The sequence below is a fragment of the Venturia canescens genome, chromosome 7 (genome assembly GCF_019457755.1).
Source record: "Venturia canescens isolate UGA chromosome 7, ASM1945775v1, whole genome shotgun sequence".
In the NCBI taxonomy this organism is placed as follows: domain Eukaryota; kingdom Metazoa; phylum Arthropoda; class Insecta; order Hymenoptera; family Ichneumonidae; genus Venturia; species Venturia canescens.
In genome coordinates this window covers 13,522,487-13,666,665 of record NC_057427.1, presented here as the reverse complement: position 1 = coordinate 13,666,665, position 144,179 = coordinate 13,522,487, and the positions used below count along the sequence as shown (strand labels likewise).

The 144,179-nt window shown below is 40.1% G+C and overlaps 5 protein-coding genes and 1 long non-coding RNA gene across 8 annotated transcripts; 3 read left to right on the top strand and 3 right to left on the bottom strand.

Annotated features, from left to right (window-relative positions):
- Positions 1-90,801: 90,801 nt before the first annotated feature.
- Positions 90,802-91,472, bottom strand: LOC122413191 (probable salivary secreted peptide). The gene has a single exon (XM_043423362.1). It carries the CDS (start codon positions 91,399-91,401, stop codon positions 90,997-90,999), a length of 405 nt encoding a protein of 134 aa, XP_043279297.1. The 5' UTR covers positions 91,402-91,472; the 3' UTR covers positions 90,802-90,996.
- A 7,924-nt stretch (positions 91,473-99,396) lies between these two features.
- On the top strand, positions 99,397-100,064 carry LOC122413535 (uncharacterized). Its single transcript, XR_006261569.1, has 3 exons — positions 99,397-99,593; positions 99,712-99,837; positions 99,933-100,064. It is a non-coding gene; the product is annotated as an uncharacterized lncRNA (long non-coding RNA).
- A 49-nt stretch (positions 100,065-100,113) lies between these two features.
- LOC122413534 (protein phosphatase 1H) lies at positions 100,114-104,695 on the bottom strand. The gene is made up of 6 exons (XM_043423953.1): positions 103,961-104,695; positions 103,262-103,519; positions 102,433-102,650; positions 102,041-102,311; positions 101,617-101,876; positions 100,114-101,487 (listed from the first exon to the last, which is right to left on the bottom strand). Exons 1-6 carry the CDS (start codon positions 104,138-104,140, stop codon positions 101,223-101,225), a joined length of 1,452 nt encoding a protein of 483 aa, XP_043279888.1. The 5' UTR covers positions 104,141-104,695; the 3' UTR covers positions 100,114-101,222.
- A 497-nt stretch (positions 104,696-105,192) lies between these two features.
- On the top strand, positions 105,193-111,601 carry Grip163 (gamma-tubulin complex component 6). The gene is made up of 5 exons (XM_043423139.1): positions 105,193-105,547; positions 106,071-106,279; positions 106,557-106,795; positions 106,894-107,476; positions 107,573-111,601. Exons 1-5 carry the CDS (start codon positions 105,349-105,351, stop codon positions 111,128-111,130), a joined length of 4,788 nt encoding a protein of 1,595 aa, XP_043279074.1. The 5' UTR covers positions 105,193-105,348; the 3' UTR covers positions 111,131-111,601.
- On the bottom strand, positions 111,338-121,227 carry obe (obelus). 3 transcript variants are annotated; one of them, XM_043423137.1, is made up of 17 exons: positions 121,092-121,227; positions 120,613-120,769; positions 120,444-120,535; positions 119,719-119,867; positions 119,335-119,586; positions 118,864-119,104; positions 118,333-118,784; positions 116,871-117,950; positions 116,170-116,629; positions 115,740-116,053; positions 115,407-115,632; positions 115,067-115,320; positions 113,754-114,944; positions 113,129-113,620; positions 112,362-112,979; positions 111,658-112,006; positions 111,338-111,557 (listed from the first exon to the last, which is right to left on the bottom strand). In XM_043423137.1, the coding sequence occupies exons 2-17, from the start codon at positions 120,738-120,740 to the stop codon at positions 111,469-111,471; spliced, it is 6,387 nt and encodes a 2,128-aa protein (XP_043279072.1). In that variant the 5' UTR covers positions 120,741-120,769; positions 121,092-121,227; the 3' UTR covers positions 111,338-111,468. The 3 variants fall into 3 exon arrangements, with proteins under 3 accessions (XP_043279072.1, XP_043279073.1, XP_043279071.1); XM_043423138.1 differs by having other exon boundaries at positions 120,613-120,750; positions 121,092-121,211; XM_043423136.1 differs by lacking the exon at positions 121,092-121,227 and adding an exon at positions 120,856-121,040.
- A 1,576-nt stretch (positions 121,228-122,803) lies between these two features.
- Positions 122,804-128,785, top strand: Ktl (BTB/POZ domain-containing protein Ktl). The gene is made up of 2 exons (XM_043423929.1): positions 122,804-123,000; positions 123,073-128,785. Exon 2 carries the CDS (start codon positions 123,273-123,275, stop codon positions 124,023-124,025), a length of 753 nt encoding a protein of 250 aa, XP_043279864.1. The 5' UTR covers positions 122,804-123,000; positions 123,073-123,272; the 3' UTR covers positions 124,026-128,785.
- Positions 128,786-144,179: the final 15,394 nt, after the last annotated feature.

Sequence of the window (144,179 nt, the reverse complement as noted above, 5' to 3'; positions counted from 1 at the left end):
TGGCGCATTAACCAGCCACAGAGTTCACATAAACTCAACCGTTGAATACGAAATACGGAACGAAGCAGAGAGGGATAGAAAGAGAGAGAGAGAGAGAGAGAGAGAGAGAGAGAGAGCTCGTAAAACGCCTATGTAAAGGATTCCGCGGCATTCGCGACGCCTCGTTCTACTAGCGATACCCAACTCGCCCTGAACTATCGCTCTCGCTCTCAATGGCATTCTTTATTCCACCACAACGCGTGGTAGAATCTCTCTTTATATATCCCTGGAAAAGTAAACATACGTGCCGCAATCATTCTTATTTGAAGCAATAAAAACCTAAATACTTTTCATTTCATCAAACCGCCAGCAATAATGGCGAGCCAAACGACCAATGGTGCTGATCTATCCACAGGCATTATTTCTGTCATTATTAGAAATGAAGTTATTAGGAGGTGGACCCAGGACGCTGATAATATTACGGACGATCGCGACAAGAGATCATAAACAACTGCACGTTGTGGAGAAGCTCAGCAACGGAGATGCAAACACGAGATGAGACAGGAACAACATCGTATGGGGGAGGGAATAACAACATAAACAGACTGGAGGCAGTAAAATACCGTACGCTAAGGGGATACGGCGGGTTCTGGTTCAAGCAAGAACGGTTTGTAGGGATATAGGATTGTGTGTTCCGCACGCGTTGCCGTGTGCGATTATGTTGTAGTTCGCACTGCAGGTTTTTCGAGGTTGCGAGTTTCGTACGATTATCAAAAACTTCTGGAGTCATTTCGAGGGACCACATATGAGGCATAATAATACAAGTCGAGTTTCTCCGATGCAGAAAAGTCAAATAATTTCCATTCCGTCGTAGCGAACCAGACATCAACGAGTTTTACGCCTGTGTGTCCATTGTAAATGCCGCTACCTGCACGCTTAAAGTACAAGTGAAAAGGAAAGAAAAGGAAGCTAAACTCGTGTGTTTCCTGAGTCGTAATATTATACACATTTTCCTAGCTCTTCCACCGAGAGGCTGAGAGCTCACTTTAATATGTACGTGTGTGTAGCAGACTTCTGCCTCTACTCTCCCGTAGTTTCGCATAAAATCACGACAGAGCTTCGATTAGGTAGAACCAGGTAAACATAACTATTTCATTTTCTCACGCAACATCACTCTAATCTTTTAGCAAATGAGAAATCGTGTGGAAAAATATATTCACCATGGCGAGATTTCTCACGTTCTTTCCGTGTTATTTTTCTGTTTATTTTTTCCTAAGATTTCTATATGAAAACGATTCCTCGGATGATTCGAATAATTTTATGGTTTCTCATCACTCAAATCATCCCCCACCATTTTGCACATTTCTTTTCGTCAAGTCCAAGAAATATTTATACGCCTATTGTTTACAGAAATATTAGGGCAGAAATGGCAAGTACTTGAATTTATCGAATTAGCAATGTGCTGGGAATAGAATTGAAAATACGCATCTTTCCCTTGCAATTAAAATCCCGGCCTCTTCAATATTTATTCCAGGATGATTCATCGAAATGGGGAAGAAACCATGAAAATCGTGAAAAAATAGCGAGTGGAAGTGGAGTCTGGCACATTCAGCATTAAATATTCTATAATTTAATAACACTCATGTGGTGGAGGGATGTACGAATTCGCTCGTTAGTGATAATTTCTTGAAAGAGCTCGACTCTATGCTCAACTCTTGTTGTCTACCACGTAGACTCCATATTTATGGCGACAGCATCACGTCGACGTTAGTTTAAAATTACTTAAATGGACAAGCTGTACATTTATTTACGCAGAAATGTGTGTATAGGAGCTAAAGCTGCTACAGTCTTACATTATATATTTGCATACAAGTTTCCACGAGGGTGCAAATGCGCCAAACCCGTTCGTAGAACATTCGGAAAAGCTGTGGAGGCAGGCAACGAAAGGTGAAATCATTTTCGCTGAAGTAAAACGGCGGCGGGGAACGATGTACTTTTTCCATCCACGTCGCACAAGCGTAAAGAGAGAACATTTTGCCGCAATTATGTCATGACTTATAATGATGACGTTCGGTCTGGACTCGAGGTACGTTCCAGAAAAACGCTTGAAATGCCTGAACCTTGTCCAAGATATAATCATATCATAGAGCATGTGTAGCATACACGAAATTACACGAGTGCGAGAATTGGGAAGAGAAGTTTAACGCCTTAATCTCCGTTTCACTCCTTATTACCAGCAATTACTCCCTTTTCTCATAAACAAAAAATCTAACGACCTATCCATCGAATACGAATAACTTTTTCTTAATACCTGAGTCGAAAATTCGTATTTCCGGCATAAATATTAAAGCTCAAAGTCTAAGATTTGTGCACTGTCAGAACTGCCATCGCGTCATTTGTTACTGCGGGAACAAAAATTTTATTTTGTACTCCGCTACGTTTGACACAACTGCCACCAACCTAAAACCTGATCAGAGAAAATGATGAACAAAATTCAATATCTCAGAAAATATTGCGATGTGCCAAAATTTCTTTCACAGGGTCTCTTGTATCTTCGAAAAGAAGATCCGCGCAAAATTTGGAGGAAATCGGCGGTAACATCTGTTCAAAAGTACCGCCGAAAATTTAGTTTCAAAAATTAGTATTCACATTGACATTTATCAATTTTTCAATTAATTTATATCTTCATTCTTTTCGTCGTCGAAATTTTGAAAAATCTTGTTTCTATCAATGGCAGAAAAAATTATATTCCTCGCCATTTTATAATTGGTAAACTTTTTCACGCAAAAAGTCAAGCAATACACACTTCGATGAGACGCAAAATATAAGTTACAAGTCATCGGCAAAAATGAATTGGAGCAACAGCACGATAGATTCCTATTTAGAATTATATCTAACTCAAAATTACATAGCATTGTTTCCGGAGAAAACTTTGTTTCGATGCAAAAGCATCGATTGGAAATCAGACAGCAAATTTATCTTCTGAACGGAAAGCCCATATCTGCCAGCAATTTTCTCAATCTACGAGGTTTGAATTGCGGGCCAAGGAAACGAATTTGATTCGATCCTGTTATTTTCACGCACATTACAGAAAGAAAAAGATTATAACTGTCTTTGAACACAAGTATGATAGAAATTAAAATAGAAAGAGGAAAGAGAAAATGGAGAAAATTCTTTTTCATAAAAAAATGGGATTTATACAATTAATATCCTGGCCTTGTAGATGAGCCCACTTTAACGAACTCAAACTCGTACTTGCTCTTGGTTTCCTTCCATTAACGTGAGCTTTTGTTTTACTTGCGCTAAAAGAAGGAGATATTCCTGCGAAGAGTGATCGCAGAAATTTTTCATACCGGTCGACGATTTAATGGAAATATTTTACTGCTAGAATGACTGCGATAGCGTTGGAAAAAAAGTAAAGCAAAAAATCGCGGGCACCGCGCTTGAAAAAAAAAAACGAAAACGAGTAAAAATTAAATTCCTCCGGATGTACTTGATTGTTCCGGCGCTGGTATGAAATTCTCTCTCCCCTCTCCTTCCTCCCTTTCTCTTTCTCACACATACGCACACATTCACTTTTTCAGTTTGCCTCAGGGCGTGTTGGACCTGCTGCCACGTGCGAGCGAGATATTTTTTAATTGAATAAAACAACGCTATGTCAATGTACACCCGGGCAGCATATACAATAGCTGACAAAGAGGAATAGCGGTCGAGAGGGGAAGGGATGGAAAAAATTCTTTCATAAAATAATATACCGTCGCGGTATGCATGTTTTGAATTTAAAAAATAAAACAAAACAACAACCTCGCTGTTCTGCCATGAAAACGTCTTCAATTTTAGTAAAAACATGAAAATTGACGTTACAACCGAACAAAATGCGGATGAAAATACGAATATCAGATTTTAAAAAAAGTAGAAAAAAAAAAAAACATTACCGACCAAATAACATAGGCAGAGACGCTGCAACGTCTCAATGCCGAGAATCGAAAAGGTTGACGAAACGAGAAAAGTTTAAAGGAATCTTACGCGGACGGAAAGACATGAATTTATGGGTAACCCAAATGATGGCGATCATGCTGATAGCGATCATAACGAAAATATTCTGCGACACCTCACACTCTACCGAGTCTCTTGATAGTTATGGAATACAAAGAGATATTCAAAATCTCCGGCATCCCGTCGGTTTGTGGAGCGACCCTTGAGACGATCGCAATAATACGTGGCATAAAATGTTTCTCCGCGCACGTATTCACGCAGGTTGAAACAAAGAGTTCTCTCTCATGGTATGGGAGCATACATCTTCATTTTGTAATTTGCCATACGGCATAACAAAGAGAAGTAAAAAAAGGGCGATCGATCCGAGTAGGAACGGAGTCTGAATCATTGGACGTTGAGGAAAGCTCATTCCGCCAGATGATAAGCCACTTCGGAATCCGAAACGAGGCCATTTTCTACCCCTTGGAAGGAACACCCTCGTTGCGTCTCCGAACATAAAAAGCATCGGGCTTCGAAAGGGAAATATAATGGTTTTTATTTCCATTGGTTTTGGACCGCCCGGAAGTTTTCGTATTTACTGCTCTCTTTATTGCTTCATCAGAGATTTTTGACAACTCGATATATACGGAAAGAAAAACAGATAGAGCTGGCCGGAAATGATTTTTGGAAAAACATTTTTTTTTTCCATTCGTCATAAATGGAAGTGAAATTGCGAACCAAGTATTTTTAGGTAAGAAATCTCGCGATATAATTTCCCGACGTCGAAGAGAAGCATGAGAAATAGTGTCTGCTTGGTCGAGTGAGATTCCATAACTCGAAGCTTTCCGTGGTAAAAGTATAAGGACGAAAATGAGATACAGTCGAAGAAGGCGAAAAGAAAGGGGGTGGGAAGGGGCGAGGACCGAATAAGGAAGGATGGGAGAAGTGATACGGCAGTAATACGAGAGAAGATAGTTGGACACATTGTGCGAAGGCGCGAACCGGAGCACGGAAAATGGAAAGGGGTGGCTGTGGATGTGTGCGGAACGAACAAGAGGCATAAAGGAACGATTCGGAAGCAATTCTGTGAGTACCGGCTCGATTTATATCTGTGAATCGAACAGATATTTTGAGAGCGTCGGCTACGGCGAGTAGAAAGAACAAAATCTTCGGTACACGAGAGAATTCGTAAAAATAAAACATCCTTTCGATGCTTTTTGGTGCCATTCCGCCATGAAATTCTTTATATTGTTTCTTGCTTTCCATGATTCGAAGTGTGCCTTCAAAAAATTATTACCATCACCGCAATCTCATTGAATATCACGACTATTATTCGTCTCGGGATTTGTTACATGAATAAACGAAACATTCAATCGTTCGGAGATTACTCGTCCCTGAAACCGCTATCAAACCCGTCCCGGTGTATTAAATTAGGCACCGATAATCGAATTACCCACTCTTCAGACTCTGCGATTGTGAAAAAGTCGTATGACGTTAACCCTTGTTCTCATTAGTGCACCGGGGCCCATCGGGCTGTCGTGTTTGACGAACTCGACAAAAGCAAGAGACTGGCAAGCTTGAGGCCCGGATGTTGGGTGATTTGACAATGAGTTCGGCTCGTAATATTATGAACAGCAGGTATTATCGATTCTCTACTGAAGTGATCATCAATTTTCAGGCCCTGTATGACGGTAGCGCCAAACCCTTTTGCCGGTCACTCTTCCTCTCCCGCCTTCTCCGCCCTTTTTCTCGCATTTTATGCTTTGACACCTCTTTTTTTTCTTTCTTTCCACTTCTCCTCAGAGCTCGCATTGATGGGTGACGACTCGTGAGACTTTTGCTCCTGAGGCTCGAATGCACGAGCACGCACTGACACACATGACACGCGCACACGCCCATACACCGACACGGGTTCATATATAGGATTGAAAGCGCCAGCTACTGTCGGATGTTAAACCGTTTCTGTGGAGCCATCTCGTCTCCCACCTAGCTCCTCGAGCCTATCCCTCATTTGGCTTATCTCTGATTCTGACTAAGACTAATGCGAGCGATTCCCTCGATCGTTTGTAACCCCCGCCTTTCCAGGCCATTTTTTCCTCAGCTACCCAGGAAGCTCTCCGTTGGGCAAAACGATGAGCAAAACCGATAAGAAATTCGTGGGCGGTGTTTCCTTTTTTTTTCTTCTTTTTTTCGATACTTCCGCTCAATACTAGTCCATGTAATTTTTGTGCTACATCGTCTTGGGCCAGGGCATGAAATCGGCAATGAGAAGAAAATCGATGGGATCGGAGAACTGCGCAGATTGCACGGTTCAGTGGAAAATTCATTGATCAAAATGAAATTCGATACCGACGAAGCGTTGAACTTGCATCACCTTTAATAAAAAGGGCTTTGCACTCGCCATCGCTTTCTCTATATCTTGTGCTATTCCGTTTCCTACGTCTCATCAACCTTTTCTCCTTCTCATTCTTTCCCTTATAAGCCACCAGCAGCGACCAAGGCGGTAGAAAAATAATTAAAAATAGTCCATTGTTCCACCATGTCGCGTGTTCCTGCCCGCATTATCGCTTCACTTGGGTCACTGCTTTTTTTCTTTCTTCTCCTATCCCTCCTCTCTACACTTTCCAAAACCAATAGTGCTAGATGATATTGCGCGTGCCATAAAAACAGACCCTGCAAGAAAAACGTGTAAACAACACTCGGAGGGAACAGAAACTAAATGGTAATAAATTGAAAAAACAAATGTGAGGCTCTCTCACTCTAAATTCTATTGCTTTTACTTCGTCATCGTATAAACATATCGAAATGACGAGGCTGAATTTGCAACGTTGGAGTCCAACAAAATGAAGGAAAAAATATATTTAACTCGTCATTTCTTTATTTAACGAATCATTGATGTGGGTTGGAACATAACGAATTGCACATTCGGCAGGGAACAAAATTAGAAATTTACTGGAATTATTCGAGAGTTTTTCTAGATCATTTCGTTGGACTCCAACGTTGCAAACTTCAGGGTCACTTAATAATGACGCTGAAGTTTCCAACGTTGGAGTCCAACGAAATGATCGAAAAAAACTCTCCAATAATTCCAGTAATTCTTCTATTTTGTTCCCTGCCAAATTTGCGATTCGTAGTTTTTCAAGCTGCACCAACGATTCGTGAAATAAATAATTGGTGAATTAAAAACGTTTTTTTCGTTCATTTCGTTGGACTCCAACGTTGGAAACTTCAGCGTCGTAGTTATACAGCTTTCAGCTAGAGGATGTTTACACGCTTGAGATACGTGATGTATTCACACCTCGAATCCGTGTAACAGTATCACCCACCGCCTACGCGTTCGCTGGTCCTCCGGATGAAAAGAATGCCTCATTTTGAAGTACCCACAGTACGGTTGTGGAAATAGACGCTCATTCCAAGTTGCTCGTGATGAAAGAAGTAAATTCTGTTGAAACGCGAATGATACTGAACTTTGATGAATATCTCGATTTCATGGGATTCAATTTAGGAGTTCGTAAACGATGCGAATCTGTTCGGTTTTTCCTATCTACGACAATGTGCGTAATTGCAATACGATCGAACACGTTGTATGAAACGAAGTCCATAAAATAATTCGACGCGACGACGGATCGAGTTAAACAATGAAGTGACGAAACGCAATTTTTGTTCTCAAGATTTCTTGCAAAAATGACATCATTCCTTTATTCCTCGATAGAGAACGAATTGAATATAGAGAGTGAGAAAGAAGTAGTAAGGGGCAGGGAGGGGGGAATAGGTAAAGCAAAATGAAAGAAGAGAGAGTGAAGCCGGTCAATTAATTACTCTTCCTTGTACTTTAGTCTCTGGGGATTGCACCGTCTCTCATTCTCTTCCTCTGTCTCTTTGTCTGTCTGCCTTGCTTCGTATCCTTCGTCCGCGCTCGTTTCACAAGATTATTATACGACGTCGTCGTCTTCGAAGGCGTGCCAGAATTCTCGACCTCGCTTGGAATCGTCTGCCGGTGCTATACTCACAAAACTATTCGCCACCTTGTTCCGCAAAAACTTTGCCAGTCAGCCAACACAGCCGGCGAGAAGCGTGAGATTATCAGAATAATTCAATTTCAATTTTGTATGAAAAATGTCCAACAACTTTTTATGAGATATCAAAGGAAGAAAGAGGAAAAATGGAAAACAATAATTGCGATATAAAGATCGCTAGTGACTAAAGCTGGCACTTCAGCGCCCACATGAATTTGGTGAAACGAAAGGGAAAAGCTTGGCGGTTTTCGGTATTGTATTCTGTGCAACGAAGTGAATCCATGCGCCTATGCGAAAATCAAACGCATGAGTTCCGATGTATGCGTGTATAATGTATAAGCACGAGCACTCGCCGAGAGATTTTCGAGGGGTTAGAACGAGCTATGGGATCACGTTTGCGTCAGGAGTCAAGGGTTCGAACCCGCAGAGTAAGGTCGACGTGGACACGTATGGGGTTGCTTCGTGAACCACAGAGTTAGAGCACGCTGGAGAGTGAGCGAATGAAAGAGAAAGAGAGAGAGAGAGGAGAGCAAAAGTGGGAAGCGCGAGAGTCCCTGAATCTTTGATGGACGAGGTCGGGTCCATCTGCCCCGGCCTTCATCCTCAACCTCGTTCTCTGATGGTGGTGAACCAGAAGCGATGTTAGGGTGGCAGAGACCGTGAGAAAGAGAGATCGAGTGAAAGAGAAGGAAAGTGAGAGTAAGAGAAATCCCGAGAGAGGGCTAAACACAGTAACGACCAACCGATAACACAGAGAGGGACGCGACAAGCAAGAGCAGCAAGAGCAGCGGTTGTCGACCGACCGCACAATCTAACGCGGTTGAACGCAGTTTCACGCGACGCACCCCCGGCTTGCAATGCATGCATCCACCCACGACATATACTAATAGGATATAGTATGCTCATAGTTGGGTATGCAGTTTGGTACACCAAGAGCGGAACATTATACCGAGAGTTAGACAACAGCGCTGGTATTAGACCGGACGATGAGTGACCGTGCGGTCTTCACTGCCGAAAGTGCAAGTGTGCTGTATCATACATTGTTAATGATTGTTCACCCATGAACCGTAAAAGCGTTTGTTGCGCTGAGCCCAATTCGCGATGCAGAGCTTGCGGCAGCCGGACTGATATATTTTATCTATTGGAAAAATTCTATTGAATAAATATCAGAAATTGGTAATAGATTATTCAACAGTCGTTAATTTCAGAGTGAACTAATGTTTTTTTTCTAAATCAAAGCCGAAAGCTGTCGCGCAGAACGAACTTACGATATTGCTACCATTTTGCAATGGCAAGTTCCATAAGGACGACGATGGCACGGAGCGCAATGGGCACATGAACGACCATCCGCCATATCCAATCTCGCAAATATTGTATCGTCGCAAATATTTGCCAACCGGTCACCTTGGGACAGACGATAACTAAACGTAAATGCAGATTGCGAGGGCGAATGCGCAATCAGTCAAAAAGGTTTGCACCCGGATATAGAGGGAAGGAAGCTGATTTGGAATACAAATTAACGAGCATAATGCGATCTTGAATTAGCTGCACTTACTCCACGTATTACTCATATCAAAGAGAAAAGCATTAAAATTTGTTGAAATAATGAGAGACCCTCCGACGAAGATGTCCCACAAAACTCGGAAAAATACTGTGAATGATCGAGGGTTGATTAACCCTCGATCAGTGAGTGATTTCTGACTCAATGCCCGAGCTGTTTCGATTCGCCCTACTGCTGATAAACTAACGCAGAGTGTGCGGTACACTTCTAATTAGAACACACAGAAGCCGGGCCTTAACGAGCGTCGAGTTCGATGTTACACATCGAGTTATATCTGGCAAGAATGAAGAAGCATTATCCCTGTCAATTTTCCTCTAAACGATTCAACCGCTCGTTCAAGAACGCGAAAAAAAGAGGAGGATAAAAATGTCCGAAGAATTGAGGTAGCTCTTGATCGTATTTTTCCCCTCTCGGTTGGACCATTCAACGGAAAGAGTAACGAGACCTCCCCAAAGCAGTATACCGTACAAAATAAGTATAGCACCGAATCGATATTATTCCGTCTCACTTTTCGAGCTTCCCTACGGTACTTTTGGAGCGCCAGACTCCCGTAACGAGCCTCCCATTAGACGGACGTTAAAGAATCGGTTTAATTAAGCCCCCTTCTCTCCAGTCTCATACTGCTCCTCTCGGGTACAAACGCTAGCTCCTGCGGGGTCGAGTAGTTCGCCGACTTTGTTCTTCGCACGGCTGCTGCTTGATGCAACGCTCGCAGGCTATGTGCAACTCTTTTCTTGTCCGGCGTGTGGGTAGTTTAGATTGGGCAAGCGTATATGTTGGCACACATGGAACACAACTGGGACCGGAGCTGTATAACGAGATCATTTCGCCTCGGGCAATAGCCACTGCCACGACTATCTTTCACATGTGTGTGAGTATATATATATATATATATATTTAAATATATATGAACTCGGTATACTGCCAATTCGCGATATTCTAGAACGGTGTCGCACCAGCTCTTGGAGGATCTTTCAAGCTGTATTTGCTGTATGATATAAAATTTTCTTTTTAATATACTTGGCGTCAAGACGCTGCCGCGTCTCTAGATCGAGAAGCGCATGAATGACGAATAGATTGCGCAGAAAGTACATGAAAATGAAAACTCAGTGGAAAATGAAACACTTGGTGGATTTGGAGCGGATAGCGGGGTAGAACAACATTGATTGAGAGAGACTCGATCCAGAGGAAACGCGAGCCGATGTCTAGGTGTGGTTAGGTTCGCTCTTGCTGTGGCTTTTCAGAAACGCTTAAGCGAGGATAAGTCGAAGAGTCGAAGGATGTGCCGGATCCTACAATTGAATGAAGAGGACAGTACCAACCGCTAGCGGGCCGGATAAGTTCCTTTAGCGAGTGATTAAATTTTAATTCACTTCTAATTACATTTCGTTTCGTTTCGTTTATCCTTTCTCTCGTTTTTTTTCGCTTACGGCTCCTAAAGAAGCTGGGATGACAGTAGCTTCTGGTCTGTCGCGGGTAGACTAGAGGGGCTAAAGGGTCGCCGTCGGAAGCCGAGATAGAAAGAATGAGGCAAGCCCGAGCGAAGAGAGACATTCAAGATCTTCCCTTCTTCACGTATATCTATTGTCATGTAACTGCGAACCAACCCCCGAGCATCTTTACGGAGTCCTCCCCCTGACCCTTTCTCGCAGACCCAAGGCTCCTTCTTAAAAGGATTTATTTTAATCGTAACTTTTCTAACGAGGATCGGTTGTAGAATATTTTAATGTCATTACTGAGCATCAACGAAGGTAGAGCGAAACCAAGGGAAGAGTCACAATTCCTTCTCTTACGTTTTACTCAGCATCCTCTGGCTCCGAGATGCGCTATCGGATAGAATTATTTTTAATCCGCTGTCCGCTCCCAATATTGCCGGGTTAAGAATTTTATTTCACCTTCGTTGGTGGTATACTTAAGCAGGCTCCAACGCCAATCCCCTTGACGTTAAGTCAATAATAATAGATTTTCACTTTCTTGAAAATATAGAGTGAGACAGGTATCACAAGTTATGAGGACGCAGACGCAGTCATCCACCCGTTATGTCGATAATACCTTAATGCATTTTATCCGAGTATACAAACTTCTCAATTACGAATGTCCTATATATGAAACGTTATCGGGGAATAAAGAATCGCATAATCAAAGCAGCACTATGAGTAGGACTCTCATAGAAAATCCGATGATTCGGAGTAGTACAATCCAACCAAGCGAATGAGCAGGAGGATGGCTACCTCGGCATATCCCCGGTCAGCACTTACCGCAAAGTCAGTTTCTACAGCCGCTCTATGTAGAGAATGTTGCGGCACACGGACACCACTGGCATAGCGCCCGTGTAGCATGCAGCACTTATAACCTGAATATATCTATATGCGAATATAGTACGATTAAACGGGCCACCAGAACTAGCTGCATCACGAAGGAACCTTCTAATATCTCAGCGGCGCTTCCCCCGACGTATACTATAGCGCTCCTTTTACCTCCACCTTCTCGCGTTTCCGCTCTTCCAGCTTTGCATATACGTGTATGTGTGGATGAGGATGATGCTTCTGGCTATTCCTGCTAACGTCAGTATATACATACTCGCAGGAACTCTGCCATACTGGCAAACCGTCGTTCCGGTGAGCGCCCGAGCGTTCTCTTAATTGAATTAGCCATCCGGAATTAGCAATTTCAGATTGGCCCTATGGATCACCTTTTCAAGAGGTAAAGTGTGCATACGGTGTATGCATGGTGTGAACGGCACGAAGAGAAGGAATCTCGCGTTACCTGCAAAGAGCCTATCGGACCTATGCTGGACCGGATTACCAGCACACGTTATCGAACCGCTATTGGCTGCCAACGTATTTCCTACGTATAGCCTTTATCAAATCTCACTTTTGCCTCGTGTGAATTTGAACGGACAGGAATCGCAAGATTTCGGTCCGTTCGAGCACTCTGCCTTCTAACGAGATTAAAGACATTAAGGTATTGAGTTCGACTTGAGAACGGTTGCTCTTTTCAAGAGAGAAAGAGAGTGATTCACCGACGAAAAGCCTCCGGTGATCAATCTTTTTAGTTGATCAAGCCGACTCGACGTCGCCTATGTGCCGAAGCCGGTCATTTGTATCGGTATAAACATCGTTTATACCGATACAATATTTTCCCGGATCACCAAAAACTCTGATAACGCATTATTCAACAGGCCTTAGCGGTTGACCGGGTCATCAAGAATCTCGGTCAAACTACTCTCCAACGTCCAAACTCCTCTCTGAGATCTATTGAATATAAGTATAGCCAATTCTGGGCATCACAGTTCACTTCATCTTCATACAAAAGACCGCTTGGCTAACCAATCTTCTTTTTTGTGGTCAATGATTCTACTTTGTTCGACGATCGATGTTGAACGGCAGCTCTATGGTCTACAGTTCTATAGGGCTCTCATTATATTTCCCCTCTAAGATCTAACGTTGCTCTCGTCTGTTTTTGCCCGAGCAACTACCGTAGGAAAACTCGAAGTAGCCGCTGCCTTAACTGGTGCAAGAGAAGCCAGAGAACTCGGTTCCTCCCTCGCGCGAAAGGGCGAGCTCGATCAATCTCTGCGCGTTCTGGAGCCCGTCCAGGTCATTAGCACCTTATCGGAATCTCAGCCTTTTTCTTGTTGTGCGCTACTACGACCACCAGCCACCACTTCCCAACACTCCCCCGCAAATGTGATACCCAAATACTTTTCTCCTTTCTCACTGCCGATACGAATCTGTACTGTAGCAGCGAACGACCGTTCGTGAAGCAAGAAGAAAAATTCCGCAACCGGCATTCGTTCCTACTTGGATGAATGCGGAGGCTTAACGATTATGTTGCGAATACAAGCCCGAGATTGTTCGGACTAATGCAACAACTGTGTATCGCCCAAATCCTGAATAAACCTGCCCTTCCCACGAAATAAACTAAGCTTCCCTCCAGAAAAGGACAGATGAATTTTCAAAATTGCAAGTTGGAATAATTTCATTCTCAGGGCAAAACCTTCACGGATGGATCATCACCGACTCAACGCGACTGACCAACATCAGAGTATCTTTCATCCGTCCATGAGGGCGCGTAACACGAGGAAAAAAACATGGTAACCCTAAGCCTTCGAAGAACGTAATCCAAGACACGTTTCCCCATACGTATACACATGTGTATATATGAACACAAACTACTGGAGATTGCTAGCCGCTACTGGTGCAACTTATCGCACGCGTACATATGCATCAGTGGAAAGGTGAATATATACACATGGATTGGATGTTGCTGTGTGCATACCCGCTACTGTGTAGACATACACCTCGTTACCCGATATTATTAGCTGCTAATACGAGAGCATCGTCGCTCCACTGCACCTTCCTTCGGCTACTTCGTCCTCCTACCCCTCTTTCATTCACCCTGTCCTCGCTCCCTTGTTGGCTATTTAGTAACAGTAGATGCCACGGGTATCCTGACCCTTAAGGTCCCCGCATTACCATGGCATTTCGGTCTTACATCGAACTCATTTTCTACCATCGTGAGTGTAAATAACTATATGAAAGCAGTTAAATCTTGACGAATCCTCTCCCCACCCCCCTCTCCGTATAGTGGAATATTTGTGAGTTGTTCATAGCCCTACATTCATTTTTTCATCTCCTTATCAATTCCCCCTTTTGAAAGCCAGACAACTTTCTCATCCTTAGAACATTTGTTGCAAGAGTACACTTCGATTCTTCAATATAAATCTCATGTAAATCATGATGTGCATCATGAGCTCTCATACAACTGAGAATGAAACACGCTCTAAGTTATGGGAAATTTTTTTCCCTACTGTTTGTTCAATAACGAGTGTAATATAAAACAGAAGCGCGCACTAAACCCACCAACGAAATAGATTATGGAGGTTTGTTACGACGTCAAAAGTTACAAATCGTCGTGGATACAAGAACTGGTGCTCGTTACATTTTCTTCTTCGTATCATTTTTATTTATCGCTCGACGTTTGATGCACACGCTGAAATATTTTATTTCGCCTACGATAAAGAGCGGACGAGGAAATGGTGTTGCGATATAGAAATAAACCAACCATAAAATGTTGCTCTACCTATATACTATTAAGCATTTGTGCACACATATACATGAGCGCTGATATAATGCACAATGATACCAGAAAACGACGTGGCACCAGACGGCTCGAAATGTTTGAACCCGCACGGAAATGCATCATTTTCTCGATATGATTTCACAATAACAATATTTCTTTTTATTTTGCACTGGCATTGAAGATATGGGACCACTATGAGACCACTTATTGATTGTAAAAGCGTATGAAAGCGTTCGTCACATTCCGTTATTAATGTTGAGTAGCTGAAAAAACATGAAACAAAAAAAAGTTCAGTTTAAAAAACATCATTTGAAGATGACAAAGAATATATTTTTTTGTAAAAACGCTATTACCGTCAGCTCGATCGACCTTTTGTGGTTGTGAGATACTCTTATACGCCAATATTCCTAACGTTCGAGAGTTCGAACCGATAAAACGGAACTTCGTATGGTTTACACCCTCGCCCCTTGGTCTCTCTCTCTCTCTCTCTCTCTCTCTCTCTCTCTCTCTCTCTCTCCCTCGCGTTATCTCAGCTTTGTATACACTCTCAATGAGAGGATTTTTCGGAAGAATTACCAGGGAGGATGCAGGCAGCAACGCTGCCTTACCTCTTTTCGCGTTACAAGCTTCCTCTATACGTAACTATACATCTAGAGGTATAGGTATATAAAGTAACACACCCACATGCGCGGGATTTTAGCAGTCAGCGTTTATCGCCTACGGAGCTCCAAACGAATCCCTCGACTTTTCTCTTCCCGTTTATTTTTTCCATTGACTTTTTTTTCTCTCGGTTTATTCTCCCTGATACTGGCTGCAATGCGGCGCGAGGAGAGCCAACTTTTTTCTCCAATTTTATTTAATTTCATCCATTTTTCTCGCTTCGTCTCTCTCTCTCTCTCTCTCAACGTGCCATTTTTTCAACCGCCATATATATCATATCTCTTTCAACCGTCGATTACTTAGCTATTATCACGCTCTTTCCGTAACCAAACGAATTGAAATTTTTGTGAATGAATTTGAATACAAAAACGAGTAGAATAACAAAGCGTTATTGTTTTTGTTTTTGTTTTTTTGTTTTGTTTTTTTTTTTTTAGTCCAAAAGAAAACCGGATAGCCTGCAATTGGAGATATGAAAGCCGAGTACAGCGCAATCCCGAAGCTCGCGAGCATCACGCGTTTGTATACGGATCAATTATCACGTCCGTTCACGGTTAATCGCGATATTTCTTTTCCGCTTATGAGAGTCTATCATTAAATGAACAATATTTCTCTTGGAGTTGTTGATCACTCGATTAATTACTCGAAGGAACACAGGGAAAAGGAGAACGGCGGAAGAGGGGGAAAGAGAGAAAGAGTGCTCAATGAGCCGGTTGATTAACGATATCCGCGACAAGTGCGATTCATGTTCTCTCTTAGAAAGAATTGCAGCTCCTTACATCCTCAACTCGCTCTTATTAAAACCGCGTCCTGCTATGCGTACTTGAAAGAATTCTCCGCGACTTAACAATCTTTTAATTACCCTCCTTCGCAATTAGTTCGAAACAAAACAATCGTACTGGAAATTGATCACAAAGCTAAACACCAAAGTCATAAAATTGCATTCAAATAATCAGAACAAAATCGTGTGCCGAGGAGAAATTTCATCTCGACAAACTGATATAATTAGCGTTGAAATATTGGCTGAAAACATAGCGTGCGATATCGCAAATAAAACATCATCGTTATAATCACAATGATAAAAAGCGGAGCAATTTTATGGGGTCATTCAAATTTTTGCCACCCCCCTATGAGCATCTCGAACACGTTGTACTAGCCACTGAAAAACATTCCGGATACATTCTCAAACTCGCGAAAGCAAGATGTCTCAACGCATGTTAGGGGCGAAGGGAGATGTGGAAAAAGGTTCACAGAGATATAAGGTTCATGTGCGCGTGCGTATGTGTGTGCGTGTGTGAAGCAGGCACGAAAAAAGCCTAAAAGTATAGATCGCGCCTAGCTACAGGAGCAGGAGACGCAGAGTATGATAATGCACGAGTACGTTGTTGCATTATTTTATCGTAGTACACACGAGGAAACATACAATCCGGAAACTGAAATATACGCCTCTATGTGTCTACGGGAGCATCCCACCCATACTTTGATACTCCTATAGATATAAAAATCCGTGGGTTCATCGGCATCGTTTCTAATTGTATAACGACCCCGCCGTATCCTTTCGTTCTTTCCTTTTCCCCCTCCAACTAACCCACCCGCGTCACGAATCGCTAATTAATTTTATACCCCCGTAAAATGGTGTGAGAGCGCGGGTCGCTGTAGGGGAAAAAGAGAAAAAATTGAGGACGATAATGTGCCTGCGGGGCTCTGGGAGCCTTGGACCAGTCGGGAGTTATGTTCCGGACTGCCCCTCGGTCTTTCTCTCTCCTTATACGTTACTCTTCTCCCTACAAAGCCACTTCGGTCCTACCATTTCGTATGGTCAAATGTGTATACGGGACGTTTACTCGCTCAAGAGACTTCGCGAGGCCCGAATAATGTGCAATGTCCTCAACAAGAAAATCTATCAGGATCCTTCGAAGTACAGGCCGTATTTATTTATTTATTTATTTATTTATTTATCAAGGTGGTGTGTGCACGTGCATGATTGTATCGAAATCCAAAGGTCTGGATTTGGGTTCGAGAATCTTCGTTCCAATCCGACGCCGTTCACAAGACGAAAAGAGCCAAGTGTGCACACGAAAAAGAACTTTGGATGCACATACATATACGTGCGAATGAACGAATAGGAGAAAAGAGAGCGAGTGATAAATGGACGGGATTCAATTTGAGGCTAATCAACATTCTCGTCTCTCCCGATCTCTGGGCTCCTTCTTCACTCGCTTGTCCGAGTCATCTACTGTCTGTTAAGAGCGCGGGAAGAGGTGTAGGTTCCTTAAATGTTGCTTCTCTATGTTCTTTCACCTTGGAGCTCGTCGCGGTGTTTTCGCGGCGCGCGTTTATAGAGACACATATATACGAGCCCCTGTCGGTCCACTGGGTCCCTTCGTCCTTCGAGTTTTTCTCCGTATTGGAGTCTCTCTTTGTCGAAGGCAAGATTCTGATGCGCTCTCAAACGTGTTTTATACGAAAGAGATCTGGAGCCGACATCTCCGAGATGCTCCAACATTTCACGTATTTCGTTATCTCACATATTTTATGCAGGGGTTTTTAGATCGAAGGGAAAAAAAGAGGACGCGAGTATGTATGCGCGTATAAATAATTTGCAATGTGAAACATATTGAAGATGATGGCTTCTTAGAGGGCGTTGTTATGTACTCCGAGTATTAGCAAGCAAGGATAGCGCTTTGGGGGTGCCCCTTTGAGACCACAGCTCCGATTGCATGAACCACGAACAATATGAGGTGCCCTCCTTATAGAGGGAATTGCTCTCGGAGAGCCATCTCTTTCTCTCTTATCCCTCTACCTTTTGCTCTCTTACACTCACTCGTTCTTGGAGAGTGTAATCAACTTAGTCAGGTAAGAAGAGAAGGCTGAACGAGCTCTAGGAAGCTTGAATATAGATCGTATATACTACTGTCGGGTATGTAGTTTATAAACGAGAGTTGCTACCGTAGATATTCTTGGGTAACTCGAACCTCTTTCTCTCTCTCTCTCTCTCTCTCTCTCTCTCTCTCTCTCTCTCTCTCTTTCTCTTTCGCGCTCGTTTACTCCTTTCATTTTACAAGTTCATCGATGAAAATTTCAATCTTCTCTCTGAGCCGAACGCGATAGCTCTAGTCGTAGCCAACATATCAAACGAGTCGATACCGTAATACACAGCTGCTCGTACCTGCCGCTACTGCTGGATTAGCTCCTCCTTGGCGATGAACGAGGATGAAAGCGAGCGAGGCAAAATGAGAGGGACACACTGGGAGCGAGGGGAAAAGGAGAGCTCCTTGGAAACTTCCAACGCATTATAATTTGCCTGTCGGAAAGTCAATACAACATCAACATCAACGTTGGATGCTTCATAGACGCGGAGCGATCCTCGTACAGGATTCCTTTTTACGATATTATACGAAAAACGAGACGCTTTTCTATTTTCATAACTCAACTTCCTCTATAAAATCATTTTCGATGCATTATTCGGAAATGATCATGGGGCTCTTGATTATTTCGCGTTACCGATATAATGTGCTGAAAAGACGTTGATGAAACTGATTGATCGAAGCTGAATAAGAAATTCATGAGCATTGAAATATTCCACGGGTCCATTTATTCCATTTATTGAAATTTTTTTTCAAAAGTGAATGAATAAATAATCATTTTTTTGTCTCTCGCTTTGATTACATTGCGACATTTGATAAATCTCAATTTCCGGTATGAAATGAGACTAGTTATAGGGAGAAGGGACGCGAAAATTCATGCCTGTTCACCGACTGGCAGCAGCGTCACGGTTTATACGCCGCGGGAACTCAGGAAAATGTATGCAAATTCAACGCTTTTATTAGTATTCATATCCACAACGAGCCCCGGGATGAAGAATCCTCGTTGTTTATACGAGTAATTTTATTCCCCATGCATTCTCGTTCGTGACTATCTCTTGCCTGTCTTCACACATGACACTTATAGGAACGTACCGCAAAAGTTGTTGATTTCAGTTTTTTATTGTTGTTTTTCTCAGCGGAAAGTATACAATTATTGAAATCAATCATCACGACGGAATTCAATTCAGGCGTCTCGTATCGCAGTTTCCGTTGGAAAAATACCATCACTAGGCTCTGAGCACTAAAACGAAATATATTGGAATGAAACTGAAGTCAGAACTGTTAGCTCGATTATCGAATTATCAAAAATATCGCATCGGTGATGATGCAATATCTTCATGGATCAATAAATCTAAATTTTTCTTCTTTCTAGATTTTTTTTTTGAGACTACCGTTTCGAAGACATCATCCTCATCACGACAACGAACACATTATTTCACAAATAAAATTTGTTGTTCGTATCTAAAAATTGATTTATAAAGTTTCTTGATCAGTTGCATCAAAAATAAATGCAGTAGTTGATGCTCGGTATTAAATTTTTGAGTAATCATATTAACATAGCTGAGAAAAATGATGAAAATCCCTTAATATTTCTGACTGAGTTCAACTGGATCTTCAATCAGCTGGTGAGAAACAATTTTTCTAAAAAAATATGTAAATAGGATCTCATTTTCGTCCCTTTTCATTCACATTTTGTAACAAGTTTTCTCGAAATACTGAAAACCATGAGAGCGTTGTTGAAAATGAATAAGATGACTAGTAAAAGCGAATTGAATAAATAGTCAAAGAATGAAAGTAGACAAGAGACTTAAGGCGGAGAGAATAACGGATCAGCACGTACAAATGCTGAATAAAACGATTTACAATTTGCTGTGATGGGAGTGAGAATCCGATGAGGCTATGGCAAACGACAGAAAGTTAGATTAAGTTTGCTTTATCGTCATATATATTCGAAAAGAAATTGAATTTCTGCTCTCAGTCCTGAATTGTTTAATCATAAATGATCAATTTTTATCTATTGGCACTGAGGACTCGGGGGAGTTTTTGTTTTGAGACTTTTGAACACAAGCGACCGTGTTTTAATCGAGGCCTTCGATCGTTCACCCTTAACCCATTTCACGGTTATCGATAATTCTCAATCATTTTGGCGTCATGTGTATATTCGATCCATCATTTCAGTCTGGCTTGTTTGCAGCTTCTATCGGCGAAAAACACTGTTTCATTGTGAATTTCAAGGGAAAGTGAGTGGCTGGAAAATTCAACTATTCACGATTTTTATTATTTATTCTCGCCAAAAACTGTGTTTGCTTACGACAAAAATGAGAAAACTTTCAAGCAGAGAATGAATCGGTTCCAAGTATATCAAACTTCATTCTCATGGTGAATTTCCGTTTAAAAATACCGTAGAAGTAAGATGCCAAATCAGATGATTCTCGTGCCATTCATATTTTTAATCAAAACAGCTGAGAAAATTACTGAAACTCAGATGATAACAGAAACGGTTAAACGCTGGGGGGAATCGAGTACGACAAACATTCACTTGTCCAATCGGAAAAAATATTCTATTTTTAATATCTATTTAGGAGAAACCGGGAAAAAACGAAGATTTAAGGAAATATTCTGCTTTTTAGGAGTTTGAAAATTTTCATATATTGCGCTTACTCTCAAACACCAGGAAAGGTACTGCAATTTTTTGCAATTTTCGAAAAAAAAAATGTTTTCTTGGTGCACAATGAGGTATTCTTCGAAAATTGGTGAAATTTTTTTCTACTGAAACTCCAATGCAATTGGAGTGCTTCTTCTAAAAGGAGGTCGCAAAAAAAAAAATTAGAATTCCCTCAAAATTTCTCGCTTTTTCCAATGTTCATTTTTTCGAAAAATTGCTTTCTTTCTTCCTTTTTCAATGTTTTTTTCTGTTTTTCAATTTCGAAAGTATTCTAAAAAAATAATACCAAATTGCACAATCATAAAAATAAAAAAGAATAATTTCCGCAATTTTTGAAGCACCCCGTTCCGCTCCGGTCCCCCTCGTATTGTATTGTTGCTTGGACGAGTCAGGCTGGATTGTGTCTCATCTCGACTAGCTCGTAACTCTGTTAATGAAATTCTTGGCGTTATTAAATATCACCATTCGGTCGGAAGAACGGTATATTTCCCGGGTATAGAAACATAAGGATGAAAGGAAGGAGTGGAGAGAATAAAGCGCGGGATGGAATCTCATCGAAGTGTGAGAAAACCACGTGATTTAATGCTCGAACAAATTCGTGGTCCAACGTGTCTCCGTTTGCCTTGGAGCCCTGTACGAGTGTACGATCAATTATGATCTCGTAAAGCAACTCGGTTCATACGGTAAAAGTAATAACAGCTGACTAATCATTGTTCTCTTATATCGATCAAGCAACTTTCCCGCGATAGCAAGAAATTTAATAGCAACCAATATAAAGTTAACAAGCGACTAGGCAAATTGTGCTCGGGCGAGAATAATTCGCGTTTGATCAATCATGTAATTATCCAGTTTACCGATCTTCTTTGTCGATCAATCTACAGAACTTCAATAGAGCCCAATATACGTTGCGAGAGTTAAGAGAGCCTCGACACGGTATCTCATGGAAAATTTAGAATTGATGCACGACGGTGACGCAATGAATTGAAAATATGCCTAAATTAAGCTCGAGAAAAGCGCGGACGACTCTGGCAGTATAAGCAGAGCATGTAAATGTTCGGTAGAGTGTGTTGCAGCCGAAAAGAAAAAGTACGGAAAGTTTACGAGCGTATGAAAGATGGGAACGCCCGCGCGAAAATTGAGAAGCATTTTTAAGGTATTACGAGAGGTAAAGAGAGAAAGACAAAGCGATGGGAGCGAGAGCGGAGAAAAGGACGTTTGTGGGTTGCACGAGGGCCTCGGCCCTTGAGAGGATATATCGGGAGTACTGGTGGCCCGCGGAGGGTCGTACCGTGTCGTCGTATATTTCTCCGTTCGAGAGTAATTGGTCCAGCAATTACTTGGCAGAGTGCAGAGCAATATACGTACACACACACGTACCGACGTGGACGTTATGCACATGTATATGAAATGCGTGTATATAAAGAAGAAAGCAACAACAAAAATCTCGAGTGCGCTTCTACTGGATTTTCAGGCCCTTCGTGTGCGTTTGTATAATCGCGTGAGAACCTTCTCGTTTCCTGCTGACGAGTCTCCGCGAGACCCATTCGACCTACCACTTCGTATCCACCATTTTTTCTTCTGGCATGCCCCTCAGGAGCAACGTGAGGCTAAAAAATTCGATTTACTCATGGGGACTCAACTATTTTACTATCGCGGAGTCGATTGAATTATAGGGACTCGTTGAATTTTTCAATATAACCAAGAAGTCGAGCGAAGATAAGGTAGAAAAACAGAGAGTCGAGACGAACTGCGAGGCTTTTGAGTACTCAATTACGGGATGACAAATATGAGAAAAAGATGGCGCAAAAAGAGCACCAGAGAGGAAGAGAGTGAAGAGGGCACCGAGGGAGATGAAACTTTGATGAATTTGTGTTTACTCGTTCCGAAAACGGCAGAGCACGCGACCCGAAGGCGCACGAGATCGATCAAGTTCGAAGGGAGCATAAAAACGATGAAAAAAAGTAGGGCTTACTGATTGTCAATGGAAGATGTAGTGAGTGCACGCTGGAGCCCACTTGCCTTATTCCAGCCAACAAAGTCAAGTAAGAAACCAACATATACTCGTCTCGATTTTCGTCGTCCGCGCAACTTCGTTACTTGCGACGCGAGATCTCTGCTTGTGTAGTTTTTAAATATTGAATAATGGAATACGCTTTAATGTAGCATCTTTTTTATCGGCTTCCCCCGCCTCTCGAGTACTATTCGCAAGAAAAATCACGAGAGATTCCTCACTCGCGTTTGTATCCCAACGAGCCTCCTCACCCACCGCCTCCCCTCCTGGTCCCCGAGCAGTAATAAAAATGACATTGGTTCCCGGTATTTGGCAGACCGTGACAAGAACAGAAACAGGCCCAGAGCAAGAAGACGGAGACCAGGCTCGTCATAAATTATACACGAGCCGCTGCTGAAGGGATCCGCGAACCAAACAAGTGTTTTTCACTAGCATTAAAACGTTTTAAAGTTTACATATAGAAAATACTCCGAGATAAGAGAGTAAATTGTACGAGATTTCATGGCTCCGGGAAGTAATTTAATTTTCCAAGGATTATTTTTAAAAACGTCTCATTATGGACACCAGTAAGATACGCGCCATATTGATAAATTTTGAAAGTTGAAAATAAACTTCAATGATTCTGATCCTTGGTAGTTAAATAAAATTGTTATCGAGTATTCGGTAAAGCGCGAAAAGACGCGTATTTTCTGTTTCCAAAGAATAAATAATGGAACAAAGCCTCATTGCAATGGTCGTTGTTATACGAGGGAAGAAATGTGTATGAAGGGATGTTGCGGGGCGCGTGCGTAAACACTTTAATTCGCGGCGGCAGGCAAACGTTATTACGGCGAGGAGAGTCCGCCATTAATCATCGGAGAGGCATCGTTGCCCAGCATTAATTATCCCGGCCATTTTCTAGCGTGTGCCACAACAGCAGTGGTGCACGAATAGCCCGAGAATCTATATGTATAAATATACGTACATGTATATTAACTTCGAACTAAACATATACATAGTTTCCTGGGCTTTTGCGTCGATCCTCGATTCACCTTCCCCTCTGTATCTGTATATATACGCGTATATGCGTGTGCGGTGGCAATCGAGCGACCTCCCACAACGAGATTTCGAGAGAGAGAGAGAGAGAGAGAGAGAGCCCGGCTGTTCGGATGAAATTGATACGTCCTCTCGGGCCCTTCTTCCCTCAAACTTGTCCCGACAGCCCTGTGCGTTCGGATCTCTGTCATGGATGAAACGAGTCCTTTGGAAAGACGTAGGCAAATGAATCTCGGAGTCGTGGCTCCGATGTTTATACGCAAATGAAAATTGCGACGAAAAACTATACAGGTTGGTTGAATTTTGTTGGAGTGACTCGAACTAAAAGAACCCTCCATTTAATTTGTTTGATATATTCGAGACACGTTTTACAAGAGACAAGGAAATATCGAAGGTGGAAGCTTTTTATGAAGAAATTTCGGTTGGACTGGACTGTATAACGGATTTCAAGTGGAGTAAGCACGTTCCGCTCGTTTCATACAATAAAAGCACGTAGGAGAAACATTCACACACTTTCTTTCTCTATTTTCAAACGGTCATTTTTTTCTCTCTCTCTCTCTCTCTCTCTTTTTCGTTGGGTTAAACATAGAAAAGCGAATCCCGATGCTCTACCGTGATAGGAACCTCGAGCAGTGAAGGGCTTCATTTTAGTGTTTTTTTCCTCCAACCTCCATTCAATAGCACGCGGTTGAAGCAAAGAAATAATCCGTGGTCCGTTCCTTTTCATTCTGAGCGACAAAGTCGACACTGCGTTGGTCCACTCGGCAAAAGCCAGGAATTGGTCTAAGAGAAGAAGAAGGGGAAAGGAGGCAAGAGAGACAGACGAAGGGGGAATAAAACGTTGAGTTCTATTCGGCACTTTTCCCTTTCGCACTGGCATCACTCGTCGCATTGTTGGCAAGAAACGTGAGAGCGAAAACTGTCGGTTGAGAGGACGAGAGGACCGGAAAATCCGCTGAGAATGCGCTCAAAAAGCTTTAAAAAAGTTTCGAGAGAATCGGCAAAAGAGAGTACACACCTTCGTGGTCATTGCAGGAAAAACATACACTCTCTCTCTCTCTCTCTCTCTCTCTCTCCCTTTCTCATTGTTTGCCAAAGTCCCCCCATCAGACTTTTGACGAGAAAAACAAACGCTTAACCGTTTGTTTGCTCGTTTTGATATTTGCCGCGATGATGGCGGTCTCTTCGAAGAAGGAAGTAGAACAACGAAAATTCATAAAAATGTAAGGAAAAAAACGATCAAGCGAGAAGCACGAAGGAACCCGGATTGTTCCGCAAGTTTAACCAAAAGTTTCCAATCGACCGTCAATTTTCTTTCAAATTTTTATCCTCGCAAACTTCCTCTTCGAGTCGCCACTTGTTTTTTAGCTATTTTCAATCCACATGTTTGCTGAGTCCTGGCAAATTAAGAAACACCATTTCCAGTTTTTTAATATTAAGGGAGAGTGGGGTAATTCCGGACGCAGAGTAAATACGGACACCGCAATGTTGTTATGTTTCGAAACCTCCACTTTCAAAAGCACCTGAACTCATGAGATAGCCCTGTCGATGTTTAGTGTATTCACATTGTTCGAGACGTGAAACGATTTATTTCCTTCGAGGTAAGATGACGCTGAAGTTTCCAACGTTGGAGTCCAACGAAATGATCGGAAAAAACTCTCCAATAATTCCAGTAATTCTCCTATTTTGTTTCCTGCCAAATTTGCGATTCGTTGTTTTTCAAGCTGCACCCAACGATTCGTGAAATAAAAAATTGGTTAATTTCAAACGTTTTTTTCGTTCATTTCGTTGGACTCCAACGTTGGAAACTTCAGCTTCGTCGAGGTAAGACCGATCATAAAATTTCGTATATTTTGATCTAATTTTTGCTTATACATTAAATTGATGAAACTACAGGGTAAACGGTTTCAATGTTTATTGAACAAATGAATTTAATATCCTTATTCCATATGAGAATCATTAAGGCGGTTCAAACAGGGGCTTACCCTACTGTTTTTAAAATTATTAATTAATTTGTGAAATTTCGCAGTTTGGGGTAATTTCGAACGGTTTGTTTGGGGGAATTCTGGACGTTCTGCGTGCTTATCCCATATCGATTGGTTTTTTTCGAATTTCAGTACCGTCGTAATAATATACATGTGAAAGAAAACACTAACGTATGATATTGCGTGCATAAATGTAGCGGTGAACGATGTGAAAACAAAAAAGTTATTTTTGTTTTGAAAAATATGAAAATTCACCATCCGAAGACTGGATTATGTGAATCGAGTGTAAAATGTGAGCTAATAAAGTTGTACAAGCGGAAGACAAGTCAAAAATATGTTTGCAATAACGTCTAGCAATTTATAATCTATCTAGATTCTAGATTTTCAATCTAGATTCAGCCCAAGGGCCATCCGGAATTACCCAGGAGGTTCGGAGTAAATTCGATTTTCACGGAGTGTTGTTTTTTCCTAAAGATTTAGCAATTTTTAAGTCTATTTGTTAAAATTTACATTGAAAATCGTTAACAAGATATGAGGCAACAAAATAGATAGAAAATTTTATTTGTAATTTCATCATACGGTTGATTGTATTAAAATCAATTTCCCTTGGGCGAAAGTTTTTTTCGGAAAGTGCATTGATCCGAGATCGGGAGGGTGTGCAGCAAGGCAAACGTAACGGTTGAAACCAGAGTACCGGTTACCCCACGTCGAAAACTCCAGCCCCAATTGGTAGTTTCAACAAAAAAAGAAAATAGCATCGACCGTCCACGTAGCCTCTATCGATGCTGCGTCTCGCACCTTTTATCCTCCACCCTTCCTCTCTTTCCCTCCCTCTTTTTTCTGTCGTTCGCTTCCCACACCCTCGGTTATCTTTCACTCGTCCCGTTTCATATAAATAAATATTGTGCGCATATGATTGATCATCCTTCTGCCAAGTTGGGAGATTCGCCACCGGTAGCAGCGGAACGCTGCACAACCCCCTGGCCACTCATAGATACGTAAGCTATACACAGGCGTGTATAAAGTGGAGGAATATGTGTTGAGTATGCTGACACAGCGTCGTTGTCAGAGAGGCTGGTTCGAGGTTCACGGCAAGTCCATACCGTGTCGAGTTCTCCATCCACTCCCTTGTATGTACAGCCCCATATACGTAATATGTCTTCCACCTCTCCTCGCATCTCCGCTCCCGCATTTTTATTTCATACACATATATTTTTTTCTGAACTCGGGACGCCACGTAATTTGTCATCGTGGGACATACGCCCGGGTGAAAAAAAGGGAAAAAGAGTTTGAGGCGCAGAGGAATTGAGGGAAATTGAGACGAAGGGGTGTTGAAATAAATTACAAGTCCAGACGTTAATTCCATTTGGAAGGTGTACATGTTTTTGATTGTTTTAGAAAGAAGACTCTGGGAGAAGGATTACTCGGTCGTTCTGAGCGAATCGCGCGAGCGGCTATAACGGAGAAAAGTAAGTCGGTGGGAGTGTGTCAAATGTTCCGTGCAGCATGAAAATTGGAGGAACATGTTGAAAGAAAAGATCTGGAATGCGTTTTGAGAAACTTTTGTAAGAAGAGACGAAAAAAAGTCATCGATAAAAAGAAAAATACGATTGTCGAGGTTGAAAATGTGCACGGGGATCGAGTGCGAATAGTATGAAACTTCGGTGAATTTGATTCAATGTACGGTGGCAAATGTAAAGAAACTTTGAAAAGGGCAGATTAAGTTGAAGCAGCATAACACGTTACTTTATTATCGCGTTATATTATATATACGTAACAAAGTTTTGCGGTAGGAGGAGCGAACGGGTAAGCCGTATTATTTATTCTTGACACTTGTGAGGTAGAATATTCGCAGCATCTACGTAGGAGTAGAAATCTCTTCGTCTCATTCGGAATTTTTATATTCGAGTACTTTTACAAAGTCTCAGAAAATCTGATCACGAAAAAGTCGTTTCGATGTTGGCCTATTGTACTTTCGGCTCGTCTTACTTTCCTGCGACTCTGCTCCCGGTTCTCCATTTTTTTCTTCGTCTGGCTTATTTTTCAGGCTGCGCTTTCTCTTAGCTTCCTCTGGACTTTCGTTATGCAACGCATTGTGAATTCGCGTAAAGTCGCTGGGGCTTATGCTTCAAGAGAAAAAGTACACAGAAGAAATAAGGCAAGAGAGCGAGAGGGGAAGCAAGGGTGAGAGGAAAAACGAGGCAGTCTACGTCCACAAGACGTCTCGCCACCTCAGCTACGACGGGGGATGACTTTTCCCCTTTTCTTCGCGCCCCGTCCCTTTCCCTTCGTCCCTTTCTGCCCCGTACTTTGTCGCACGAGATGCGGGGTGTCGACGACTATACCGCAAGACAGTACGGAGCTGGAAGGGTTGAAACACGAGGGGATGGAATAGCGGGGGTGGTTAACAGTCGTCTTGGAAGAAACTTCTGGCCGTTTACGGCCTTAAAGTAACTCGTAAATCTTATTTTTCTGTCTCGCACGTTGTACAGGAGCGAAGGGCAACAACGCCGGGAAGAAAGAGACGGCGGGGGAGAAGGCGAGCGAGGGGTGAGAGCGCATCCCTTCCGGAAGAATCCCACAGCGCGTCCGCAGCTTCAATCCCACCCTGTTCTACCTTCCTCGGTACATCCTACCCGTCCTTTTCCGCGTCCTTCTCGTCTCGTTCTTTCCTCGCACTCGCAACTGGGCCAAACTTTTTTACGACGGCTTCTTAACGTAATGCATTTATTGTACAATAAAGAGGCTCTTGCATGCGGTTTGCGACGCGCAAGAACTCGCCGCGAGTCAGCCGAGAACAAAATTATCAAGTACCACGCCGCTCTTTGAATGATGGAGAAAAATTCGTGTCACTTTTACCTAAGTTTAAGCTCGTGCTAGGGTCTTTTATACGAAACAAAGTATGTGGATTCGCACTCAAGTTCGGCAGAATATACCCAATTTACAAAAATGCTCGAAAACTCGACAAGAAAAAACTAATTTATTTTTAATAACCAGATTACTGATCGATCATTATTGAGTTCGATGTTAATATGGATTTTGCGGCTACAGAAATAAAAAGAAAAATAAGGGATAATAACGAATTGAATTTAGTACGAGTAGAACGAAGTAGATACAGAAAGAGAGAAAATAGAAAGAATATTCGATTAATGAGTTACCGTTCTTGGAAGAATAATCCTCGAATGACTAATCGAACTCTATCGTACCGACGATATCCGTTAAACGAAATTAAACCGGTTCGATTTCCGCGTGACGACCTCAAGAACGAAGCAAGAGATGAAACGACATCGTCGTTCTGCTGTCCCTATCTCTCTCTCTCTCACTCTCCCTTCTCTCTCATCTTTCTCTTAGTTCCCTTTCACCGTAGATTCGCTTCTATTACTAAAAGTATTCGCTATAGCTATTAAAGAGTGAGAGTATACACAGAACGCGAACAGAAAGAGCTCGAACTCGTTTTCCCAATCGTCATAAACGGTTTTCCGCATTTACAATCTTTTCCCGCCTCAACGCTTTTTGTGTACTTGGCCGATTTCACATCAATTTACATAATGAAAATTTTAAGTATTCTGAGCAAAGTTAATAAATTGAACATCAACAAAATATCCAACAATCGTCGATCCAATGAAAAAAAAACAATACAATACAATACATTTCTCCCTCATCGCATTTCTGAAGGAATGAAAGTCATATAGTAATTTATTCGGCAACCTTCACAATACAAAATATTCGGCAGCAGTCTCACAAAAATTTTCACGTTGCAAAAATTCTGCACTACAAAATTCATCCGATTTTCGAAGTGACATTTGACTTAAGGAGGATCGATAGCGACGACACAATGTTGCCATGCTAAACCATGTTAAATACATAAAGAATTTCAAAATGATAAGAATTTAATCAAATTCGGTGAACATATTCTTTAGTGCCAAATTTGAAAATTCAAATTTTTTAACATTTTTCTTCTGTACAGTTATCGAGTAATTGATCACACTAAAGTTCACGTGTATATAAACATACATTCCGGCGTTAAGCAATCTGCTTTAAGAGGATGGATCAGTCGGTATATCGCAACGGTGAGTGCGAGAGAGATAGCTGCAAATTTCGAAATCAAAATTCTTTGACACAGTTTGACCGATTAAAAAAAGGCTCTGTCAGTCGATTTTTGCCATCGTTCTGCGTGGGCTGACAGAGCCTTTTTTTAATCGGTCAAACTGTGTCAAAGAATTTCGATTTCGAAAATTCCAAGTGGAGTTAGTCGACTGATCCCATACTCTTAACGAGTAATTACTCGATAACTAAGCAGAAGAAAATTTTGAAAAAAAATCGTGTCTTCGCACTTGATGTTGAAGAACATTATCACCAAATTTGATAAATTTCTTGTCACTTTGACGAATGTAGCCACCCTCCTTAAGCTTTCTAAACTCAGACTGTCTATATTTAGACTGAAGAATCCAAACAGCGACATTCTTTCGGGCACAGGCTGATGAGAAAAATATCATCTAGGGTCAGATTTTGTACCAAAAAATAGAACAAATCGATCTGACGAGGAAGAATGTAGGTGAGAAAATAATTCCAGTGGAATCACGGGTAACATAGTTGCGTGTTGGGCACTTCGGAAATGAAAGAGCATGCGTCACACATACGTGTCTATCCGTCCGTATACTCTCTGGCTAGAATGGGCAACAGGCAGTCGCGCAATCCAATTTCAATTTTGCCAAGTGGCCCTCACCCGTTCCGTTCATGTGTAACTATTTGGCTGAAAAAGTCGGAAAATCCAAAGTGCGAAAGAAAGTGATGTTACGGAAAGAATGAAATTAAAATACATTGAATTCCCATGTTAAACAACGCTTCGAACGCATCACAAATAACGATCGTTTATACGTTAATAATATTCAAACTAATTACAGTGAGTATTTCAATTATATGCATGAATTTCTCATTACCTCACCTGCGGTATGAGATAGAAGACTCGTAACGAATATTCCGAAGTACACCGAGCCCACAATGTTGTAATACGAATATTTCGATAAAACTTCAAGTTCCGGATAATCACGTTTTATTTCAAATTCAATAACTATTTGAACGGAAGTTTATTCGTGAGAAATCCCATTCATACGACGGAAGATTAAAAGGAGTATTCGATGAAAAATAAAACGAGATAAGAGAAAATGTTGTATCGTTGGTGGTAAAGCCATTGCAAAGTGGCATTATTGATTGTGCGACTGGTGCGGTCAATCACATAAAACTCTCTCTCTCTCTCTCAGCTTAAGCCGAAACGATACAGTCTGGGGGATGACCAAATGAAAGAAGCTTGCGGACCAGTAAATCCGAGCATTGAGAACTTTTACAGCTCTCTCGTTTTTGGAGAAGCCACACGTGCGGTTTGGTCTTGGATCTTCCTTTGCTACCGATATACAGGATCGCAGAATTCTCCCCGATTGCGTCAATCGTGTCGCCTCCTCTAACGTGAGAGGAAAAAACGTAAAACCGTTCGAATTATTTACTGCACCCCCAAGAAATGCATACGAACGATGCCACAAAGGTAAATCCAAAAAATCCATACCAGAATGGATTTTAACATAACATCGCGATGATAAAAACGCAAACGCCATTTTTGGAAGTGAAGCCAAGATCAACATGAAACCGTAAATATGTTTGAATGTATAATGAAATTAAAGAAACAACCTAACCAGTGATAAAGGTGCAATTCGTTTGCGTATTTCTACTTGTTCTACAACAAATCTCTGCACACGGTGGTGCACCGAGGGAGCTTAAAAAAAGAGATATATAAGGCTCGCGAGACTTTTTAAAGGCTTTCAAGCGTAAGAATGAGCGAGATTTGGCTATATATGAGAAAGAGAAGGGAAGAAAAAGAGAAATCTGCTAGTCTCAGGGGATGTAAAGGAAGAAGGATAGTTTCAAGAGGGGCCATGTTTAGTGGTGGTGGATCCACTATGTTGTTCAACCAATATTAACTCTTTTATCTTTTGTGGAAAGCGAAAGAGGGAGAGAGAGAGAGAGAGAGAGAGACCAAGATTAAGAGAGACAGTGGCATAATCCAGTAAATTCTTACCGCCCCAATAATTCATGGTCGCTTGAATCGAGTTCCATTCCTTCCCTCTCCTATACGAAGCGAGAGCTCACGTACGTAGATGTTTCAAATTCCTCTATTTTTCTCACTTTCTATAACCTGTGTGTGCTTTCGAGGATTCCGAAACTTGGGGCCGCAAGACAGCACAGGCGAAAGAAATTGGTGCAATTTTTTTTTTTTCAAACCCCGTCAATATGGACAAAAAAAATTTCGAGAGAAAGCCTCCAAACTTCGGGGCTCCGTTCGAAGATTTATTTCCATTCGAATCTGTGAATCCGATTTTTTTTCTCCTTTTTATCATATGAAAGCTCATAAGATGTACACCGACCAACAAATTTTGAAGAGAATCCCACAAGATGAAACATACCGAATATATTTAGAGCCAAACTCATCCACATTCGCGTATAAATTTTTGCCAAATGGGCACTTTCGAGTGTAAGTGAGGACGCGGATATTATAATAAAGAAAGAGGGAAGGAGCCAAACGGGCGTACATAGTCGAGCTCTTAATCAAGTTCTTGATACGAAAGGGGACGTGCGAAAGGACGCGGTGCTAAAGTAGCGTCTTGAGAGAGACTCGAGAGAAACCCCGTACAAAATTAAATTCACCTAGAAATTTACAATGGCTTTTCCTCGTTTGGACGTTCCAGCGAAACTATGTCCCGAGTTTTAAGTGCCCAGAACTATGTGTGCCAATAGTTTTTGAAGCGTTGCACGAAAAATAATTAAATCCCGGGTACTTTACGTACAGTAAACAATATTTATCAAAATTTCCTGTACCTGATTAAACATACCATTTTTCTTCGAGTAATCTGCCTATTTTTGACGAATCTAACACGCTGGCAATATGAACGATGCTGAAGTTTCCAACGTTGGAGAGCAACGAAATAATCTAAAAAACTGTCCAATAATTCCAGCAATTCTCCAATTTATTTCCAGTCGAATTTGTACTTTGTATTTTTTCAATCTACACAATTATGATTCGTGAAATAAAAAACTGATGGATAAATCATTTTATTTTCATTCATTTCGTTGGACTCCAGCGTTGGAAACTTCAGCGTCGTCAATATGAAATCATTAACCGAACGAGATGTCGTTGAATTTCGGCGAATGAATCAACTCAGCATACAAGTAGGGTATAAAAAATAATGCAAATTCTCAACGAACCCGTCATAAGAAAAAAATTGCGACATTTTTTAATCCCTATTTCTTGTTAGTTTATCAGCATTCTTTTAACGTCGTTGCACCACTCAGGTTTTAATCATTTTTTACCCTATTTCTTTCGTGCTCTATTAAAAGATGGCCGCCGTGCACTTCATTAAAACACAAAATAGATGAGAAAGAGAGTTATATAGAGCGGGTGAACTGTATAAAACGAGGTCAGGGGGTAAAATATATAGTAGTACGAAACGCCATGGTATAAACTTGGGTGTCTGCCTACTTCTTCCGCAGGGCTGCCTAGAGATCCTCTCTCTGGCGGAAATCCTCGGAGTTCTGTCATCAATGTTTGCATGAATTTATATTGGTCCATCAAGGGAATGTCGGTTCCGTGAAGCATTCGTTCCTCCGAAGTTTTTCCTTAAGCCCTTAGATGCTCAATATCCATGCGCAAAACACAAGTATTTAAAAAAAATAAGCCATCGAATGGGGGAAAAAAAATAATCTTTGAATGGGTGACCGCTTAGCCATCAATTACTGAGCAGTTATTCTGTGTTTCGGATAGTGCTGATGAATCGAAACTCATTTGAAAAGTAGCCGCCTATATCGATCCGGCTTCCGACAGTTTCCCTTGGCCCTGGCACCGATGCGTTACATTAGTGCATTGGGCAAGAGTGGCTGTAAACACTCCAGGGAGACCTAGCTGGGAATAGGAACAGGAAAAGGAACAGTGGAGTATGAGAGGGAAAATGAGGTTTAAGTGATGCGATGGAAAAAAATATAAATACTAAACAATGAAAAATTGATAAATACTAGGATTGGTCCTTAAGAAGGGCTGGATTTGGAGTTGAATAATTACCAGGCGTTTTAAATTAGCAGAGTACGATTGGATGATCAGTCGTAGGAAAACGGAGCGATATGTGTACATATTTTGTCAAGTGCACACTGCCTCGCGTGAATTCGAGCTTTTTATGAAAATAACGAGCGGGCATGCGACAGAAAAATGAGAATGCGGTGTTTTTGAATTTTGAAAATAACAAAAAATTTGTTATTCAATTGTGATTTTTCGTGTTTCTATAAACAAAAATGAAAGAAACTCCGGTTTAGGTCGCTTATTGTTTCATGGAATTTCCGCTTTTTCCAATATTTCGCATTTCAGTTATTCCGAAATGGCTTTTTAAATACAAAAATAACAAATTTTTCCTTTTAATTTTGACTCGATACAATTTTGTGTCAAATTTCGTTTCCTATAATAATTTCGCAATCACAAAAAATTATAATTTTTCTTTTCTGATCAGACTCGATAATTTACACGTTAGGTTGTTACAATTTTTTAATAAATTTCGTAATCGTTTTTGAAAAACAAGAAAAAAAAATAAATTTTCTACAACTTTTACAAGTGAGGCGTTTTCTTGTCGCGTCTCGAGAAAATAAAATAATCAATCATGAATTTAATATAAAAAATCTCTTTCCGAACTATACACAGACCCTCCTGGTATGAAAGAAAGGATTCTACCCAAGAATCTTGTGGCCGAACGAACCCGAACGGCCACGGCCCTCTTGGGTAGAGAAGGATAGGAAATTTGTTTTTGACTGTGAGTTTACTTCTGAGTGTTCTTTTTGCAAAAGCAAGTTATGAGTCAAACTTTTAAGACAAGACTGCCTCCTGGAGCTTCTGCGCTCGGCCTTTTATTCCCGACAAAGCAAAGAAATAATAATGATAATAATAATATAACTGAACTTTGATTCGCTTAGAAATTTAATCTAGCATCCTGGGTTACCCGTCTAAATTCTCTCATTGGTGCTTCGGTTTTACGGCTGATTCGTAATTGGTCGGATAAATCAGCATTCACGTGGCGCACGCGCGAGAGTTTTCTATTTCACAAAATGAACAGAATTTATTAAAAATTTGATGAAATAAATTTTCTATCAAATAGCTAAAAATAATTATGGCGTTTTAATTTCGTTTTGAATCTCATAAATTTCGATTTAATGAATAAAATAAAAGAATCGCGCAATGGGTAAATTTCACGCGCTTGTCAGCTGTTGACAGTTTTTAATATGGCCGCCGTTGTCAACAATCAAGCGTGCCATGTCGTTTAATAAAAAAAAAATCGCACGAAATAGAGTGTTTCGTCTCAATATGTATGAGGAGGTATAGGTGTGTGAATGAATCGCACTTGGTAGTCGTTTATCGACGATTCGATTGGAATTGCAGCCACGTGCTGGACGCGAGAGCAGCGGTGCATTATCGATTCTGTTTTCCGGGTCTTACTGAAAAATTAACGATCCGAAACGAAGTGGTGCGCCTCCGTAGAAAAGTCCTTTCGTTCCTTCGGCTCGTGGTATTTTTATTTCGCTTCCTTTCATCGCGCACGGAGTATTCCTTTATTTTTTCATGTACAGGGTGTCCGAAATTCATAATTCTTAGTGAACTACATTGATTTTATTACTGAATAGTAGACTCGATTGAAGATGAAGGTTGAAGCACTACAAAACATTCAAAGACGCGATACGAACCATCAAGAAGTTCTCATTTCATAGAATATCAGTCGCGATGAATATTATTCAATCAGCATTTGAAAAAAGAAGCTCATTCCAATAGGAAAAAGGTACAAAGTACATGGCGTTCGCCATAACTGGGAAACTAATAAGAAAATGGCACGTCAACGGTTTTTCCAGAAACACCATGTACGTGTATACACAAATGAAAAAATTCATTCGCTTAAATTTCTGAGTTCTCTCCTCCTCGGGGGTTAGAAAGAGAGAAAGCCGAGAAGCTCGAGTTACTCAGTTTACCTTCATCCTCGAGGTTATAGCTCCCTCAGCATCCCTGCTCCTCTCTCTCCTTCTAACTCTTTTGGTGTTTTTATCTTTATTGGGCAAGGGCAAGAGACGTTGGCGTCGCAGGCTACGAGTACACAGAAGAATACACGGGCGGAGAGCGAAAGGATCGCTCAGCATCCTTTCTTCCCTTTCATTTCCCGAGGTTCTTTCGTCTTCTCTGATATTCCATTTCTCTCCATTTGATTTTTTGTTGATTCTGCTCCTTTCTGCCTTCATTCATTTTTTTCCTTAACCAGTTTCACAGTCTCACATTTCTATCTACTGTGAAAGAACAGGGTATGGGTTTCTCATTCCGGGTGTATAAAGTGAAGCATGTGGGCGTTTTACGTCGTTATTCAAATTAGTCGGGGTATTACATCTCACTTAAATCGAAGTTGGCCGATAAGGGCTCCGCAGTCTCAGCGGCCTCTAATGGCAAGGAACTACCTAGTGACAAGACTTGATCGAGAATCAAGCGTCCCTTCCTTCGTTCTATATGTCTCTTTAAATTTCGCGGGAATGAGGAAAAGCTGGGAAGGAGTGAGGAGATGGGAGCGATAGAGCGAGAGAGAAAGAGAGAGCGAGATCTAATGCACACTGGGAGGGAGGCTTAAATGGATGGAACTCGGTCGGGCTTTCATTATATAACGAATTACCATAATTATGCCACGAGCCACGAGGCAGCACTTATTAGCATACTGTTTAGATTGACCCGTTTCTCCACAACATAAGCTCTCACCCCCTCCCTCGTCCGGCTCTTTCTCTTCGTAGATATGAAATTTCGCAGAAAAACATTGCGGTGGGTCGCTTCTCAGTTAGTCGAATGATCGACTTTGGTAAGTTCGGAAACTAAATTTCCGAAGAAACTTCAATGGGAGTCCGTTTATGATTGCGCGATTGTCAATAATTGGCTGTCACACTCTTCCGCTTTGTTGTTGGTACTCATAATCATATTTATGGACTATAATTTTACGCCGAACAAAAAATGATATTCAGGTTTTAGAAACATTCGATGAGTGCCGATCGGGCCAATAGATTGTGGCCCAATAGGGTATTTTGCGCCATGTAAAAAAATACATAAAAATGCATGATTATGATAGATTTCGTAAACGGTAAACGAGAAACGTCAATATTTATTCATAAAAATGCAAATGTAAATTTTATAATTCATTTTTAAAAATCGTCTTTTTTCATCTGTTTTTCAAATGTCTAAAACGCCATCCGTCATGTTGGATTCCAACGTGACGTCACTCCGATAGTAAACAATCTAGATTCTTATCGTGCGCTCCGTGTTATTTTGATATTTTACAAGTTATTATGCACGTTTGTGAACTTTTATCATTCATTTGATTAAAATCGCATTATGGAAAACGGTTTTGTAAAAGCAGAAAGTACAGATTTACCAATGATAAATACGTTCATGGTGGCGATGAATCCACAATTTTTGTAGCATTTTTACACTAACTTGTATTATTGCATTCAGGCACGAGACACCAATGATATTCCATTATAAATCATTATTTTCACAAATCTTGTTACTTGGTCTTTCACAACCGTATTATTTACTAACGGAGTGACGTCACAAACCGAAACAACATGGCGGCTAGCGTTCCCGCGCGAAAAAATAGTTTTTAAGACAGTTTTCGGTCTTATAAAATTGAAATAAAAATTTTAGTGGTTTATTACGATCTCAGGATTATTTTAAAACAGTTTTCAAAAAAAGGTGTAATATCCTATTATAGGTATCGATCAATGAAAATTTCGCCTACGAAAGGAGCGTCGTAATTTCAACTGGAACGGAAAAAAAAACTGTACATCTGCCAAATTTATTGTTAGGAAAAAAAGAGGAAAGAATGAAGAAAAGACAAAAGTTTCTGCGAAACCCGGCGATCTCCTGGAAGTTTGGAGGCTTAATTAAATTCGTAAGGAAAATCTTCTAGCGAAGAAAACCCTGGAAGGACACGGCCTAAGGACGATCGAAAATACTTAATTAAACGTATACTTATATATAAACATATCCGTATATATGTCGTTATCGAATGAAAGACCTAGAACAGCAAGCTGGATTTGAGGCTGCGAAGAAGGTAAAGATGGAAAACGAGGGACGATTAAAATAATTAATAAAGTTTAAATAAAACCTCAAAAGTGTAATTCGTTAAATATTCGTTATATTTGATACGATTTTTAATTGATAATTGACAACGTCACTGGTCGAAAAATCAAAATTTTGCAATCCTTTGTAACGATACACGTTACAGTCGTACACACTCAACAAATGTTCGATGTGCGTGACCCGGCGGACCACGATAGAATTTATGAGGCGACGACGACTCCGTGACCGGTCACCTATCATTTTATCCAAATCCTGATTCCAATCGAAATCTCCCTGCGTATCTCCCAGCATTGCGCTGGCTATTACGCTTTCCTAAAAACCCACAAGACGTGTGTCTCCTAGTATAGCGTCCGTCCAGCTATCACGTTTCCTTGGAAAAGCCCATTCGACCTTAAATATTTTAATATCACTTATTAAAAGAATCATCCTCTCGCGGCAAAGCCCGGGCCACTCTAGCGATAGGATTCTCGGTACAGACCATGCCATTTTAGATCAATAGAATCGGAGATAGTTGAAATTCCTCGGTACAGTCCATGCCACTTAATTAAAAGTCCAGAAGTCATTTCGTAAATCCTTTTCCCTTTAAATATTATAATCCAGTATTTCAAAAATAAAGATTCTTCGTCGAACCTATCTCGGCATTGCGCCCGACTATTATTCGACAAATAATCTTTCAAAACAATTCTTTCATTTACGTTATTGAGAATTGGATCATCGAGGCACGTAGATATTTTTAACGCAACAGAATTTTATTGGCATACGAGTTCACACATTTGTTCACGCACGCACGTCAGTTATTTCGAATAATATAAGTTTTTGTGAGTTTGCCATGGAATTGATTAGTGCACGATACAAAAATAAATGTTCCTTATCTGGTGATTTCGTGAGTACCCCACGTTGGCTCTTTCTTCTGCTCCGGGGCGACCTCACAGCTTTAGAATTTGACGGCAGATTCGGGTAGCCACACGTGTATATTGATGCGATGTAGCAACCTTGGAGGCGTGGAATCTGTGACAGCCCCGGAGCGAAAGAGAGCTTTTGGCGAAATTACCAGGATATCGACGTTTGGTCGATAAACATCGTACGCATGTCTATCGATCGTTGGGGGAGATGATCACGTGGCACGTGGGATTCTCGTGCCCATATGAAATTTCAAGAATTATACCCCCACGATCAACTCGTTACAAGCATTGCATCTATCACGAAATAAAAGAAATAGAAAAATAATCCTTAAAACTATATTTCGATCCCTCACTAACCGACGATGAAAGCAAAGTACTTCGCGCTCGAGACGAACACTCAAATTCACACATAGCTGTTCCGATCCTTAACCCGAAACACGGTTAGGCTGAGATGACATAAGAAATAACTTTAACCGAGAAACATATTTGGAATCTTCGACACTCGACTGAAGTCATTTTCTATAAAACAGGATACTGAATCAAAACAATAAACTAAAAGCCACACGAAATATCATCATTCAAACTTTGTCGAGGAATCGCTATAATGACGAATAATGCCACGTGATAAAAAAAAACGAGTTGATTAGAAATGTGAAATTGTGGCAGTAATTTTTATTATGGAAACGTGAGACTTTTTTCGATTATTCCTAACTTTTTGAGTCCTCCCACGCATCAACGAACCGAGTGAACACAAATCCTGTCGAACTTTTCCAATCAAGTTTTTGTATCCTTCAGACTGGTTTCTCTGAGAATTCGTTTCATCTCCATAATTCAGAGATATCGCGCAGAGGAATTTGTAATAAAAAGTGGCATTTTCGAAGACTTTGAATTCAAATAAAAATAACAAGAATTCTGAACCGGGAACTGCCCTTGAAAAACTTTCAAGAGACGTAAATCTAAGCACGACTTCAAAAAACCGATTCTGATAAAATCAGATCCAAATGAGAACCTCAAGACGAAAATTCAGGATTCAACATCAAAATGATCGTCGATATTTTTATCTCAACTATGCGAACCGTTATCCTCTACACACAGTGTGATAAGAGTCGTTGAAAAGTCAGAACGAAAAATGTCAGTCGAGCATTCTCCAATGACATCCAAATTCACTACCGAACGAGCGACTCGTTAAAATTTTTTTCTTTTTTTATATACCTTTATAAATATATATTTTTTTATAATTTTACATAATTCTTTTTATATGTCTAAAATAATAAATTTCTATTGTGTTTAAATTCGTGGATTTACACGCTTGTTTAGCTCGAGCGATATGCCTCTTGCGTTGACGCGAACGAGACAGATATCCTCCGAGGACATTTTCGATCGGATCTCGTCAAACATCATTACACAATATTCCATGGATGAAAAGAGCGGATCTACACATGTGAAGAGGGAGGAGGGGAGGAGACAGGGGCGAGCTAATGTAGCGTGGGAGATAGACGAAGTCGGGGGTTAATAGACCAAGGGATGTTTTAAACTCGTCACTTCGAGTGTCTAGTGATACATTTTCGTCGATAAGGAGAACAATACAGTTTAGGAATGAATATTGAGGCAATATTGAGGCGAACACTGAAAATTTAATGGTTTAAATAAAATTCGGTGGTTTCGATGACACATGAAAATGGCTCAAGTGTGCTTGACAAACGTGGAATGAATATAATGAATCGTAGATAGCGAACACTTTCTGCCTGGAATAAGAAATTTTCGACGACACAAACAACAGTTTGAGAAGTTAGTGAGCGTGAAAAAAAAACGTGTCGCGAATAAACGTAATACATCTTCGTGGGGATGGCAGAGGCGTAATATTGAATGAACGTAACGTTTCGAGGGATAAGCGAATTAACTTGTAAGAAGTAGACTGATAGAATTAGGAGGGAGCTTGCGAGGAGCTCCCGACAATTTGAGATTCAAAGCCAGTCACGTACCGATTGGCTTGATCTGCTTCAACTTAGTTTCACAAAGGGCCAAATAATTTCTCTCTCTCTCTCTCTCTCTCTCTCTCTCTCTCTTTCCTTCTCTGTCTCTTATTTCCTTCACGTTCCTTTAATTAACCTGCAACTTTGAATGAGTCTTATAGGCGGTCAACGGAGTTGCACGAATGTGAATGTGTGTTGTAGTGCTCGATAGAAAAAAATCATAAGAGTATGAATAAATCTGGAAAGGAATTTCTAAAAAAAAACGTGTCAAGAAATTCATAATTTTAGTACGAAAATGCATATTTTTATTGAGTCCTGCGAATGACGAGACGAGCACGACGCGAGTACACGAAAGCGTCGAAAGAAGCAGAACGGGAGGGAAGGCGAGAGAGACACATGCGGGAAGGTCCCCTCGTCCCTGGAAGCGAGAGGAGTCATTGTGGCGCCCCTACAGACGCCTGCTATTAAACTGTGCGAGTAGGACAGCCCGAATAGACCGGAGGGTAAAAAAAGGGTGGTTCCTTGCCACGCCATTTCGTAGTCAGACTTTGCGAGTGGGGTGCAGAGGATAGGAAAAAGAGCTTCAGGACAAAGGATTTGAGTCGGAGAGGGCATGATAAATTCAAACCCGAAGATCGATCAGCGATAAATAGTATCAACAAAACTTTTCGTCTATCGAAAACTTGTGGAAAAATGTTCCAGACGTATTTTAATTATACGTCGATTGCCTTGATTTTCCATTCTCGTTAACCCCGTTACTTTCACCACGCAGGAAAATGCCATTGGCTGACAACAAAGCCAAGGCAATGTTGTGTGGGGTGTTTGGAAGAGGGGAGTTTGCGTCAAGGGGTTTCCTCGGGTACTTTCGAGTTGCATATCCCTCCCGAGGGTGTCTATCCCTCTTCGTGGGGAGTGTTCTGTTTCCTCCGTGCGTCCTGTACTCGCGCCCTCGCAACGATGACGATGACGACGAGCTCGTATGCGCTTCTAAAAATGCACCGGTCTTCGTCACCGTGCATATCTGTATATAGAAAATTCACACGAAGGCTTTCGCCGAGACTGATTATTCGTGGCCATTTTTCACGCAGAAATGGCCGGACTGCCCGTCACTATTCCTGCATACTTTTTCTCCGGGGATCAAGGTGGATAAATACTTGTGGATCGGAAGAGAACAAATAACAAACATACATTCGACAAATTCAAGAAAATTCATGTAGAACGTGTACTTTGCAGTCATACTTTCGGTAGTGCAAAGCTTGTATACATTTTTCAATGAGAAAACATTTTCGCTAAAAGAAGAGAGAGAGAGAGAGAGACAGAGAGCGAGCATGAGAAAGACATAACTCTGATACATTACTTCGCAAACACGCGAAAGCACTACCGGAACAAGAGTCGAGAAATAAGTGTATATTCGCACGTATATATAGGTGTATAAAGGTGTACACATATCTATGAGAAAGTGCCTTTACCTCGTTCCTCGAGGCACAGTGAGAGAGCGGATGGAACAGAGAGGACAACGAGAGTGTAAACTCGTACGAGTTGTTTTTTACACCCGCAGCAACACCTTTTCAATTATCATAATTATATCGCAGCAAATTGCGCGAGAAATAAAAAAAAAAAAAAAAAGAAAAAAAAACGCAAACATATGTAATGTGAAGTAAGATAAGGAAAAGGGTGGGGGCGAAAAATGAAAAAGGCAAGGAAAAATATCGTTCAACATGTAAAGCACAAAAGCGTCGTATCCGTCGTAACATATTTCTGACGAGCTTTTAGGACGGTGTATTTTTCGTTTTGTTATTATTTTTCCCCCTTTTTTTATGATGCACCAGAGAACTTGAAGAAAAATATTTTTATTTCTCTCGATGGAGGAAAAACATTCCGAGGGGGAATTGGCGAGAAGAAAGCCTTATCTGCTTTTTCTTTGCGCTCGAATTTTCATTTTCTTTCTTATCCGTAACCTTCGAGTGGGGAGAAATACGTATCGGCGATAGTCCGGGCGTGTAAAAAAATGTATCGAGCAAACGTATTTCATTCGCGGTGGAATATCTGTACACGATCGAGGTCATATAAATTTATGGATAAAGCATACTGGCGAAGCTGCATGGTAGTTTGTTTAGTTTCTTCACGAAGCAAAGAAAACGATATGGATTGCTCGGAGCTACGGGAAAATTTATATTTATAGATGGCATTGAGGATTCTGGGCGGGCAACCTGGAAAAATTTCTTTCTTCTCCGTGTTCTTTTTTTTTCTTCTTTCTATTCATTTGCCCAAAGTTCCCACGTAAATAATGAAAACAAAAAAAAACATCTGGACACACGAGGCAGTAAGAAGAAGCCGCGTGCCATTTCGAAACGTATATATCTCATGTTTTTTGTAGACTTATAAGAGGAAAACTTATACACGTATCGTTTAATACATGAGAGGCGAAGATAAAGAGAGATAAAAAATCGAGGTGAACCGAGGGAAGAGGGAGGGCAGAGAGAGAGATGGAATAATAGAAATTGAGAGGGTGGAATGAGAAATTTCCGTCGGAACGAAGGAAGCCTCCGCGAAAATACTCGCTTCCGGTCGCCACGAATCGCTGCTCGTCTTCAAGTAAAACGAGAAAAAGAAAGTGGAGAGAGGGAGAGAGACAAATGTTATTCCGCGTCGTTACCACGAGGGAAATTCACCCAAGAGGCAAAAGAGGCCTTCTGCTTTTGCTGCTACTCTGACTCGGTGCTTTTATAGTTGCAAGCTTCTTTCTCTCTCTCTCTCTCTCTCTTTCTCGCTCGAGGATTCTTTGTCTCTTTCTCTGCTGGTGCTTACCCCATTTCCATCTACCGATATTCCAACGTATATACGTCAGAGTAAAAATTCTTTTCCCGGCGCCAAGCAACTTTCCTCATTTCCGGTTTGCCCCGCTCGACTTGCTGCCACGGGAGAGGAAAGGAGAGACAGAGCACCAGCAGGGAACAGCCGGTTGGTACTTGCTACTCTCGGTATCGGCAATCTGCATAGATATACTTTGTACATGTGTATTACATGCATAATATGTAGAATGTACGACTAAATTCGAGTCCTCGAAACATCGACCAAGGATACTTTCATCACGAAACCAAATTCTTCATAGTTTCTTCTCGAAAATGAACGATTTGATTGACCGGTAAGACATTCGATTGGGAAAAAATAATTTTCGAATGTGACAGACGGAAAAACGAGGCTTTCCTAAATGAAGGATGATCGTCGAATTTCGAGAGGGCTCGAAATTTCGAGCGGTATCCGTAAAGTTCGTCGAGTCAATCGGTAGCAGTGGAAAAAAGTTAGCGAAAAAAGTTCGAGGTCCGAGAGACACAAAAGGATTGAAGGTTCGCGCGCGATGCCCTAAGTGAATCACCGGCGGGCACAAGAAATAAGAAGCGGTTTTCAAAGTGGTCGAAAGGGTGAGTGGAATTGGAGCAGGACGAAGAAAAGACGATCGTCGTGAAACGTTACGGGAGGACGGTGAGGAGGCGGGGGTGGGAATGAAGGGGGTGTTCCATCATCGATTGAAATTTAATATCTGGTCGGCTCGCGCTCGCACGCGAGAGGATCCGTCTGGTAAATAGAGGGGAATCGTGTCTCGTCCCCTCGAGTCGATTCTTCGCCATTTTCGCTCCACCTCTCCCCCCACCCACGCTTCCGACCCTCTTCGAGAGTGTCCTATCGTCATTCGATCTTACTCTCTCTCTCTCTCTCTCTCCCTCTCCTATTCTCACGGTCTCTCTTTCCTTCATCAATTTGGTGGGTCCTATTGACGCTCCTGAAACTTTAACCTCCTAAGAAGTGTATGGACAAATAACAGATAAATCGAGTATCGACCATTTCACTCGGGATTCACCCATACGAATGTAATTCTTCTGCAGCGATCAGTGCAGCTGAGAAGACTCGATAAGATTTTTCTAGATCAGGGAGAGCCCATCACGTTTTTCACGAGAACAAAACACGAGAAACTGGACCATGCCCCAGGCTCCAATTTCCTTTTATACTTCATAAAATAAAACGAATAGCTCGGTACAGACTATACACATACATACGTAGTACACGTCAGCAGAGTAAATAAACGAACCTATTTATTTATCAATCGATGAGCGCCATTCGGTATAACCGATCGATTACAAAAACAACGAGATTCCATTGGAGCGGAAATCGCCCAATGAACGCAGACTTATAATCACAGCAGAGGGGAACATCACCGCAAATAGGTGCGTGTGTACCGGTAAAAAATAACCGCGTTCCTTCGAAAGTCGAATTTTCATTAGAAGATCGAGCAGGCAACAATTTTTAAAAATGAGTAACCATCCTGATTTAGAGACACGTACATATGAAAAGGTAGAGGTGAAAGATAAAGCTGGGGCGCGCGGGCGCGTTCCTCAGCCAGCTGGGTCTGGGCACGACCGCAGAGGTACTTGCCCCTCATTCCCTCTCGCTCTTTCTCTCACCGCGAATCTATTATATGGAACAGGCGAATCACGAATGGGCGTATCAAACGTTATATGGAGGTAAAGTCGCACGGAAGACTCGTGCCCTTTTGTTACGGAGGCGTCGATATGTGCCCTCGCGCCGCCAACTAACCCTCCTTTCGCCCAGACCCTCCGTAATAATACGGAGCGTCGCGCCACTGCGTACATATACACATTGAGTTCTGGACTGTACAGCAGTAGCAAAGCACTTTACGTCGTACATTACGCATTACATTACCCAGCACAGGGGCAGCAGCAGCCCGCCAGCCACGTTCCCGTTCGTCGGTTTCCACCGCCAAACCACCTTCCACTCCCCCCCACCCTCCCTTTTTCTCTCTTCAGCCCTGTCGCCCCCTTATCATCTCACGAATTCAACGTAACGCGAAATCGTTCGTTCACACCCAGCACCAGAGCGCCTCGTTCGACCTCTCGTAACGCATCGCCAAATCGACTTTCTTACGAGACCCTACAACAAGCTTGTAAAAATATACATGTGTGTGCTCACATTGATCCGCGAGTAGGACGCGCCAATACAATATTTATGGGTACAGGGGAGAGTGGGGCGGAGCGGATCACACCCCGCCGAAAAATGGAAATCTTTTTTTCTATGGAAACTTGTTAGATTTTTCGGGAATTCAACATTTTTTCGATATGAAAAATCGGCTCACGCGGTGGGAGACGAGCGTTAAGGGGGGTGGCTACATTCGCCAAAATGATAATAAATTGATCAAATTTGGTGATAATGTTCTTCAACGTCAAGTGCGGAGACACAATTTTTTTCAAAATTTTCTTCTGATTAGTTATCGAGTAACTTTAGTGATCACTTACTCGATAACCGTACAGAAGAAAAATCTTTAAAAATTTGTATTGTCAAATTTGGCACTAAAGAATATGTTCACCAAATTTTATTAAATTCTTATCATTTTGAAATTTTTGATGTATTCAGCATGGTTTAGCATGGCAACATTGTATCGTCGCTGGCCACCCTCCTTAAGGGACTGATATTTATTGTAATATCATTTACATGTCCAATGTACATTTCTAAGGGGAAAAATAAACTATGTTTGTGGTAAAATTGCTGAATCAGGCGCTCCTGTCCAAAATGGGGCTCCAAATTTATTTTTAGCGTCTCTTATCATTGAGGAATGATATATCATGTAATTTGAAGGTGCGGAAGAACTTCCAACGTTATAAATAACATAAAAACGAAATAAAAAACATAAAAAAGTGTGCAAAAATGCCCCAAAGACCTTTGTAACATTTTTTATCATCAAAAAATGATATCCCACGTAATATTGAGAAGGAGGAAGAATTCCAACGCCTTAAAAAACGTAAAAAATCGACGATAGAAAGTGATAAGTTATTGCAGCTATACAGGTGAAAGGTGCGGCTCTTCAACGCGTAGAAACGATTAAGCGAGTCCGGAACATCTTTGGATGTGTGTAGAATCAATTATTGGGACCGGAACATCTTTGAAATAAGTGTGCGAAATCTTTGAACATGCATGAAATAGTCGAGTGGGTCTGAAACATATGCGTAGATTTGCAGGCCTGCGTTGAGCATATCTCACAAGGAAAGGTTCTCTGCTGACGTCCTTCGATTTTGATGAAATTTAAATATGTTATTCTACATCAAAATCTAAAAGACAGGTATTTTTTTTTATCGGCGGAAAAACGTTTCTAGGAGTTGAAATCACCCTTTAAAGTTGAGACCTCCGAGGGGTACTTTTCAGGTTTCACCTATTTTCACCTGAGATAATAGAATGCACCCAAATGGATAATTATCTTAATGATAAACGATGAAAAATGCAACTGGTTTCATATCGGAGGGTTGCATAGGAAAAAAGTTATAGGGGTTGAAATTCACAAAATCGTTATAACAAAAAAAGTATTGCACCTATCTCGATGAACTTAATTGCATTTCGAAGAGAGCAAAAAAATAGTAGATACGTGTTTTTGCGTTTTTCTCGCAAATCAAGTTAAGGGGGTGAACTACCCCTATATATATATGTTTACATCAAATCTCAATAAAACGGCAGTAATTTTTTGTTTTCCTTATTTCTTCTGGTCGTGATACGTTTTTCCTTATTGATAATTCTGACTGATTTATATTTGGCAATGAGATAATAACATAGGCATACGATAAGCGCTTACACATATTTAAATTTCATCAAAATCGAAGAACGTCAGCAGAGAACCTTTCCTTGTCAGTTTTCGTACGCACATCCAATGATGTTCCGGATCCACCCAAAGATTCCGCACACACATCCAAAGATGTTCTGCGCTAAAATCATCAAAAACACACCCAGGAATTTGTAAAAAAAAAAGTTCTATCGTAGCAAATTCTAGATTCTTTGCCGTCCTCGGCGCTCAGCGCCGGCGAGACGGATTTATAGGTCATAACTCTAGGAGTAGGGATTTGCAGGTTTTGAATAGTATACGAGTGCAATTTTTATAAGAATATAATTTTATTGACGGCGGGAAGGGGGGGGGGGGGCGCCGCCATATTTCATCAGGATTTTGTTGAGTCCCTTCCTTCTCTTTATGGGGGTGGGGTCACTTTATGTACTTTTAACTTAGTTTTTCATATTTTTTATGACCCTGTAAGTCTTTCCTCTAATTAAAATTATATGTTACGCACTGTTGTGTAGTGATAACGGATGCTCAAAAAAAATTGGAGTTGATCGGAGCAAAAACTCTGATTCGGCAGTTTTGCCATATTTTTTTGTTGAAAAACTGAAAAATTTGACGACAAAGCGTTACCACATTTAACGATTAAAATTGCTATCGTTTTATCGAGTACACATTACAATAATTTTCATTGGTGTAATGAAAGAAAAGCAAAAGAGAATTGCGATTTTCGTCGGTTTCAGGTGTGCATCGACTCTAACAAAAGAAAACTATACCAAGTTTGTCTAAAAATCACTTTCTTGAATGAGATAACATTGTACAATTGTTACGTAGTATGTTTTTATTTTCAGTCAACTAAGACGGCAGTAATGACGAAAATAAAATCTTATTTAAAACAACGGTTTTTTTCGAATTAATATTAAGCAAAGATTGGAAATTTTTCGGGGGCTGTTCCGCTTTACCCAGCTGTTCCACCTTTTTTCCATACTCTACCCTACGTCAATCCTTATATATTTCTCGATTCGCTTTCGCCTTCCAAAGGGCCTCAAACTTTTTCAATCTGCAACGATTTGCTTCGAAACCGGAAGAAAAATATCAATAGCTCTTTCACCCTGTTCGAATGTATTTCTACGAAACATCGTTGTTAAAGATTAGAATTTCAACAACCGCGGTAGCATTTCATCAGTCCGAATAAACTTGAGTAATAAGAAGAAAATACCAGCGGAAACATCATTTGATGTTGCATCTTCGTCGAGGACGATGGCGACGAAAAACGACACAAGGGACTTGGTTTTTTCACAATCCAAAACGGTTTTATTGTGATCATCACTGATTCGAAACGAATTCACAGTTTCTCTGCAGTCCTATCTACATTAAGGAGGGTGGATCACGAAGTCAGAATAATCAGAATTTCATAAAATTTTGTGATAACATTCTTTGGCATCAAGTATACAAATATAAGTTTTTTCAAATTTTTTTACCACATGGTTATCAAATAATTGAGCGTTAAGTCGAAGTTCTTTGCACGAAATTTATAACTGTATATGTGTAAACTCTATGCTTATACACGTGAACTTTAGTGTTCAATTACTCGAGAGCTATGTTGTAGGAAAATCTAAAAAAAATGATATTGTCTTATATATTTTTAAAGAATAAATTTGCCAAATTTTATGAAATTCTTATCATTTCGAAATTCTTAATATTTTTAACACGGTTTAGCACGGCAACATTGTATCGTCGCGATCCACCCTCCTTAAAGTATCCAAAAGAAGAAGGAGCTGAAGGAATGAAAAAAGGGACCCTCCGGGGAAGAGAGAAGGTGAGAACTAATGGCGGCTTTTCGAAAACGGAAATGTAATTCAAGTGGAGATTGTGTTGTAACACGTTGATGGTAGGAATTTTATGTCCGTCACGATCTTGGCTATCCACCAATATATCTGGATTAAGGGATAAAACACTGGGAGAACCACTAACAGAGTTATTGCTGAGGACGAGAAGGAAAAAGAGGGAGGGATCGGTCGTTCGATGGGCCCCCGAGTATTTCTACGTTTCTCGTGGAGCTTTATTCTCTTCTTCTACTTTTTAGCTCCATTTTTACAGCGTATGTTCCTACTTGAAATCACTTATTTTCGAGGTTTTTCCAATTATTTTTATTCCCAATATCCAAGCTGCATATAGAATTACGTGTGCTGGGAATGCGTTAAATCAAAAGTAAAAGAAAAAAAGGGAGTACGAGAACGACAACGAGCACGACGACATCGGGGAAATCACAGCTAGCGAGCGCCATGGAGGAGGCCAAGAGAGTAACAGGAGCGACGACATAATTTCTGCGATCTCATCAAGGGCGTTATACCGAGCGCGGAGGCAGAATACACACCGATGCTCGCTCTCGCGGCTGGTTCGAGATAATCGCGAGAGGCCATCAAGGCGAGATAGAAACAGAGATGGGAGGCGAGACAAAAGGGGGATTCTGCTGGTTTGCCGCTCGCCTCCCTCGCTCTCCTTTTTTTACACTCTTGATGGCGCCTTACCGCTGCGGTGCTGTTAATTTCGTGTCAATTCGAGAGCTCATAATCATTTTAACCTCAAAGGAATAAACAATTTAAAAATAGGCCTGTGGATCGAAAATAACAAAACCGAATATTCGGTCGTTAGCGTTGGAATCCTTGTAATCGCTCTCTCAATTCCGAGAATCTCCTGCTCGATCGAATCGTCAGACGAAAATACTGTCATAATTCGGGAGTCGGCGCTCGTTTCGGGCAGGCATAAAATTTTTCTCAATTTTTCCCATAAATAGCTCCGACGAAATTACCCGAGCGAACGTCTTACCCGGGGCTTTCGGATTTCCTCTTTCAAAATTACATCCTCCGCACACACTCGCACACCAAGCAGGCACTTTGCGTTCCGCAGGTAAAGGTAAAAATATACATAGAGAGGTGCACGTAGGCGCGAATGCGGCGCCACGAATCAAGCTGATCTACACAGAGGCGGAGATTAATGTTGCAGATACAGCAGCAATCAGGAGAGGCATCATCAGCGTACAAACACGAAGCACACTTGCGCCTCGGCGCACGGACCCGAGGAGGACGCGAGGGCAAATACAATTGGTATTTTGGGTGGATGATATTGCAGTGCGGCGAATCTCAGGCTCTTTGTGGGTCACTATTACCACATCGGGAAGCGTAATATGTACGGGAATGTGGATCTTGTCTTGAAAGCCGAAGTCTCTCGACCTCAGCCGAGCAAATATAATGGGATAACATTTTGAATGATCAAATAGCGAGCAGAAGCGAGTTTCCACTATTTAACTCATAAGTTTTCGGGCGTGCGTAACGCAAAGGATGCGGAGTGAAAATTAATTGCCCAATTATTCTATCAGCCCTCGGACGAAATACAAAGGAGACTGATCAAAAGAGGCGATTTGCACATTCCCTCAAGACTTTTTGATGGACCTCGCGGAGTCTCGTTCCCAAATAAGTACTAGGGCGAGGGGGTTATCCTGATATAGGAGAGAAAAAGAGTACGATAAAAACGTCACTTCGCGCGGTTCTATTTCGAGAGAGTCTCCATTTTCCGTTAACCTCGTTCTCGTTACGTGATGCTGGTGGATAACGAGGGCTCGAGAGGAGGAGAACGAGAAGGAATAGGAGCAGCGCGGAGAAAAGTCTTTTCCACAAGGTGGCGGCGGGTCGGCGGCTCCTCGGCCCTCCGCTCTTCGATCGAGAGTGCACAGTACGTTTCTCAAAGTCACGATTCCGACTATTTCGAGATTCGCACGTGAACTCGCGACGCGATCGGGGACCAGTATTTTGCTGTGAACCGCAGAGAATGCTACGGAGGCGAAAGAGAAGAGAAAAATCTCTAATAACCAGTTAGAGTTAAACAGCCCGAGGGTTTTCGAGCCGGACCGAAAGGGCGCCTCGAATAAATCTATATATATGCATGTAAAGAGGCTGACGATGAGCAGAGCAAGGGCGAAAGTGAGATCGAAAGAAAGAGCGAGAGAATAAGCGTGAAAATGAGAAGGAAACAGTGAGCGCTGCGTGAATAGAACGCGAGAGTGAGAAACTATATAAGAGAGACAGATCTCGACCCCATCTCGCCTTTGCTTTCCCTTCCATCGTTGATCCTCCATCAGCAACCCTTTTCACCAATGATTGGCAGTGCTTTTTAGAATTGCGCATATAATGACGAAGCAAACTATACGCACCCCCTAAGCCACATTGTAATGACGTGAGTCCGGCAGCAAGGGGGTGAGAGAAGAGGGAAGGAAGGAGAAGATGAGTGGGAGAGAGGAGGGGGGGAAAGGTGGCGATGGAGAAGCGTAAAACACACGCGGAGCTTGCGCATGTTCCCTCACCTACGTATATCGCAACGATCTTTCAATCTGGCTAGCCGAAAACCATGATGGACGAGCTACGTTGATGGCTTGGACGAGAGCAGAGCGTCAGCCAGCCAATATTTCTCTCGCATAATGCCGCTAACAGCGTTCGCCCGTGCTGGCAGCGTCCTCCCTGACACCCCTTACGCCTCTCCGCCACCCAACCCCATTTAAAGCCCTTTGGCCCCCTTCGAGAGCCCCGTTCCCTTTGACCCCTGTCCTCTATTTAGGCAAAACTATTGCACAATGTACCCCGGTAGACCGATCTGGGCTTCCATCGAAACACCCTGCTGGACTCTTGAGTTCAGGGAGGCCCGGTTATCGATCGATCTACAAATATTAGACAACAATATAGGCAAACATCGGCCACGTAATTAAAGCGTTAACGATAGGAGGCCAGTACTCGCTCGGGCCGAGTTCGCCCATCAGTATTCCCGCTACCAGAAACCAGCATGGGCGTACCCTTCGACGGTGCACACGCGCATGTACGCCTATGTATTCATAACCGACCTACTTTGTTGTATACTCGTTGATATTGGCTCAAATTATCTTAATTTTTATTCCGAATTTTGAGATATGATCGAGTCAAAACTACGATTAAAGACGGAACGGAGAGTCTGCCGAACGCACAGGCTTTTTAAGGAGGGTGGATCGCGACGATACAATGTTGCCATGCTAAACCATGTTAAAAATATTAAGAATTTCAAAATTATAAGAATTTCATAAAATTTGGTAAATTTATTCTTTAAAAATATATATAAGACAATATACATTTTTTTAGATTTTTCTACCACATAACTCTCGAGTAATTGAACACTAAAGTTCACGTGTACAAGCATAGAGTTTACACATATACAGTTATACATCTCGTGCATAAGAACTTGGATTTAACGATGTATGGTACAAAAGTCTAAATATGTTATTAGAAATTGATTAAATTTGGTGATAATGTTCTTCAACATCAAGTGCGAAAACACAATTTATTTCAAAATTTTCTTCTGCTTAGTTATCGAGTAATTGCGCATTAAAGCAGATTTCTTATGCCCGGAATGTATGCCTATATATATGGAAACGCTATGCTCGTATACACGTGAAACTTTAGTACTCGATAACTGTGCAGAAGAAAAATCTTTAAAAATTTGTATTGTCAAATTTGGCAGCAAATTTTATAAAATTCTGATCATTTTGAAATTTTTCATGTTTTTAGCATGGTTTAGAATGACAACATTGTAAGCCTGTACCAAATATCCTAAATATCCGTATAATGCTCAATTATTCGACAACCATGTGGTAAAAAAATTTGAAAAAAATTGTATTTCTATACTTGATGCCAAAGAATGTTATGACCAAATTTTATAAAATTCTGATTATTTTGATTTCGTGATCCACCCTCCTTAACAAAATTCTTGTGCGCGTGCGACGGTTTAAAACCGAAAAAAGCGTGCTCCACATACGGAATACTTTTAGGAATTTTGACTCATGAGACGAGATTGAGTTTCTTTTTCAGAAAAAGTAAGAGAGCAGAGCGAGAGCGAGAGAGAGAATAACCGTGGAATGAAAAGATCCGTAGAGGGCGTAAAACGCATAAACACGTTGTGTGCGGCACAGGGCGATAAGAGGAGCGAGACGAGCGGGTGGTGCAAAGGTCCGCCGCGAGTAAGCTCGTTCGACTGAACGACCAAGTTGGCGCTACTGGCTCTATTTAGGCGGCAAAAAACCGGTCCCGGGGACACGGTGCCCCCGTCTCATTCTTTTTCTTCTCTCGATTTAAAAACTCTTGTTTTTTCTTTCATTTTAGTGTGTGTGTGTGTGTGCGTGCGTGCGTGCGTGCGTTTTTTTGCTTTCCTCTTTATTAAAACCATAAGCCCGAAATTCTTTCAACGCGGCTTAACGAGAGATTTCGTACCCTTCCACGCTTCGCCCCTCTCCTTTTCCCTCACTCCACGTGGACCAACAGGCCAGCTATACACACGAATATATATGAGAGTTCATCCGAAACGAGAATGCTCGTGAATATCACGCTCGAATAATCTCGCTTGCGCGGGCGCGTGAGTTACGCAGCTTCCGAAAAATGGCGGCATCATTTGAATATTACCGCGGCCACCGAGCACCGCTCGCAAGACACCTTTATTAGAAAAAAAAAACGTTATTTAAACGACATTTTTATTACTGAGCGCTGTTAATTAAGATCCCCGCTGGAGATAATCGATTTATCATTCATTGTTTTTTCAAGCCTGATAAACCGAATCAAAAGCATCCTCAGAAAAGTTTCCTACCGCCCAACAAGCGTGCCTCTTCATGCGCATGCGAAGAAAGAACAAATGTATCAGCTCAAGAGCGAATAAAAAAGAGTAGACGAGTGTCCGAATTGAATGAAATAAAACGCGAGTCGCTTTTCATCAGAGTCGTGCCAACTCGCGATTCCTATTTATTAATCACAAGATTTTTTCAGCCGCTTTGTGTTTTCACTCCTGCACTTAAATCCTTATAAACTGACTGACTTTTTATTTCGTTCGCCCTCCGGTCTCCGGGGACGGCGTTGATTCCCCGTGGGGAGGAAAGAGCTGGGACCAGGCTCACTTTTATCTCGTCGTGAATTCCACGAACTTTCACGCATACACAAGCGCATCGGGCCACACGTAGGCGCGTATAAACCAATGTACAATAAGCCATGGACGCACACGATCCACAAGAGAACCTCGACAGGAAGGCTCCGGAAGCGAGCGAGTTATTCGATACCAATGAATGAGGCTTGAACACACCGCATAGCGGGAGCAGCGTTTCTCCGGCAAGGCAACGCCAAACTCCGCCGAAGCTTGCTGTACGTGCACCAGACGTATACATGAAAATGTATGGATATACGCGCATTCGTACGAACGCGAACGGAACTTGGTATTTCACGTCACAGCCAATCAATCGAAATCCGAGAAGTGCCGAAAATTTCAACGGACTAAAACACAACCGTGAACCATTCCCCGCCTCATAATTGGATAATATAGTCAAAGTGTAAATTCACATTTAAAATTCTGAACGTTTGGGGACATTCAGTTATGTCTTTGAATTCGTATGATATTAACAAAAAAAACTTGACTCCTCATTACGATGAAATACCTACGTCTAGCTCCGGGTGTGGAGGGACCTTTGCAGATTCGAAATGAAGCATCTCCAGCGTCCTGGATTCATTCTCGTATCCGATATTGCATATGTAAAGTGGCACTGTGTATGTTAAGCCAAACGTGCAGATACACATGTCGGACCTCAGTTTTACTGTATAAAGCTCTCTCTCTCTCTCTCTCTCTCTCTCTCTGCAATTAGCTATTCTCTCGAGTAGGAAACGATAATTGGTATAATCGATGCACCAATTAGCCTCGAACGAGAGAGCGAGAGCGAGAGAGTTAACGAGATTCGGGCACGAATTCATACGTACATATATACTACCTTAATCATATGCCAGGTACTAATAGGACTCCGTGAATCCGGAAAAGAGGAAATACCACGAGAAAGAGAGCAAACGAAGAAGGAAGGAAGGAAGGAAGGGCGGAGGGGGAAGGGGGAAGGGGGAAGCTCGACCTCCTAGGGAGGAGGATTGCGACCGACAAGTTCTGCAAAAGTTTCTCCGATACGAATCGCCCGTAAACTTTCATGTATAAATATATACGGTGAAAAGGAGCTGCTGGGTTTATGTGGTAAGAAAAACGGTATCCGTATAGCGGAGACCTCGTACAATGTGATGACCAACCCGGCCACGAAAAATTCAAACTTCCATCCATTTAAAACTCCGGTTAACAGTACTGTTTTTCAAATTCCAACTCCATGATATTAGCCGAAATCGACTTGATCAATATTATTCCGAACGATTTGCGACATTCGAGCAAATAAAAACACGCAATATCCTTTCATTTTCAGTTCCATTGTTGCCGCACGTCGTTGAGAAGTAATTGTGACCAAAGCTTTTTGAGGTGCCTTGCTTGAAGTATACCCATATATCTATACCTCATATACGCAAGAGCGGAGGAAATATTCACATAAAATATATACGTACGACGTAGGAATATTTTTCATCCCCTTTCCGAAGTAAAAAAATATATATATATAAAAAAAGAAAAACGAAAAATGAATGAAGAAAAAAAAATAAAATGAGAACGTGCTACGGGTCTCTCTCGTCTTTTGTCCTTACGCGACAGAACCCACTACCATGGGCGTTCTCCTGGCGTCTCCCACCTGAGGCCGTGCGGAATATGAATTGGCGTTTCACGCTTATTGTCCAACGAGGCCGCTTCGTGTACGCCGAATTAATAGCCACTCTCAGAGGATCCTTATACACGTATAGAGAATGAGATAAAAAAAGAGAAAAATAGGCACGAAAAAAAAAGAGAGAAAGAGCGAGAGAGACGCAGAAAAAAAGGGACGCCATTGAGTACGACACACTTTCCGTGGCTGTTGGCGATGTCGGGTTCGTTCATTCTTATACTCGAACCCTTCATCCTCATCGCTTACCTCTTCCGTTTCTCACTCCACGTCTCAAAATGGAGGAGAATAAAAAATGAAGTGCGAAAAAGTAGAGGAACAAATAAAATACACGGGACATGAATCGTGCGACATATATTTTATAGCTGCGGAGCTGCTGTTATTTGCGTTATCGCATGCGCAGCTTCACGTTTTCATATCGATTCATCAAAAATAATATAGATCATTGTCGATCCTACAAAGCTCCAAAAATTTATCTGCGTTTGTTCTATATAACTCAAGAAAATTACGAACCTATCAAATATGCCTCCCTTTCAACTGGGTTTCTTTTTTGCTGCTCCATAAATTCGAAGATAGTAAAAACCTTCTCGAGAGCTCGATTTGTTCACGGCGCAATTTTGACGAAATAAGAGAGGATCTTTTGTTCGAAACATCATCAAATATATACGGTAAGCGTTTTATACACTTCCGCTTGAACGTTTGGGTTCACCTGTCGAAATTCTCGCCCATAGTAAAAGTTTGATAGCTAGTTAAAAGTCGACGTAATCGATTTTAATGAACGTCGTTTTGGCGTGGATAAATTGAGCTTCATTTTACCACCTCGGAATATTTTTTACCATTTTTTCTTTTCCATCGATTTTTTATGCCGATTTTTTCGAAACGGGTCAGATATTTATTTTATATTTTATAGCAATTCCCGTACACTATATTGTAACACAAAAATGAGTTCACTAACGCGCCATGGCATTCGCTCCATTGATTTAATTATTTGCACTTGATCCAAACTTGCTTCCGCATCCTCGAGCTTTTGCCAAAAAATTTAATAAACTATTTTCGTTAAAAAATATATAATGTCGGAGAATAACATAAATTCACAATAACAATCACCCGAAAATTTAAAAAATATTTTTGTCCATTGAAAATCTGCAAAATTTCATTATTCGGCTGAGAACATGCTTCAAAAACTCGAAATAAAAAAAAAAAAAAAAAAAAAAAAAAACATTTTCAATATGACAAATAATCATTTCCTCTTTTTCTTTCTTCATTTCTCTTTCTCATCCTTAATTTCATAGATTTTTTTGTCTCCTTGCAGGAGAGACGCGAATCTGCTTTGCAGCCTCGAAAAATACCTTCGATTACATCGTCCACCGCTTTTGATATTTTTTTTTCAAAAAATGGCTCGATTTTTCGTTTTTACATTAAAAAAAAAATAACGGAAATGCAAATTACAATCCCGAGGGATCTGTTTCCTTGCAGACGAAAAGAAATTTTCCATCTTCTGATCGGTTTTTTCACACGCCATTTTGATTGATATTTTATCTACCCGAAAAATTGGTAAACGTTGAAAAAAACCGTGCTTCGATGGTTTTTCGATTCAAGAAATCGAAGAAGCCCCTACAAAAAGTTACGAGGAGAAGGTGAAATGCGAATCACAACACCAAAATCTCTAAAGCGTGCTAAAAGAAGGCTTGGAAATTAACTCATTGTGTGAGAAATCTGTTGACGCTACCATTTTGGTTATTAACGCACACGAGGCAGTCGAACTAAGCGAAATCCCGAGCCCAACTATCGTTGCCACCCTCCATAGCTCTTTTTCCCTCTCTCCCTTTTCGTATTTCTAGATATACATATATATGAAGCACATATGTGAAGGCGAATGCGGGTTATACACATATATATATGAACCATTTACTCTGGTAACATCCGTGATCTGATTTTCCATGACATAGCTATAGAGCCTCGTGGATACATTCAGGGGTTCAAGTTGGAGAATGGAGCTCGAACCGGTCAACGGATGCCCTGGAATCGAAAATTTCGTGGCATTTTCCGCTCGTTCACAGCCCGAACGATTTCGACATTGGCCGTACACGAACGAATATAATACACTTGGGTCTTTTTATTTTCCATTTTCAACTCTCCTTTTCCACGTGCACGCCATCAGTTTTTTCAAGCCTGAATTGCGAGTGTCGCGATCCGGAATATCGCGATCGTGACAAAAACGAGTGCGTTTTTGTCACGATCCTCTCCGGCATTTTCCACGCACTCCGACACTGTTTTATGGTGCATTTTTGAAAATGAACGACAGCAGCCATTCGTTTATGGAGATAAAATTGCTGGGAGCCAGATTTTTTTATAAGTATTGCGTCATGTTGATGGACTCATTTTACAAAAAAATGTACGTCCACGCAACAAATTTTCAAGCCTTCCAATCAAACCTCGTTTCGATACTACGAAGCTTTCTGTGGTCCTCAAAATTTTGTTACTCGGACAAAAACAGCTCGCTGAATTCGTACAACGACAAAATGTTTTATCATCCCCTCAAAGTTGGTTTCCCGTAGAGCCAGCACTTGGGCACCACTGACAGAATGATCGGAAGGTTTTTCAAATTATTCTGCTCGATTCGCATGAATGACAGCGGGGAAAAAAGAATCAATTTTTTATTTTCAATTTTATTATCAAATATTATTTCGTGAATACGGTACGGTGAATCCTTTTGAGATTTCGTAATAATTGCACAATTGTGTTGAGAAAAAAGGCTCAAAACTTCAGAAAATTCAATAGGAAAACCTTAACCATAGCTATGGGCAATCATTAATAAAATCATTTCTGCGCAACACTAAATTTAAAATAACAATATATAAACAAAACAATCAAAAGAAAGAATTTTATATAGACATGACAATATGTAAAAACGAGTAAGAAATAAGGAATTAACAGGTGCGAATTCGACACGCGTTGGCCGGCGCTAATCCTTGGGCTGAGAGTCTTTCCGAACCCATTTGGCCCGGCATAAACTCTCAAGAATCTATCTTTGTCAAAATATTTGTCTAGTATATGTAGGGGAAAGTAAAACAAAGCGGAACACCCCCCCGAAAATTAAAAAAAAAAATTTCTCCATTGGAAATCTGCAAAATTTCGTTATTCGGCTGAGAACATGCTTCAAAAACTCAAAATAAAAAAAAAAACAAACATTTTGGATATGACAAATAATCGTTCCCTCTTTTTCTTTCTTTTTTCATTTCTCTAACCTCAATTTTATAGGTTTTTGTTGTCTCCTTGCAAGAGAGACGCGAATCTGCCTTTCAGCCTCGGAAAATACCTTCGATGACATCGTTCAGCACTTTTAATTTTTTTTTTTTTTTTTTTTTTTTTTTTTTTCAAAAAATGGCTCGATTTTTTGTTTTTACATTAAAAAATTAATAAAATTGTTCAAAAAGTTACCGTCAAAATAATGGAAATGCAAATTACAATCCCGAGAAATGCAAAGTGGAACAGGGGGGCACAGCGGAGAACGACCCCCCGAAAATTAAAAAAATTGAAAATCTGCAAATTCGTTATTCGGTTGAGAACATGCTTCAAAAACTCAAAATTAAAAAAAGGACATTTTTTCTAAAATTCGAATTTCCTTTTCAATCGATAAATTGGCCTATCAGCTCAAGATAAGCCATGAAATAATTATTATCATTGAAAGTATGGATACGTATAGCATATGTGATATTTATACAATTTCATTTCATCTTAACGATAACTTTTGTAAAACTTATCGCAATTAACTCTTTCGCTCCGGGATCGTTAGACCGTCAACACTGAAATTCGGGGTTCTTCTGATCAGAATCAGCATCATCGATATACGGGGATCGACTGAGCCTGGCCAGCGTCGATTAGAACCTCGTAAAATTATTTATCCCAGCACAAATTGCTCATAAGTCATCAAAATAGCTAGCTAAGCAGCTATTTCCCTAGCTAAGCATCAAAATAAAACGTAGAGACAGGATCACCGGAGCGAGAGAGGCGACGAGGGAAAAACCGACCGAGATGAGTAGATTTCTATCCCAAATCTTCTTTAAATTCAGAAATATTTTTTTGTACTTAATGAGAGCAAATTACTTGTAAGTGTGAGGATGAAAAGGAATGTGTGAGTATAAATAGAGAATGACGGCGAAAGTGAATGGTAAGCGCGAGTAATAACTGATGATTTTTGTAATATAAAGCGAATGACTCAATGTTCTTCTCACACATAACGGAATGAATGTTCTCCATGCAGATCCGTCAGACAACAGAAAATATAAATTAATCTCACAATTTCGCCAATCAGAAGGTGATTCATTAAGTATAATTTAAATATCGTCAATGACAAGACACATTTATTATTCGGCAGTAGGAAATGCCAAAATAAGTAGCAAGCACTGATCGAAAAAGCGTTACGAAACGTCGCCGTCCGATAAGAAAGGATCAAAAAGGTTTGCTTTCTCAAACTCAGACACTTGTTATTGCTCGTCACAGCGGTGGAAAACAAATCAAAAATGTACGAAGGCAATTCGCCATGCAAAACCTTAGAAATTGTCGATACGATGTAATGTGAGCACCCTTTTGCAAGTTAAAAATGAATCGGATACATGTATTGACGAACCGTTGCAGCTTTTGAATTGAAACTCTTTTGCGAGGCCATGATATACTAGGCAGCAATAATCGAGTTAGGGAAAAATCAATGTCGTCATCAGCTCCGCTCGGATTTCCAGTGACAATGAATTTTTGTTTAATTAAAGAGAGATTGATTGATTGATTGATTGTAATTTATTGGCGCCCTAGCTAAGCATCGAGGCACACGATCCAATGATCAGCGTGACAAATAATATATAAAAATAAAAATAATACAATGCGCGCGCACCATAAAATAAAATGAATCAATCAATATAAAAAAAAAAAAATAAGCACGATATAACAAATCACAAACTAAAATAGAGTAGCACAAAATAAAATCTAGTAAACTGCTGCGGTAACAAAAGTAGGGTAAAACGAATCTTAAAAATGTTGCTTAAGGTTGATCTATCGCAGCAACTAGTCATAAGAGACAGCCTATTATATTATATTGAAAACTTCAAATTAGCTAGAGACGATGGATTTATATATTATTTTATTAGTATTACTTTTTTATTATTATTTTATTTATTATATTATTTTATTTTATTTATTTATTATTTATTATTTTATTATTATATTTATTATATATTTATTATATTATTTTATTATTATATTATTATTAGTTCATAATTTTTCAAGTGTGTGTCGCGACGATTTATAGAACATAATTCATTACGAAGTTTTTTAATGTCATACTGATTTGACTCGCATCGTCCAATCAGCCGTACTTCTAATGCATATGGCAACGCTGTCTCGTCTGTTTACCATTTACCATCGCTTTGTGCGAAGAGGTTATGTTTGAGTATGGATCGACACAATGTTCGGCTTGGCCAGAAACATTTTCTTCAAACAAATTTATTTTTCCTAGCATTCAGTTTCTCCGATAAGAACCCTTAATTTCACTATTCAATGAAAACAGTTTGATAATTCACATATTCGAATACGTTCCGTGTTATTCGAGGTTACGCAGCGTTGCCACCTCTACGCAGCCAGAGCGGTAGTAGCAGAAGACGACGACACACCACGCAATTACTTGACTAAATCGAAGATTTTTATTTTTATTGTTCAGGAAACCTCTTTTTTTAATTAAAAAAAAATAATCCTTATCATTTTTTAAGATATGATAATTTAAAAAAAAAACAAATCTAATAGGGAAAATGATTAATTCATGGCTCAAATCTCTGTTGGAGCGCGGTCTCCATAAGAGACCGACTGTTAAATTTTTTTATTTCATCGATTATTTATTGTTATAACTAATCGATGATTGACGCGCTCAAAAACTTTGCGGCGGTTTTCTTTGCACTTCATCTATGAAATAAAAAAAAATCACATTTCTATCAAATAATGAAGTTTGCGATAGATCAGGCTTAAAAATAAAAAACTACAAAATATAGTATTAATCAGGTTCAATTGGGAGTTCAGGTTAATGAATTTCAGAGTCGAATAAATGCTTATGGAGATGTTTTTTAAAAAAGAAAAAAAAAAGAGGGAGGGACAAGTGGCTCGATCATTGGACGAATTCATTGGCGAGTGAAGAAAATGAGAAGAGGAAGAAAGTCTTTCGGTGAAAATGACAAGTACGATATTTATTGTGTAGCGTTAAAAAAACGCTCATTCGCAGCTGCGTCGAAAAAATGGATAAAAACAAGCGATTCTCGTGGGGCGACGGGAGAAAGAATGGTGAGGGGGAAAAAAAACTTCTTTTTCAAGCCGTCGTCGGCAGACCAAAAACGTTTTCATGCCGTTCCGTGGGTTCGGGTCCGCGATGCCAAACGTAACGTAAAAGTTTTGACGTGACGTTCGAAACAGTGGAGTTTTTATTTATCATTTTGTTCGTTTCGTTGTTTTGCTTGTACTTTATTTTCATCCGGAATTGTCAGAAACGAATTATTTTGTCGACTGATTTGGAACAATGCTCACGAAACGAAACACGGGTATTCGTAGCTATTTTTCAATTTCCTTTTCACCGTGTCACTGTGCGAGCGGTGTCAAGTTTTGAAAAAATACGTTAAAAGTCGAGGAAAAGGGCGAAAAATAATGTGTCCCGCGTGTCACTCCAGCGAGACGAAAAATTGTTGAAATTTTTCCATCCCCGGTCGCGTGCCCAGTCAATGTGGACGAAGGTGCGTCAACTCTCGTCATTATTGATAACTCATCAGGAAGAATGGAATCGAAAAATGCCATTGGCCCTATCGGTTCTCGGACTCGAGCCAAAACTCGAGTTTGCATTATAATCCTTTCGACCTGGAAAAGCCTATACATATTTAGAGAGACAGTGAGAGGGAAAAGAGAATTTACTCGCGTGACTTCCATTGAAAATTCATATTTACATGCATATATATTAGAACATATAGATGTATGAAAAGCAGATACCAACAAAGCAGATCCATGTCAGGCGCGTCTCTCTCCGCAATCTCTCCATCGCTATCCCTCTCCGGCACTTGTCAAAATCGAAATTGGATCAGATCGGTGGGTCCAAAGCGCACGACAAACTCGATCAAATTTCAAACTTTGTACACACAAGCCCGGCTTCATATTTGATTAACTAATCCCGCGATGCAAACCGAAGTACACACACGCAATATCATCGATCCGGCTATTTTACAGTCTGACAAGTAAATTACATCGCGTACGCTAAATCGATCATTGTTTAATGAGCAAAAGCGTTTCTGCCGAAATGTCGAACCATTTTTTTCCTCCGATAAAAAGCCGGGTGTTTTTTTTCGCACAAGGTAGAATCCTGCTCGGATATCCGTGTCAGAGGAGTCGAAAAAAAAAGCAATCAAATTTGTGGACCGAAGAAGATGGTGGCAATCCCAAATGAAAAAATCCTCCGAGATCAAGTTTTCGATACTGAGAAAAAACGCTCAATCCATTAGTTCGTTCCCGAGGGAATTTTCGGCCTGGATATACGAATGACGCTGAAGTTTCCAACGTTGGAGCCCAACGAAATGATCGAAAAAAAACTCTCCAATAATTCCAGTAATTCTCCTATTTTGTTCCCTGCCAAATTTGCGATTCGTTGTTTTTCAAGCCGCACCCAACGATTCGTGAAATAAATAATTGGTGAATTTCAAACGTTTTTTTCGTTCATCTCGTTGGACCCCAACGTTGGAAACTTCAGCTTCGTGCGATATACGAGGGAGTCTCGGGGAAAAGAAAATGAAACTGAAAGAAGAATAAAAAAGGCCTGGATGAATGTTATCCTTTGTTTCGTGTAGGCGTATAATAAAAGCACCAGAGAAAAGTTAATGATACGGAGTGAGGTCTTAAATACTCTTCTCCTTTTCTCGCTTCTCTTAGCGTACATGATCTCGCGAGTTGCATGAAGATACCACGGACGATTAATCGAAATCAAGCTCGTTCATACACATCCCAATAATAATAAACGGAGATTCGAATAGAGTTTTGTGTCTGCTCTCCTGCTGAATCGTACTCGCATGCATTTGACCACAGCGACGATTCACTCATCGGATATTAGTTGCTCAACAATTGAAAGAATTTCTAATTAAAATCACGGTGCACCACGGCACCACGCGAAGATATGGAACGTGAAAAAAATGAGAAACTAAATCAAGAGACGAAGAATCCTGTAGAAAAATATCTCGTGGGTGGAGGAATCATAACAGAGAAACGTAGATACTGTTGCACGTATGCATAAACGTCAACGTCCATGCAAATTCTCAGGTAATGTGTATAGGAAGCACCGGAGTAAAGTTTCGATCGACAAACACGAGCGCACACATGCGCGCACTGGGGCACCAGCAGTGAGAAACGCTCGTGCAGGCATATCGTCACAAGCGCACAATGGGCCACGCAGAAGCACACAGATATAGAAGCAGCAGGCTGCTTGCACATATCACTTGTGCTTCTGGTTGATCGGGTGGTGCTCACGAGATGGTCGTCGCCCCAGGAGCAGCTTGTACAACTAATGACATCACCTGGTTCGTGCCACGATGGCATTGGCGTGTTGTATATATTCGGTGTATGCAATAGATCGACTTGTTTGCCGATAGTCGAGAACAGAGCGAGGAGAGAAGAGGGAAGAGCGGAGAAGAAGGAGAAGGAGAAGGAGAAGAAGAAGAAGAGAGAGAAAGAGACGGATGAGCGTTGAGGGTTCGTGATTATGAGGACGCACGTATGCATCGGAGTGCATCATTTCAGCATCCGCGTAACTACATAGCTATCAATGGAGAGACGCCTGCTGCTATTTCTGGTCGGATATAGGCTGGGTCGGAGCGAAAGAGGGAGAGAGACAGCGAGAGGATGAATTTTATGGACCGCGAGTAATGGTAGAGTGGAATAATAATCGAATTTCCGTGTGACGCAAATATCAAGTAGATATTTGTTGGTTGACAAACCCGAGCGACGCTGTTATATTTTCGTTATCGAGCGAACCGCAAAGCGGGCGCTTTGGAGAAAATTAGTCGCGTTTGAAGAGAGGAGAGAAAACGATGGAGCAAATGGACTCGGTAGAGTGTCTAATAACGGCTCGACGAGTTTGAGTTAAGCCAAAGAGAAGGGGAATAAAAACGGTGGAAAAAGTGACGAAATAAACAAAAGAGATGAAACTGCCTGAGAGAGGAAGATGCAACAACAAGGAAGGAAGAGCGTTCGTCCAACTCGATCGTGTTTCGGTGGTGGGTCAAGAGTTGTTGTTATATAGACGAGCGGCTCCAGGGCGTATAAGAGGATACACGTAGGGTTTTGCTTCAAGGAATAGAAGCAAGCCACTCTCGTATTTACCGGGGCTGGTGGTTTAGAGGGTGAGGAGAAGATACTCGAGGGTTTGCCGAGTTGACTGCCGCGAACGAAAGCGCCGAGTGTATATACTGGCGAGCTTTGGTCATTTCGAAAGGACGTGGAGAGATTGCGACAAAGACAGGAAAACGAGGGAAGAGAGGAAGGGGGAGAGGAGATGATACATCGAGAACGCGCAGGGGAGAGTAAGGTTGTGGAAGAACCAACAGACTCTCCATCGTGTCAACAAACGGAGTATCAATTTCCCGAGTAAATCCTCGTGTAATCCGGTGACAATAGAGAGAACGAGCAGGAGAGCGAGAGAGTGAGGAACCGGAAAGCAGAAACGATTGTAACTGGCGAGCGTGCGAGAGAGCCCAGAATCCTGAGAGCATATGAACAAAGTACATCGACGCGATGCTCGAGCCTTTCGAGCAGGGCAACGATCGCGTAACCGTAAAGCCAACATAATTATTCTGAAAAAATAAGCGACCCGGGCGACCAAATATGAAATTTATTATTTTAAAACGCCAGTCTGCGAAAAACACTCGTCGCGTCCTCGCTAATTTAATCGCAAACTTTTTTGTCGTTCCTATAGCCGAAATTGTGGTATGCAACAGTGAGAAAAGATCGAGAGGGGTCGGATCAAGAGGAGGAGGAGGAGGGGGGAGGGGGGGGGGATTAATAAAACGGATTGAGTATTTGAAAAAAACGAGAAATAGACAAACGGAGCGCACGAATTCTTTGTCCAGAAGCCCGGGACTTTTTTGCCCCGTAAAGTGAGTCCTATCCGCAAAAAATAATAAATAACGGACAAACTGTGTATGAAAGTACGTAAAAAGAGGCTCGAGGAGGGGAGGGCTTGACCAAAAATATATATTATTTACCGGTAAACGCCCAACGTATTTGTCTCCACGACGATATAAACCGGCATCGATACCAATCCGAGGGGCTCTCTCATCCTTTTTTCCCCACTTCTCCGGGCGCCCGTGTTGAATTCACGACTAGAAAATATCTCGATATATACGACTATATGGATCGCGTTTGCGGCGAGAGGGTAAAAGAAGGGAAGTGGGCTAAAACGAAATAGAAAAATATCCGAAAGCGAGGAGGATGAGACGAGCAAGAGAAAGGGAAAGGGAAAGAGTCCAAGAGAAATCGACAACCTGTACCCAGATGCGAAATTTATGGAAGCGGAAAAGTAAACGTCCGGTATATAAACACAGAGAAATACACATATATGGATATTTATATATATATGTACATATGAGAGAGCTTGGACCGCGCCAGCACGCGAGGTTAACCACGAATTCATTACTCTCTACAGCTGCTACAGCAAGGGAAAGAGAGAGAGAGAGATATTCATACCGACCACCCACCCCTAGCATTTCCGAATCAATCCACGCACGTTATTTCGCTTGCCAAAATCCATGAACAAAGAGAGAACACATGCAAATATACATGTATATTAATACAAATGAAAATATATCTGTACACGATTCAGCATTCTCATTCGTTTAAAGACAGAAGCGAACGAGAGAAAGAGTGACGGGCGAGGACAAAAGTGGCGATGATTTTCATCCCCCGCATCGCTTAATTCTTTGGCGAATAAAAGCGATCCTAAAAATAAAAGTAATTGAATGCTAGCCTTACAAACATTGCAGGGAGTATCAATTCAGGAATTCCGTAACCATTTCGGACTATTTAAAAAATTGATTGGACGGGAGGGGCAGCAGCTAAGGGACCAAAGGCGAAGGGGGCTACTTGAGAAACTACCTACACGGAGAGACTTTTATACGAATATTTCGGATGAATTTGCTAGAACATTTTTCTATGTTCTATAGCAGCGCTGTTCTATTATATTTCACAAAAGTGCATAGTAATTTTGATGCCGAAAGCAGGTGTCTCAAATTTTACTATGCAGCACAGGCAAAATTTAGGTCTGTGACATGCTTACATCGAACGATGTATCGATATCCGAATGTCACTCGTGTCTTTGGCGAAATGTTAAAAATTGGTGAATTGGACTGGACAAATTGCTTGAAATTTAACTATGTGCCGCTGGTTAATTTTAATGTTTATACTCGCAACGCCTCTATAATTGGTGGGCGCATGAATTTTGCTATGTTATTGAGCAAAATTCAATGCGGTAAAAGGGAAAATACGAAACTATACAATTTTTGGTGTAGCACAGAGAAACGATTGCTACGTTGTCTCATAAATTTTCATCAAATCATTTCATTATTTACTATGTTTTTGATAAAAATTCGCTCGGTGTTTATTTTTGATATAGTACAGCGCGTTATTTACTATGGACTGTGGTAATGGTTCCCCAAACTTTTGCAATATTTGACACTATTATAATATCGATATGGTCCGACGTTACTATAAAAACATAGTAATTTTTGCTATAAAAGTCTCTTCGTCTACTTACACCTACTTAAGGAGTACCTACTTACACACGGAGAGACTTTTATGAATATTTGGGATAAATACGTAGAAATATTTGCTATGTTATTTTTGCCATTCTATAACATTTCACCAAAGTACATAGAAATATTGATGCCCAGAGCAGATCTCTCAAATTTTACTATGCAGGACAGGCAAAATTTAGGTCTGTGACATGCTTACATCGAAGGATGTATCGATAGCTGAATGTCACTCGTGCTTTTGATGAAATGTCTAAAATTTTTGTATTGTTGAGGTGCACCGTCCGAAAAGAAGTAAATCTTTGTCGAAAATAAGATTTTACTTATTTTGTAAACCTCATTAATACAAAAAAATTTTAAACATTCGCGAACACAAAGTCCGCTCATAAACGGAGCGACTGTTTGAAATGTAACCATGTGCCACTAGTTGCTATGTTATTGAGCGAAATTCAGTGCAGTAAAAAGAAAAATAGGAAACTATTCGATTTTTAGTACAGCGCAGAGAAACGATTGCTGTGTTATCACGTAAATTTTAATCAACCCATTTTTTAGATAACGCAGCGCATTATTTACTGTGGACTGCGCTAATGGTTCCCCAAACTTTTGCATCATTTAACACATTCTGTATCGATTATTATTGTAATATCGATATAACTTGACATTCCTATAAAAACATAGTAATTTTTCGTATTAAAGTCTCTCCGTGTAATTGCGAGGAAGTAGTAAAAGCGCCGGGAGGATGAAGATGGAGAAAATCGAATCAACTAAAAGTGGGAAGATAGGGAGGGAAGTGAACGAATGAAAGCAACGAAAGGGGACAGAAATTCCATGTTTACAATTTTTTATGGTTTCCACAGCGTCAATGCGAAAATTATAACGGACCAAATGTGAGGAATGAGGAATATGATGAAAAGTGTGAGAAGTGTGTGTACACAGAAATAAAACTATCGAATTGTGTTTAAAAGCAATTGAATATGAATATTTAAATTGGTATCCGCGTGGTTGACAATCGGAATGAACTTTATTGATGCAAAATAAATAACAATAGACGCGAGATCGCAAACGCCGTACAGAATTGAAATCCAAACTACTTACAATCGAGAATCGAGAGGAGCGTCGATCGAATATGACTTGCCCGGATTCAGTCAAATGAAAAAGGGCACCTCCGCTGCACAACCAGAAAAGCGATAAAAGGAATTGAACGAACGAAGCTTTTCAATAGCACTCGTATGAAATAGCACCAAATATTTCAGATCGTCGAGAAAAATCGACAAACCCCATACAACAATGGGATCTCGGTACACAGGATGCAAAAGGAATGGGGAAAAAAATGAAAAGAAAAAGGATAAGGAAAGCCGACATTGGAACCACATAAAACCGAGATAAAAATAAAGGCAGGAAGAAAGGAAAAAAATACGAGAGACGTTACTGATTTACGAGGACAAGGACGGCTTGTGCCGTGGATGGGACTTCATCTCTCGGTACACCAGCGAAAACGAGAACGAACGTACGTGCAGATCGTGAGAGACGTGTGCGCGGCATGGGAAGCGAAGGGAAGGAGGAAAGGAGAGAGAGAGAGAGAGAGAGAGAGAGAGAGAGAGAGAGAAAAGTGTGCGAGGGTCTATGCTAAGATCTCACTCTCTTGTACGTTCAAGGGGTGAAAAGAGCTTGCGGATATGGGGTGCGAGAAGTAAGAGTTCGTGCCTGTTCGAGAAGGAGAGTTGGAAAGAATGAAACCCACCGAGAGAAAGAGAGAAAGAGTGCGAGAGCGTGGAGGATTGAAAAGAAGAATAAAAAAACGATGGAGAGCCTATGCATGCTCTCGGGACAGGGCGGAAATGACACGGGGAAAGGAAAGGATGCAGGGACACGTGGTTACATACGTCTCCATATAATACACGTGTACACATATATTTATCCTTCTTGCGGTACGATGATGCTGCAAGTGGATACGAGGACCTGCTATATCTTTATACATTGCCAACACGTGGGATGAAGCTAAGGGATGACGAGGATAGAGTCATATGTATCATACGTGCGGGCCGCGTCAGCTGTACTTTATAACTCGAACCATCACAGTCGACCTACCTTCCAACATATTTATACATTTTCGTGTGTGTATAAAACTCGTTTTATATGGGGGTCGCAACGCGCTGTGGCTAATCAGTTTGTATCTCGATGCAAAATCAGCGCCAAATCTATTAAAATATTTCTATCAGCGCGGCACCGATTACATGGCAATTTCAATTTTCGGGAGATGAATGAGATGAGATTGCATTTATTCGTGCCTTGGTGCTGGGGGAAAAAAAATAGTACAGAAAATCAGGCTCGAACGGGGTCGTCGCAAAGAGATTCGTCCTAACTATAGGAATAGTTGAAAAAAATGGGGCGAGCGAACGTCGATATACTGAAAGAAGTAAAAACGTGACAACAGCCTGCAGACGACGGAAAAATAGAAATAATGAAAAAAATGTCACAGATCCCGATGTTGGGAGCGTTAAAAGTGATAACAGCGAGGTGAGGAACGGAGGATCGATGGATCAAGAGTTGGAGACGACCGGATAGAGATTTCCCAGTAGCATGACAGGCACGCGTATGCGTGCCTGCGTAAAGCAAAAGCGGATATCGAGTTATGGATCAACACCCAGGGGCCACGGTGGCACTTAAATAAATGATCAATCTCACTGAAAGCCACGCGCGGACCCGGGGGCTGGGCTCGAGAGGTGGCAGTTATTCGCGCAAGCATCGTGAAACGAGGAGTTGTATATGTAATCGAGCAAGAGAGAGAGAGAGAGAGAGCGAGAAAGAGTTAGAAATTTCGAAAGCAAGGCGTACGAACGCAAAAGAAATATTGTGACAAGATTCGTTTGAGACTCTCACGATTACAAGTAAAAGGCAAAAGCTCGCGCGGAAGCCTGCGAACACACGCGGATGAAGAATGAAGCTGCGCGGAAGCCGCGGCGGAGCCGAAAGCAGCGAAGCCAATTTTACGAGGCATTTTCAAGAGGGGCCGAGGTATTTTTTCGTAACGCAACATTCTGTACGCTCGAAGACGAGAAAGAAAAGGGTGTAACGGGGGGGGGGGGGGGGGGGGGGGGGGGGAGCGAGGAGATGAGCCGAATTGCCGGGGAAAAATGGTCCGCATGCGGAATCTCGTACTGTTTGATGGAGGATACATGCATATTCCATTGACGACGTATAGATAAGGGGTGCGCGTTGAAGAAGGAAAACGGGCAAGAGAGCATCGGAAAGAAAAAAGGGGAGTGAGGGAGCGAGGCTCGAGGCAGAGGGAGGGAGACAAACGGACGGCGAGTAAGAAAGAAAAAGAGGGATTCGAGAGACTGCACTCACTTCGGCAATCGGTCTCTCAACGAGTCCTTTAGTCGAGCGGAAATATACGGTTCGCTCTTTCGCGTTCCCGTTTCAATCTTATCAACGATCGATTTCTCGATATTTTTTGAATTTCCGATTCCCGTTGAGCGACGAAGGAAAGACGCCGAGGAGAAAACCGGGCTTTTCGTCTCACTTGGCTCACGACATCGAGTCACATACTCGATTGATTTCGACGTTTTGTTCTCTCCGTCGTACACACACGCCCGAAGACTCGCCTTTGTATGTGTCCGCTATTCGCGCGCTCGTGCGTGTGTCTTTACGTATCTGTACGAACCTGAGGAGAAAAGGGGACATGGGAGGATTGCTGCTCGGTCCTTTCGGCCGAATCGCCGTAAGATTCTTCGTCAAAGACTCGAGAGAAAATGTTGTTGCAATCCAAGATTCACACCCGATTTCTCGCATCCGGGCACGAGTGACACTTTCAGTGCGTACAAAGACAAAAACGCTTGATAAACTCGTGGAGAGCCGGCGAAACTGGGCAACGGAATCGAAAAATCATTGCGAGGGCTTTTCCATCCCCCCGAGATTTAGCGCACAGGAAAATTGTAACATCAAAATCCACTCGATTCGATCCCGTTTCCACTGCACTTCGGTTATACCGGCCTGACTACGAAATAACGAGGTTATCGGTGGTTTGAATAAAACGCGAAAAAAACGCTCGTTCGCTCTATCCTCGAATCGGATACCGCACGTGAATTTTGGCTCCAACGCAACAGCGGACGAGTTTTTAAACCCCATTGTCAATGGACGCTTCTCGGAATTTTTATTGGCCAGTGTAAAACAACAAAATTGAGAAAAATCTTCAAATAAATGGTTAAGGTAGATCGTGCCCGAAGGATCGTTATTTATGGGTGTATATAAATTGGATGAATTTTTACTTCCCGATTAACGATATTATCACTTTAAATCAGTGTCAGAGTTATTCGTTCGAAATTATAAATACATTTTTTTCAACTTATATCTTTTGGCGAATGAAATTACAAGCCATCAATTAATCGTTCCCGATTCCATCACTGACCATCACATTCCATCACTGACCGAACCCGAAATTTCATTCGTTTCTGGCGAAAATACTATAGTTTTTAATGTAAAAATCGCATTAGAGTGTGTGAGGGGAAAACACAAGGGGAAATGGATAAAAAAAAAAGTATTCAGGAGGGTGGATCACGAAATCAAAATAATCAGAATTTCATCAAATTTGTTGATAAAATTCTTTAGCATCAAGTATACAAATACAATTTTTTTCAAATTTTTTTACCACATGGTTATCGAATAATCGAGCGTTAACAAAATGATAAGAAATTCATCAAATTTGGTGATATAATGTTCTTCAACATCAAGTGCGAAGACACAATTTTTTTCAAAATTTTCGTCTGCTTAGTTATCGAGTAATTACGCATTAAAGCAGATTTCTTATGCCCGAAATGTATACCTATATATATATGGAAAGGCTACGCTTGTACACGTAAACTTTAAGTGATCAATTACTCGATAATCGTGCAGAAGAAAAATCTTAAAAAATTTGTATTGTCAAATTTGGCACTAAAGAATATGTTCACCAAATTTTATTAAATTCTTATAATTTTGAAATTTTTAATGTATTTAGCATGGCAACATTGTATCGTCGCTAGCCACCCTCCTTAAGGAGGGTGGATCGCGAATATGAAGAATTTTAAAATGATAAGAATTTCATAAAATTTGGTAAATGTATTCTTTAAAGATATATACAAGACAATATAATTTATTATAGATTTTTCTACCATTGCACATAGCTCTCCAACACTAAAGTTCACGTGTATAAGCATGGAGTTTACATATATACAGTCATACATCTCGTGCATAAGAAATTCGATTTAACGCTCAATTATTCGATAACCATGTGGTAAAAACCATGTGGTAAAAAAATTTGAAAAAAATTGTAAATATTTGTATACTAGATGCCAAAGAATGTTATCACCAAATTTTATAAAATTCTGATTATTTTGATTTCGTGATCCACCCTCCTTAAATCGAAGCTCTCATGCACGAGATGTATAACTGTATATATGTAAACTCTATACACGTGAACTTTACTGTTCAATTACTCGAGAGCTATATGGTAGAAAAATCTAAAAAAATGTATATTGTCTTATATATTTTTAAAGAATACATTTATCAAATTTTATTAAATTCTTATAATTTTGAAATTCTTCATATTTTTAACATGGTTTAGCATGGCAACATTGTATCATCGCGATCCGCCCTCCTTAATAAAAAGATTAATAAAAAGACTATGAAAGAAACTGGCCAAGCCAAGAAGAAACAAAAAATATGCCGAAATAAGCAAATGCGAGGTTATACGAGTGCTCATTCCCAATTTCGTTCAATCTTCAACGTAATGTATCTTTGTTACTAGTGAGACAATCATCTCGATTTTTTTCCCAAACCTTCGTTATATACTCAATTGTTATTGTGTACGATTTTCATAAACTTCGTAAGAAGCGTTCATTCGTTATATGGAAAGATGAACGATTTTTTACGCACAGCCCCTATTTTCTTCATATTTGAACACGTTTATCTAGAGTCGCGGTAGCGACTCTGAGACAAGTACATTTATGTATGATGAGTCGCTTCCAGAGAGTCTTTACAGGAGCGAGAGTGTTTTTCAGCTGCTGTTCTCGATAGCTTTCAAAATTTCTCAATAACCAATAAGACAAATCCTTTTTTAAAACTTGATACGCGTGTCAGTCGACCCATTTAAAATGTGTGTAAATTTCAAGGAAAATCGTTTGGTGTATGAACTACCTCAAGGAAGTTGAGGCGGTACAGTCATTTTTTTTACCCAAAAGTTAGGCCAGTTTACAGTTTGGCAATGTTGCATACACTTTAAAGAAGAGTTGGGAAAAAAAAGACGAAAAACTGGTGAAAGCTCAGTCGAAAACACGGACGGTAACGATCCTAGCCTCAAAAAAACTGCACGGGAAACAGATTATTATTAATACATTCTCAGAAAATCTCCTAATAAATCTAAAAAAAATTGACATTATTCAGCAAGCCTTGCTCATGTTGCCCAAAAAATTTCATATTTTTAGCATCATTTTTACGGAGGTATCACTGAATGTGTCTTGACTTCCATAAGGTTAAGATGATGGATCAGTCGGTAATCACACCTCGAATTTTTGAAATTGAAACTCTTTGACATCGTTCGTCCGATTAAAATAATAAAAATGTCATCGTACGCAGCACGATCGCAAAAATCCGATGACATTTTTATTTCTTCGATCAGACGAACGATGTGGAAAAATTTCCTTTTCAAAATTTGCAGCTATCTCTCTCGCACTCACGGTTGTGATTACCGACTGATTCATCATCTTAAGGAGGGTGGCTAGCGACGATACAATGTTGCCATGCTAAACCATGTCAAATACATAAAAAATTTCAAAATGATAAGAATTTAATCAAATTCGGTGAACATATTCTTTAGTGCCAAATTTGACAATACAAATTTTTTAAGATTTTTCTTCTGTACAGTTATCGAGTAATTGATCACTAAAGTTCACGTGTATAAGCATAGCGTTTCCATATTCCGGGCGTAAGAAATCTGCTTTGATGCGTAATTACTTGATAACTGAGCAGAAGAAAATTTTGAAAAAAATTGTGTCTTCGCACTTGATGTTGAAGAAGATTGTCACCAAATTTAATCAATTTCTTATTATTTTGACGAATGTAGCCAGCCTCCTTAAATGTTATTTGGCCCAAACCGTTATTGATGATTTGTCTCAGTAACGACGCTCCTAAACTGTCTAAAAATTTAACTGTTTTTTTTTTACACTTTAAAAGATGCAATCGGTTTAAAAGCGATGACACATAATTTCCTTTCTAATCCCTCAACTTCGTTAAATCACGAAACTGAGCATAAAATTGGTCGGTGAATCTCGATCGCTGAAAAAAATGAAATCAGACGAAATCCGGGCACCGTTACAAACCGCAAGGGATAAGAAAGCCTCGGAAAATATAGCACCCCCATTATCCCGACGCTCCTGTCTCTTGCTCCTATAATGTTTCTGTCTGCAAGCGTTCGTAAAAGAAAAGAAAAAAAAAAGCACGCATGGAAGGAAGCAAGAAAAGAAATGAGAATACGTGACTCACATTGGATTGGTCGAGTTCCAGTAAATGTCCGGTAGATGGGTACAGGTGGCCTCCCGAGGGAATGCCTCCATCACAGCTAGTAGTAGTAGAAATAGGATGAACCAGGGCATGACGTCCAGCTGAATCTTGAGGCCGTTTGCGTAACACTTTCCGGGATAAACAGACACGAGCTCTGGAGCTCTATTCCGCCTTTTATCACCTGCGAGCACCAGAAATAAGATTAATATTTATTTCGACACTGAATTTTATCGATATCGGAAGATTGATACACGATTGTGACGCCGAACCATGCTTCGGACTTCATTTTTTCAAATTCTGTGAACAAACACTTTTTGCTTATGTTTCCAAAACCCCGACAACACCGACGTTGAGAAATTGAGAAAAAAAAGTCATCGAAAGACACAGTTTGCAAATGGAAAAAGTCGATCGTGGATTAAACTCAGTTGCGCATGGTTAAAAGACCGAAATATCTGAGGCGGGCAAGAAAGATTTTGTAAAGAATAAAAAATGACACAAAAGGGTTAGCACGATCGGACCGAACAGCTGATATGACAGCCGTGCCTAACCTCACTTCGCCCCGACTCTCGCGAGTGCCTGAGGATTTCTCATTCTTCGATTTTCTTTTTCGTGAATTTATTCTTCAAAACGTTTCAACGAACCGAATCAGTTTTAAAAAATGTTCAAAGTAAAAAATCTGAATAATTTATATTTCGTTTTTTCGATCCCAAAGTGCAGTTGCGCACATTCTCATTTATCGCGCGAATCGTTTACAAAATTTTTCACCAAGTCTGTTATATTCAATAAGTTGATATTTGATCTGCCCTTTCTTAACCGAATCGAAGCATCGACTGGTCCGATAATTCAATGATTTATTGTGCCTGTTCGTGAAAAAATAGGTTTGTCGTTCGTCTGATGTATCGTCAGTTTACCGACTGACGTTAATTTATGCGGTGAGAAAATTCAGTAGCGAATTATCAAACGTGAAACTTGCCACGTGAATACGTGTCAAGAGTCACGTGCCGAAGACTAAAATTGTTAAGGATTCGACTAAAATCGTTAAAGTCGTTTCTTTCGACGGTGGAACAAAAAATGAATAGTCCGCTTTCACGAATGTATATTGGGCATGAGATGCGAAGGATTTTAATTCGGCGAATTGAATGATTTTTTTTTCCCCACCGAACAAGAGCAGACGCGCCGTTCAACAGTTTTTTACACTTTTTTCATTTTCTTTTTCATCTGTTAGACAAGAGACGAGACTCGTGCGGGATAAGCTAGACAGATTGACGGAAGTCTCACGTACAACGGGGTGTTCGCCCTCTGTAGAGGTAGAATCCCATCGCGACACGGCCAGTTCCCCCTCCTACTGTCCGCTCTACCTCGCACGCACCCGACGACTCCGCCGCAGCAATCATAAGTATTTTACTCGCTTCTGCATTGCCCTTACGTCTCTTCGCGTTAAATGCACGTGTCTCTGGGAAATCGTGTGAATATAAAAGCCTGCGAGGAAAATGGCCCTAGTTGTGTGCTCGCAAGCTGGGAAAGCGAATATTAAGCGTTCTCTAAGAATTTCTTGACGAATTCACAACGAAATTGATTCGTGTTGCATTTTCAACGGATGAAAACGTCCCGCAAATGCTTTACTTCGTAGATAATTATGCCAAGTTTTTTTCCCCGTTAAAACACACAGAGAGTTATAAATGCTGAGACTAGTTACGAACGAAAATAAACGTGAATACTCACTTTAACGAAGCGATTATTCGCTCCGCAGTTCTCGCTCACTCGCAGCACGAAAATAAAGGGTAATATCGACGGAGAATAACAATCTCACGTACACAAAAACACTTCGTAGAGTACACTGCACTTTGTATAATTTTAAATATATTTTTTTATTTGAATATTCACTGGCTGTGTCATCGACGAATTAAGCGATCGCAAATTCACTCGTATTCCTTCGAAAATTTTCGTGGTTCGCACAACAAAACTTACGTCAGCCGCACTCTTGTTTTCACCACAAATTTTGATTAATCACCGAAAAATATACTGCAGCAGATGATACGCCGAGGATTTTCCAAAATTTTTTTTTATATCGTCGAAATTATATTTTCTCGATAATTTTTTCAATGGACGATCGAACCGGGGGTTTTCAGCAGCAACAAATCGACACTTTGGACCACTTTTAATCGTTGGCAGAGTTTATTGTCACGAATTTGCAAACGTGCATCAAGAAACTTTTTGTAATCCTCTTTAACGATCGTTCGATGCTTTCAAGCAGCTCGGTTATTTGTGTCGACTATATTTACGATATTAATGATATATACACATGTATACATGGATAAATCAACTCGAACTAAGCCTTATCAGGTGAAACGACAACTTTTATTCTTGTTTAAAGAGCTGCATGGATATGGTGGTCGCCTGTTAACGATGCTTGACGTTGTACCCGAATAAATACACAGGATTGAAGAGCAATCTGCTTTTATGAATCGTAAAGACACGCCGATTCAAAATACGGAAAAAGTAAACGCGAATAATAATTCCTAGTTCCGAGGGAAAACAAAGTGTTTCTCCGTTCACACAGAATCAAGGACGTAAGAGTTTTTCGATGTTATTTAACGCGCTTTTCATCGAAGCATTTCTAAAAACAAATCACAAGACTGAAACTGCGTGTTTGCGAAGCTTTTTCAAAGGAAATATCGTAGCGTTGTAAAGTTGTTGATTTTAATTTGCAGGTTATGATGAGAAGGTTATTTCGTTTGACCGTAGAATGAACGCGAACGGTGGAGGCTAATTTTTATTTAAAACCTAGGGCTTAATTGCTAATATGTTCGCGACTACTGCGGTGTAAGAACGTGTATAAAGTTTAGCTGTATATTTTTATATATTTATTCGCTCGGTGGTGTGCACGCGTATACGGAGAAGCGAAACCGGTTAGGTCGGCGCTCGCGATCGTAAGACTCTTTATTTACGTTTTGTATTCTTTTCAGCCGCGAATTCTTATTTTGCTTTCTCTCTCGCTCTCTCTCTCTCTCTCTCTTTCTCTCGCTCTATCGCTCTGGGTCTGTCCCTCACGTGGATACAAGCAAAAAGAGTTTTCTATCGGACGGCTTTTTTTCGCGCACGTGTTTTTAACAACCCCTTCGGGTATGACTACCGTCGAAACTAATTTTTTAACTGACTTTTATGCATTGAGCTATGATCGCCTTTGTGAAAAACAATGTTTATTTTAGTGAAATATGAGAATCGTCGTTGCGGAAAGTTGAGCAATAAATTCGTTTTGCTTAATTCCTCGAATCCGGTTGACGATTTATTTTTGGTTGAAAAATCTCATGTCAATATCAAATGAATCGTCAATTTATTGAAGAAAACATTTCGTTCCTGTGGCTACGCAAAGATTATTTGCGAATGAGGTTAGGTTTTCCTATGATTTGGGCGCGAAAACCGGTTCTGCTTTACCGACGTCGGATAAAGACCGGTGTGATCTCTTGTTTATTTTTTTTATTCTCTGTCGATGCACAACTGCGAACCGTCGAAATTTCTGTACCGCGTATAACCTCGTAATATCGCATCACTTTGGTGGAATATCGACGAATGAAAAAAACGGAGGAACTCTCAGCGGCTGTATAAACTTGTATGAGAAAAAGTACTTGGAAATCTTTCCCGTAGGAGCGATCGGAGGGTGCTATAATTTTCGGATTATTAACCCGTGATAATCCAGCGACTTATTGAAATTTTATAAACTCCCTTGAGTCACACAGAACGACACACTTGGCGACACTCGAGAAAGGCCCGCCGCGATTTCATCCCTTTCACGCAGGGAGATGTAAAAAAAAGTCACAGAGAGAGAGAGAGAGAGAGAGAGAGAGCGAGAGAGAGATAAAGAGTGAGCGAATAACAGAAACTAGAAAAAAAAACTGAAAGGAAAAGAGAGAGAAAATGTTACGATGAGGAGTTATATAAAGCTGCGAGGATTCTTAGGGCGAGGGTTTTTGCGTGCATCAAATATATTTACGTATACATATACATGTATTATATTTATAAACACATACTCGTATACGAATATACAAAATATCTGTTCAATCGAATCGTTTGTATTTCTCTCTCCTACTCCTCCTCCTCCTCCTCCTTTTTCTCCTGCTCTCGTGAACAATGTATTTAAGCACGAAAATTAAGGAGTTACGTTTTTCGATATTTTCTTTTCGTTAATTTGGTAAATATTTCAAGCGTTATTTCCGGTATCACACGGGATATTATCGCGCGAGGGTTCACTCGAAACGTGCTCCCGTCCCGTGTGGGTGCTCGCTCGTCCGTTGGCGGGCTTCGAATGACGACCACCGCGCGCGGTCTCCCCGGACACGCGAGCGCTCCCTGCTGGAGCGAGAGAGCGCGCGATATCGTGCGGGAGAAAGAGGGGGGGATCCGACCGGCGCTGTCTTCGTGTCTCCGTCTATCGCGCATAGCCGGCTCGGACCTTACGTTCGTCGCTCGCACTCTCCCTCTCTCCCTCGCTCCCAGAAACTAAATACACGAGAGAATTCGCTAGCATTGAGCGCAAGCGCGCGCGCCCCTACGTCTACCGCCGTGTTTGCCGGTATTATCGATATATATATACGACTACATTTTCGCATGTACGTTAAAGGTACCTACGTACAAAAATTGACAGCGTACGAAAAGGCGTAAAACCGACGAATTTCGGCAAGCAAACCCATTCCTACAATGCCCTTTATTCGGTACGTATATGCACGTTAAATCTCGACGGTGTATGACAACATTACTGTACTCCCTTTTCTCTATACAGCCACAAACTTGGACTTACAGCGCGATGCAAATGAAAAACAAAGATAGAGCCATGATACGGGGAAATCGTAGTTCCTCGCGTGCTACACTACTACCTAGCGAACAAAGAAAAATACAGTCGATAAACTAACACAGTTGACTTCGAACAATCGTTGTAACTCTTGCGTTTTTATTGCTTTAATTAGGCTTGATTCCCTCCGAAAAAATTCTTAACACCGACTGGCTCCACTTTTTCCATATTTTTGAAAGCGTCGTGATCTTTTATCAAACATTTTACGGCCACTTCAAATTATTACTAACGAAAAAATAACGCACGAGCAACGTGTTCGATTTGCTCAAAAACAGGGCTGTATGTGTTTTCGGAATTAATCCTGTTACACGGTTCGTTCCGAATAGTTTGATATTTCAAAGAAAATCAGAGAACAAGGTGTAAATTTTATTTTTCTTGGAATATCAAGCATGTCCGAAATAACCGCTTTGCAGCTTCTCTCTCACACTCACGCAACTGCGATAGATCACCTTCAACGGATATTTTGTGAAATATGTTACTCATACTCGCTTATAAACGAATTTGTGTCGTCGGAAATATCCAAATAAATAGGCATCTTTTTTTGAGGGGGTAAGAATGATTTTTCACTATTAATTATCTTTAAATAGCCAAACAAGAACGATTCGACACCGTGCGAAAAGTTGGAAGCAACGAGATTCGGTTTAGTCCGGTAAAATCACGATGGTAAATGAAAAATTCCTCGGAATAATTCGCACCAACTACCCCTATATGTATTTAACCACGTTGCCCGTTCCCCGCTCACAGCGACCAAAGTCTCTCGGTTCTCTCGCCGTTAAGGCTCGTCTTATCTAAAAAGACTTTTAAAAGTGTAACACCGCGAAAAGAATGATAACCGTTGGCCGAGCAACGGAAAAAATTTTCTATCCCCCTTCCGCCCCCCACCCCTCCCGGCGACGTTTCGTTCGGCGTCCTCGCTGAAGTGGCGCCCTCTGAAGAACTCGAGAGAAAAGTGAGATTGTATCTCACTTGTTTATCGACTGAGCTCACGCTCCTCGTATAGAACCGAGGACTTTTTTCCCTGACAATTTTTCATTCTCCATTTCTTATTTTTTCTAGATAATAATTCCATCGAAGAAAAGAATACTTTGACAGCTCTTTCATACGAGATTGTCATGTCGTGTTTTTTCTATTTACATTTCGGCTTGGCATCAAACCACTGCCGCATCACTTCGTCGCTGAAATTAATCGGAAACTCCGTTTACCGAACTTTTGGGTGATTTTTGAACTCTCGTTATTAAACACCAGTGGATTCGATCCCCCACGAAATATGTCCTTTCGTTACAAAACATCGGTGTGATTAAAATGTTTCGAAATGCGGTTAAGCAGCTTTTCCCAGCAATATTTCTCGTTCGGTCAATTCGGTGTTAGAATTCGTTCGACAGGTGCTCTATGCGCCGCACTCTGTCACTCGTTTCTCTCTCTCGGTCTCTTGCCAGAGGGAATAAAAAGTCGCGCGAATAAAAGCGTGCGCTGTGAGTTTGTGTAACGGTAGCTGAACATTTGTTTACAAATTCATTCCCAATGTTGTTCTACCTCATGTTCGACCATAAATTGCACTTCATTTCATTAACTCCCAATTTCAATAACCCAATTACGAAAAACTCGCTGGAAATACGTTCGCGTCAATTATCGCTAAAATTGTACTCGTAAATGAAAGATTTTGCATAAGTTTGGTGATAACGCAGCAAACAGCACGTCGAAATTATCACGTTAAAAACTCAACATTTTTCAAATACAATTCAAATCAAATATAATTTAACGAATAATCAGAGAAAAATATTCTTCCCCATACAATGTGGCTTTTTATTATCAATTTATAAAGAATAACCGCGTTTTAAGTGGTCTACCCTAATACAAAAAAAGACTATATTTTCACGATTTTTTTTGACCAATATAAATTATAAATATGAATATAAAAAGTGTTAGGCCTTAAAAGATCCTCTTGAAATACACAATTTTATTTTTTTTATTATTAGTTTGCTCAGTTTTCATACAGAAAAATGGGAGAGAAGACAGGTCCAAAAAAAACGGGTTGATAAAATCTCTGGAATGGATGATCGGAGAAAGAAAAATTGGTTTGAGATTCGACAGGTAAAATGGCTATAGCGCGTAACAAACGATTTATTATTTTGTCAAAAATGACGAAATGCCGACCATTTATCCAAAAGCTACGAAAAAGCACGATTTTTTCATCGTATTTTGTAAAAAAAACATACTTGCACTGAAAATTTCAAAATTTGTATGACATGCGCTACAGCTATAGTCTTGAAGAAGATGTGGTTAAATTTTGGTAAGGATCGGTCGAATAATTTCGGAGATTTTATCAACGAGCCGTCGAAAAACGTAATTTTGAGAAAAAGGCGTTTACAAAGGCAGACACGCGGTACCCCACTGGGCGGTGCGTACACGGAGAGACTTTCATTACGAATATTTCGAATGAATTTGCTAGAAAAATTTGCTATGTTTTATAGCAGCGCTGTTCTATATCTTGAAATGTGAAAAATTGGCGAATTGGACTGGACAAATTGCTTGAAATTTTACTATGTTTATACTCGCAACGCCTCGTATGAATGTGGTGGGGGCATGAATTTTTCTACGTTATTGAGCAAAATTCAGTGCGGTAAAAGGGAAAATACGAAACTATGCATTTTTTCGTACAGCACAGAGAAACGACTGCTATCTTATCTCCTAAATTTTCATCAAATCATTTCATTATTTACTATATTTTTAGTGAAAATATGCTCGGTGTTCATTTTTGATATAGTACAGCCCGTTATTTACTATGAACTGCTGTGGTAATGGTTCCCCAAACTTTTGCATTATTTGACACACTCTGTCGCGATTATTATTATAATATCGACGTGGTCCGACGTTACTATAAAAACATAGTAATTTTTGCTATAAAAGTCTCTCATATTAGCGCGCTCAGACAGCCAAGTAAACGTCACTCAAAAGTACACTCAGATCTTTATAAAGTTTTACTATGATACTTTTAAATATGCATAGTTTCGAAAAATGCAGTAAAAAAATCGTTTTTTTGAAAATTCTTATTAGGGTAGAGCCCTTAATACCGTTTCAAATAAAACTGTACCAAAAATACAGCTCTCTCTCTCTCTCTCTTTCTCTCTCTCCATGTTAATGGAAAAATAACGTCCATACCGAGATTAAAAAGCATTAGTCCGACACGAGAAGGGAATGGGAAAGTTCTCATTTGCCCAGCAGAAGTAATACAAACATGGAAACTTGTCTGTATAATACATTTTGTGCACGTCTCAAGCTTGGGGATCTCTCGATACTAAATTATTCGTAACAAATCACCTACGTCTCGCAACAACGATCGATAACGCACACCAGCAGAGCTGCAAACACGCACGTATATACGAGCATAGAGAGCCTTACGCGTAAACATATCTTCGTACACGGATGTAAAAATGTCCGTGGACTTGTGTTGTGTTGCATGCGAGCGCGCGAATATACGGCTGGAAAAATGGATGACGTGTGTTCCGAGGATGACGTCCAAGCTCTCACGTCGAATTCGTCCTGCTTTCCGGCCGGCGTTCGTCGTTTGTGTTTCTGACTTTTACCTTAGGACGCAGAAACTCGCCTTTTTTTCTCTACACCCAGCAGCATTCTAGTCTACGTCCGAGTATTGAACTTGCGCTTGGTTCCTATTAAATATTTAATGTCACGATCGATATAGCAAGCATATCCGTAAAATGAAAAGAAAAGGAAACGCGCGGCGAGTGAGAGAACAAGGAAGAGATGCGCCGGCGACCTTTTTGTCTGGCCTAAGCGTGACTCTTTCCACTGACGAGTGCCAGCCGTCTCACTGCGCCAGGCCTCCAAGACTCGGCAAACTCTGTTCCTTCACTCTCTCACTACTTTTACAACTTGCACCTTTTCCCTCGTACATACGTTATGCTTTACCTATCCAAATTACACCAAAGTACACCTATCAGACACCTACGTCATCCTTCGATAGTCCACGTAACGGGTGTCCTCGGCGCGCATGTCGAGACCTTCGAGAGACATTGATCTCGAAGCGTCTCGCAAATGGAGTAGTTTTCACGCGAGACTTCGATATGCGCGCCTATTGACGTTGAAATTTCCAGTTATTTTTCAGCCCCGTCTCTGAACGATCATCTACAACGAACATGCAGTTATATGTATTCGCAGTCTTTTCACAAACGGACAATTGGAATTTGTGCTCGTTTCATCTATGGGGGGAGCAACGTAACCATGGTTCCCGCTTAATTCCGTAGTTCGTTATTGGCACTCTGGCTGCAGACTGTTGAATCGAATGGCATAAATCATTGAAAAAACTTTATTTTCAGCAGTTCGAAAAATTAGTTTTTAATAAATGAGAAGTATGAATTTATATTGTAATCGCGAAGGGAATCATTTCTGTAGTTTTCATCGCCTTGTGAAATTTTTTGCTTTTAATTTTCTGTACCAACAGTTTTTGCTCGAAAGCGAGAGGCGAAAATTAGTTGAAATTTCGATTTTTATGATCGAGTGCTTGAAAGAATTTGTACAAATTTGTATGCAACGAGAATGCAGACACACTGTATAAGCGCAAATGAAAAAGGGACTCTCCGTGCTTCACTCACTATTCGCTTTGATGTCCCTTTCAGTCTGGCAGCCTGCTGCGACGAATCGTCGTGAAAAACGGCAAGACACGATTGTTTCCAAGTGTTCCTCGTACGTTAATGTAATACAATAAAAAACAGCCGAAAAAGCACATTGTGTGTGGCATATTTAGCCGGAAATTCAAACGAAAGCGAGGGTAATGAGGATCGGGTATGTTTTTTATCAGTAATTAAATAATCATGTTTGATCGAATCAAAATTTGATTTCATTACTCCGTTTCGTTTGAATAATATTTTCAATGAAATTTCGAATATTCAAGTGCATCAATTTCCCTCGATATTGAAAGTGGAGCGTTCAGATGCGTTAAATATTTGCGAAAGTTATGCGCGGAAACATGCTTTTCGTAGAGCGAACAAAAAGCACGAATCTCCAAAGTTATCTCTCGCTTTCATCTCATTCCCCGGGCCTCATTTAACGGAATTCCCCATAATTTTATTTTTCCCTCGAATATTCCAATTTTCATATCTTTTCGAAATCCACCAGAATTTTATGCTAACGTACACTAGTTCCGGAGTGAAAATAGATCGGAAAAAAAGCATATAATGTGCAAATAACTCTATGCACGCGTGGATTACGAACGGGGCTGCTTCCTTCGTTATTTTCTAAAATGTGTGCGAAAACCCGACCTACTTTTTAATGAAATTAAAAAATAAATAAAATTAATATCTCCTCAATGCGTTGAGCTAGAGATATTGAGAAGAGGTCGCAATCGAAAGAAAAAAAAAAAGAAAATAAAAAATACGTCAACTTACAGAATTCTCTAAAATACTGTAATTAATGAATTATTAAATGAAACAAATTTTGAAAATTTTCGAAAACAGTTGAAAACGCTATCGCTCCGGTAAAGATTCTCTGCTCGCAGCGACTCGTTATAAATAAATGTACTTGTCTCAGAGTAGCTGCCGCGTCTCTATAGATTTCGCCGAATTATTCTCATTACGCGGATCTTTTGCGTTGATGACTTTCCCTAACGAGCACGCCGAATCAACGAAACTTTATTATCCATGCCCTTTCAATATTTCTTATAAAATTCAAGCAAGTCTCTAGCAAGCAAAAAACGTTATTTTCACACCCCTGTAGAAGAGCGCGTTTGTTTACATCGGTCAAAGCTATATTTCGAGTCGAAAAAAAATGCCTCAACATCCTTAAAGGTGTCGTACAGCCGGGCGAATCGAAGCGTTTCTCGACCCGTCTGCATTAGCCATGTTTAATTTATGTACGAACGGTGCCGGTCGATTTGACAAGGCGTAGTCTCTGTCTCGAAATGCCAGGGGTATTCCAACACAACTCGTTGCAAACTACAGCCAAGTTTCTATGCAGTACGAGCTCAAACAGTAATGTATGTGTGCAATGATGAGTGTCTCTCTCCTCCCTCCCCCCCCCCCCCCCTAACCCGCCTCGCGTCTCTATCTCTCTCTCTCTTTCCTTTCCCCCACACTTTTACTCTCCGTTGGAAAATTACAACCGTTGACGTGTGTACCTGGTGTACGAAGCAGCCACACGGATACCTTCATGCACCTACCACTTTGCTTCATTCCGCCTCGTGCTCTATCCGTATAACCACCCCAGCCCTTCGCCCCCGTTCCTTCCTGGCGCCCCCTACTCTTAAGAGCTTGCAGAAAGCTTATGTACGGTCCCTCTCGTTCTCTCACTTCCTCCCTTCGTTCCTTTCGCTCTACTCCTCTCAGTCCGTCCGTCTGTCTGAATCTCTTCTTCTCTTTCTGTCTCCCAGCACTCACACCCCTGCATATGGGTTGCAACACTGAGAGGGCGACCTGCTCTCTCCGAAGTACTGCGTACGTATACTTACAGAAGTGTGTACACGCTCGTACGTTCGTACAGCTTGGCTTCCCTGCTCTGCTATTTTACTCGAGCGAATTAGATGCACCATCGCAACTTACCATACGCGGTGACGGAATATTCTGAAATTAGCCCAAATAACGGGCTAAACTTGGCGCACTTTCGTCTCGTCCTTCGTCGTACGTGCCCACGTTTAGTCACATTGCTCCGAATAATTTGGGTATTTGGGAGGAGGCGTCGCAATCGAGGCTCTTGCGAGGATCGATCAGAGGCGCGGGGGTCGACGTTTTTCAGCGGTTCAAACTTTTTCGCTTTATCACTCGAACAGAAATGACGAGCGGAAACCCCTGAAGGAATCACAATGTGTTTGCTTCTAACTAATTTATAATGCGACGGGATGCGGTACTCGGACGCAAGCCCGAGGATTGATAGGGTGCCCGGAGCGCAAAGAGATAGCTGCCGGGTCATACGTCCGCTTGGGATGATCCTTCGAACGGTGAATTTCGCGCGTTATCACGTCGGAAGGTAGCAACGCACAATGGAAATAGCATCCACGGCCCCGCTCTATTCCCACATCCCGGATTTCTCTAGCGAGCTAGCAAGCCTCTTCGTACGCATGCAGAGCCGCATTCGTGTACGGGATGTCCTAAAAGTCAGTCGCAAAACGAGCGGATCGCGATGGGTCATAAAATATTCGATGAAAAAAAGGTTTTCGTAAATTTTTCTTTGCAAGCAAGCGTTCTCGAAACGATGCTCGGGAATCGCGATGACGCTGAGCAACTTTCGAGTCCAACGATCTAAATAAACCCTCCAATAATTCCAGTAATTCTCCAATTTTCTTTCCTCCCGAATTTTTACAATTCGTGGCTTTTCAACCCGCACCGATACTTCCACGAAATAAAAAATTGGTCAATTACAAACTTGAGCGTCGTGCCGGTGATTGGTGGAAAGCCGATCCGGCCCATCTCGGCCCGGACTCGGTCTTTGGACGCGCGTTTTAACAGCTCGATAGCTCGCGATCGGTGCCTCGAACAGACGAATCCCCAAAAACTTTTCTCTCCGAAATTTCATGATGTACTCGTCTTTAAATAACTTTCGGTTTAGCCTTCAAGGGACAGACCATATAAACGCATGCATTCTCAACGTTGACGCGGTGTTTGCGCACATATAACTCGCTGATATACTCGTGTGCCACACGTACCCAAACTGGAGTACAGTATCGTCACCGGAGTACAGTGACAGTAGTAAACGAGAAGTCAATTCGTATGACCATAAACTTGTCACACTCGATGTCTACAGGCATGTACACATGTAACTCAAATCTCATGGACGCGTATCTGCACACTATTTCGTCGGAATATGAACCGTTCGGGCTTCCGTCGAAGCCTGTTAGATTCCCGATAAGTGGAGTCGATAAATTCCACAGTAAATACCCCTCTCACGATAGCTTGATTGAAATAACTTTTGTTTTAGCCGTTTTTCGACGTTTCGCAGTTTATTTCGGAGACAAAAGTTGGGCGAACTCGGCGGGGAAAAGGTCACTGCCTCGTGGAAGTTCGAAGGCCCAACTGGCGCAAGATATTTTGTCTGCTGGCTAAACATTGGCCCACTTTCTCGACGAATATTTCGGGTGCGGGCAATCCGCCGGTCTTTCTCTTCGTACAGATTCCCGTATTTTTCCATCTTTCGCAATTCCTCGCGATCCGAGTTTTCCCACACCGATCTTCTCAGAGCTGATTTGGACATGTATCCTGCTGGGCGGAAGACTCTTCGTGCGGATCCTTCCACATGTGAATTCTCCCTCATTGCCTTCCACCCGAAAATGTTAGAGGCCAAAAGCCAATCTCGTTCCTTCCATTACTCGAGTACATGTGTACATGACAATTCGGTAGAGCGGAGTCCGAACGGCCATATAAAACGCGTGTAGTTGTACTCCGACACGCCCGCGCACATACCAACACATATTTTCCACATGTTTGTATAAAAATTCATGTCCCAGACCGGAGTCTTTGCTGATATCGTTGAAACTTTCGCGAGTGTTTTTTGTCGTCGAGACGTAAAATGATTCCATTACATCGGGAAACCCAGGAGCATTGAACGAAATGGAAAAACACGGAGATACCGAGCTTCCCGGACACGTGTGTAATAATCGGTTATACACATTCATCGCGTGTGTGCATTCCTGAGCTTGTCGTTATCGAAATATTCTGATCGGACGAATCAATCACATTTTCGAGCCCTTTTTCACTGGCTTTTTTTCCCCTTGCACAAATAGTCGCTTCTTTTTTCGTCCCTATCATTCGCGTCAATTTCAATGTTTCGATTCGATGCTAAGTGGAATGCGAAAATTATTTTCACTCTTGTGCAGTAAAGGGATATAAGAAAGTACGGAATTAGATTTTCTGGGTTCTTGCGGGGATAAAAATAGATCGTTGGAACAAAAATGGCTCTTGTAAGACCTCATAAATGAAAGTGCATCGATCGTGTGTGCTGGTCAACTATAGATGCGCGCAATTACAGCAGCGGGCAAATATATATGCACCTGGAAAACCATCGAGCCGTTCTATACTCGTCAATGTAGAACGGAGTATTACCGGTTCGAATATTTTTCCTGGAAACTTTTTCGCGTCAGACCTTTACGTATAGTTTTCATTAATACTTATTTATAAACTCGCATGTACGCTCGAGCAAACGCTCTTATTTTGGTAATGTCACTTTGTCGTCAGACTGCGCGACATGTCTCTAGATCACCTTTATTTTAAGCTCTCGCCTTACTTTCGTTAACAATGAAAAAACAAACTATTTTTAGTTTGCTCACACTGATGAGAAAAAAAGTCATCGGGACAACGAAATGTGGCATTCCGGGGTGCCAATGAAATTATATGATTATCGCGAGGTTAAATATATATGATTGAACGAACAAAAGAGTTTTAGATCAAACTGCAGATCCATTCTCTCCGAAAACATTGTGAAGAAAACTCTTCCCAGTGTTATTGAATTGTTATTGAATCGAAAATATTTTCTTCCCAGTGATACGAATTATGAGAAAGAAAGAGAGAGACAGAGAGAGAGAAAAAATAGAGTAGAGTTTATTAAGGAGTTTCGGTACAGGCGATACAATGTTGCCAGCATGCTAAACCATGCTAAAAACATAAAAAATTTCAAAAAGTTCAGAATTTTATAAAATTTGGTGAACAGTTTTAGTGCCAAATTTGACAATACAAATTTTTTAAGATTTTTCTTCCACACAGTTATCGAGTAATTGATCACTAAAGTTCACGTGTATAAGCATAGCGTTTCCATATATATAGGTATACATTCCGGGCATAAGAAACCTGCTTTAATGCGTAATTACTCGGTAACTAAGTAGAAGAAAATTTTGAAAAAATTTGTGTTTTCGCACTTGATGTTGAAGAACATTATCACCAAATTTGATCAATTTCTTAATATTTAGACTTCTGTACCGAAACTCCTTAATGCGCTGGGATCCTTTGGCATACAGCCAGTTTTACATTTGTTGTACAATTTTGTTTGTTATACAATTAATTTATTCAAACTAGTAATGTTTATTGATCTAAGTTAATCTTTTCATCAATGTGCGCTCTACGAGTCTACGAAAAGAACCCTTTTCGTACAAGAGATGGGCTCTTGTAACGCTGAAGGAATGCCTATTCTATTCCGTTCGAAAGTGAGGAACTTCCAAAAATTCTCTCTTTCCTATTTGTCCTCTTTCTCTGTTTTTTTTTCGTATTGTGAGTACAACGGCCTTCCTGTACGTAAAACACCGTGAATTTGTCTAGCATATGATATTTCCTTCTTTCATCCAATCTCATTCATTTCAATTTTTCCCAATGTGGTGTTGAGCAGCGTACATCGTAAATAAAACGGACACGAGAGAGAGAGAGAGAGAGAGAGAGAGAGAACCAACACCCACTGCTTACATATCTTGATCACATTAGCTCGTGAACTTACAACGAATAAACTGACGTAGAAAGGACAGGAAACGGGTATCGAAATCTCAATGAAAATAAAAGTTTTTATTAAATTCTTCAAAATCCAATGAAACGACGAGAAGTTTATTGTTTCTTTCTATAGGGAAAATCTTGTTTCAAACAGATCGTGGAAACGAAGGCGTTGCCGAAGACGCGGATAGTGGTTATCGCCACGGATTATAGGGCGATGCGACGAAGCGCAAATCGATGAAAATTTATATTTGATTACTTGGCGTACAGCTCGACGACGAAGTTAACGCTGTGTCCTCGCTTGCTCGTGAAGAGAAACGTGACGTAGTTGGAACCGGGACCTCCGGCGGTGAGGCTCGGAGTGGCTCCGTTTCCATTGACCTTCTGATCGAGTGCTCTCGCAACGGTGATCCGCTGATAACTACCGACCTTGAAGGTTTGATTGACCGTCACGACTTGCAGCCACTTCGAAGGTTTAACGACATTTTGTCTCAGTACCAAACGTTCCCCGTTCTCGTGAGTTCCGACTTCCAAATTGTGCGAAAGGTTCGCCTTCAATTCGATCTCATCCTGGATCGCCGGGACCGGAACAACGCTGCTCGATGCAACGACGGCGACCGCTGCCAAAAATCCCACCAAATACATCACTTTTCCCTTCATTTTTAATGCTTCGTTTACTTCTCAATTATACGACCGACAAATCTTGCGGTTCAACTGTGCGACCGCTCTTCGAATCGCGACTATTTATGACCCCGCGATGACAGCTTATCCAGCCAATCGCATCAAGATAACGATAATGGTATCTCAACATCTCTCGTCGTTTACTCGTAACTTGCGGATTACGGAGAAAACTGCAACACGATCGATGATATCGCATCCAGATTCTTGAGGAGCGAACCCCTCGTTTGCGCTCAAAACTTTTCGGATTATGGCAAATAAAGCTTGGAATTGAATTGCTCGTAAAAACTTTTTCAATCCTTATTATTAAGGAGGGTGGATCACGAAATCAAAATAATCAGAATTTTATAAAATTTCGTGATAACATTCTTCGCCATCAAATATGCAAATATAATTTTTTTCAAATTTTTTTACCACATGGTTATCGCATAATTGAGCGTTAAATCGAACTTCTTATGCACGAGATGTATAAAACCGTATATATGTAAACTCTATGCTTATAGACGTGAGCTTTAGTGTTCAATTACTCGAGAGCTATGTGGTAGAAAAATCTTTAAAAATTTATATTTTCTTATATATTTTTAAAGAATACATTTACCAAATTTTATGAAATTTTTATCATTTTTAAATTCTTCATATTTTTAGCGCGGTTTAGCATGGCAACATTGTATCGTCGTGATCCACCCTCCTTAAAAGCGATCGGCCCTAACCTTCCCTCCTGATGAATTCGATTTTTTCGTTTTTGGAAGTTCAAAAAGAGGAAACACAATAGAATATGAAACGATACACATGGAACCATCGTTTTCATGTACCAGAAATGGCGAAACATATTTTTGTTTTTTTCAAAACATTATCACTTTTGTACAAATCGAGGAATAAGTTTTTTCCATAATAATCATTGCCCGTGATGCATCTCGGTGCTCAGAATGTGCCAACGTTAGCGGACAAGCGATCAAACGAAATGGAAATTCATTTCGCCAGAAATGTTATTCTCCTTCGTGCGATTTCTTATCGATTAATAAATCTCGAAGAACTGACGACTCTCAACAGATACTCCGCGGTTATGCAATATATTTCCTGGTAAAGATAACACTATGAAATGAGCGACTCATTCGTTTGTTGAACTCACAGAATAGCGCTGTTTTTTAAGAACATGACTAAACAACATTTCCGATCGATCGATTGAATTTCCATGAAAAAACACTGGAAAAAGATTATCATATCTCGAGAGCTTTCGAGGATGAGCCAAGAGGAAATTTTTTACGAGCCAATATCGAGTTACTTCATCAAGCTAATCGCAAATAAGTGACCATTTGAAATGATCCATCAAAATATGATTCAAAAAGTGGACGAAAATTCAGTCAAGGTTGCAGCGAGCTTGAAGCGCCCGTGAGAAAAACGTTTATCGCGCGTTTAATCGTCACTTGATCTTCGATTCTTTGAAGATTTTACAAAATTGAGAAACGACTCAAATCATGTTGAATTTAGCGTTTACGAATTAGTTGTGGCTTACTTTTACGTGATAATTTTCCGTAGCGCTTGAATGGTGACAGAAAAAAAGGTGCAATGTCGAAAAACAAAAAAAAATAAATATTGAGGTGAAAATATTGAAAGGAGCGACAAGTCAATTTAATTAAGCTCGCGATAAATTAATATATTCATCTAGAATCGTAATTTATTGATTTATTTAATGTTGTACGAAAATTAAATTGGCTTCAGCGTGATTTTCTATTCATGGAATTTCGTTGGGGATGCGCGCATGAAAATTATCGTTTTGAATATTCATAACCGAAGCAAATGAATTAAAAATTTTGTACATATATATATATATTTTTTTTTTTTCATTCGCATTATTCTGAAGTAGCGAACAAATATAAATATATGCGTGCACAGTAGATATAACTTGAAATATCTGTCTGTGCGATACGTAACACGCAGAGCTTTAACGTTGAATTTAAGACTCCGCGATAATAACACCGTGCTCGTAATGAATTGTTGCCACGCAATGATTACGCTCGAACGCGTATCGCTGACGATGGGCTTCGGTATAATTAAAGTTTGGACACAACTCTACCTCTGAGCCCCCTCCCCCTTCCCCTCCCCGCTCCTCCTCTTTTCGCCCCTTTCGCCCGCACTCTCACGCTCGTTAACGCTTACGATAATTAAACAAATTCGTTATGTACACATTTCTCATTATTATCAATGGAAAAAAGGAAAAAAATTGTTTCTATTTTCATCTCATGGAGATGGAATGACTTTTGGAAATGTGTGAAACCCTCGGAAAGTCATCCCAATTCAGAATCTTCAGTTTTAAACTTCCTACTCGCAACCGCAACTTCGTGATCAAATTCGACGATCCTTTTGCACCTGTACTAATGATTTTACATTGCACCTTTGAAACGGTATATAATATTCCCCTGCACACGCACGAGCATACGATTATCCGGACACCCAAAATGTCCAAGAGGCTTCACTCGGGTCACAAACAATTCCCAGCACAATTAGATAACGTTTGTACCCCTGTGTTTGCCCAAGAACCCGTGACTAGCTCAGGTAACACCCTTGACATTTATCACACCTTGCTCCTCACCACTTCTCTGTACGCATGTATACAATCTCCGGTCAAAGCACGTCTCATCTACACTCGTGTGCAAGGTCCATTGTACTACCCGCCGGTTTGATCTGACGCTTACGTTTGTGTGGCTCCGGAGCACCATTTCATGACTGTCGAAATTCCTATTTCCACATTGTACGTGGAGAAATTTTTGTACGAAAATTCCCTGTGTAGGTGCATTGGAGCGTGGAACCAAGTCATGAAATTCTGAATTTGGCCTTCTGAATTTTTGCAGCGGCAAATCGTAATTCCATCAACGCGTTATACCAGAAATTATTAATAGATGGAATTTGGGATCGAAGGTTATCAAATTGACAGCTTTCGAACACGGATTTTTACTCCCATCGTAAAATCTTTGCCGATTGTATATTATAGATCAACTTCGAGTTTATTTTATTGCTATGTTCTATTTTGGAAAAATTCGATATTGAACAACACGGAGAGACTTTTGTAGCAAAAATTTCTATGTTTTTATAGTAACGTCGGACCACATCGATATTATAATAATAATCGCGACAGAGTGTGTCAAATATAATGCAAATGTTTGGGGAACCATTACCACAGCAGTTCATAGTAAATAACGCGCTGTACTATATCAAAAATGAACACCGAGCATATTTTCACTAAAAATATAGTGAATAATGAAATGATTTGATGAAAATTTAGGAGATAAGACAGCAGTCGTTTCTCTGTGCTGTACGAAAAATTGCATAGTTTCGTATTTTCCCTTTTACCACTGAATTCTGCTCAATAACGTAGCAAAATTCTTGCACCCACCAATTATACGAGGCGTTGCGAGTATAAACATAGTAAAATTTCAAGCAATTTGTCCAGTCCAATTCGCCAATTTTTCACATTTCGCCAAAGACACTAGTGACATTCGGATATCGAAACATCGTTCGATGTAAGAATGTCACAGACCTAAATTTTGCCTGTCGTGAATAATAAAATTTGAGACACCTGCTTTCGGCATCAAAATTACTATGCACTTTGGTGAAATGTAATAGAACAGCGCTGCTATAAAACATAGCAAATTTTTCTAGCAAATTCATCCGAAATATTCGTATAAAAGTTTCTCCGTGAAGAGAATATTTTCAGCAATCGGGATTGCGTTTCAGTGCATAGTGATTCAGGAGGAGATATTAGAATATAACGTCGTTCGCACACCGTGAAGTTACTACCAATTTCATGAATGAAATATAATGAAAGGCGGTTAAGGAGGTTCGTTCAGGAAATCAAATTAATCAAAACGTGATAAAATTTGGTGATAACATTCTTTGGCATCGAGTATACAAATAGATTTTTTGTCAAAATTTTTTTTACCACATGGTTTTTTTACCACTCTATGCTTACACACGTGAACCTTAGTGTTCAATTACTCGAGAGCTATGTGGTAGAAAAACCTAAAAAAATTTATATTGTCATATATATTTTTAAACAATACACTTACCAAATTTTATTGAATTCTCATAATTTTAAAATTTTTAATATTTTTAACATGGTTTAGCATGGCAACATTTTATCGTCGCGATCCAACCTCCTTAAAATGTTAACGTTTGTCATAACTTTGTAGATTTGCTCCGATATCTTGGAAGAAGTTACGTTGGAACATAGTAAAACTTCTTGTATCGATTTGTTACTTTTGCAAATTCGGCCCTCCACTCTTTCCACACGTTTGTAAAACCGTGCTCAATCACTAGCAAGAATTTCGTTCAGTCGTTATCGTGGAACGAAGAGATTGTGAGAGCATTGACGGGTTGTCACGCAATCTTTTGCTGTAAGGCATTTAATTGTACAACGCACTCAAATTTTGTGTGAAATTGCGAAAGCTTTATTTTGTAGACCGTTTTGAGACTCAACTGACTGATTCGATTCCTAAAATTCACTGCATCAGCTAGTCGAATATAATTGTGGAGCAGTTAAAATTATGCAGTGTAGTCGCGTTCAAGTTGACAGGGCTTGACGGTGATACGTACATTCTTGGGGTATGGGAATAAAATGTTAAAATGACTAAAAATTCGAACAGCTAAAATCTCGAGTTTATGAGCTTCGAATATGATAATATGGAGACAGATAAATTCGACTAGAGCTTTGAATATCGAAAATAGACGTCGCGCGATCGTTCAGGATACATTAGAGTTTGGAATTTTTTCACGAAAAGATGAAAAATGTGGTAAATATTGAGAAGTGCAATTTTTCCGAAAAATGGCTGTAGAATTTTTTTTTTCTCGTATGGACTGTTTTCATTGGTCACCACAAATGATATTCCGTCGAGGGAGGCTGACATTTCCCATAAAAATCACTTCCCAAAAACGTGTATGCGTCCCGGAACATATCTTTCGACGTGTTTGCGGATTTTTTCAGAATTCAAGATAACGATGATGAAAGATTTTGTTTAATAGAGATCCTAAAGTGGGCAAAAAGTTTGATATTTTGATTATTCAATATAATAATTGTCCATGCCCGGACAAAAAATGCCAGTGAATAGAAAAATGATTGTATATTCAGTTTCGCGAGTTTGTTGCCCGATACTCGAGTGTTTCGCTGTCAAAGAGCTTCCCCCGTGTCATTAACCATCAAAATGTAGAGCGTTACGTAATTCGATAACTTTTTTATCAAAACTTCCCACCCATCTCGTTCGATTTGAAATATTTGGTGGAGGCAAGATGCCTTTTTTACCGAACCGTGGACGATTGTTCGAAAAATTATTCAACAACGATTGGATAAGATTTTTTTACAACGAGCCAACAGAAACTTGGCAGGAAAAATATCGGTCCTTGATTTCCGCATGGTGGAATCAACACGCTGTTTTAGTCGCGTCAAAAGCACGACAGCTTTTCGCTCATTATTATATTTTCGTTATTGTCGTTGCTGGCGGGCTCGTCGTGTAAGTACTTGGTCGATTAACCCTGAATAATAGATGAATTAAATGAATTTTTGAATCGCAATTAAACGTCGAAGGGAGCCCATTTTATTACAATTATTCGCGCATTTATGAAAATTCAATTAGTTCTTTACGACGATTCATTATTTCATTCGATCAATAATAATCACCCCCTCGTTAATTCCTGCGTAACGATGGAATTCTCATCAGTTTGACGATTCATAAATCTCGAAGGACGAACCTAAGAACGATTAAATATCACGAAAAAGTTAACTCGGCGATTCGAATCGGAGAGCAAACTTGCTCCGCTGATGAAGAAACTGTAATTGTGTCAGAGGAGGACTGTAACGACCAGGAGAACGGGACTTTTGTCAAGTCTTGTCCTACTTTTCCATCGAATCTTGACGACCCAACAACTGCGAGAGACAATGATCGTGAGACATTATATATAGATATAAATATCCCTTAATGAGGCTCCCGACGAATTTTCGTGCTCAACTCTTCGAATTCACGTCGGACGAATAAATAGAAATAAAGTAACCGTGCCTAGGATGGCACTTCAATTATGAGAGTGCCATGAATCCTGTTCCATTAACGATCACAATTGTCCCCCAATTTTCATTAAACTCGTTAAAATTACTGCTGAAGAAAAATCATTTCGATTGCTGACCACTTGCTCGAAAATTATTAAGGGGTCTACCCTAATTAGAGTTTTCAAAAAATCGATTTTTTTTCCATTGCATTTTTCGAAAGTATGCCCCGTCCAGTACGGTACCACGTGTCTGCCTTTGTTTAAACGCGGTTTTCTCAAAATTACGTTTTTCGACGGCTCGTTGATAAAATCTCCGAAACTATTCGACCGATCCTTACCAAAATTTTACCACATGTTCTTTATGACTATAGCTGTAGGGCATATCATAAGAATTTTGAAATTTTCAGTGGAAGTATGTTTTTTTTTTTTTTTTTTGTAAAAAACGATTAAAAAAACGTGCTTTTTCGTAGTTTTTGGAAAAATGGTCGGCATTTTGTCATTTTTGAAAAAATCTATTGAATCTCAGGAGACTTTATCAACAGCGCACACCCATCTTTTTTTGGACCTGTCTTCTCCCCCATTTTTCTGCACGAAATTAAGTAAAATAAAAATAAATAAAAAAAATTGAGTGTGTTTTTTAGACCTAACACTTTTTATATCCATATTTGTAATTTATACCGGTCAAAAAAATTCGTGAAAATAGTTTTTTTTGTCCGTCTAATTAAGGTAGACCCCTCATTTCAAATATTTTCCTTCCACCCTGAGCTTATATTGCGAAATAATTCAAAATGATCATTTGAAAATTGTATAAAATTTTATAAAAAACCTTCGAAATAATGATTTTTGGGCTTCTCCGAAGGAACTTAAATGAACGAGGAATTTGCAACGTAGAAAACGAAGACGTTGAAAAGTTAAAAATTATGAAATTATCGATAGATAAAATTGGGAAATTCGTACACGTATTTACAGAACTCGATCATGAGCTTTCCAAATCGTCCGAACTGACGGTGGTCCCAGACGACTTTCGAGTCGAAACGGGGGATAATTTTTTGAGAAAATTTATCGACTCGATAGTACCGGGCCACGACGACGAAATCGATGAATCGACATTTTTCAGCGAGCGTTCTCATCCAGATTCGGAAGCTTCAGGGGTGAGAATTTTGAAGATTCATTTGGAATCGATCATTTTTTTGAAAATACTCGAATCGTTGGTGAAAAACTTTTTTGAAAACATAGGAATCGATACTCCAAAAAGTGGATAATAAAGACGAGCAAAGATTTTACGTCCTCACACCCGTGGTGAACGAATCCAAAGAAGAATGGTCATTCGAAAAATCCAACGATACAAAAGCAAAAATAATTCGTACAGATAAATTAACATCGAATGACAATGCCTTGATTCCAAGTGACTCACGAAGTTTGGAGCTTTTAAAAGAAACGGAAAACAGTAAAATTTCGTCGAGTTTCAAGGAATTAGATATCGACGATGATATCGTTACGACTCCCGATAGCTGCTCGGCTTCTGCGAATGTCAACAGTCAATCTGAATTTCATGTCGCGAATCATCCATTGAAATCGGAACAGCCTGTCGACTGTCTTGAACCGTTGATAAATTCTCAACACAAGATCAAAACCGAAGATAAAGAATTAATCGATGCCAGCGACGACGTACCGAAAACAACGAACTCGAAGCATCGATTTCGCAGTCTCAGTTACGACGAGCGACCCATGTAAGTTTTAATTGATCAATCATTCATATCGTTTCAATTGTTCTTTTTAATAAAATTCGAATTTTTTAAATAAATTTCATAAAGTCATTGTCAACGTTTGAGAACGTTTCCTATAAAGGCCATAAAAAAAAAAAATACGTGAAAATTTTCGTTTGGAAATGAAACTTCAGCGTAACGGAAATAAATGAAAATTTGGAAAAAATGTTTGTAGATCGAGCATCGCGAATCTCGACAAACGTAGGGGTGGAAGTGCATCCCCACCTCTGCGCAGCAAAAATAAACTACGTTCGCCAAATCAGGGACAATCGAGAATTCCAACTCCGAGTCCTCCGGCGTTCGTGAATCACCGAGTATTGCGACATTACGACGCAATCGATGGCTCGATATCCGAGGCTTCGAATCAAATTCGATCCGGTATGAGTAATTTTAAAACAAAAATCAAGCACGGTGAAACGCATTGAATATTGGCCAATTATTCGCTTAAAGTCGAACTAAACGTCCTAATAATATGAAAAAAATTTCAAACGAACAGCATTGTTGCGCAAACTGCGCGAAGTTTGGGCACAACATCCACGAAACGTAATTGAAATTTCGAGTCGTTCGAAAAATTCGTCCCCATCAACCGGTTCATCGATCGACTCGAAACTGCTGGATTTAGGTAAAATCGTCGTCGCGACCAATTTCAAACGAAGATTCCCGACGCACTCGAATGTCGATAAAAGTGATGATTTTTTGTTCGCATCATCGTTGCAGGCTCGAGAATTCCATTGCCACGAAAATTTTCAAGAGGTCGACCATCCCAATGAGTACTCGAGTTTGAAATAATCATCGACGAGTCCCCGACAATGTCCATCTTCTCGCAATGAATTTAAATTTGATCTGTTGAAAAAAAAAACAAACATTCTGTAGACAAAAAAATGATTACCACGTCAACTGGTGTATGACATATTCATTTATTCTATGAATATTAATATTAATATCAATGATAATAATAATAATAATAATAATTTTTACTATAGGGGCGATCGGCGTACATGAAATTGTCACACGTATACAATATTTGTTGCAATTGTACTGTCAAAAATAATATGTATATCGATCGTATTCTCTGATATTTACAATATTTTTAACCCCTTTATACTTGTTTAAAAAAAAAAAATGAAAGAATCGGGGCTAAAAATCATATTCATGTATCATGTATTATATACATAAAATCAGGCTTCGATTGAGGGGCCGAATCGACCAGTCAGACTTTGGTCAATTTTATTAATACACTCGTGGAATGATTGATTCTCGTTCGAAGATCAATGGGCACCGCCCCTTTAATCGACGAGCCACTTTAACACGATATAAGTTCATTTGTCGTTTGATTTTCCGTTGTTCTCGTTGAAACACGATACTCGTGAATCCTTTTTCTCAGCAAACATTGAACATGTTTGTTTGCTGTTTCCTGCGAGTTCAATACGCTCGTTCTGATTGTTCAGTTTGCATTCAATTTTGTACGCTTTTTTAAGACCGTTCTGATATTCAATGGAATTTCGTTGAGCTGTTTTTTCAACGACAGACTTAAGAAGAAAAATAATAGGAACATCAGCCAAGTTTAAGAATAGAAATAAAGACGTGTTTTTGATTTTTCCAATGCCAAATAGTCACATGCTCTGGTATTGAAGGAAAAAGAACTTTAGATTATGAGAAGGTGAGAAAAGTACAACTTGGAAAGTTATTTCATTCAACTGTTCGATGGAATGTACTGTGCTTTTACATTGCTAGACAAGAAACACGTGGAAAATAGTTTCTCGGATAAAACAGCTAAAATAAAAGCCATATATAAGACTTTAGACTCAATCGCAGTAAAGCTCGTTACAAAACGTGAATTATATCGAATAACATGTCATTCCTCTCATGGGAGTGGCAAGAAACAAGAAACGAAAAGCTATTCGCGTAGCTGAGACTATCGGTAGAAATTTTCTCCCATTTTTATCTGCGTCCACAGACGTTCCGGAATTTCTAGAGTTTTTCTTTCGCCTCTTCTTTATCACTGCATTAAGAAGGCGAATTCTCGGTCACAGACACTGTCGCCACTTCCGACGAATATTGCATTCGTTCCTGCTGCATATTTTTCAACCATTGTCTATGCTCGCACAAATAAGGATACAGAGGCACGACCATCACACTTATGTCGTCCACCGACGCCATTGGTAGATATTTTTCCTCGCTCTCTTCTGGGTTATCTGATTTTCCTCGCCATATGCGCCCGATTAAACGACCACGCGCTGCCTGCACCAATTCCTGCGCTGCCATCGTCAATCTGCAAATACTAGATCTGTTAAAGTTTTAAAATTCCTGAAGCTTTGTACTGTGCTTGTTCGACGACACGTGGCGATTCCGTAACGTACCTTCCACTTTTTTTTCTAAATAAAATGAAATTTATCTTTACCTGTACTCCAAAGATGGGGTATCAGGGGCTAATATTTTTCGGACAATATTGGCAGCTTCCTTATCAGATACGACGTCCCAAAGACCATCGGTCGCTATAACCACGCAATCACGTTCAGTTAAATCGTACTCCTCCAAATTCAACGATTGAACTTCCGGTTGAGAGGACAAAAAGGGTTTTATATTGACCCCGGTATTGGCCGCTTTCAAACCGTGATCACCGAATCCGCGGGTCACGCCTATCGTTCCCATGACCCGACTCTATATAAATTAGCAGAAAAAAACAGTGAGAAAATATTCGAGAAGGCATCGAATTGATAAATGAATAATTAAACTTTCCAGGTAGAAAAGATAACTGTATTTCGGTCTTTCGCTTTAAATATTAAACATAAAATCGAAGTGGAAAGGTCGAAAAATTCTCTTACTCTTTTTCCATGGCCGGATATGAGAGGCAATCGAAGATCCGGATGGGTCAATACTTTGTAAGCCCAGCCGGTCATATAAGGTTCGCGGTACAAAACCATCGAGCCCAATTCACGTTGCAGTGGGCGTATCCGAAATTCCAGAGGTGTAAAATGTCCCTGTAACAACTCGCCGCCCTTGAGCGAGCCCAATGCACGCACGCGATTCGATTCGGAATCTGGAGTGTGATCGCGTGTCAAAGCTTTCTGTGTATCGCCGTAGACGAGTGTCGCTCTGTTCAAGAATGACCAAAAATTATTAACGGACAGATAAAAATAGAAATGAAAAAAAATTCTGGAAGTTTCTGAATTCTAGAGAAAAAAAAAACATTTGAACATATTAAATGATGAAGAACCTGGAATCTCCCGCGCCTGCTGCGTATAACCTTCCATTCAAGAATAATATACTCAATGCTGTGCAACCCCCACCTCCGAGGAGAGCCTGGAGCTCTACCATTTGATCCATTTGTCGATATGCCATTTCTATTGCACCAACCACGAGGTCACAGCCTTTCACGAATTTTTCCTCATTTTCACTCAGTAACATGTTTTCCGGTATCGCTTTCAACTTTTCCTGAAAAAAATATCAATCCTTCCAGCAATTACTTTATACCCACATCTCAGAAACAATTTTTTCTAAATCGACGTATTTGCAAGATTGGAAATTGATCCCAACAATGAACTCATGGCTCTACCATATTCAAAAATTCAATGGGGTATCGAAAGAGCTTTTCATTGACTATTGTTCCGCATTTTCCAAAAATATATTTCCAACCAGACTCTAGATGAAAAAAATCTCAGCACTAAAAAACTCTTAATAAGCCAACAGTGTTGTGTTTTAATGAATCTCGATCGAAACAATGTTTATAGATTCATGACATGATGTTATCCAATTCGACTTTCATTTGGTTCTCAATATTGCAGAATCTTAAGGAACCCGAAAATGGAAAATTTGTGTGTAACAGAAAACATCAATGATTTCATGTGTCATTAAGTGGAAAAATTTTTTGGAAAAATTGTTCGTGAACTCATTTTGTTAGGCAATCAACAATACTGCATTATTCTTATAATAAATAAATTCTAGTACTGATAATAAAAATATCATTCTGAATAAAGAATCAGTGGTGTATTGAAATTCCTTTCAAGAATGGAATGCAATTTTTATTTATTTTATATTTTATCTACCAGTATAATACGATGAAGATGCAATCTTGCAGTAAGTGCGACCAGATATCCAGCATGTCCGTCAAACATAGAAAACATAATATACGGCAGTCCACTGTCGCTGTTTGACAGCTTCAAGTCTCCTCTTACTGCAGCGGCTTGATCCTCGTTCCAGGTACTCTTTCCTGCATTTATGCATTCCGCGTATCCGGCGCACCATGGCAAACGACTCAAATCTCTTGGTACTATTATTGGTCGTACTCTGTGATCGGCACTCACCTTCAATGTTGACGAAAACAGAATAAAAAAATTAACTCTATTATTGCAATTCTTTAAAACATTGGTTATATTGCCATGAACCAGATTCGTTTGATTTCCAAATACGATTATTTTCGAATAAATTCAGCCTCAGTATACTTAGTATTCTTAATAACTCTTGGCTTTACGCAATGTAAAACAAAAAATATCACAAAATAATAATAACATACGCAAAAAATAAAATAAAAATAAAGAAAACTTGAGTTTATAATATTTCAGATCAAAGTTATAGCAATTTTTAAGCGACTGAAGCTGATCATCATTATTATTATTGGTTTATATGCAATAAAAAAAAAACGATTGAAATATACTCAGATATATATCTATGTATCTACTTTTAGGAGAATTGCTTATCTCTAGAGATTAGAGTTTATTATTTGAGTTAAAAGAAAGCCAATCTACCTGCATTTCCTCGTTGGTTAAGCCCAAAAAGCTTGGTCTGCTATAAGGCTTAGCCTCGATAACAACATTTGATGAAACATAATTTGAAGCATTTTCATTATTAGAATCATGATTGTACTGTAAACTCAATTCACTAGCCCCAACAGCATTCATCAAAACCGACTTGAATCGGTTAAGCATTTTTATTCTATTTAGCGTGTCTTTGCGTATTATTATTATGATTTTTTTTATCTCCTGCGAACAATCCTTATCTCTAGCAGATCACTAGGCGCGTTAAAATAACATTCTTCTGAGCCTTCGAATGACAGCATTCGTGTCAATCATAATAAAAGAATTTGTTGTCATTTGTAATTCAAAAGCATAAAAAACGTCATACACAAAAATTTCACGATTGAAAACATGAATTCACCATTCACAATAGTATCGATTATATTATTAAAAAGAGATTGAAAAACATGAGTTTTCTTCTGAGTTACGAAACGTCAGCTGTCAAACTGTGCATACTAACAAGTTTCACATTATGATAAGCACATATACTTGTCTTTCGCGCACAATTATTAATGATTGTTTTATTGTAGTTTTTTTTTGTTTATCTACTTTAATTTATCAGTTTTTCCAATGATATTCATTGATAAGAGACACGCGGCACATTGCATCTGATTGCACTCCGTTCAAGAAACATATAGGACATTTGTGATGTGTAGAGGCGGTAGAGCTGGTAGAGGCTTTCTCCAGCTTTTTTCGAGTCAGAAGCACGGACCAGAAGTTTATAGAGAACTGTTTGCTGCAGATCACAGAGACCTCTGCGAAGTTGACTGATTTTGAATTTCTGACTTTTCTTGAATTGTGGAACACACGAAGTTCCTTATAGACTACGTTTACACGGTGCTTTTATTCCGGTTTTGTATACACAGACGAGTATATTTATATATATCAATAGATATGTATTTTGTACATCTATATGATCCATCCCGAGACTACCGAGCTACCGAGTCTATTGATATAACTAAACCGGAATAAAAGCGTCGTGTTTGCCACAGGGATGAATAATAAGCATTCGGTTTCTAAGTGGTTTCTAATCAATGCCAGCGCCGCAGCGGCGAATTCATCGTTAGTAAACGCCATGTCGAAACTGCATGCATTATATGCATATTTTAAATTCATCTCATCTCCGCAGGCTCTGCAGTATTCCGTTCGATTTTCGATTCACTTCAGTTTACTGTTTACTTTTCATGGACGGAAACGTCAAGTTGCAAAAGTTAGGTGCTCTTTAGAGAAATTGTTATAAAAATTAATGAAATAAATAGTAATTTCCTGGTTTCTGAGAATTAAAATCTCATAGTGAATATGATCATTCATATAATATAATTAAGAAACGTATTCATTACATGATGCATAAAAATAACGAAGAAAACGACAGTGTTTATTGTCTCACGACAGAATTGTGCAAACGTTTTATTGATCAACACAAATCAGTGGAACATCCCTATTTACCGATAAAAGATGATTCTAATAAAATTAAAAAAATTCGGAGGAGAGCTTTCGAGATATTGTTGAAGAAGTCATCCAACGAGTTCGAGAACTACTGTGAGTATGACTGAAAATTGATTAGTTGTTTTATTTCAAAATACAAACTAAGTTCGAGGTGTTTTCGAACAAATGTAAATTAATATACAAACACCAACATGTGATTTTAATTTTGCAAAGGATACAGTGAAAAACTTGTTTATTGTCATTTCAATCATTAGTTGAAGGTATTTAATAGATGAAAATGTTATTAATGACTGCATTATAATAGAAATTTCATAACCAATTTTACAAAATGTGAATTCAAGCTCAGGATCAAAACTCAAGTCCGAATGCATTGAATTTTTGAAACTCAATGAGAAAATACCATGTTGTTATTCTAGATATATATTCATCTATATTTAGGAGAACGAACACTTTTGTGCATTCTCAAAGCTAAATTATAGAAAATAGGAAAATTATGCCAAAAGTTTTCTTGTTGGAAATTACTTTGATTATTGTCTTGAACTTGAATGTTAATTCTGGATTGTAAAATATATATATATGTATACAAAAAAATATTAATAAGATCTATTTTTCGCAGCACCTCCGGACACGGATCCTGTAGTAGAACTGTTAAAATACACCTTCGTTTTAAAAACTGCTCTCAGGCGTTTTTCTGAAGCCGACGAGTTGGAAAATTGTCTGGACGAATTATGTACTGGAAAAGAAAATTTGAATGACAACATATATAATATTTTACGATTTCTCAATGGTCTAAAATCATTTGAAACCAAAAATGAAAATATCTTGGTAATTTTGACTTTTTTTTTACATTCAAATTAACTAGCAAGCTAATCTTCAAACGTATTGATAATCGCTGTGTAGATTATTAAAAAAATAATGGAATACATAAATATGTAATTTACTTGCAAAATAGAAAGTCAATTTCCAATTTGTTTTTTTCTTATAAGCTTTTGATATTACAACTTGTGTGGTAGTCAGAGATTGGATATTTAGATGAATTTAAAAAAAAAACAACAGGGAAAGATATTATGTACTGGAACTTTTGATAATTTCACTTCTGCAGGAGATATTCCATTATGGTCGGCCAAACCCACTTCTTCCTCAGCATAGGGCAAGTTCCAAAGAAGTACCACAGTTTCAAGTATATCCGCTCGAAGCATTCTCTATACCAGAGCGATTCGATGCAATTTTGGGTATCGAAACTGGTTTCCAACTACCGGAAAACAATGGTGATAATTATGAGTGTGTGTCATTTGGCAATCGGTTCAAATCAACGACCACCATAGGTATTGATACTCTGAGGTAAAAATTCGATAAATCTCAATATCATTTGAATTTTTTTAAATGTAAAAGAATTCTCCAAAATTTCGCCAGTTACATTTTTTACGAAAATTAATCAGTTCAAGGGACGAGCACACAATCGGATCGGTGATTTCAACGCCGAGGTATACAGTGCGATTAGTATCGACCCGTGAATTTTCCGCGTCGCCATACTTCATGCCTCGAATTGCGGCTGACGAGGATGAGGAAAACAAGGAATATGGTATGGATAGTATGGGAATAATTCCTGAACCAGAACCACCCTGGGCGTGTGTCAAGTCTGATCGAAACAACGATGAGACGGGCTCCGAAACGTCCGATGTCCAGTCGTCTATTGTTGCTTACGATTGCAAGAACCGAATTTCCGAAATGCACATCGAGATTTGGAAGGACATAGATGATTTAACAGAAATTGAGGAACATCGAACGTGGGAAATGTTAGGTCGTTGTGAAGTTTCAAATGAACCGCCTTTTATTACGGAAACGAAGGAAGTTATGCTGCATTTTGAAAGAATAAAGCAGGCTGGATACCTGCTTTTGTTACCACCGAATATAGTTGGATCTTTGAATGTTATAACTGAAGTTGAAACCGATGAATTTATGGAAAATATTAAACTGCTTCTTCTTGGTGTAGAGTCAAGCACTTTCCTCTGGAACGATAAGGTACGAAGAGGACTAAGATTCATCCTGAATATTGAGTGAATGAAAAACAGTTTGCTGCTCAGTTTGAAAAAAATGAAATGATTAAAATGGTTACAGATGGGTTTTCGTATTGCGAAGAATGTTACCGTGAAGGGCCTCAGCGTCAAAGCGTTGAAGAGCGCTTGTCAAGAGATAATCCATTGGGGCGAATGTTACAAATCGTTGTGCAAGCTCGTCCAACCAGATCCTCACACAGGCAAAATGCAACAGGAAGGTTTAATATTTCGCGCAATGTGTAACAGCGTCAAAGAGCTTTTGCTGTATTATCAAGCCGTGATATTACGAATAACGGTTGACAACAAAGATTCGCAAGGATTGTTGAAATTGTTAAAAAACGTGAGACCGATTGGGTACCTTATAACGGAGGTCGCGAGATTATGCCGTTGTAACGATCGTCAAACTTTGGGCGAAGGACTTGGAATTTTGTCGCATATTTACGAAGAAGTAACACGAATCACCAGGCCAAATGTCGCCCTTGTTTTTTATTCCATATTGAAATCATGCTGCGAGGTTTATTTTCGTTTTTTGCAAAAATGGCTTTTCGAGGGCATTTGCGAAGACGAATACGGTGAATTTATGATAAGAATTCGCCCGCAGTACATACGTGAAAAAGGGCACGGATTTTGGACGAAGGCTTATGCCATCAACAAAAATTCCGTGCCAGGCTTTCTCGCCAATCTTACGGAATCGATTCTCCAATGTGGCAAAACAGTAAGATTACTTAAGATTTGTAATGCGAAAAATCCCATAACCGCAATGTTTGAAAATTCTCATCCTACCGTTCGAGTATGTCTCTCGGTCGGAATGGTTCGCGAACAAGAATTACTTTGTCGCGAATTTATGAGCCGAGGCGATGAATTGTTAGGACGTAACTTTTCATTTTCCGTTGCTTTTGAGGAACAAAGAAACGCGGAAAAAGAACGAGCCGATCTCGTTATAAACGCTCAGCGAGACACATTGATGCGAATAAAACGCGAACGACAAGAAACAAAGTTGGAAGAAGCACGCAACAAACGTGAGTTATTAGCGCAGCTCAAAGATCAAGCGGAACAAGTTGCCACTCGCAAAGAACGCGAAAGGGAAGCAGAATTACTGAAAGATAAACAGTTTTTAGACGAATGGAATGCTGCTGATGAAATCGCGAAAAATTCTCTCATCATTGAGAAGAAAAATACTCTCGATTATTACAACGAGTTAGCAGCCGAAGTTGAGAGACGAAAAATCCGAGCTGATTGGCGATCCAGAAGAATGAAGTTGTTTGAGAAACGTGCAAATTTTTTTATTCGTACGAAGAATGAAACGGAAGATATTGAGGAGAACCCTGCCGAGGAAGTTGAAGAACAAGTCGATAATTGGCCTGACAAAAATCTCTCCGGTGATTCGACTGTTCCAAAAGAATCTGAGGATGTCAATAAAAATTCCGAAGACATCCCCGATTCGGAGGAACCATCATCGCCTGATCCGGTAATCGAAGAGATTGAATCTTGCAATGAAACGACAGTGAAAAAAATTCAATTGGTGCCGAAAAAATCGGCACGCCCGTGCCAACTGAATATAAAAAAAACATCCCACGACACAACTCCAACAAAAGTAAACAAAAATCTTGAGGGCAAAAGTATCAATGAAAACTTGAAAAATACGCAGTCGGAACGCCCGAAAGAATTGCGACTCGGTATATGTGATAATATGACGGACTTGCGGAGAAATAAGCTCAAAGTTTTACAGCAAGAATACGGAATGACACCGAACAACAATGAATTCAACATCATCGTATTGGATGCTGAAGGGAACAAAAATACGATAAGCATCGACGCGTCGACGGTGGAGAACGAGAACACGCGGAAAAGTCTCGAATTGGAAAAAAACAAAAATCGTAACCGTAATACCAGGCATCAAACGGATTCCTGGGCAGGCGAAGATACTGCAGAGGAGAGAATCGATGAATTTTTAGGCGATGAAGAAAAAAATGACAACGAAAATGCCATGAGAAAGAGTGAGACAGAAAAATTTTCGAATTCATCAAAAAACGTCAAAATCGTCGAACTGAGTGACGCTCAGAAAAACCGAAAAAGAAATATGGCACACACGTACCAAGATTCTTGGCTTGATCAAAAAAATGGGAGAGTTAATTTTGTCGATGCGACAACGGATTTGGAGAAAAATCGTGCCAAAGTCATGGGTCACGACAATAGAAATTATCGTAATTACGAAAACGAGGAACAAAATGCTGGTACCAATAATACGGAGGTATTGACTCCTGCAAGCCAAGGACCCGACTGTGCGAATGGAATTACGCCGATGTCCTGCACAACGGACACGTTTGCAACATCTACAAGCGACAGTATGAGCCAGTTACATAATTGGGAGGATTGTTTTATGGGAGAAGCGAAAAACGCTTCGATGATGAACGTCGAAACGCCTTCGAGCGATTCCGCTTACTTGACTAATCCTGAGACGCCGATGCTCAACAACAATTTCGCTCTCCAGGACAATAATTCATATTCAAAATTCTTCGGTCTTGAGGCAGCGGCGACACCAATGTTCGAGTCTTCGTTGACTGTAGCAGATGTCGAAATGATTGACAATACTTCGCTTCAAGTTTATCTTGAAAAGTCGGTCGCAACACCCCTCCGCGTACAGAGTCGTTTGGCAAATGCCGCGATCGTTAAATATCTCATATACGATTGCAACATACTCTCACATTTGCGGAGTCTTCGAAGCTTTTTCTTTCTGCTTAACGGCGAATTTGCAAAAAGTCTGACTAATTCGTTGTACACTAGACTCTACGAAATAGCTGTTCCCCTGGAGCTTTTCAAAACGTCGACGTTAACGAATTTTTTAGAACAAGCTCTCAACAGTTCGTTGAGTACAACTTACGAAAATTCGGAGAGGCTCAGCTTGTCCGCCATCGATATTCCCTCGCAACTGCAGGTGTCAAATCCTGAGTTTCTCAATTGTATATGCCTCAATTACAAAATATCATGGCCTTTAAATATCATAATAGACGAGAAAGTATTGAAACAATACAGTAGAGTGTTTAAATTCTTGTTGATGGTAGGTCGCGTTTTATACGTGTTGCAAGAAGATTTTCATATTCTCAAAGTCGAGAGAAAGACAACGATTTCCTCGCAGTATCACAAACTTCAATTGTATCGTCACTCGATGATGCAATTTATAACGGCGCTACATACTTACTTAACGTACAGCGTATTGCACGTTAGCTGGACGGAATTCGAAAAACAACTTGCAAACGCAACGACCATCGATGAAATTTATCTGACTCACATAAAATATATTAAAAACATACTATCCCGATGTATGCTCACATCGCGGGACGAAAAAATGCGCACTTTTCTCTGCAACATCTTTAGAGTAATATTGAAATTCCACAACCGCGTACGCTCCCAAGACTGGACTTCGGGTTCTCACGTTTATTCAACAGCAAATTTCGATAGGTTGGAAAATTTGTACACAACTTTTTGCGAGTGTAGAACGTATTTGGCTCACGTTGCCAATAAATTAGCGAGCAGCGGTTACCAACCGCATTTAACTCACTTCCTCAACGCTCTTAATATTAACTCGCTTTACGATTTAACCATGGCCAAAAAAGCGTGAATCGTGAGGCTTTTTTTCGTTAAATTATTTACCGTCCGAGTATTTACAATAATTGGACATCCCCATGAAACATAAATATAATAAACTTTAAAAAGCTCTCAGTTTAATGTAACATCGAAGGTAGTAATTCCGAGTGCTCGGTATTCCAAGCCCGATGGCAGAGCGAAACATTCTTCTGCGATTCTCAATCATTTTGTTTCTCATCAATAAATCAAATATATTAATGTATTTTCTTTTTACTGTTAACAGTATTTACAGCAGAGAATGTTTTGGATCGTGGTTTAATAGTTTATAAAATATAGCTTGTAAAAACGTTTGGCTGTCGCGTACGATCCGAGTTAAGTTATCACATTGAGATAAATGTCGTACTGTTGGTCGAAGCCGATGTAACAATCCGACATGAGGAAAAACGTCACTTTCGTTCGGCCTGAAAAAGAAAAAAAAACAAGAAAAATATATCGTTGATCAATATTTTTGTGTCTCCTTTTTTTTCCTTGTTCAATTTCCGTTCAAACCGGCCAACTTACCTGGGTATGAAGGTGAAGTAAATTCCAATTGACTTGTTCTTGTCTGATTATTGACACCCGCCGTTCTCTTCAATGCCCACAACTCTCCCTGAGCGGTGTCGCCCAGAATCAAAAACCATCCCTCATCCTTGCCACGTTGAAACATTGGACAATGCCCTCGTAGATTACTCGAACGATTCTTACGTCGAAGATTTATTACAAGAGTGTAATCTTGATTAGCTCGAATATCTAGAAAAACTTCTCGTTGGGACGTTATATTGATCACTTTTTTTTCGGTCGAATCGTCCAAAGTCGATAAAAGGGACAATTCGACGTTAATTGCCGGCATGGATTTCATAACTTGATGAATCTGTGAACAGTTATTCAGAGTGAAAGCGAATCAGAAAGAGAATGAAAGCAGTCCAAATGATAAAATGATTTCTCATAAATTCATTGTCAACTTGATTCTTTAACCAATCAAATTTTTAATGAAATATTCGTTTATTGCTAGTTTTTATGCACATGAAAACTTAGAAATTATTTACGGTTTTCCAACAATGAAAATACTCGGGGAAGTGATTCTACTATGTTGAAACTGAGACACAGATAAAAAATATTTTATGCTATATACCAATGTCTTTAAAAAAAAATCGTCTATTCTGGATAGATGAAACAACGCTTGAAATAAAATTCGAGAACAGACGAAACTTGAGAATATAATTTACCTCCTTAATTTCACTCGAAGTGAATTCTTCGGATAATGCATCTGCGAGTTTTTTGTAATTATTGTTCATACTGGCGCACAATGCTGCAAAACATTTCGGCAAAGATGAGAACAAATGAAGGTGTTCTTTTTTTATGTGAGGCAATGTGGCAATTGGCGATTCATCGATCCAGCGTGCTTGAATGATCATTTGCAACAGTTGCATTATTCTGAGAGTACTCGGGAGCCAGCCACGTTCCGCAACAACGTCGATCATCGCTTGCAATATTCTTATCGATTGATCGAGGACAGATTTCAAATCGGTAATGTAATCAGCGCACGGAAGTGTGAGACGTGAGAAATGAGCTTGGAGCAGCAGGAATGCTTTAGTGTTTGACGAATCGTACGACAATCGATCGACCTGGAAACGACATCGCTTCGCCAACTCCTCGTTAAGGAGGTCCTCGTTGTGACGAACTGGTATCTCATCGTACTCGTGAGCGTCGCACATGATCCTCAAACATTGTTCAATCGTAAGATTGTCATGTAACGCAGCGTCAAACTTGGCAATCGTCAAGTGTGACAAATAGTAGAACGAAGCTATTCTTCCCATGGAAAGCGGATAAATCGTTTGTTCTTGCTGGAAAATAAATTTCAAAATAATGTTATCAACTGTTTTAGACAACGATATAAAAATTAATATAAAAACGAAGAGTTCGGCACGAGAAACCTTGTTATTGTAATTTTGTTTGTCGGACATTCGCAGATTTTTCAATAAGTTTATTTTACCTCATCAATTTCCACACAATGTGAGTCTGCAAGAACCTTGAGAGTTTTTTCCACCAATTCCGAAAGATACTCGTTAATGCGGCAAGGCTCCAAAATTTCGAGATCATAATAGCGCGGATTTTTCATCAATCGCCTGAAGAAATACGTCCACGTCATGTAGTCAAGGAATTCTTGTTTCGTCTTAATTGTACCAGCAACGATCTCTGCGTTGACGTGATCTGGCAATACTTGAAGCAAACTAGATTCAACGGGAAACGGATCGTAGAGGAATTTCTTGTAGAAATTTTTCTTTATATCGTGAACAAGGACGACTGCAACACCGGAGTTGTCATATTGCGGACGGCCGGCACGGCCCATCATTTGAAGCACATCGGTGATCGGCATGTCGACGTAACGTTTTGTTTTTCCGTCGTAATATTCTGTTCCTTTTATCACTACCAAATGAGCAGGAAAATTGACGCCCCATGCGAGCGTGGACGTTGCTATGAGAACCTGATGAAACGAATTTAATGGAAAACAAAATTGAACAATAGTAGAGAAAAACTTTGACGAAATTTTCCAACTAAAAACGAAGAAAACATGTAATTTGTTGTATTTCGAGATTGTTTGAAAAAATTCTACGAACCTGTATTTTATTGTTGACGAATAATTCTTCGACAGTGCGACGATCTCTTTCTTGTAAACCAGCATGATGAATACCAATACCAAAAGCGAGTGTAAGTTTGAGATTGGTGTCTTTGATATTTTCGACCAAATCGTACATCTCCTCTTCGGGCATGTGTAGCCACTGTTTAGGTTGATCTTCAGCGCCGAGATAAGCAATGAGATCAATGGCGGTAAGACGAGTTTGTCGTCGAGAGGAAACGAAGACGAGGGAAGGGCTGTCAGGCGCGTGTTGTCGGATAGCTTGAAAAGTGGGTCGATTCATGGTAGCCATACGTGGACAATAATGTTTTCCAGGGAAACCACTGACGTGAACTTCCAGTGGTACGGGACGTACGGAAGGTCGGAAATTGTAAAGTCCCATTTTTTTAATACCGAGCCAATCAGCGAGATCGGCGGCGTTGGCCAAAGCGGTCGAGAGACCAACGATCCTCAGAGACTTTTTCGTATGAGAGGCGATGAAATTTGTACGTGAAACGATTACTTCGAGAACGGGTCCTCGATCTTCACCGAGCAGATGAATCTCGTCAATTATAATGAGAGCTACTTTTTTAACGTAATTACGAGTTTGCCAACTTCTGCTGATGCCGTCCCACTTCTCAGGAGTTGTGACAATCACGCTCGATTTCTCGACCGCTCGCATGTCCGGAGTGACGTCACCGGTCAACTCGACCACTGTCTTTCCAAGACGTTCTTCGATTCTTATTTTCCAATCGCTCATACGCTCACGCACCAAAGCCTTCAATGGTGCTATATAAACGACTTTTTGATCGGGATACTGTTTGAATACTCGGAACATCGCAATCTCGGCGGCTATTGTTTTTCCCGAGCCTGTCGGTGCTCCGAGCAAGACGTTGCAATCAGTGTGATAGAGGCAATGAAAAATCTGTGTTTGTATCGGATTGAAGTGCGAAAATTTGTACAGTTTCTCGAATCTCGAATCTTTCAGAGCATTCACCGGTAACGGCTGAAGTTCCAAAAGATCTGTGTGGGGCGGATGTAGCTCCGGCAGTATGAGATTGTGAAAAGTCAGCGGTAACGTCGTCTCGCAGCCTAACCATCGATCACTGGTTGCTCTCACGAAATACTGAGCCGGCAATGGCTCCGTCAATGGTATTGTCATCACCAACTCTTGCTCGCCGTTCATCAAAACCTGCATCAAATATTTTTATTAAAGAAATAATGGTCGTTCCATTAGAACCAAATGTCGATGCCGAACTCTCGAAAGTTACACTTTTTTCACCGTAATACGAATTTTTTCTTTGTAAAAAATACCATTTTTCTTGTGAGGACGAAATATTCGTGATGATAGATAAAATTGTTCTCCGCATCCTCGATCCAAATCCAAAACGCTTCAGAACTTTTCCCGTGTACACGATCATTCCACGTGAAATTAGCGTAAACTTTTAGACGAATACGTAAGACGGTTCGTGTGATCGGCTGAAGACTCGATTCCATTTCCAAACCCGGAAATTCTTCGCAGCATTTCTTTATGAGCGCAGCCGTTTTGTGGTTGCGTAAAAACATACCTGGGAGAAGAGATAAAAGAACACGTGACAAAGGAAAATATTGATGTTAACGAGAATGCAAAAGACCAGATTGATCATCAGTCTACCAATTTCCGAGACGTCCATTTCGCGCAACCGATCAACAGTCAGATTACGTTCCTCGATTTTGTCAATAATATCTTGTCCCAAACAGCGAAATTGTCTCATCGGACTCATATTATCCCATTGTTGAGATTCGAGCATTTTCGCCATGTTGAGCAAGCGTCCAGCCATTATAGCGTTGTTTTTACGCAGCATTACTTCAAACAAAGCTCGACAAATTCTCATTGCATTCTAAAAACAAGAAAAAATGAAAATAAAAACCAATAGACAATAGAAATTAAATATAAAGTATTATTAAAAAAAAAAAAAAAAAAAAAAAACGTAGCATCAAATTTTACCTGCGTTATATACGCTTGATCCGATAACAACGAGAACGAACTGACGCGTCCTTGCGAGAGGTAAGTCTGTATGAGAATGTTCACTTTGCCATGAACATTCTCGGTTCCTCCTTGTGGTATCACTTCGCAATAGTCCGCCGATAAATTGTCTAGTTCTGTCATTTCATCGTCCCGTACCTTCAGCTGCTCGAACTCTTGTGAGCGTGATATCATACCGAGAATATCGGCTTCGTTCATAATCGGTTTGGCAAGATCGTTGAATATCTCAACCGTATCGTACTTGAGGTAATAATGACTGGCAGTTCTCCCGAGATCTTGAAACATTACGATACGATTACCAGCTTTTTTGATTTTCACAAACGGCCTCGAAGAACGACATTGCACTTTTAATTTTGGAAATTCTGAAATAAATTTTTCCCAATCAGCTTACCTGTAGAACTGAGATCTCCGGTTCTAGGATGATAACGAATCATTCTCGCCTTGTCCAGAGCCTTCGCGGCGCTGTCAATCAGCTCTCGTCTTTTACGGTCCAAATTTGGATCATCAATGATGGTCTGATACGGTATACCGTATGCGACATGATTGAGTTTCATTCTAACAAACAAATACGTGTAGCTGAGCCACTCAACGGCTTCTTCCACATTGGATATCGTGCCTAGAGCGATTTCAGCGTTCAAATTGTCCGCCAAATAAATAATGAAACTGCTCTCGATAGGAAACTGATTCGTCAACAGTGACAAGTAATGCGATAATTTTGCGTGCGCTGTTATTATTACTGCGTGACCGGAAGTATCGAACTGTGGTCTACCGGCACGTCCAAAAATTTGTAAAACATCCAGTATTCCAAGATCAACGAAAGTTCCGTGCTTGGCATCGTAAATCTCGGTTCCCTGTGACATAAATTAAGAAGAAATTCAGAATCCATAGCAATCACGCAAGTGCATTTTCGTGAATGGATACATTCATAATCACAAAATACAGTCGAACTGCAATATCAGAAAATCTTGTCTATATAAATGAAATTGAATGAAATATATTGGATAAACATTGATGTTTGTTAAGTAATTGAGTTAATGTAATGTCGTAAAATTGGAGATTATAGAGAAATTAAGCGAAAAGCATTGAACTTACGCGAATAATAACTGCATGAGCCGGTAAATTAACTCCCCATGCGAGGGTCGAAGTACAGACTAAAACTTTGATGAGACCTTGTGAAAAATACTTTTCCACCATGTTTCTGTCAGTTCTGAGCATTCCCGCATGATGCACGGAGAACCCATATTGAAACAACTGCCCGAGATATTTGTTCCGTGAATTGCCAAGAGCTTTTTGTGCCAAGCCTTTGGAGGGGCCTTCGGTTCGGAATAACTTTAGCGTATCATTCTGACCGGCGATGTCTTTTAGTGCATTTGCAGTACGAATGGTGGCATTTCGAGCGTGTACAAAAACCATAACTTGATGTCCCTTTCGTACCATATCGACTACTTGATTGTAACAAACGAGATCCATGTCATGCATTTGTTGTGATTGTTTTATCGCTTTTACGCCAATGAACGTTTGACTGAGAGGAACCGGGCGAAAGCGATGATCGAAGTAGAAAAGCCCTTTGTAAGGATTAACTCTAAGAAATCTAGCAACATCGACGTAATTTGGCAAAGTGGCGGAAAGCCCAACGATTCTTATCATTCGTTGCGACGACTCGACTTGTCGTAAAGTACGGGCTACGAGAGCTTCGACCACAGGACCTCGATCACCATGTAACAGATGTACTTCATCTATGATCAGCAATTTAACGATATTCGTTAAAGCTATGTCGCCCGAGCCTTTCCTCGTAACGACGTCCCACTTTTCCGGTGTCGTTACGATCATCTGTGTCTGTTGTATCTCAGTTTTCGTCAATTGCATGTCCCCAGTATATTCACGAACTGTAACTCCCAGGCAGCCGAGCTTCTTGTTGAAATTCGAAGTCATTTCAGCCGCCAGAGCCTTCATCGGAGCTATGTAGATTATTTTTAATTGATCTTTCTTCAGTATTCCATTCTCCATGTTTAGTTTTAACTGATGTACCACAGTTAACAGTGCGACGTTCGTTTTTCCTGCTCCTGTTGGTGCGCATATCAAAAGATTCTCGTTACTATGATACGCCGCATCAAATACGATACTTTGTATCCGGTTTAGTGCCTTCACACCGCTAAAAGCCATTTGTCCAATCTGAAAAGGAAAAGTTTTCATCCTTTTTGCCATAACGTTGAAAAAATTTTAGAGATTTAGAACCAAATTACGCAATAACTTTCTGACCTCGGAAAAGTTGCAAATACTCTTTCTAGTTCAACTACTCTTTCAAACACAAGAAATGAACAATCAAGTACGACTTCGAGCTACCGTTCAACTACATCAATTTTAGGGTCATTACAAATGAAGGTGAAGAGGAGCAGTAGATTTTTAGTTAATTTCAAGCTTCTTCAAATTTCGGGCGTATTTTTTTTTAAATAAAAATCATTCGTCATAAATCATGTAGTCAAAATTTGATTGGTAAATCAACAATAAAGGAAGCTTAGCTATTTTTCAATGAAAAAAAAATGCGACTGCTTGCCTCATCAAGAGTTGATATTAGAACAGGTTCATTTCCGATTTCGAGAGGATCAGCTTCCGCGATTGGAATGTGAACTTCTTCGCAAAGCTGCGAATCTTTCCTCGTAACATCTTCAGGCAACATAATATTTTTACCCGCCACTGTGCCGGCAGTGTTTTTTGTTGTAAGCTTAGAGTCAAAGACGAACGGGTAATAGTCTCGCGCGCTGCTGGTGCCTATTCTTTTTGATGAAGAAAAAATCGGAGCCTTTTGGGCCAAAAGAACTTCTTGTCTCTTTATGCGCAGCATAATCGGATCAATATCCTCATCCGAAATGTCACCGTTTCCTGCGTGTTTATTCGAGGCTTTCATCATTTTTTTTTCTTCCTTTCGATACTGCTTCATCAGTTGTACTTCTTTCGCCGACTGCACGGTCACTTGACATCCATATCCAGGCTGCTCCGAAATTTTGGCTATTCAAAAACAACAAAATTATAAAAACGTATACCCGAGACGTGTGGAATGATATTGAAATGGTTTTTTTGCTCCAACCTGGCATAGCTCGATGCGATTTTTGCACAGACAGTACCGAACTTATGCTTCGACGATGCCTGATCAAATATTCCACAAATTGTATATTTTCAAATCCCAAAAGATCGAATAATTCGTTTTCAAGATTATCTGCATTCTTCAATTTATCCTCCAGCGTATTTACAAATTGTGTATACACCATGTCTATTGAGTACTTGAGGTAACATTCCCGGAGACCTTCGATGAAGTCGTTTTTGTTGAACTATGCGATATAAATTAAATGATAATTATTAAATTCGATAATACAATTTCTTAAACAAAGGCTGAATAAATTGAATTCTTTCAAGTTTGTATTTGGTTTCGTGTTATTTTTCATTGGAACTGATAGATCAAATGTTTAAAATTCCTTGCTTAAAGATTTTCATGTTCCGCATTTTACTGTTTGACCTGTGACAAATTTTAAGTTGTCGATTCGTTCTTTGGGTTCTTTACCATGCTTTCGTTGCTTGCTTTCCCAATTTTTTCATACAACATTGTAAAATCGTCAGCTGGTTTTGGAGCATCCAGATGACACATATCATGTAGAAATCCCGTGTCTGGCCACACGAATGTCGCTTGTTTGTATTCGATGTTCTCTCCAAAGCAGGTTGATTCTGAGTCATTCTTATCCGGAGCTTCTCGATCAAAATTCACAATAAATTCGATGCTCTCATCTGTCAAATGGTCCTTGATATCGTTCACTGTCTGCGAATGGAATAATCACACGGGTCAGGCGTGTTTTTAGTTTGTTTCAGATCTCCAAAACTCAAAGTATACTTTCAGGCTTATACTATGTTCAAATAGGAATCGGGCACAATTTTCTGACTTTTTACGAACCTTGTGCAGCTCTTGTATAATCTTTTGTGTCACACCAATCATCATGGTTTCCAAAGTTTTGAGGGTTTTCTGACTGATATACTTTTCTTGTATCAAAATTTGCACAACGGATATTGCTATGTAATCCACAAACGACGGCAACTCACCTTCTGCAAGCATAAATCATGAGTTCAACATTCTTATGATGATAATAAATGAATAATGCACAATAAGAACTCATAAAAAAAAAATATACATGAAACAAAAGCTAAATCAATCTATTATGATTCCACTGTGAATTATCATGAAACTGAGGTTTTTATTTTATGAATTTTGAACGTCATTGTAATAGAATGAGACCCAATTTTTGTTGATATATTTAATAATTCAATAATCAATATGAAATTGATTTAACAAATCAAAATTTTGGCTACAATGTATTACATTTCAATGGTCACTTTTGAAAAAATGTATCCAAACATATTGTATGAATTAATCGAGGTTCATCCCGAAGACATCCTAAGTTATAGGACATCTGGAATTTTTTTCAGTTCTGAAAAATGCTATCCGAAACTCATTAAAATGGAGGTAACACAACAATGAATTAACAATACTTTTCTTTACAGATTGATCAACAATTATCTCCAATGTATTTGTTGTTTTTGAATCCCAGTGTATCGACCAAGTACTAGAAAAAATAAGGTAAGTTTAATTTCAAATAATTTCAAACATAAGAAATTACTCACCGCAATACTTTGCTATAGTGGCATGAACTTGTGTAAGAAGAGGCCCTACATTTTTTGGTAACTTTTTGCAGAATTCTTTCCAGCTGAGTTGCCTGTACAAATGAAAAAAGGGTTGTCAAAAGAACTCTGAAGGCATACAGTTACATAATAAAGAATAAATCATCTGTACCGTGTCAAATTGGCAGCTTGCTCTTGTTTTTTATAAGTCAAATCTGTTGTATAGCCATTGGATTGCTTTTTACGACCAAGATCGGTGAATGCTCTTAAAGCTCGAGTGAGCCGAGGAACTTCAAGCATTCTGATGACTCTGCGTTTGAATCTCTCAACTGATGAGTACAAAATATATTACGAAAAAGAAAGGGCATATATAATGACTGACTGATAAATTGCACAAAATTGTGTAAAACCTTACAAGACTCATGTAAAATTAAAAAAAGTAGAGAAACGTTTCCAAACGATTTCTCCTGGATAAAATAATTTTTACATTTGTCCAATGTCTTCCTGTGACAGTCCACCAATTATTTTGACACAAGAACAGAGTACGAGAGAAACGGACAGGTTAACCTCGAATGTAATTGACTTCAACAATACGGAATAAAAATATCATTAAAAATTCGATTGAAATAAATTTTTTATCATTTTTCTTACCTGCTAATTACGGATAACTGCTTTTTTCGTCACGATCTTATTGGGTATGTTTTTTTACATTTTATTCGAATCGAAAATTCCTGTAGAAACAATGAGAGATTTTTGAGGAATTTTCTAATTCAAAAACAATCGGTTGTTCATTTTATACAGTGGCCGTATGAGGGCGTGAGGTTTTGCTCAGTTGGTACTAAGTTACCGACGTATGGTTCTAAGTTCTCATATACACACGACGCGGTTACGATTGTCGGTCGTTGCGGTGGTACAGCGGAAAAACTGACAAGGTCAAAATACATCATGCTTCCACTTCAACAAAAATAAATACAAATATATTATCATTTGGGTAAGCTACTTCCACATATATAAATCGTTGCGACTATAAGTTTACATATCAGACAAAAATGACTATTTCCATCACACACCCTTTTGATTGAAAATAATGTTCACGCAGTTGCGTTCATAGAAAGGTGTCGGAAACGTCTCAAAATTGGATCATTTATAGTTCCAAACAGAGAAATCTTATTTCCGTGAATAATCTAATAAAATTTTAATCGATAAATCCGCTCCACACGTATTGACAAACGATCAAAATTTCATTTACCAACACTCACAATCAGCTCAACGAACTAAAACCATCCATGCGCGTTCATCCACAACATTAACTTCCGTTTGTATAAAAATTCATTTCAATAAATTTTCCAATTCCGATCTCGATCCAATTCCCTGTGTCTCTTAGAGTGCCATTACTTTTCGAGCATTTGGAGAGAAAAGGTCTATAAAAATATTGAATAGTGGAAACGTCGTTAACGATAATAAATCATAAAAGCCAGGAGTCTCTCAAGATACGATTAACGAGAGCTCGTAACTTCAAGAGATCGAGGTCGTGAACCGCGTGTGTTTGGAGACCAGGTCACGAGGACTATTATTTTGGCACATAAATACTGTCATTAAATCCAGCGTTCATATGCGTACATATATACAGACGAAATAATCGAGATTTTTGAAAATTCAGTAATCAATTTTCATGTCAACCGAGCAACCGTAATTTCGATGGGTTTCGAACAAGAAATGTATTTTCAATGGAAAGCACGTGAAAATCCTGCGAGTGTCAATGCCCGAAGATCTTCTCATAATTCGGATTAAAAAATACCGAAGCTCTTCCATCATTAATCAAGCATAATTGTTTTTAGCGAGGGTTACATATTCCGAGCGGATGAATAAAATAGAGGTTAGGGGCGAAGGAGAAGAGAAGAGGGGATTCGCGTGAACGTCACACAAGAGATGAAATAGATCGAAATATATACGCGGGAAGCATCGAGCAACGCGAGCAGAATTTTCTTCACCGATGATGCTGCGCGCGTCCGCGTAAACGTTATAGCTGCGCGTCTTGCGAAGCGCAAGGGCAGCGATACAACATGGAAAACGTGTATTGTAGATGAAAGTGGGAAAGGCGTAGATTGTCACTTTTCGAGCCGAAATAAGGTGATTTGAGCCTTTTTGACTTTGTACGATCTTAACTCGACACCGCTACACACACGCGCGCGCGCGCATATCTACGTGCGTATACATCGCGATGTATGTGATAATAAGGCACGACAAGAGAGAGAGAGAGAGAGAGAGAGAGAGAGAGAGAGAGAGAGAGAGAGAGAGAGCGAGTGCGAGAATGGGCAATGAAAAGGGAGCATAATGTTCCAGAGGTCGAGCTGCTCGGTATCGCGACGTGACACCAACAGTGTGGCATCGTGTCTCGAGTCCGTTGCTTCTCCTCTCTCTTGAGAACATCGAGGGCAAAAAAGCACAACACACGCGGGCGGCCTCGATCGTTTTTATTCCGTCTCGGGGATCAGCGCCACTGATCTCTCTCAGTATCCGTCGGGTTGAAGGATCCGTCGGATCTCGTGGTGTTCCTCTTGTAAGTAAATATCGCGAATGTTGTCATCCTTCGTTTTTCGTTTATTGACGCGTTCGTATCCCGCTTGTTTAGAGTGCCAAATCGTGGAATTCGCTGTTGATTAAACCGTGAAAAACATTGAAATTTAATTGATCTCAGTAATTTAAGCTGCTCGAGGAGGAAGGTCGACTGGTTTTCCGAAGACGAGAGAATAATTGTCGTTCTTTCGACGCAGAATCGATCGCACGAGTCGAGAGTTAAAGAATTTCAAATAAATCGGAAAAAAGGAAAATATGGAACAACAGGAGAGCGTGGCTACGGACGTGCCGAGCGTCGTCGAACTGAACGTCGGAGGTGTTTTTTACACAACCTCACTGTCAACCCTAACCCGTGAAACGGATTCTCACTTAGCCGCCATATTCACCGGCAAAAAATCGGTCGAAAAAGACGCCAAGGGAAAATATTTTCTCGATCGTGACGGTGTGCTGTTTCGTTACGTGCTCGATTTTTTGCGGAATCAAGCGCTAACGCTGCCCGAGGGATTCCGCGAACGCGAGCGCTTGAGGAGAGAAGCGATTTTTTACGGCCTCCCAGAACTCGAAAAGGCTACGCTAGTGCCCGGCAGTGAAACTAGCGTTTCTTCCAGTTCGAGCAACACCGGTAAACGTGCGATCGGCTATATAACCGTCGGTTATCGAGGCAGTTTCGCTTTCGGACGGGACGGTCTCGCGGACGTTAAATTTCGTAAATTAGCGAGAATATTGGTGTGCGGGCGTATGGTACTGTGTCGCGAGGTATTCGGGGAAACTCTCAACGAGAGTCGTGATCCCGATCACGGTATGTCGGATCGTTACACATCGAGGTTTTTCCTAAAGCACAGCTCGATCGAGCAGGCTTTTGACATGCTGCAGGAGCACGGTTTCAAACTCGTTGCGAGCTGTGGCTCCGGCACCGCCGATGGTAATCCTGAGCAGCTCAAACCGGGCGTCGTTTCCGAAGAGAATCGTTGGAATCATTACAACGAGTTTGTCTTTGTGAGGGATTAAGCCGACGGGGGGAAAAGCCCCGACGACCTCACTTGCGAAAAACTTCCGTGATTTTTGTTATCTCGCATCGACGCGCCACCGTGAGACGAAGCACATCCAATTTCCGTAAAAGCACGATTGGGAGAGAACTCGTTCGCTCCCTTACAGAGTCGAGGAAGAATAAAAATGAGAAAGAGCATTCCTACTTATTTCCGAAAACGTGGATAAATTGCGAAGGATTTATCCAAACTGCGGGGAAACCCTGCTTTTGTTTTGTTTGTTTTTTTTTTTTGTTTGTTTTTTTTTCATCTTATCAACGAAAGAGCGATGAAGCTTTTGCTATATTCAGGCCAGTGAAAAAGTATCGCATTATTCGAGGGAAAGAATCGTTGAAAAATAAACAAGAAAGATGGACCGTTGCTGTTTTTCATACGTGGTCGAACATTTCGAGGGGTGGTTCGCCTGCCGACACGGCGATTGAAGGGGGGGAAAAAGATTTGACGATGTTGACACGATGCGAAGTAGTCGAGGGGAGTGGAACGATAATAAAAGAAAAAACAAATCGTTTGCGAATGGGAAAGTAATGGAAGAAAAACACGTTGGAATAGATCGCCGACGGAGCAGCGATAATTTTGAAAAACTTTTCAATTCGTTAGTAAAATGCGAGTGGGAATAATTCTGACGACTGCTGTGACGCGCTATCGAAGAGAACGAATCAGCGTGTGGTCAGACACCTCGTCGTCTGCGTTCTGCGTCTGTTTTCATCGTCACTGATTTCTCGGACGACCAATGAGTCTGCTTACAATACTTTGCGGGCACACGCAGCGTCGAGATGCATCAAGATAATCAAAGTATACATTCAAGAAAAAAATATAAAACGACGAACCAAAATAACGAATGGAAAACGAGCACGATGAAATGAAAGTTTACGATGGATTATTTTGTAGGTAAAGAAAAAAAGAGCGACGAAATTATTCCTGTAGAAAATTGTTTGGCCTTTCGAATAGCATAGAAAAATAAATCCCGGAACGAAAGGTCGCCTCGTTTTTCCTCCTCCTCTTCCCCCTCCGCCCCTCTGTCCCACGGAGAGTTTTTACTACGAGCGGGAACTTGCCGATCGATTTTTCAATTTCCTCAAATCTTTCAGCACCGCCGTATAAACACCCCCCCCCCCCCCCACACACACACACACACACACACACACACACACACACACACACACACACACACACACACACACACACACGTATATGTGAATGTATACATATAGCGGAAACGGGTCTGCGAAGTTTTAGACTTCCGATGTAGCATTTAAGACAATTATCGAACACCGCGTACGTTTGATTTTCTTTTTCCGGCCAATAAAAACCATTACCGCGTCTCGCCAAATACTTAATTTTTTTTTTTTACTTCCATTTGTTGACCTGCGATGCAATGTAAAAAACGTCAGCTCTATTCTTTTTACGTTTTTATTCTCTCTTCGGTCGGGCAACCATATATTTTCCACGCAATAAAATATGATGAAATCCCAGATATTTTGTTCTAACCACGCTAAATATTTGCAACGAGAATTATATTCTTATTATTTGAGGAAAATTCACTCCACAGCAGCCCTTACGCTGCTTGGTGGGTGGAAAAAAATGGATTTTCTGCTCACTTCATGCGGTTGTCTCAACACTGCGCTTCAACCGACAAACGTTTCGTTTTCATTGGAACAGAGTTCATCCGATTCGCCCAAATGATTTGAATTTTTATCTAATAATTGGTCAGCCGAGCCGGCCTGTAAATAATCAACTCTCAGGATCGTTATCGATCGATCAATTTTTACTAAGACACGCGCGGTAATATTGACACAGACGAACAGAGAACCGACTCGATCTGGACCGCGTGACACACGTTGCGACAACAAAAATTAAAACAAGCGAATGAGAAATTCTCTCCGAGACGGAGTGCATAATTCTTCCTCCCGTGGCTCAGCTCATTGTATGAGACTACAAGGGTAAAACTAGGCTAATTAAGAATGATGCGTGAATGTCGATGCTTTATGAGCGCGTGCGGTCTGCTGTGCTGCGAGAGGTGAACCGAAAAAAATAAGGACGAAAAAACAGCGTGATGGCGTTTTCTTCGCCATCGCAAACGGCGCGCGCGCGTGTTGTGTGTACTGATGTGCGTGTGCTATTCGAGACCGTGATGGGAGAGTGAGGCTATAACACGCGAACGAGAAAAAATAACGAGGTAACGAAGGACGAGTAAATAAGAAAAAAAACGTTGGAACAAAGTGGATTTATTTGAAAGAAGAATAAAAAAGAACGCCCATCCCAAACAGAGTCGGATATGAAACAAAGTTATTTATATTCTCTCCGAAGAGAAAACGCAATTTGTGCGGGAAATGATTTTTTTCCTGCGGAACCTACAATACTAGAAAAGCAACGATTTTTTACTGCGCTCCGATACTGTAATGAAGTTACGTTCGAATCTTCCTTCAACGAGAAATGGTCCACTTGATATTCGTTTATGGGTTTATTATTATTATTATTATTATTATTATTTTCATCGAATATTTAGTTAGCAGAGATAAAATATTGGGCGTGTTTGATCGCGAGATGGTGATTGTTACAGATAAACTTACTGTTAGAAATATGAATCAATTTTCCGATGAGACGACAAAACCGCGAACTCTCCGTTCTCTAGGATTTTCATTCGCTTTTTTTCCGACCCCGATATAGAATAATATCTTTCCACATTCTTCCACTTTACCCCGATGCTAGTCATAAATCAAAGTTTATTTCTTTTGGCTTATTTCCCTAAATTGATATTCGAATATTCGAATGGTACAGAAGCTTTTTATTCGCCATTTTTCTGTTCGGTCATGGAATGATGCTCGCAAAAGGATAAGATTGCCGGCTGACATATTCGTGACGAAATTCTATCTCTCGAGCGAATTTCGTAACGCTGAAAGGTCGACACGTGATAAAAACCTTTGATTCATGTCGGCGCTGAAAGACGGAGGGATTGGTGACGAGGATTAACCCTCGATCCTGCTTCGCGGGATTTTCCTCCTTTTTTGCGGTTTATCCGAGTCGGTGACGCGCTGGTTGGATAAACACAGCGACGGGTGTAGAATAAAAATGAGATGAGGATGAGCATAAAACGTCATCCCTTGAGAACCCACGTTTTTACTTCGCTACCTTTCATTTTGCGGATTTATACTCGTGCACTTTCACGCTGTTAATACTCGAAAAGCGATTTCACAAGCTAACGAAAAAAAATTGTCAACGCTAACGAAGGCGAGCGGTTGTGAAACGATTGTTAAACGAAGGATCTTCTGAGCATAACTTCCTCCACCGCTTTCTCACTTTTTCTGCACTGGTTGCACCAACATTTCCTGATTGTTTTTCACTACTTTTTCCGCTCTACTCGTGAGACGCAACGATTACGAAAATATCATGCCAAAAAGCGCGAAATTCACTCCCGACACAATCCGCTGCTTGAAAAACTCGTTTGCCGTTGACCAATCAGCGTGATTCTGAACGCCTGCTACCTTATTTGGGCGCCTCGTGGCAGCACCGGGGCCTTGACGACCAGCGCCCCATCATCAGCCATTATTTTTATCATATTTCAGTCGTGTTTGACCAACCCCGTCCTTGACAAGTTTCCAAGACCGAACAAGGAATTTTTTTCCCGCATTTTTATAACGTTTATTACGCTCCGCGTTCTTTTCATTGAAAACATAATAAAGGGGATGGATACCTGGCGGAGGCTCGCGCGATCGTTAACAAGCTCTCATCGGGAAGTCGTGATTTTACGAGCGTTTAGGCTCCGTTGTAATATATTGAATCGAGGGTAAGAAGAGATATGAAACCCACACAAAACTATATATATATATATGTAATATATCTTTAAGATAACGCTCTATGACTTTTGGGCCTTAGCTGGCATAAACGGGTATAACATGTACTATTATTATGACTAATTAGCCGCCGGAATTTTTCGTGTCGTCGAATCGCACACGTTGCGTATCTTCCACCGAGGTCTGTCTTTCACTACGATGATGCGACGGCCGTGGATAAGAGGGAAGTAAAAACGAGAAACGGAAGAGAAGCATAATAAAAAAAAGATTGATCGTTGATATGCATCACGAATGAAGAGTTTATGACCAATAATGATATTTACACGATCTATAGAGAAAACTAATAGACATGTAAGACCCGCGTATCAAAATGTGCGTGCGTATATAATTCGTGATATATATAAAAATATATGCACACTCAATATATTACGAATAAGCGAGCAGCGAGGTTCTGGAGCCTCGTTCGGATAAAAGTAACTCAATGTGATGTAAACAATGTTCATATTATTCCTCATAATTGAGTAAAAAAAAAGAGGGAGCATTGAATCGTAAATATAATTGAAATATAAAAAATATGACAACGCGGCTGAAAGGGGGTGCGAGAAACTTGAATCAAACATAATTCACTCAGCTTTTAAATTTCATGTTTACTTAGATTCGTCGATACGCAGTTTCCCCCACTGTTTCAAGGAAGTACCATCGTCCCGTCGGGTCCGAGCATACCGAACTCGACTCTCCACAGTCGTTTGTTGACAAACAGTTCTCGCTAGTGTGTTCCCCCAAAATTCGAGCAAGCTTACCGAAGCACGGACTGCATGCTAGTCAAATGAGTGCTAAATTTTCAAAACGTTTTTAGACCAAGTTCAACGTACCGATTAAACTTATTGTTAGTAGATCAAGCATATTTTATTAACGTGAAAAAATATTGAAAATGATAGTTTTGCAAAGCTATCAACTGATGGATGCAAATTTCCATGATGACACATTTTCACAGGTATTTTTCAAAGAATCATCTGTATTTTTTAACCGATTTTATTGCACCAAGTCTCATTTTGTTCCTCAACTGATCCTCTACGAATTCACAACGTAGATTTTCCTTTAACCCAAGACGGTCACATGGGGTGTGACACACCCCAGGCCATCTGTGCACCGAATGTGCACTGGGCATTGAGTGAATTTATTTTTATAACATTATTTCCCTGTATTATTATTATTTTTACATTACTTTTTTATTTTTGCGCATCTTCATAGTGTGGAATAAATATACTTTTTAAAAAATCAACAAAAACTATTGTACTCACCAGAAACAGAATGCTTTTACAAATCAGACCCTGCTTGAATTTTGTTGATATGTCAAAAAACAAAAAAAATAAAGCATTTTTTGTAAAAAAAGGGCTTTTTCGCGAATTTTTTTTTCAAGAATTTTTTAAACATACTTCAAACTAAAATTTTCGTTCCGTTCTTGGATAGGGTAATAGAGAAACGTTTGAAATATGTTCTCAATTTTTGTTGAGCCTCCAAAATAATTCTACGAAATACTACAACGCTCTAAAGTGCTTGGGGTGTGAGACACCCCATGTGACCACCACGGGATTCTCATGAGGTGCGACCGTCTTCGGTTAAACTCATTCCTTCATAAATTATGAATGAAAAAGTTTTTTTACTTAATGAACAATTATCTGCAACAGTGAAAGGATCAGGGTTAAAAAAACAACTGCATGGTGGATTCGTAGAGAACCACTTGACGAACAAAATGAGACTTGTTGCAATAAAATCGATCAAAAAATGCAGATAATTATTTGAAAAATACCCGTGAAAATGTGTCATCATGAAAATTTGCATTTATCAGTTGATGGTTTTGCAAAACTATCCTTTTTTATATTTTTACATCTTAATGAGATATGCTGTAATACAAATGAAATAAAAATTTCGATTTTTGTCAACCCCAGTATTTACCCACGATTCTCGCACGTCGTAAACAATCAAAATTATCGCGCTACAAACCTCTCGAGCTTTTTTGTTCGAGCCCCAAGACACGATCGTACTTCCTCAATCCAATAGTCATTAAACAATAGTTTGATGGATATATGTGTACCGTTAATCTATATGTATGCCGTATCGATTATGGGCGTCGATCTATTTACATTGTACGTCATGCATACATAAACCTACTGTAGCGTCGTTGCGTACGAAACACACGTTTTCTGCTCGATCTTGGCCACTTTTGTCGTGAACCAATGTCGCGTTTTCGTTCCAAGCTCTAATACAATATAATTCTTAATAATTACGTTGATTCGAAGGTTGTTTCAGTATTGCGGATCGCATACGAAAATTCTCACTTCTTTTCGTCTCATTGTATTTTTCTCGTTGGTTATTATTGAAAATGCGAAAATGGTGTAAAAAACTTGAGAAAAAAGTGGTTGCGTTGACAGAAGATGTTTCACAACATATCGTATGCGTAAGACACTCGACAGTTGTATCTCTCCGTACTATATTTACCTATGTGTCATCGTCTTCGTCGCGATTCAATGAGGCTCGAGTTCGCTCGAGTTCGCTGCATCAGCTATTCGCTGTTGCACATAAAACGAATTCGTTCCCATTGGTATAGTCTGACGAAAATGAAAATATGAAGATGTTGAAAGGTGTATTTACCCTTTGTAAATAAAAAAGTGAAGACGCAAATGAAGGAATGAATCGGTGAATGATTGATGTTTTAATAATTACTGCAACAATAGAGCCGTTACATGTTTATTTGCTGGCCGGATGAGCGGCTTTCTCGTGAAACTCTCACCAACTCTTATACAAATTAACAAATATAAATATATACCTGGGACAATCTTTCTTAGACAGAACAAACTTTACACTCTTCGTATTACAGGCGATTATTACGAACGTAGAATCGTGATTGAACCTTGTCGCGCTCTATACGCGCTCTCGTTCCTCGTACACTGACATTATTTCAGCAATTTTTTGTATTATTCACTGATGTACCTACAATGCATTTCACTCGTACGTTTACAATGAAATATCTCGTCTGTTTGCATCCATTCATTTCGTGCGCTCTCTCGCGAGACTCCGATCGATGTTCGCACGGTTTTTCCAATATCCATCATTCCTTTCTTACGTCGTTATACACTCGTTTCGTTTAATCAGCTACAATCGAGATGTTTCTTTCAAATACACCTCTACTTCGAGATTGCGAGAGAATACACTTTCCGATCAAATGAAACAAAACCATATTAATGTGTAATGTGGGATAACTTTTAATTATGTAAAATGTATATTCATATTGTATATGTATATATAAAACAACCATGACGGGTAAGAGAGAAATAATAAAGAAGACGCGATGTGATCCAAAGAGTGCAGCTTTTCACTTCCGTTCTACCACGATCCCAATTCATCCATGTGCGATCCGCTGAATTTACAGTTTTAATTATCCTTTATTTTACGACGATTATTTATTATTTTATGACGAATAGAATCGCAAACATTCGACGCGAAACTTTCATAAGAAAAGAGAATTTCGCGTAAAAGTATTTCCTTCTGTTGAAACGAAAACATACTTTTTCCCTCTTTTCTTTCATCTTACGAGTTAAAAAACGTTCGAAGCAACATGGAACATTACTTGGAGCGCGCTTCGCGTTGTCTCAGTCTATTTTATGAAAATAACTCTGAATTTCGCTTCGAAACTTTGGAGGAGTAAGCTCAACGGAGTTTCCCAACATATTGTGCGGAAAAATCCAATTTGGAGGCCCATTGTGCGATGACAATCCATTGTTTCGAAGGTAATTCGCGGAGTTTTTCCGTCCTTTTTTATGGTAATACTCAGAGTAATTTGTTCCAAGATAGTTTTTGATTGTCGTTGTTTGCCAGAACAATTGAAGCCGACGCTTGTTTCGTTCCAAAGTTGGAGTTTCTCGCGAGCATCAAATTCCATAAAGCTTTTCCATCTGTGTAACGCTTTCGTTTATGGCTCGAAGGTATTAAAACTCGTCTTTGGAGTGAGAGTTGAAGATGGTGGTGTTGGGCTACTTGTGCTGGGAGAATGACGGCGCACTTAAGCAAGATTTAGGAGGTTTTGGCATCGTACCGTGTGAGAAAAAAAACTTTGCCTTGTAATATCCACGAAGTGGAACAGGCGCTTGTGCATTCAACTCACTGGCATAGCATGTTATAGCTTCTCTCCGGCATATCTCTCAATATTATATAAGTATCTTGCCATCGTGCCCGTGGGGTACGAGAATTTAACCCTACACCTCATGTGCCTTTTTTCATACCCTCAACCTCATGACCGGGGTTTGAACGCACCCCACTCTTTTTCTGCTTATAAATCCGGTCCTACGATGCTAAACTGACTTTATCCTACACCATTTTCTTCGTTTTTTCATAACGAAAAGAATGATGTACGATAAAACTAATTTCAATTGAATTTATATATAAAAAAATCCGTCGATAATCATTCGATAATGTCGCTTGTTAGGACGGGAGCGTAGTTTGAAGTTCGCGTGGGGTGTGCTCACACCCCAGTCATGCGTTCTAGGGTTAAGACTTACAGACTCGTTACGAGCTCTTCCGTTGACTCTGTCGCATTAGATTTGGGATGGAGAGTCGAAGGTCGTAACCTAAGAATTGAACGCGACCTTTATATGCGTCTGCGTTTGTTGATGCTTCGATAGCCAGCTTTGTTAAGGTAGATGGGTGAATATTCGCTATCCAAGATTACGCGATGATATTTTTGGTAAGCAAAAATGAATATGTATTGGATAGATTTTCTGGATAAATTTTGACGCTAGTTACCGTGTAGTTCAGCAGCAAATTAATTATTGAACATTGACTTTTCTCTGACACACTTATCACTCCGGCATATGAAAGCCGTACACATATGAAAAGTTATTGAATTTTTTCGTTAGTTATATCCAAGATTTCGCAAAAAAAAAAATCGATCGTTGTATTTCGTGGATATTCAAGAATACATGAGTATTTTAGTTTTTAAACCTTACCATTGCAAATCGGCTGAAATATGAAAAAATATCTGATGAGAAATCATTCGGATTACACGACAAATGGATCAGTAACGTTTGATAACGCTGCATTCAATATACGTTCGCATGTGACGTCAGTTCGACCTTTTGGTCATATTTTGTCGTTCGTTAGCTTCGCCACGTTTTTTTTTGTAAATTTTTACAAAACGACGATTTTTATTCCGGTAAACTTTTTGATCGTTCATTTTTTCATTTTCCTCCACTGCAATACTACTTTGGACAGTAAACTCTCTTCATAACCTATAAAATTTGTAAAAAAAACTGACAGCGTGACATCAACAGCAGCGGCAGCTGTCCACCCTCTTTATCGCGCTCGTGTATAAATAATGGGGGAGAGTAGGACAAAGCGGAACAGGCGGGCAAAGCGGAACACTCCCCCGAAAATTTAGAACATTTTTTTCTCCATTGGAAAATTGAAAAATAGTAAATATGTCGAATCCGGACTGCAGCTCAGAACTGCACCAAATTTTTTTCTTACTTATTTTATGTAAAAAAAATTCATATCTCACGTAATTTTGACAAGGGGGAAGAACTGCAACGTCATCAAAAATGTAAAAAACTGCCTATGAGAAGTTATATAAATTTAAGTAAATTTAAGTATTATATTTGTAAAAATATAATACTTTCATTTCGAATTTGAAATCGGATTATAGCATCGGTAAGTGAAACGATGCACTTGTCACAATTCATCGTCCAGTAGATACTGTTATAACAAATTTATTTGTCTGCTTCCAGTGTTTACATTGGACAAGACAGCATTTTTTTTTGCAATGTTTACGTTTCTACATTTCGTCTATTCCAACATGCTCTATCATTCCACTCGTACATCGTGCAGAACGTGTATTATCGTGTTTTTATATATACGTTTTGAATATTAGTTTTTTATGACGTTATAGAGGTCTTCCCCCTCTTTAAAATTCCATGTTACGCTATTGTTTATTGATAAGGAATGCTCAAAAAAAATTTGGTGCAGTTTCGAGCTGCAGCCCGGATTGACGTAATTACCCTTATTTCTCATATCCTATGAAAAAAAAAATTGTGGGGCAAAGTAGACTCCGCCTCGAAAAAAAACTCTTTTGACGATTCTGATTCCTTTTCTCAGGTGTATGGTGAAATTAAATAAAATTTGAATTTTATGAAAAAAAATGGGCCAAGAGTGGCCTTTTCTTTGTGGGAAAAAATGTTTGTGTCCATTTTTTTTACTTATTTTGAATATTGTTAAAAGTTCTTCGTTTCTGGACGTTCTATTTCAACGGAACTTCATTGAAAATATTAGTGGGCTGAGGCGTCGTTTTTTTGTGTCTACTTTGCCTCATTTTTGAATTTATTTTAAATTTTGCTCAAAGGTCTTCGTTTCTTGGCGTTCCATTACAACAGAACTTGATTGAAATTTATGAAACGAAATTGTTCAATGGAAGAAGAACAAACGTACTGTTCTCATCACACAGGATTTTCATCTGAAACGCGTGAATAAAAATCTTATGACTAAAACAATTCAGACTAAAATTTGAGTCAGAATCCGCGACTGAATTCTTCGATGGAGATCGAAATGGGATCAGCTCATTCGAAAACTAGAACAGCATTTTCAGTGCCACCATAAAAGACGTTTTCCTATCCCAACTTTCCAAAAAATTTTCCTGTTTTATTGAATAAATATTGTATCCATTTTTCATGGTATTATCAAAAAAGCAAAAGAGTTCTGATTTTTTCTCACTTTCAGGTGTGTATCCTTAAAAAATAAGAGTAACATGAAGTTATCGTATAAATAAGATTAAGTTGTATAAACATCACACATGTTAGAAATATCCATACTTTCAATGATAATAACTATTTCACGGCTTATCTTGAGCTGATAATTTATTGATTAAAAAAAAAATTCAAGAAAAAAAAAATTTTTTTCCTGCAATTTTGCGTTTTTTGAAGCACGTTTTCAGCCGAATAACGAAATTTTTCAGATTTCCAATGGAGAAAAAAATGTTCTAAATTTTCGGGGAAGTGTCCCGCTTTACCCTACTCTCCCTTAATTAAAGATGTATTTTCTTCGAACTGGATTCCTAGTAAATGCTAAAAGAACCGAAGGATTTTTATCTCAACCGTTTGTCATATTCGAATGTGGATCGATTTGAAGTGTGTTTACGGGAAAGGGAAAAGTTGCGGAGAACTATTCAACTTCCGTGCGTATTTGAGAATATCTCCGAGGAGGGTTATTCGTATGTACATAATATTTGTATAGCTACCGAAAAGTTAAGGGTTCGAGAAGCACCCCGAGGCTACTGCATCTCGATGTTGGGGGCTGCTCCTTCTTTGGAAACAAAGAAAATTTGCCATGAAGCACGTCAAGTTTCACTGCCAGAGAGTCTTGCTTCAACTTGTCCCTCGATCCACGAGCGGGAACAAGAGTGCATAATTCAACTTGCGATTCACTCTGTATGAATAGAATCAGTTCGTTGTACGTCCTGATGAGGGAAAATTATGAAACGATATCGTGGGGAGAGAGAGGGAGAAAGTGAGGAGAGCGGTTGGGACATGCTGGATCGATAATGACGATTCAATCAGCATGAATAAAAGTTAGGGTCGTTAACAGAAAGCAGCAGTGCCTAGGGGGGACAAACTTCTTTGTACCACGCGAGCAGATGAAAAAGCAATTTTCTGCACGATTATTATCGTCTAACTATGCTCGTCTTATATTTTCTTTGGTATATATATACGGTGATGAAGAAAGGGCTCTTGTTCGAGTGCCAACAGCAAAAGCGTTCGGGTGCTTCCGGTGAATACACAGACGCTACACTATTTTCCACTTTCTCGAAGTTGAATAGATCGTTTTATTGTACAGATTCTTCCAAAATCGGTATTCAAGCTTCCGGGGAATGGAGAGAAAACAAGAGAATCTACAGATAAAAGATCTGCGTCGGTGCCTTTTCCATCTTCATTTTTGTACGATATTTTCACTCGACAAGGCTCGCCGCAGAGTCGTTTTGGGTGCACGTGTACATTGGAAAGCTGCTTTTGGAGTTGAGCCAAAAAGTGAAAAGCACCCTCCGAGTTCATATGACCATAAGTGCTCCGTCTCTTGTGATATGTTTAAATCTCGCTTGCTTTGCCACACTGACCCGACCTCGGTTGTATGTAAAGCTCGGATATCCGGTGTTATTATCACCGTGAGCGAAAGCGAAGAGGGAAGGAGTAGACTGAAATAGCATAAGCTCGCTTTTCAGCGATTCAACACTTTCGCTACTCTTATATCCTTGCTGCATGGTCGCCGGCACCGTTGCCAGCAGCAGCAACTCGACCGACAATTTTTTTTATCTCATATACATGCACTTCCCTCATTTTTCTTTCATCCCCCTGCTCAAAATTCATACGAAGGGGCGAAGAGGACATTTTTTCCATGGGAACAGTTTTCAGAGGTTAAGTTATTGTTGGACTGGGATTTGGGTAAACTGACAATCTCGCGGGACTCGTTGAAAATTTTTGCTCCGAGGCCTCGGAAGCTTTGGAGGTCGACTCGGGATTTTATCACCACTTGGCCGACTCATGTCGCGTCGTTTTTTCTCGTATCGCACGAGAAAAGTCATCCAAAAGTGGATACGACCACGACACAGAATCCCAATGAGATTTAGGGAACAAGTCTGCACAGCTGTTTGCTTTGATAGGGAACGTTAATCAAATACTTATCGAGGAACAACTCTCGCTTAGCGGCAGCTTACGGCCCAATTTTTTCAAGTCCACTCACCTTATTTGAGCAAATTATTCCTTTCTAGGACACGCGTACATTCACCATCGCTCTCGGGATTCGAGCCGAGTCTCTCTCTTTCCTCTCTCAATTTCTCTCCACACACCCCCCCCCCCCCCCCATCCATATCGATTTTATACTATTCCCAAAAGCTCTTCTCTCGATATTAAACTCCTCGCGAGACCACTTCGCCCTTGCCGAGTGAGTGTGCTCGAGCATCTACTTAAGAACTGACAGCCTTCGTTAGGCGGAACACGCTAGAAATATATACGCAGAAACGAGCGAGGGGGAAAGCTCCGTCGCATAATCCGCTTAACAAAAATCTTAACGAAATGCTGTCGGTGACGTTATGACCTGGAATCTATAAAACATGTGGAGGATTCGCTCCCTGAGTAACTTTCGAAAACTGCGATTTGATATTTCACTAGTTATGTATTTTAATTTCCACTCCAACTTTTATACTATTTTCAAGTTTCTCGCGACCATGAAGTCTATTTTTGATGCTCGACGATGATAAAGAAAAATAGAAACATGCAAAATACTGTCGAAAAATCCAACCCGCCCCGTTGAACGGGGGAGCTTTTGTCTGCTGTTTTATGAAGGAGGAAGAAAAAGCACTGAACGACGACGAATATTCGATGTACCAACGCTATGCACGAGTTCCGGTCAGCGCTCGATAATGATTGGGAATTTTCAACTCATTGCGATGCCTCGTGACGAATTAATTATTGTTGTATTTACGATGAAATCGTTCTCGCGTGACGTTTGACTTTCCTCCGGAAAAACTCTGCCACGTTTATCGGCCCTTTTTACTTTATATTTTCCACTGAAATGTGCGTGTTTATTTTTTGATTTTTTTCAACAGTTTATCTGGCATCACTTCTCCATTGCGACGTGGTTCTTCGTAAAATTGAGTAAGTTCCAAATCTCCATTGGGATTATTTCGAAGTCAAACTTCAACGAACTCTGCACGCGTGTTCAATATTTTACCATTTGGATCGTAACTTTTATTGAAAGATGTCAATATTTGTGGACCTGTTCAATCGCCATTGAACATTTATTTTTGGAGCATTTCTTTCAAAAGTTATTAGAAAAAGTTTCTTTCGATTAGCAAAAAATTAACGATTTTCTTTCACACAGCAATTTACAAAGTTCCTCGTTGCTCCTCGTCCTTCCGGTTCATCGATCATTTTTCGAATATCATTCTAACCAGTCGTGCAAAGTGTTTGTCCCTGCACGGAGTTTGTCAGAATAAATATAAATCGAAAGAGTCAATAGATGATGGGCAAACCGAAATTGATGACTCGCTACACTTATATATTTTTCTATCCGTCGCGCATGCATGCTCCAATGGAACGGAAAATGCATTTATACGGACGAGCAGATAGGCAGCAAATAGAGGAAAAGATAGCGCAGGGACGAATCGTAGCAGGCTCTTATTACGTTATCGAGTTGACGTACGTACTCTCCTACGAGACTCTCGTAGGCGGACGGATCTCTCGTTCATAGAGAGAAAATCCATCGTGTATATAGCGTATAACAAATAGTCTGTGTCCGTTTCGTTCGGTGCGACGATGCATTGGAAAATCAGATCGGAAATTCAGCGAACACGGACGTTGGTGATTTCTCTTTTCCACTTTTCGTGGAACTTTTCGTTTCTATATAAATATATTTATCTTCTTACGATAGGAGAGAAAGAGCCTTCGGGAATTCAGCCATTTTTCGAAACATCCTCTCGTCGTGTCATGTTCGCACGTTTGGATGTTCCTTTTTCACGCATTAACTCGGATCAGAGCAAGGGGCCGATGGAATTGTGAATATTTCATATTCTAGTTCATTTTTTAATAAATATTCTTTGCCGTTGCGTCTCAATAATTCACGATCTTCTCGAATCGAGGCTAAAAGTTCGGAGGGAAAGGGAAAAAACAAAAATGCTTTTATCGTGTATGCGAGCCGCGGACGATATGGCTCATGTGAATTTGTTGCGACGGTAACGTCGGAACGACGCCCGGTGCTTCAAAGTGTTTGTGTCACAGCGACTGGCAACTGGGTCGTTTGGGTAGAAAAACTACAGAATTTTTCTAGCAACCGGACATCGCAGGTGTGCTTTTGTTCGCCTCTTTTTTATTTACACTCGTATCCTCTCTCACTTTTCTTGATTTCGTCACCCATATTTTTCGCACCACTGAGACCTTCGAGTATCGTCATACTAATTTAAAAATATTGATCACTCGCGAAGACAAACACTTTATGGCGCGTAGACGAAAGCAGTAGTACAAACAAACTTTCGTCGACGACCAAATGTTGATTCGGCCCAGCCGAATCTATATTTGTTGAACAACAGTTTTCGTTTTTCTTGCAATAAAATCGACGGTCGAAGGCACATTCGATATGTTGGATACATGAATGGTGCTGGTTTATAAATGGGGTGGGGATCAAATCTTGGAATGACGAAAATTTCGAACGGCTAAAATCTCGAGTTTAAACTTCGAATGATAATACGGAGACAGATAGATTCGACTAGAGCTTTGAATGCCGAAAATAAATAAAGCAGAAACTGCAAGGTTCGAAGCACGTTTACATCGAAAATAGAATGTAACAATCGTCCATAGGAGGATGACCAAAGTATCGATTTTTCGAAAATTCGACTATCACTCTTTCGATTCATAAATTACTACAGTCAGCGATATTGTGAAAATTCACAATTTTGAAAATACAATAACGAAAGATCAAATATTACTGAGGTTGAAATACTGAAACACCAAAAAGTCGAGCAGTCAAAAAGCGAAGTGTTTGAAAGTCGATCAATCAAAATGAAGAAATGCAGCGGAGCTCCAAATACACGCGTCTCATTCACTCACTTACTCAGACCGGTGATCTCCAATTTTAAACATCGCCACTTTGACTTTCGCCTTTTCGAGCTATCGCTATTCTGCATATCTAAGTTTTATAGGCTCGAAAAATTCACTTTCGATTTTTTGCTACTCTACATTCTGACCTGTCTGTAAAACAATTACTCTCCATTTTGAATTCGAAAATATGAACTTTTGACATTCGGATGGTCTGTTAAAATTGCATTCGAAATGAAAACTATTGAAATATATATTTTCGAGTAAATACGAATTCAAAGAAGGAATTTTTGATTAAACGCGCAATCTGCTAAATAGTCGATCGGGAATAAGAATATCGAATTACTTATTTTTCTCCAAACTGATATTACAACTTTTAAAATTTCAAAATATCGACCGTTCTACAATTCAGTTATTCGACATATCGAACCCCACCCTCATAAATGCAAAGAAAACTTGACTCATTCACGTGTCAATTATAAATATTTATATTTCGTATTAAAGCCATATCGAGACTAATGAGAAAGGCTTTGATATTACGAGCGGCTAGAGAGATTCCAATACTTTTTAATTATCCGATGCTGGAGAAGAGACGTCGCAAAAATTCTCAATCGTCTTCTCGACGTTCCGTAGGTCTGATCGAAGTGAAAGAGAAGCAGAAAGGAGTAAGAAAGAAGGAGAAAGAGCGAGAGAGAACGAAAAGATGCATTACGCGCGAGTTCGCAATCTTTCTCGTCTTTTTCATTTTCCCTCTTTTTATATCGTGGCTTTAATATTCATTTCGACCGTATTTTTCAAAGTTTTTCTCCTTCCCGGCTGCCGCGATGACCGGATATGTTTCGTTACCTCAATCTAAAATTTAGCATACGTTTGGCTTGATGTGTACAGGATGAAAAAACATGCAGAATTTTAGCTTGAAATTTATGTGGTTTGAAACGCGATAGAGAAGCACAACCCAGGGCTCATTTTCATTCAACGAGAAACGTTCGCACGAATAATTCGCTGCGTGCATAATCAATGAAAATGTTGCGTTAATTCTCAGATAAATACAAATGCAGCAAAATGTACACTCAATCAAGTTTGTCATGAAAATGAGTAATAAAAATATTCGACGCATAAATCAGACCCACGAGTACGAAGGGGCTCTCTCGAATACGCGTACTAAATCAATTTGTAATACGAATCGAGTATTTCATTATAGAGTAAAATATTGAAATCCATTAAGCAAATGAGATTCATCGAATCGCACATTTATACATCGCTGTATAGAGTACATTCGAACGAATGAAATGCGATTGTCCTTTTCATTCATTTCCTGCTGCAGATATACGCATACGTATAACTGTGATCGAGCATTTCATTATTTTCATGACGAAGTTGAAGATCGAGAGAGTGTTTCATCATACGTTATGGAAAGTTCGACTGTACATACAAATCGAAGGGAACCCTCGACTATAATAGTTGGCCGTGAAGCTTTAACTTCTGGCAATATGCAATTATCGCTAGGCTATGAAGCTGAATAATGAACACTCACCGACTCACTCGTTGGACCCGTCACTGCGTCGTGTAATACTATTAATATAGCGAACAATAATGTACACCGTATACATATTAGCCTTAATTGCAAAATGGTACCGCCTCGGGAGAGAAATAATTTATGCTACGCACAAGATTAAATATTATTGAACGTTGCTGCGTATACGTGATCGTTATTTAACATTCGAGTTTCGATTTAATCAGTTCGTTTTCCCCCTCTATCTTCAGTAATCGCTCTCATCGATTTAGCTCGTCCGAGTCTGAAAATCAACGTATTCATTATTATATACGAGATTATAATGAAGTAGTAGCAACATTAATCTTTATCCTGCATGCACAGAACCTTGATCCATACAAACGTTGCTGCGCGAAAAAGCGGTTTTTCTTATCGACTACGAAAACGAATCCTAACTGCTGGTAATATGAACGCGAAAGTGTATTTGTTTGTTTGTTTATTTGTTTGTCCTTCCTTCACGCCTTAAGTAAGCAACCAATCTACTTGATTTTTGGGGTAGCGTTAGTTTAACGAACAGAGAGTCCTGGAAAAAAATTAATTTCCCAAGGGAGATTTACAGGAATATTCGTTAAATCGTTCTTCCTTGATTTTTGGCATAGAAATAGTAGAAAAAACGGATAGTGACATTGGCTGCATTTGGTCACGGAAAAACATCAAGTTCTCAAGGGAGATTACAGTAAAAATCGCTCTCCTTCCGATGCTCGAAATTTACATGACTTGGAGGTTAATGGAAAGCCACACAACGTTGTTTAAACAAGCGTCCTTGATTGGTGCACTGTTCTGTATATTCGTGGTCGGCGTCTTATTCCTCCTGGCAAACCTTTTCAAATTACCACGCGAGTGAAGCCGCTGGTAAAACCTGGTAAATTGTAAAATAAGGTAAAATAATGCGCGCATTCCAATTGTAATCTTTATGCGAGCACGTTGCATTTCAAATTTAATGACATGCGTCAAAACCTATTTGAAAAACGTGATGCAAAGTGCCGATAAAAAAAAACAAGAGAATAGTTGTACTGGTACAGAAAATATGAAGGTATAGCTAAATTTCATCGGCTGCATAGTACATCACGCACGAGTTTCACGCTTGTCGCAAATCCGTCACAGCTCATTTTCCATATAGTTACTTTCAACGCAATGTTTACCTGATAACTCTGTCTGAGCGCGACGGCAAATGGGAATAGCAGACGTACGCATAGCCACCGTGCCATCACAGTTCGAATTCGCTCTGACGTTTCTATCATTATCATCGTTCATTCTCATGAATCGCTATTGAGTCTACTGGTTTGAATAAAAAAATAAAATGAAAGAGAGAACGGAAGACAGCGATGGGAGGAGGCGCACATAAAAGAGCGGTAACATTTGTTATCTTCGTATACGTGAATCGGCGTCACGTAGGGTAAATGGCCACCTCACGTGTCCGACATTACAGCGAGATGGATGTGATACCGCATCACGGGCTCGCGCGCGCCCTCTTATCCACTTTTCAATAAACGATATTGTCGCGTGACTCGACTTTGAGCACATAAATAATCATCGACCCGTATCATTGGCTCACTCGGCCCGGGCCTATTTAGTTTACGGGATAAGAAGGAGGAAAGAAAACACGGGGGTCCTCGTGATCCTCTATAAGTCCGGAGATATTTCAAGTCCGACGAGTCTCTCACCGATTTCGAGTGTCCTCAAAGATCCCCCGAATTTATGGACCCATTTTCGACTCGATGAAACAAATGTCTCTCATTTTATATACGAAAAAAATGCTCCCGGAGTACGATCAGGAAGCAATGGAGGTCAGGGGAGGCTTTTATGGATGAAACTTGTGATGATTTTGCTGGAAAGAGCTTTTTTCGAATGGGAGTATCTTGATTCGTTCGAATCGAGAAAAAACGAGCAAGCTCATCAATGATTCTCTTTTTTTTGCCAATAACATGCTCCCAGTGAATCTCGAGGGCTGACAATCGCGTTTCGAGAGCCGGGGGATCGACATTTGAAATTCATGCGAGAGAACTACACCCGAGACCGAGCAACTGCGACCGGCTTAATCGGGCGCTCGCAATCCTTTGATCAACCCCTAACTCTGACAATACTCTACAGATATAGATTGCAGTATATCCAGACGATCGGTGAGGGTACATTGTAGGGACACGTGTAACGGTATGTCTCTGAACAATCTACCCTCACCTAGCTATATATGTCTATGGGTCTACATACGTATATTTACGCATATGAGCTATATACACAGATTCCATTAGGGATACGTTGCTACTTAAACATAATCAATAATTAACTCGAATATTCAAGCAGGCTGGTCTGATCTTTGTTTATATTTTCGGACCCGGGAGAGAGCGAATCGGAAAGGCTCCATACGCGGAGAGAAAATTTCACTGAAAACTACTATGGTGCCATAGAAGTAGGGTTCTATATCGGTAATATTTATTAATTCTTACGAATATGCATATAGTAATTTTTTGTGGAGCGACTCGATGAAAATTGATGAGTGATGTCAAAATAAATACATCGGTACACATGTATACCGGTATATTATCGTACAATCGCGAATGAAATTCTGTTATTTACCATAGTAAATTTCTAAACACTTTGGCGTATGATCGATGCTTGTGTTGGAGCTCCTCAAATTTTACTATATTCAACTGTAAATTTGAATTGTGAAAACAGTACTAAGTGTATAGCAAAACGGCATAATAATTCTACTTGACAGCTCATCATCGAGTCAACATAAATTTCACAACGTTTCCTTGGTGAAACCAAGTCTAAACCTTTGGTCACACTAAATAAGCAATTTAAAAATTTTCATTCAGAATCGACTTGGAAATTACAATATTTTTGGTAAAAACCTTCGAAATGGGCGATATAGAAGCTCAATATCACAACAGCATAGTAATTCTTACTATTTTTTTCTCTCCGTGTAGCGCGAAGAATTAGAAATATTTATCGAGTCGAAATTTTGAGCTTATTTTGATGCTTCTCTGGTGGGAGGGAAAGGCACCACGGTAGAACATAAAATAATGTAAAATGAACTCCTACTTAAGGAGGGTGGCTACCGACGATACAATGTTGCCATGCTAAACCATGTTAAATACATTAAAAATTTCAAAATGATAAGAATTTAATAAAATTTGGTGAACATA

Coding starts and splice junctions, on each gene's coding strand:
- Grip163 (XM_043423139.1), top strand. CDS start 105,349: ATGATGCATAAAAATAACGAAGAAAACGACAGTGTTTATTGTCTCACG. Junction 106,280..106,556: donor CCAAAAATGAAAATATCTTG/GTAATTTTGACT, acceptor TCACTTCTGCAG/GAGATATTCCATTATGGTCG. Junction 107,477..107,572: donor CTTTCCTCTGGAACGATAAG/GTACGAAGAGGA, acceptor AAATGGTTACAG/ATGGGTTTTCGTATTGCGAA.
- Ktl (XM_043423929.1), top strand. CDS start 123,273: ATGGAACAACAGGAGAGCGTGGCTACGGACGTGCCGAGCGTCGTCGAA.
- LOC122413534 (XM_043423953.1), bottom strand. CDS start 104,140: ATGCTTAACCGATTCAAGTCGGTTTTGATGAATGCTGTTGGGGCTAGT. Junction 103,520..103,960: donor TAACCAACGAGGAAATGCAG/GTAGATTGGCTT, acceptor TCAACATTGAAG/GTGAGTGCCGATCACAGAGT. Junction 102,651..103,261: donor ATCTTCATCGTATTATACTG/GTAGATAAAATA, acceptor TATTTTTTTCAG/GAAAAGTTGAAAGCGATACC.
- obe (XM_043423137.1), bottom strand. CDS start 120,740: ATGCTTGAAGTTCCTCGGCTCACTCGAGCTTTAAGAGCATTCACCGAT. Junction 115,321..115,406: donor AATGGACGTCTCGGAAATTG/GTAGACTGATGA, acceptor CTCTTCTCCCAG/GTATGTTTTTACGCAACCAC. Junction 111,558..111,657: donor TACTTCACCTTCATACCCAG/GTAAGTTGGCCG, acceptor TTTCTTTTTCAG/GCCGAACGAAAGTGACGTTT.
- LOC122413191 (XM_043423362.1), bottom strand. CDS start 91,401: ATGAAGGGAAAAGTGATGTATTTGGTGGGATTTTTGGCAGCGGTCGCC.